The 144,179-nt window shown below is 45.3% G+C and overlaps 1 protein-coding gene across 1 annotated transcript; it reads right to left on the reverse strand.

Moving 5' to 3' along the window:
* Nucleotides 1-27,345: 27,345 nt before the first annotated feature.
* LOC116974604 (P protein-like) lies at nt 27,346-101,272 on the reverse strand. Its single transcript, XM_033023259.1, has 6 exons — nt 101,149-101,272; nt 98,958-99,017; nt 84,944-85,048; nt 82,356-82,449; nt 54,189-54,282; nt 27,346-27,830 (listed from the first exon to the last, which is right to left on the reverse strand). Exons 1-6 carry the CDS (start codon nt 101,263-101,265, stop codon nt 27,743-27,745), a joined length of 558 nt encoding a protein of 185 aa, XP_032879150.1. The 5' UTR covers nt 101,266-101,272; the 3' UTR covers nt 27,346-27,742.
* Nucleotides 101,273-144,179: the final 42,907 nt, after the last annotated feature.

Here is a 144,179-nt window from a genome sequence, read left to right on the forward strand (position 1 = left end):
ATTATAACATGTTTGTTTATGATTAATCAAGCAGATTAGACAGGGACATAAGACCAAACTAGAGTTGCATATCCCATGGACCTTGGGTTGCGTGTGATCACGCATTTACACCAGTATGTCAAGGTTCCTAAGAGCTTTATAGACTGACAGCAATATTATAAGTTACAAAAAATCTTGTTAGAAGGTATCACTATGAACCTTCTCCAGATGGTTATATGGGTCTGGCATATACAGGAGTGTACATTGACATTGAGTCTCACTCCACCAGGACCGCTATATCTCAGCAGCAAGGATGGACCACATCCTAGCGGTTGCAGGATGGTCAAACTATTGATCTATCCAAATATTCAGAATAAACCTATTGCCAGAACAGGGGTATTTGCCAATTCTATGTTAGGTATGGTTCATACTTCCTGCAGGTTGAGGGAGGTTACTATTGCCACTATTATTCATTTATAGCATCAACATGTCTATATCTATGTCATGTCTGAATGCATTCTTAATGCTCACTCATCATTGGCCTACTGATGCAGTGTATGACGCCTGGACTTGGTTCCACGGCATGAAATCACAGAGCTTTAAAATCTTCATGTAGTCACTCACGTGACTCCAAAGTAAAATAGTAAGATTAAACGAGAACTTACCAGTTTGAAGTTTGATCTTTATTTTATGAGGAGTAACGTTGAGGGATTACGTGCCCTCCGCTCCCAGCCCTCTATCATAAAGTTCAACAGGTATTATGGTTCTCTTATCTTACTATGTTCATTTCAACAACTGTTTTCTGTGATTTCACACCGCTGCTTTGAAGATTGACACGCATGCGTACTGGACGGGGTCTTCACGTAATCCCTCAACGTTACTCCTCATAAAATAAAGATCAAACTTCAAACTGGTAAGTTCTCATTTAATCTTACTATTATACCTTAAAACTACTAAAACTTTAGAGGAAGTAAATTAGCACTATGGGCAGCCATAAACAGCCTAATGGCAGGGTATCAGCACTAACCATCGCTAGATGGCTCAGACAGGCTTGGGAGCTGCTGGGGTGGATACTGACATCTTAAGTTTCTATCCACAAGGGCAACAGCAACACCGGCAGCTAGAGACAAGGAAGTGCCTATGGACCATATCCTGGCTACAGCAGGATGGTCAAGAGAAAGACCTTCCAATTCTTTATAATAAGCCAATGACCAAACCTGCGGTATTGTAGAATCAAATTTGAATTCTGCAATATATTAGCCCTAGGGAGGATTATTTTGTTAAAATAAATTGTTATTGCCTGAATTGGATGCATGTCTGAATACAATAACATACTTCCTCCCTTGAATGACTTCGGCAGTGAGTGAAGCATGGACTGTTCCACGGCTTGAAATCACAGAGCTTTAAAATCTTCACGTAGTCACTCACGTGACTCCGAAGTAAAATAGTAAGATTAAACGCGAACTTACCAGTTAGAAGTTTGATCTTTATTTTATGAGGAGTAACGTTGAGGGATTACGTGCCCTCCGCTCCCGCCCTCAATTATAAAGGTCAACTGGTATCTTAGTTCTCCTTGTCTTTACTATGTTTACTTCAATTATTATTTTCTGTGATTCCACGCCGCTGCTTTGAAGAATGTTGCGCACGCGTGCTGGCGGGGTCTTCACGTAATCCCCCATCGTAACTCCTCATAAAATAAAGATCAAACTTCAAACTGGTAAGTTCTCGTTTAATCTTACTATTTTGTGAAACTGGACTGGTTGTTTTTTAACAGAAAATACCAGCGGTATAAATATTGATCTCTCAGACGTCAAGTAAGTCTTGCTTTCCCTCTCTCTCCATTCCTCTCCCCTCCTAGTTCTCCTACTGTCCTCCTAATTACGTAAATATTACCGATTGTATGTCTCATTGTCACCTTCCCCTCAGGCAACAATCAATCATTCTACATTTCCTTATCAGAATCTTTGATCTGTCCTTTTCACACCATACCCTTCCATATTTTTAGACTCCCTCTCCCCTGAATTTCAGTCTGAAGGGTCACCCATTCCTTCTCTCCAGAGATGCTGCCTGGTCCGCTGAGTTACTCCAGCTTTTTGTGTCTATCTTCGGTGTAAACCAACATCTGCAGATCCTTCCCACACACTGGTCGTTTTTTACTTTTGCTTCATATCAAACAATCGGCAATAATGATAAGCGCCAGGGACTAAAGGACCTGTCCCATTTAGGTGTAATTTGCGCGTAATTTACATGACATCATTTACCCGTCACGACACGCGCATGATGCGCATTACAAGCGCATGGTGCGTGGTGACGCAAGCAGTGCCGCACGGTCGCGCGCGGCGCCCCAGAATTTTGGGATGTACAAAATCTTCGCGCGCCATCTGCGTGACATGCAAATGACGGCCAAGTGGGACAGGCCTTTAAGTTCACAATGCTTGAATAACATTGGAAATCAACACATCTCAAAACAGCTTCCTGACACAGACACTAGATGTTCGGAGTTACTTTTAGTCCTGCACTCAGTTAATTCTCCTTTCTGCTGCAGGAAGTTACAACCATAAATCATAAATTCTCATTGTCTGCAAAAGGTCAGGTCTTAAACTCTGAGGTGTCTGAGAATGTGAATTACGTTTGAGAGACAAGAATTAAATAACAATCTCAAAGCAAGCAGGGGAAGCATAGACAGATTTATACAATGACTTTCATGGCAAATCGGATTGCTGTATGGCCAGTCTAGGGAGCACAGTGGTGAAGCTGCTGTCCCACAATGTATAGGAAGGAACTGCAGATGCTGGTTTAAACCGAAGATAGACACAAAAAGCTGAAGTAACTCAGCAGGTCAGGCAGCATCTCTGGAGAAAAGGAATGGGTGACATTTCGGGTCGAGTCCGTTCTTCAGACTCCCTCTCCCCTGACTCTCAGTCTGAAGAAGGTTCTCGATCCGAAACATCACCCACCCCTTCTCTCCAGAGATGCTGCCTGTCCCGCTGAGTTACTCCAGCTTTTTGTGCATTTCTGCTGTCTCACAATGCTCGGGACCCGGGCTCTATCCTGACCTCAGGTGCTGCCTGTGCGGAGTTTGCACATTCTCCCTGTGACCACGTGAGTCTTCTCTGGGTGGTCCAGTTTCCTCCCACATCCCAACGATGTGTTGCCTTGTAGGTTAATTGTCCTGTGTAAATTGCCTCTAATGTGTAGGGAGCAGTTATAACAATTGAATAAAATAGAGCTAGTGTAAGCGTGTGATCAACGGTCAACATGGACTCAGTGGGCTGGAGAGAGCCTGTTACCATGCAGAACATTTTTATTCAATTCCATTCAATTTAAAATAAATGTTAAGGTGAGGTCACTGTGTGCTTAGGTGGTTGTGTTGATGAACATTGCTGATTTTGCTGCAAAAAATAAACTGGTAATCCTGTCTATTGATAAAGAAAATGGTATTGACCTGGGAATCCCTCTTTCAACATATTCCAACATATTCCTGTAGATAGACACAAAAAGCTGGAGTAACTCAGCATGTCAGGCAGCATCTCTGAAGACGTGACTAAAAAGGTTAATGAGGGCAGAGCTGTAGATGTTGTGTACATGGACTTCAGTAAAGGGCCTGTCCCACTTTCACGACCTCTGCCGAGTTTGCCCTTGACTCATACTCGCAGCATGGTCGTCACGAGGTCGTAGGTAGTTTGTAGGTAGGTCGTGATGCTAGTCGTAGGTACTCATGGCATCAAGTAGGTCGGAGGATTTTTCTAGCCTGATGAAAAATGTCCACGAGTAAAAAAGGTTGTGAATTAGGCCGTGAAAGTGGGACAGCCCCTTAAGACATTCCGCATGGTGGGCTGCTCTGGAAGGTTAGATCGCATGGGATCCAAGGAGAGATAGCTGAATGGATAGCAAATTGGCTCCATGGAAAGAAGCAGAGGGTAATGGTGGAAGTTTGTTTCACAGACTGGATGCCTGTGACTAGTGGTGGCCTCAGGGTTCGGTGCTGGGCCTGTCACTGTTTGTCATCTGCATCAATGATTTGGATGAGAACATACAGGGCAAGATTAGCAAGTTTGCTGATGATACAAAAGTTAGAAGTTTTGCAGATAGTGAAGATGGTTGTGAACAATTGCAGCAGGTGGGCGGAGGAATGGTTGATGGAATTGAATAAGGAGAAGTGTGAGGTGTTGCATTGTGGGACGTTGAATAAGGGCAGGACCTACACAGTAAATGGTAGGCCTCTGGGTAGTGTTGTAGAGCAGAGGGATCTAGGAGTACAAGTGCATGGTTCCTTGAATGTCGAGTCGCAGGTAGATAAGGCGGTCAAAAAGGCTTTTGGCACTTTGGCCATCATCAGTCAGAGTATTGAGTATCGAAGTTGGGAGGTCATGTTGCAGTTGTATAAGATGTTCGTGAGACCGCATTTAGAATATTGTGTTCAGTTCTGGGCACCATGTTATAGGAAAGATATTGTCAAGCTTGAAAGGGTTCAGAAAGGATTTACGAGGATGTTGCCAGGACACAACATAAAACAGTACAGCACAAGAACAAGACCTCCGGCTCACAATATCTGAGCTGAACATGATGCCTGGACCATCTTTTAGCTGTCTTCACATAATCCATATCGTTCTATCCCCTGCATATACAAGTGCCTATCCAAAAGTCTCTTAAATCCCACTGTCATATCTGCCTCAACCATGTCATAAGTTATGCCATAAGCTCATAAGTGATAGGAGTAAAATTGGGACATTCTGCCCATTAGGTCTACTCTGCCATTCAATCATGGTTGATCTATCTCTCTCCTCCTAACCCATTTTCTCCTGCCTTATCCCCATAACCTCCGACACCCATACTAATCAAGACTCTATCTCTACCTTAAAAATATCCATTGATTTGGCCGCCACTGTGAATTTTAGAATTCTTACTGTGAAGAATTATAGAATGTCCTGAAGACTCAATCTAAATGAGTGTCTTCTTTGTTCAATCAATTTGGTTCAGTTTTACCCAGAGCATTCCGAGCACCGGCCTCTGTCAGTGTAAAAAACCTGTCTCACACATCTTTTCAACTTTCTTCCTCTCACCTTAAAGCTATGCCCTCAGGTTTTTGATTTTTCCATCCTGAGAAAAGGAAAAAAGGCATAGAAACATAGAAAATAGGTGCTGGAGTAGGCCATTCGGCCCTTTGAGCCAGCACCGCCATTCAACATGATCATGGCTGATCATCCAAAATCTGTATCCCGTTCCTGCTTTTCACCCCGTATCCATTGATTCCTTCAGCCCTATGAGCTAAATCTAACTCTCTCTAACAAACATCCAGTGAATTGGCCTCCACTGCCTTCTGCAGCAGAGAATTCCACAGATTCTCAACTCTCTGGGTGAAATGGTTCTTCCTCATCTCAGTCCTAAATGGCCTACCCCTTATTTTTGATCCGTGACCCCCTGGTTCTGGACTCCCCCAACACGGGGAACATTTTTCCTGCATCTAGCCTGTCCAATCCTTTAAAAATGTTATATGTTTCCATAAGATATCCTCTCATCCTTCTAAATTCGAGTGAATACAAGTTTGAACCAAAGGACCAAGTGAAGCAAGGAAAGCTTCTGCCGAGGGAGAGGATGGAGATGGATGTGACTGGATTGGAACAAATGAGGCCACTAGTAAAGGCTTATGGGCCTGTCCCACATAGCCGATTTTTTGGACGACTACAGGCGACTGCTGCAAAATATTCAACATTTTCAGCAACAGTGGCGGCAATTTTTGCTGTCGTAGGTCGCCGTAGGTGCTGTCGTAGGTTATCGCCAGGTGTCCATTAAATGATCATACAAATGATTATATGACAATAAAACACTCTTGACTTGACTTAAAACTAGTCCCTGGCAGTCACTTAAAGAGTCGCCTAAGTGGGACAGGCCCATTGAGCTCTGACTAACGTCTCCAGGTGAAACAGCCCGTGGGGCACTGGTCACTTGAATGGAAGGGAGATCACAAAACAGCACAAGCAAGAGTTAAGGTAGACAAAAATGCTGGAGAAACTCAGCGGGTGAGGCAGCATCTATGGAGAGAAGGAATAGGCGACGTTTCGGGTCGAGACCCTTCTTCAGACTGATGTCGGGGTTGGGGGGGGGGGCGGGAAAAAGGAAGGAAGATGCGGACACAGTAGGCTTGTGGGCTAAACTGTCTTTGGAGAGAGGAGGAGAACTTCATCAAAGTGGGCATACCTTGAGGATATTTCGCAGTGGAGTAGACAAAATGTTGAAGAAAGAACTGCAGATGCTAGAAAAAATCAAAGGTTAAAAAAAAGGTTTTACCTTTGATTTTTCCAGCATCTGCAGTTCTCTCTTAACCAAGAGTTAAGAGTGTTTTATTGTCATTTGCACTAAACCAGAAAATGAAATTCTTAACGGCCTGTCCCACCTGGGCGTTATTTGCGCTTCATTTACGCGACATCATTTACGCGTCACGACGCACGATGCAACATCATTTACGCGTGCATTACGCATGCATGGTGCGTGGTGAGACGTGGAGGCGTAGGCAGTGGCGTGCGGTGGCGCGCGGCGCCCCATGATTTTGCAATTCACAAAATCTTAGCGCGCTACCTGCGTGATGCGCCAATGACGCCCAAGTACAGCAGCACCGCAGGTTTGTAAACACAATATTCAATAGGTGATATAATAAACAGATATTAATAAAAGCTCAATAAATAAAAGTCACAATAAAGTGTAAAAAATGTAAAAACAAATCCCAGTCCCTTGTGCAACCAAAGCAGTTCGTAGTTCCCAGTTTAGTTGGAGCTTGTAGTGTTCAATAGCCTGAGAAGAAGAAGCTGTTCCTGAACTTGGATGTTACAGTTTTAAGAGTCCTGCACCTACTTTCTGATGACAAGATGGAAATGTGGGCATAACCAGGGTGGGGGCGGGTTCCCGATAATGCCGGCTGCCTTTTCTAGGCCTTGCCACCTATAGATCTCACCGATACTGGGGAGGTCAGTACTCGTAATGAAATGGGCAGTGTTGACCACTTTTTGTGATCTCCCTCATTGCTGGCTGTTCATGTTGCCGAACCAGGTGATGATGCAACCTGTCAATATGCTCTCTACCGCACAACTGTCCAAGTTCAAGAGAGTATTCATAACATCGGCACGGTGGCGCAGCAGTAAAGTTGCTGCCTTACAGCCCTCTCAGCATCAGAGACGCAGGTTGGATCCCGACTACGGGTGCTGTCTGTACGGAGTTTGTACGTTTTCCCCGTGACCCGCGTGGGTTTTCTCCGAGATCTTCGGTTTCCTCCCACGTTCCAAAGACGTACAGGTTTGTAGGTGAATTGGCTTGTGATAAGTGTAAATTGTCCATAGTGCATGGGATAGTGTCAGCGTGCGGAGATCGCTGGTTGGTGCGGACTCAGTGGGACGGTTTCTGAGCTGTATCCATCAACTAAAACTAAACTAAACCTGCCGAATCTCCTCAATCTTCTGAGGAAGTCGAGGCATTTGATGGGCATTCTGTACGATTGCCTCAATGTGCTGCGGCCACAACAGACCTTCAGAGATATGCAAGCCCAGGAACTCGAAGTTGTTGACTCACTCTTCCCACTCTTAGTCCATGTTTCTCCGTTATTCCGTCTGGCGCATTTCTCCATCTGGCCTACTCCTGCACCCATTGTCGATTGTCTGTTGATATTGAAAAATATGGAAAATCCACTGGCATCTCCCACCTCTTCATCCATGGTTCCCGTTCATGTGATGGTGGGAAGGGGTGGATACTGGCATCTGCAGGAAGGAACGTGAATTCCTGACACTTATCAAAACTCCAGAGCTCAGCACCAATAAACAAGATTTTTGAATGACTTGCTTCAACCTTTCCCTGCAAACGTGCGCAGAACAGATCTGAATCCTGCACTGTTTCAAGTCACCAATTTTACAGCAGAGACCTAAACTAAATCTCAGGTTCCTATTTAACATATACATGCAACTTAAAGTCTACAGTAATATGGATATAGACAAGTGTCTGATCAGGTGATTTTAAGATGTTTTGAGGTTGAAGTCGCTTGGAGCTAAATTATTAGCTGTCAAGGGTTGTCAAGGGTTAGGGTGCCAAGGAGAGAAGGCAGGAGAAATTACAATTCTTAAGGGGTTGGACAGGCTAGATGCAGGAAGATTGTTCCCGATGTTGGGGAAGTCCAGAACAAGGGGTCACAGTTTAAGGATAAGAGGGAAGTCTTTTCGGACCGAGATGAGAAAATCATTTTTATACAGAGAGTGGTGAATCTGTGGAATTCTCTGCCACAGAAGGTAGTTGAGGCCAGTTCATTGGCTATATTTAAGAGGGAGTTAGATGTGGCCCTTGTGGCTAAAGGGATCAAGGGGTATGTAGAGAAGGCAGGTACGGGATACTGAGTTGGATGATCAGCCATGATCATATTGAATGGCGGTGCAGGCACGAAGGGCCGAATGGCCTACTCCTGCACCTATTTTCTATGTTTCTATGTTTGGACTGAAAGATAGTGGTGTGGAGATGGGGTTGAGAGGGAAAGATAGATCAGCCATGATTGAATGGCAGAGTAGACTCAATGGGCTGAATGGCTTACTCCTGCTCCTCTGGCATGAATATATGAACATATTTCCATATCTCCAATCTATATCTCTCTCCTTCCCTCCTTTCACATGAGAATATGTATATTGGTAGTGAATATTTATGCTCTTCATGGCAAGGGTTATCAATGCCGAGGAGCGGAATACTTTTCCACAGTTTGATTCCTACCAACAGAGATTGAAACTCTCCGATTTCAGCCTCAGCATCAGTTGTAGCAGAACATCCCCAATTAACACCTAGCAAATTATTGAATTCTTCAAGACAGAATATATCTGAGCCTCTCTGTGTGAGATTGCCAATTAGAGTTGAGTCATGGAGAGTTTATGAATTGGCTCTCCCTGGGCTGAGAATTAGGTTTAGACTGCTGAGTTCATTTCCTCAGCCCAGGATCTATAATCCCATCAGATAAAACCAACCTCTAATGATCAATATGCCCCCAGCACAAGATATCTCTATTCATTCCCAAAAGCCAAACTTTTCCTATTTCAGATCTAATAACCAGCAAATTATTGTTGAAGCAGAGATTGACAGGTTCTTGATTAATACGTGTAGGAACTGCAGATGCTGGTTTAAACCGAAGACAGACATTAATAGCTAGAGTAACTCAGCGGGACATGCAGCCTCTCAGGAGAGAAGGAATGGGTGACGTTTCGGGTCGAGACTGACAAAGGGTCATCCATTCCTTCCCTCCAGAAATGCTGCCTGTCCCGCTGAGTTACTCCAGCTATTTGTGTCTATCTTGATCCGTGCGGGTGTCAAAGGTTGTTGGGAGAAGGCAGGAGAATGGGGTTAGAAACATAGAAAATAGGTGCAGGAGTAGGCCATTCGGCCCTTCGAGCCTGCACCGCCATTCAATATGATCATGGCTGATCATTCAACTCAGTATCCTGTACCTGCCTTCTCTCCATACCCCCTGATCCCTTTAGCCACAAGGGCCACATCTAACTCCCTCTTAAATATAGCCAATGAACTGGCCTCAATTACCTTCTGTGGCAGAGAATTCCAGAGATTCACCACTCTCTGTGTGAAAAATGTTTTTCTCATCTCGGTCCTAAAAGACTTCCCTCTTATCCTTAAACTGTGACCCCTTGTTCTGGACTTCCCCAACATCGGGAACAATCTTCTTGCATCTAGCCTGTCCAACCCCTTAAGAATGGTGTAAGATTCTATAAGATCCCCCCTCAATCTTCTGAATTCTAGCGAGTTGAGAGGGAAAGATAGATCAGCCATGATTGATTGGCAGAGTAAATGTGATGGGCCAAAAGGCTTAATTCTGCTCCTATGACATATGAACCTATGAAGCAGCAAAGTTTGTCATGGCAATGTATTTGGTTAAAACTGGCTTTATGGTGATATTTTACTTTAAAGAAAAATGGCTAATCTTGACAAATTAGGCCTTGTTTTCAGGTCTGCATGGTTAAATTGCTTTCCCCTTAGACTGTCCACAGATTGGGCTATTGATTTTTTGGGGAGAATTCCTTAAATTGAGATCACGTTATGGTTTTGTTTAGGCAGCTAAGTGGCACAGCAGCTAGAGCTGCTGCCTCACAGCACCAGGGGCTCGTGTTTGATCCTGACCTTGCGTGCTGCCTGTGTGGAGTTTGTACATTCTCGCTGTGACCGCGTGGGCTTCCTCCTGGTGCTCCAGTTCCCTCCGAGACCCCAAGATGGTGAGGGTTTTTAGGTTTTCAGCCTCTGTAAATTGCCCTAAGTATGTAAGGACTGGGTACGAAAATGGGATAACAGGGGCCACTGTTTAAGAATAAGGAGTAAGCCATTTAGAACGGAGACAAGAAAACAATTTTTCTCACAGAGAGTTGTGAGTCTGTGGAATTCTCTGCCTCAGAGGGCGGTGTAGGCAGGTTCACTGGATACTTTCGAGTGAGAGCTAGATGGGGCTCTTAAAAGTAGCGGAGTCAGGGGATATGGGGAGAAGGCAGAAACGGGGTACTGATTGGGGATGATCAGCTATGATCACATTCAATGGCGGTGCTGGTTCAAAGGGCCAAATGGCCTACCCCTGCACCTATTGTCTATTGTCACCCGGAGAAAATATAGGTGTAGGAGTAGACCATTCGGCCCTTTGAGCCTGCACCGCCATTCAATATGATCATGGCTGATCATCCAACTCAGTAACCCGTACCTGCCTTCTCTCCATACCCCCTGATCCCTTTAGCCACAAGGGCCACATCTAACTCCCTCTTAAATATAGCCATTGAACTGACCTCAACTACCCTCTGTGGCAGAGAGTTCCAGAGATTCAACACTCTCTGTGTGAAAAATGTTTTTCTCATCTCGGTCTTAAAGGATTTCCCCCTTATCCTTAAGCTGTGACCCCTTGTCCTGGACTTCCCCAACATCGGGAACAATCTTCCTGCATCTAGCCTGTCCAACCCCTTAAGAATTATGTAAGTTTCTATAAGATCCCCCCTCAATCTCCTTAATTCTAGTGAGTATAAGCCGAGTCTATCCAGTCTTTCTTCATATGAAAGTCCTGACATCCCAGGAATCAGTCTGGTGAACCTTCTCTGCACTCCTTCTATGGCAATAATGTCCTTCCTCAGATTTGGAGACCAAAACTGTACGTAATACTCCAGATGTGATCTCACAAGATAGATAGATAGATATAATTTATTGCCACACAACAGTTGACCCTGTACAACTGCAGTGGAACCTCCCTGTTCCTATACTCAAATCCTTTTGCTATGAAAGCTAACATACCATTCGCTTTCTTCACTGCCTGCTGCACCTGCATGCCTACTTTCAATGACTGGTGTTCCATGACACCCAGGTCTCGTTGCATCTCCCCTTTTCCTAATCGGCCACCATTTAGATAATAGTCTGCTTTCCTGTTTTTGCCACCAAAGTGGATAACCTCACATTTATCCACATTATACTGCATCTGCCAAACATTTGCCCACTCACCCAGCCTATCCAAGTCTCCTAGCATCCTCCTCACAGCTAACACTGCCCCCCAGCTTGGCTCTGGCTCGATGTTGGCCCAAAGAGCCGAATAGCCTACTCCTGCACCTATTGTCTATTGTCAATTGTAGTATTAGTGTGAAAGAGTGATCGATGGTCAGCTTGAACTCGCTGGGTCGAAGGGCCTGTTTTCATGCTGTATCTCTAAACTGAACTGAACTGAACAAGAGAGGAATTGGGGTGGTAAAATATTCAAGCCATTGGGATCCAAGATAATTGGCATTAGCCCATAAGGATGAAGTTCAGGTGCAAATTTATACAGTGAGTGAGTTGGGTAAAGATATATTTAATATGTATTTAGTACTTCTTTGAGCGCAGTACTTAGTTTGCCCTCTCGGCATCATGCTTCATGGTGGCACCCTTGGCTTCAAGCCTACTGTAGTCATCCTATAACTATTGCCAGGGTTTGGGAGATCTCTGGGGAGCAGGATGCACAACGCATGGAGCAAGTTCTACAGATGCGCCATAGAAAGATTTTTATCAGGATGCATCACAGCTTGGTTTGGGAACAGCTCCGTCCAAGACCGCAAGAAATTACAGAGAATTGTGGACACAGCCCAGACCATCACACAAACTAACCTCCCTTCCATTGACTCCATTTACACCTCGTGCTGCCTCGGCAAGGTCAGCAGATAATTAAGGAGGTCACACCCTGCCACTCCCTCTTCTCCCCTCTCCCATTGACCAAAAGATACAGAGGTGTGAAAACGCACACCTCCAGATTCAGGGACAGTTTCTTCCCAGCTGTTATCAGGCAACTGAATTATCCTACCACAACCAGAGAGCTGTCCAGAGCTACTATCGACCTCATTGGTGACCCTAGGATTATATTTGATCGGACTTTACTGGCTTTAACTTGCACTAAACATGTACATCAATGATCTGGATGAAGGGGTGGTAAATTGGATTAGTAAGTATGCAGATGATACCAAGATAGGGGGTGTTGTGGATAATGAAGAGGATTTCCAAAGTCTACAGAGTGATTTTGGTCGCCCAATTATAGGAAGGATGTCAACAAAATAGAGAGAGTACAGAGGAGATTTACTAGAATGTTGCCTGGGTTTCAACAACTAAGTTACAGAGATAGGTTGAATAAGTTAGGTCTTTATTCTCTGGAGCGCAGAAGGTTAAGGGGGGACTTGATAGAGGTTTTAAAATGATGAGAGGGACAGACAGAGTTGATGTGATCAAGCTTTTCCCTTTGAGAATAGGGAAGATTCAAACAAGAGGACATGACTTCAGAATTAAGGGACAGAAGTTTAGGGGTAACATGAGGGGGAACTTCTTTACTCAGAGAGTGGTAGCGGTGTGGAATGAGCTTCCAGTGGAAGTGGTGGCGGCAGGTTCGTTGGTATCATTTAAAAATATATTGGATAGGCATATGGATGAGAAGGGAATGGAGGGTTATGGTATGAGTGCAGGCAGGTGGGACTAAGGGAAAAAAGTTGTTCGGCACGGACTTGTAGGGCCGAGATGGCCTGTTTCCGTGCTGTAATTATTATATGGTTATATGGTTAAACATTGTTCCCTTATCGCGTATCAGTTTACTATGGATGGCTCGATTGTAATCATGTGTGGTCTTTCCGCTGACTGATTAGCACGCAACAAAAGCTTTTCGCTGTACCTTGGTATACGTGAACAATAAACTAAACTGAAAATTGAAACTGAGATACTGCATGTGGGACTGTAGGTACCTGCCCAGTCCCATGCCTATGGAGGTTTACGATCATCAAATGAGCTGGCCAGGATGCCTAGACATCCTCTGTGTTCCAGTTCAACCTCATTCAGAAGCCCATGCACCAGATGTGACCAGCAGAAAGCCACAGCCAAATTTCACTTCTGCTGACACAGCCAATTTACTTTTTAGCTTAATTTAGAGATACAGCGCGGAACAGGCCCTTCGGCCCACTGAGTCCATGCTGACCAGCGACGCTCGCATATTAAATCTTTATCCTACACACACTAGCGATAATTTTTTAGACATTTACCAAACCAATTTACCTACATAACTGTACACTCTTTGGAGTGTGGGAGGAAACCGAAGATCTCGGAGAAAACCCACGCGGTCGGGGGAGGGAACATACAAACTCCCTACAGACAACAGCTGTAAGGCACTGTAATGCCCCTGTCCCACTTAGGAAACCTGAACGGAAACCTCTTTGTGCCCCACCCAAGGTTTCCGTGCGGTTCCCAGAGGTTGCAGGTGGTTGCCGGAGGTTGCAGGTACTGGAAGCAGGTAGGGAGACTGACAAAAGCCTCCAGGAACCTCCGGGAACCGCACGGAAACCTTGGGTGGGGCACAAAGTCTCCAGAGGTTTCCGTTCAGGTTTCCTAAGTGGGACAGGGGCATTAGGCAGCAGCTCTACTGCTGCACTAACATGCCACCCAATGTACTCATTGAATAGTGAACATACACATAGAATAATCGTTAAAATCCAATGTATAATGCCCAATGGGCCTGGTACTATTTTAGTTTAGTTTAGTTTAGAAATACATAGAAACAGGTCCTTCAGCCCATTTGGTCCACATCGACTGGAAATCACCCCATGCATCAGTTCTATCCAACACACCAGAGACAATTTATGGAAGCCAATTAACCTACAAACCTGCACGTCTTTGCAATGTGGGAGGAAACCGGAGTACCACGCCGACACATGGAAAATTCCGTACAGACAGCACCTATGGTCAAGATCGAACCCGGATCTCTGGCTCAGTAGGCAGCAACTCTACCACTGCACCACTGTGCCACCCCATTTTCTGCATTGATTCTACTGTTCCTCAATGTTTTGCAGATCAGTCTTAAAGTGCAAAGATCTGAGAAAATCCTGTTGGAAGACAGGATGGATTATGTTAGAGAACGCTTCCTTTTCAACCAAGGATTTAAGAGTTTGTTCAATCCACTGATATTTGGAATTAATAGTTGCTAAATGCTGTGGTTCTGAGTGCCAAAGGACACTAGATCTCCATCAAAATGTTTCCCCTTGCCCCAACAATCTCCTAGAGATTCCCGATATCCTGTACATTATCTTCAAAATTATCTATGCCACATAAAGTCTTCTGTAGCCAGGAAGAAAGGATTTGTAAGGCATAGATTCAATCGTAGATGCAATCATCAAAGCGCTACAACGTGTTAAAAGCATGGTTATGCCCCTTCAATGGATGAACTTTTCTTACTTGACAAATATTTTATGAAAGGGTGAGATAAATAGTGGACAGAGGAATATCTATCGATGTTATTTACGTGGAATTCCAGAAGTCTGTCATAAAGGTCTGTGTTAAGGTATGTCCTATCAAAGTCAAAGTCAAAGTAGCCTTTATTGTCATTCAGACCTTGCGGTCTGAACGAAATTTCGTTGCCTTGCAGTCCTACATATAGTAAAAAATGACAAAAACACACAAAAAACACAAATTAACATCCATCACAGTGAGTTGAATACTCCTCACTGTGATGGAAGGCAAAAGTCTTAAGTCTTTGTCTCTTCCCTTCTTATTCTCCCTCTGCGTCGAGGCGATCCAGGCTTCCGATGTTGTGACCCCGCTGGGCGATGGTAAGTAATGTCAGTCCCGCGGCTGAATCCAAGCTCCGCGAACGGGCCGGTTCAACCTCGCGGCCCGGGGTGGTCGAAGCCGCCGAAGCTGCGGCCCTCCAGTCCAGAGGACGCAGCTGTTGTCGCGGGAGCTCCGGAGAACAGGTCACCAACCTGGGACCTGCGAGCTCCCGACGATGTCGTCCACCGGGCCCGCGGCCGATCCTCCGAGGTCGGATCGCTGCCGCCGCTGCCTCTGCCCGCTCCGAGGTCTGGTGGCTGCTGCCACTGCTGCTGCCCGCTCCGAGTTCGGGTCGCCGCTGCCCCAGCTCCGAGGCCGCCAGCTCCGCTATTAGGCCTCGGCGCAGGCGGAGACGGAGACGGGGGATACGACAAGAGAAGTCGCATCCCCCCGAAATAAGAGACCAAAACCATGTTTTCTCCCCCCCCACCCACACACATACACAATAAACCAAAAATGAACTAAAACAGGACAAAAGAACAACACAAAAAAGAAAAAAAACAGACGGACTGCAGGCGAGCCGCAGCTGCTAAGGCAGCGCCGCCGCCGCCATATAATATGAAGGAAAGTTAATGGTCAGGATATTTTTTCTAAAGTTAAACTTTATTCAGAATAATAAATACGGGGCAGCACGGTGGTGCAGCGGTAGAGTTGCTGCCTGACAATGCAAGAGCGCCCTGGAGAGGAAAAGACTACAAAAAGTAGTAAACACTGCCCAGTCCATCATCGGCTCTGACCTCCCTTCCATCGAGGGAATTTATCGCAGTCGCTGCCTCAAAAAGGCTGGCAGTATCATCAAAGACCCACACCATCCTGGCCACACACTCATCTCCCTGCTACCTTCAGGTAGAAGGTACAGGAGCCTGAAGACTGCAACGACCAGGTTCAGGAATAGCTACTTCCCCACAGCCATCAGGCTATTAAATCTGGCTCGGGCAAAACTCTGATCATTAATAACCCATTATCTGTTATTTGCATTTAATCAGTTTATTTATTCATGTGTGTATATATTTATATTACGGTATATGGACACACTTATCTGTTTTGTAGTAAATGCCTACTATGTTCTGTGTGCTGAAGCAAAGCAAGAATTTCATTGTCCTATACAGGGACACATGACAATAAACTCACTTGAACTTGAGACCCGGGTTCAATTCTGGCCTTCTCCCCGAGACCTGCGTGGGTTTTCCTCAGCATCTCCGGTTTCTTCTCGCACTCCAAAGACATACAGGTTTGCAGGTGAATTGTGCAGGAAGGAACTGCAGATGCTGGTTTAAACCGAAGATAGACACAAAATGCTGGAGTGAGTGATTTGCTTTGGTGTTTACCTTAGATCGAGCTCTTAAAGATAGCCGAGTCAGGGGATATGGGGAGAAGGCAGGAATGGGGTACTGCCATGATCACAGTGAATGGCAGTGCATGCTCGAATGGCCTACTCCTGCACCTATTGTCTATTGTCTATTGTCACATCAAGACTGCATAGGTTTAAGAGACTGGTCTCTAACTTACCTGGGGTTGGTTAAAGTTGACTGCAATGTGGGTCCATGTGGTTCACTGAAGAGTGGAAGGGTTAGGAATAATGTTGGACTTCAGTATAAACATAGGGGGAGCGATGGTCAGGGACTACACAGCCACTGAGCAATCATGGGAGGAACAGGCCAGGTAGACACACGGGGTCTCTTGCCCAGAGCAGGGGAATCGAGAACCAGAGGACACATGTCTAAAGTGAGGGGGGGGTGGGGGGGGGGAAGACTTAATAGGAACTTTTTCGCACAAAGGGTGGTGGGTATATGGAGCGAGGTACCAGAGGAGATAGATGAGGCAAGTACTATCGCAACGTTTAAGAAACATTTAGACAGGTACATGGATAGGAAGGGTTTAGAGGGATATGGGCCAAATGCAGGCAGGTGGGACCTGTGTAGATGGGACATGTTGACTGGTGTGGGCAAGTTAGGCCGAAGGACCTGTTTCCCCGCTGCAAGACTCCATGGCTCTATAATGCTGCTATATCGCTCTGGCTGAAAGCCAGGTTTTGAATAACCAGACAGAGCCAATGCTCTTCAGTTTAGTAAAATGAGGGTCAATCTGATGGAAACTTACAAGACTTCACATTGTTGTGTCTTTTTCGTCGTCTGATTAAATGTCATTTATACAGTGGGAGATCGTATTGATGTGAGAGGTTACGCAAAACACTGCATGCAGTTAGCCTCAAAGATCCTCCGCTATAAGATCTTTGGTTAGCCTTAATGATGCTCTCTCGGGCTGTAGTGAAGCTGGACTCCAGACGTATCAAAGCAGCAGAGCTCTTGCCTGGGGCCCTCCAGTAGTCTGTTTGATGAGGGCTCTTGAATTATGGAGGAGTTCACTTGCTGCAATTATCATGTGCCAACTGCAAATGGGTATGGCCTGTCATCTACCGCCAGATCAGCAGCTGAATCAGTATTGCACCTGAGATAGACGGAACATGATGGAGTAACTCAACGGGTCAGGCAGCATCTCTGGGTGGTGAATCTGTGGAATTATTTGCCACAGAAGGCGTTAGAGGCCAAGTCAGTGGATATTTTTAAGGCAGAGATAGATAGATTCTTGATTAGTACGGGTGTCAGAGGTTATGGGGAGAAGGTAAGAGAATGGGGTTAGGAGGGAGAGATATAGATCAACCATGATTGAATGGTGGAGCAGACTTGATGGACCAAATTACCTTATTCTACTCCTATTCCTTACGACCTTTTGAGTATGTGTGCATGTGTACAGCTATGTATATAGGGTGATTTCACGAAAGGTCACTGGATCATAGATCCTCACCCACATGACCGCAAAATCCAACTGGGGTACAAACGTCACTTCCTGTACATGTTATTGATGCTGAAAACGCGAACTTTCAAACCTGTTAAAAACCGCGAATACGGCCCGTTTTTGAGCTGTAAATAACTGTGCCAGTCGGGGTGACCGCGAGACACAGCTATCTTACTTTAGAGTCCAGAAGATAAAGAAAAACGAAGGTAAAGACAAGAGAGCGCTGAAGGGAAAATAACAGCAGAAGTTGTTGGCCGTGCAGATATAAAGATCGAAAATATCGGGAATTATCGCGTTTACTCGCTGCATTTCATCAAAACATCAATAATGCCTTAGTTTTGATGAAATGCAGCGAGTAAACGCGATAATTCCCGATATTTTCGATCTTTATATCTGAGATGAGGAACCTGGATGTAAGAAAAGGCCAGAACAAATCAGAAAATAGACGCAAAAAGCTAGAGTAACTCAGCGGGACAGGCATCATCTCTGGAGAGAAGGAATGGATGACTTTTCGGGTCGAGACCCTTCTTCAGACTGATGACAGGGGAGAGGGAGGTACATACATAAGGAGGTGTAAGGTGTGAAAACAGGACAAAGGGGATGGAATTACTTAAAATCAATAGAAAACCAAGAGTTTTGCATCTTCTGGCTTTTGAATTTCTTGAAGTCTTGCTAGATTAATTCCTGGAGTGCAAAATATTTTCCAAGAGTGAGAATATTTATCCCTTTATTGCCTTCTAGATTCATGGAGTCATAGAGGTTTACAGCATGTAAACATTAGCCCAACTTGCCCACACCGGCCAACATATCCCAGCTTCACTTTGCCCACCTCCCCACGTTCGGTCCATATTTCTCCGAACCTGTCCTATCCATGTACCTTCCTAACTGTTTCTTAAACGTTGAGATAGTCCCTGCCTCAACTACCACCTCCGGCAGTTGTTCCATACACCCCCCACCCTTTGTGTGAAAAAGTTACCCCTCAGATTCCTATTCAATCTTCTCCCCCCTCACTCACCTTAAACCCTTGTCCTCTGGTCCTCGATACACCTACTCTGGGCAAGAGACTCTGCGTCTACCCGATCTATTCCCCTCATGATTTTGTACACCTCTATAAGATCGCCTCTCATCCTCCTGTGCTCTGAGGAATAGAGTCCCAGCCTACTCAACCTCTCCCTACAGCTCAGATTAGTCCAGTCCTGGCGGCATCCTCATAAACCTTCTCTGTACCCTTTCCAGCTTGACAACATCTTTCCTATAACATGGTGCCCAGAACTGAACACAATACTCTAAATGCAGCCTCACCAACTTCTCATACAACTGCAAATTCTCTGCAATTTAATTGATTATTGACTGATCCTTAACCCCAGATATAGTTTTCTGCACTGACTACATATCCCTTGATCTCTTTAATATCTAAAAGTCTATCAATATTTGACCTAAATATACCAGCAACCACAGCTTTACAGATATTTTGAGTAAAACATCCTTAAGATTCTACACCATCTCCGTGAAACAATTTCCTTTCATCTCTGCCCTGAATTCCAACTTCTTACTTTGAAATGATGGCTCTTGATTCTAGACAATCCACCCATAAGAAACATCAACTCTGCATCTACCATGTCAACTTAAAGGTTTTGTAGGTTGCATTGAGATCGCTTTTGATTCTTCTAAACTTTAAAGTGTACGGGCTGCTTAATTTCTCCACTTTAATCAGACTGTACTGGACTTTTATTCCCAGTTGAGGGTGATCGAGAACCAGAGGACATGGGTTTAAGGGAAAGATTTAATAGGAACCTAAGGAGTGGGTGTATGGAACGAGCTGCTGGAGGAGGTAGTTCAGGCAGGTACTATGGCAACTTTTAAGAAACATTTAGACAGGTGAATGGATAGGATAGGTTTAGAGGAATACTAGACTAAGTGGGACCCGTTGGGTCCCAATCACAAGGGAGGCCTGGTCCCCCAAGGCAACCCATTCCCCAACGCAATATTCCACCACTCACCTGTTCCCCCAACACAACCTCTTCCCCCGCAGCAATATTCCACCACTCACCCATAGCCCCTAACTGCCCAGGCATGGCTCATTTCCCCCTCATCCCCCAGTATCCCCCCCCCCCCCCTCTTCATGTGTGGGAGGGGAGGAGGGGAGGCGGGTGAGCGGTTGGAGAGGAGGAGGGGATTGGAGGTATGTGTAGGCCGGGAGGGTGGAGGTGGGGGGGGAGAGCGTGGTGTGGGTTGAGGGGTGTGGGGAGCGTGGGGTGTGGCTGGGGGATGTGGGGTGGGAGGGGAGGTGTGTATGTGTTGCGTCTCTTGTTGCGTTCTTCAGATGGGGCTGTCGGGGGCTGGTGGGGGAGGGGGGGAGCATCCTGCACCCGGGGGATGGGGGGATGGGATAGGGGTGTGTGTATGGGGGAGTGGTGATGTGTGTGGGAGGGGGCCATGGGGAGGGGGCGTGGGGAGGGGGGCAAGGGTGGAGGCGGTGGTGAGGGAGGGGGTGGGAGGTGGGTGACTACTTGACTGCGGGAGAAGAATAAAGCACAGAGAACAGGGAAGAGAAGACTTTTGCCTTCCATCATAGTGATTAGATCATAGTCGTGTGATGTGCCTGTTGGGCAATAATGTCACAGACACTCAATCTGCAAAAGGAACCTGAAGACTTGATATGCATATTTTTAAAGATTTCTGCCTTGCAAATGGACCGTGACCCCTTTTGATGTTTTTATTTCAAAAGAATATGATCTTTTTTTTCACACGTTTTCAAGCTTCTGTACCTATGTTCCCAAATTGGCTTCATTGAAGGAAGCAGAGGGTGATGGAGATTCCGCTTATCACTGAATGCTCTTACAAAACGTCTACAGGTGCACCGCAGAACTAGAACATGGATACATACATGGATAGGACAGGTTTGGTACATGGATAGGACAGGCTTGCAGGGATATGGACCAAATGCAGGCAGGTGGGACTAGTGTAGCTGTTGGACATGTTGGACATGGGCTGAAGGGCCTGTTTCCACACTGTATCACTCTATGCTTCTCAATGACAATATGTTTGCATTTTGGCCTGGTGCAGCAAGTCCAATATACAGGAACACAAGAGACTGTAAAGAGCGTTGGACTCAACCTGGTCCCTTACAGGCACAGCTCTCCCCACCATCAAAAGCATCCACATGAGGCCCTGCCTCAAGACGGTGTCATCTATCATCAAGGATCCGCACCATTCTGGTCACGCCCACTGCTGTGGCCGATGGGCAGGAAGTACAGAAGCCTGAAGTCCCACACAAGCAGGTCCAGTATCAGCTACTTCCCTGCAAACCATCGTGTATTTGAATCAATCCACACAACCCTAATCCTACCTCAGGAATGGACCTCACCACAAACCACTTCATGCACCACCATGAACGTTTCCCAATTGTATTTAGAAGATTGAGGGGGGGATCTTATGGAAACTTACAAAATTCTTAAGGGGTTGGACAGGCTAGATGCAGGAAGTTGTTCCCGATGTTGGGGAAGTCCAGAACAAGGGGTCACAGTTTAAGGATAAGAGGGAAATCTTTTAGGACCGAGATGAGAAAATCATTTTTCACACAGAGAGTGGTGAATCTGTGGAATTCTCTGCCACAGAAGGTAGTTGTGGCCAGTTCATTGGCTAGATTTAAGAGGGAGTTAAATGTGACCCATCTGGCTAAAGGGATCGGGGGGTATGGAGAGAAGGCGGGTATGAGATATTGATTTGGATGATCAGCCATGATCATATTGAATGGTGGTGCAGGCTTGAAGGGCCGAATGGCCTACTCCTGCACCTATTTTCTATGTTTCTATGTATCTTTGCACTGAAGCCTTATTTTTGCACATGTTTTCTTTTTACCACCTTATATAATTTATGAGTAATCTATTGTTTTTGTGTGTTTGTGTGAGTGTGTGCCGGTGATGCTGCTGCATGCAAGGTTTTCATTAGAGCTGTGCTTCATTGTACTTGTGTGTAGGACAATAAACTCGACTCGAGAAGACCTGCTGAGGACAACAAGCCAGATCTGAATCTGAAAAAGGGGGCGACACGGTGGTGCAGCGATAAAGCACCAGAGACCCGGATACGATCCTGACTACGGGTGCTGTCTGTAAGAAGCTTGTACGTTCTCCCCATGACCTGCGTGGGTTTTCTCCAGGTGCTCTGGTTTCCTCCCTCACTCATAGAAACATAGAAATTAGGTGCAGGAGTAGGCCATTCGGCCCTTCGAGCCTGCACCGCCATTCAATATGATCATGGCTGATCATCCAACTCAGTATCCTGTACCTGCCTTCTCTCCATACCCCCGATCCCTTTAGCCACAAGGGCCACATCTAACTCCCTCTTAAATATAGCCAATGAACTGGCCTCAACTACCTTCTGTGGCAGAGAATTCCACAGATTCACCACTCTCTGTGTGAAAAATGTTTTTCTCATCTCGGTCCTAAAAGATTTCCCCCTTATCCTTAAACTGTGACCCCTTGTTCTGGGCTTCCTCAACATCGGGAACAATCTTCCTGAATCTAGCCTGTCCATCCCCTTAAGAATTTTGTACGTTTCTATAAGATCCCCCCTCAATCTCCAAAGACATGCAGGTTTGTGGGCTAATTGGCTTGGGTAAAAATTGTAAATTGTCCCCAGTGTGTGTAGGATAGTGTTAGTGTGCGGGGATCGCTGGACTCAGTGGGTCGAAGGGCCCTTTTCCGCGCTCTCTCTAAACTAAACCAAAAAAACTAGACTAAAATCTGTGGAACTGTTCATGGTGAGTCATTATATCATATTATTTGTCTCTATTTTAAAGCAGCAGGCTTTATTAAAGTGCTTTTTTTTTTTTCTCTCTTAACCCCCAACAGTCAATAACAGCATCTTAACACAAACTCTTATTTATAAATAGCTTCATTGAGTTGATGCTTGTCATCTGTGAGGCCTGCTGTCATGGTAACTAGCTGGAAGTGTTGAACTTGTTAAGGAAGGTTCAGCTTGGACATTATAACTCCCGCTGCTGATTAAGATTGGAGTCCTCTGGAATCCTTTCTCTTTTGTACGAGCTCTCCTTGATGTCATTTTCACTTTTTTTTAAACTGTCCTCCCCCCTACTTCAACGATAGATGTTGTTGAGAAAAGAGTGTTGGAGGAACTTGGTCAAGATGACCATCCACGGGTCCAGGCAGCGGGCAGTCGATGGTCACACCAGAGTCGGCTGCCTGCCCCTTTAAACGGGCCTATGTCCAGGCTCGCGTGTCCCTGGGGACGTTGGAGGCCTTCCGTGAACGCTGGTCACAGGGAGAACGTACAAACTCTGTAACTGGGTCGAGCATATTGTAGATAAAGATGGGACTATTGTATTATAATGATCGCCTGATGTGATGTAATGCTGAATAAAGCTCCTTGTTAAGAAGGGGGAAAAAAAAAGAAAAGTGCTGGAGGAACTCAGTGAGTCAGGCAAAATCTGTGGGGAGAAATGAACAGATGATGTTTTGGGTCGGGACCCTTCTTCAGACCCTGCCATTTCCTTTGGTTGGTGCATCATCCTCTCTTTCATGTTCAACCCCCCCAAGCTTGCCCTGGTTTTTTCTGCTTGGATAGGACCATGGTAATATTCCATGCACGCCATAAACAGAACAAATGTTGGACACAAGGGCAGCACGGTGGGGGCAGCGGTAGAGTTGCTGCCTTACAGCGCTTGCGGCGCCGGAGACCCGGGTTCAATCCCGACCACGGGTGCTGTCTGTACGGAGTTTGTACCTTCTCCCTGTGACCGTGTGGGTTTTCCCCGAGATCTTCTGTTTCCTCCCACGCTCCAAACACATACAGGCTTGTATGTTAATTGGCTTGGTATAAGTGTATATTATCCCTAGCATGTGTAGGATGTTAGTGTGTGGGGTTCGCTGGTCGGCGTGGACTCGATGGGCCAAAGGGCCTGTTTCCACCCTGTATCTCAAAACTAAACTAAACATTAGCTATGTTGTACGTTAATTGGCTAGGTGTGTGTAAGTTGACCCTTGTGTGTTAGATGGTGTTAATTTGTGGGGATCGTTGGTCGGTGCGGACTTGGTGGGCTGAAGGGCCTGTTTCTGCACTGTATCTCTAAACTAAACTAAATTTAAATTTCTTTATTTATATAGCACATTTTTAGTCAACTTGCATTGACCCCAAAGTGCTTCACATAATTACATCCACACACACAGGCAAAGGTGGGTGAAGTGTCTTGCCCAAGGACACACACAGGCAAAGGTGGGTGAAGTGTCTTGCCCAAGGACACAACGACAGTATGCACTCCAAGCGGGATTCGAACCAGCTACCTTCCTGTTGCCAGCCGAACACTTAGCCCATTGTGCCATCTGTCGTCAACATCAAGCCCACTGGCAGAGTTTCATTTATGTTTATACCCAGGACCTTGCAACATATGGTCAGAAAACGCCCCACCATTATAAAAAGGGGGGGGGGGGGGGGTGGAGAACAAAGTAGGAGCCGGCATGGGGGGGGGGGGTGCAGCATGGGAGGGGCAGAACAAAGGAGAACCTGGCCTGGGATACTTTGTAACTGTGTCAGTGCCCTTTATGTGGTGACTATGCAGGAATAGAATTTCACTGTGTCTTGTAACATCTGACAATAAAGCGTTCATTCATTCATTCATTCATTCATTCATTCATTCATTCATTCATGCATAATGTGATGTTTCAGGTCAAGACTTCTCTTCAGACTAATCCCAAAACGCCACCTATCCATGTTCTCCAGAGACGCTGCCTGCATCCTGCACTCTGTTTAACTTATATTTCAGGTCTTCATGAGAACTGAAGAGTGTTGGAGACAAATGAGTTTTAATATGCAGGTAAAGAGGAGATGTGGGGTGGAAGAGTGTTCAAAACTTGAATTGTCACTGACCTTGGCAGGAGTTGTTTCTGATCCTTCATTCTCTCTTTTCTCTTCTCCTGAGCCCACAGCTTCATGTGGTCAGATGGGGTGGATGCTGTAACCATCCACAGGGCATGGCTAGCAGGAAATGTCACTTAACTTAGTTTTGTTTATCACCACGTGTTTCAAGGTACTGTGATAAGCTTATGTTGTGTGCTATCCAGTCAGCGGAAAGACTATGCATGATCACAGTCAAGGCCATCCCCGAGTACAGATACATGCCAAAGGGAATAACGTTTAGTGCAAATCCAGGTAGGCACAGCGTGGGGGGGGGGGTGGTTGAAAGTGGAGGAGGGGGGGTTGTTACAGGTTACCTAAAATGGAAGAATTCAAAGTATATATTGTTGGGTTGTAAGTTAACCAAGCCCCTACAATCAGTCTGAAGAAGGGTCTCGACCAGCGACGTCACCTGCCCATGTTTTCCAGAGATGTTGCCTGACCCACTGAATCCATTATTTTGGGTCTTTTTGTGTAATTATATTTTGGCCCACTAACTACATTTATTTCTCCATAAGCCTCGTCTAGAGGTACAGCATGGAAACAGGCCCTTCAGCCTAGCGAGTCCATGCCAACTATCAATTATCCGTACACTCCAGTTCGATGTTAGCAAATTTGCAGATGACACAAAGCTGGGTGAACTATGAGGAGGACGCTATGTGAATGCAGGGTGACATGGACAGGTTGGGTGAGTGGGCAGATGCATGGCAGATGAAGTTTAATGTGGATAAATGTGAGGTTATCCACTTTGGCAGCAAAAACAGGAAGGCAGATTATTATCTAAATGGTGTCAAGTTGGGAAAAGGGGAAGTACAACGGGATCTGGGGGTCCTTGTTCATCAGTCAATGAAAGTACGCATGCAGGTACAGCAGGCAGTGAAGAAAGCGAATGGCATGTTGGCCTTCATAACAAGAGGAGTAAGGTATCGGAGCAAAGAGGTCCTTCTGCAGTTGTACAGGGCCCTAGTGAGATCACACCTGGAGTATTGTGTGCAGTTTTGGTCCCCTAATTTGAGGAGGGACATTCTTGCTATTGAGGGATTACAGCGTATGTTTACAAGGTTAATTCCCGGGATGGCGGGACTGTCATATGCTGATAGAATGGAGCAGCTGGGCTTGTATACTCTGGAATTTAGGATGAGAGGGGATCTTATTGAAACATATATCCCTTCCCTCCCGTACCACCACCTCCCCGGGCACTTTCCGTTGCAACCGCAAGAAATGCAACACCTGTCCCTTCACCTCCCCCCTCGACTCCATTCAAGGACCCAAGCAGTCGTTCCAGGTGCGACAAAGGTTCACCTGTATCTCCTCCAACCTCATCTACTGCATCCGCTGCTCTAGATGTCAGCTGATTTACATCGGGGAGACTAAGCGGAGGTTGGGCGATCGTTTCGCCGAACACCTCCGCTCAGTCCGCAATAACCTACCTGAACTCCCGGTGGCTCAGCACTTCAACTCCCCCTCCCATTCCCAATCCGACCTCTCTGTCCTGGGCCTCCTCCATTGCCAGAGTGAGCAACACCGGAAATTGGAGGAACAGCACCTCATATTCCGCCTGGGTTGCTTGCGTCCGGATGGCATGAATGTTGAATTCTGCCAGTTTTGCTAGCCTTTGCAGTCTCCTCCCCTTCCTTAATCCTCGAGCTGTCTCCTCCCATCCCCCCGCCCTCGGGCTCCTCCTCCTCCCTTTTTCCTTCCTTCTCCCCCCCCACCCCCCATCAGTCTGAAGAAGGGTTTTGGCCCGAAACGTCGCCTATTTCCTTCGCTCCATAGATGCTGCTGCACCCGCTGAGTTTCTCCAGCATTTTTGTGTACCTAAGAATATTAAGGGTTTGGAAACGCGAGAGGCAGGAAACATGTTCCTGATGTTGGGGGAGTCCAGAACCAGAGGCCACAGTTTAAGAATAATGGTTAAGCCATTTAGAACGGAGACGAGGAAACACTTTTTCACACAGAGAGTTGTGAGTCTGTGGAATTCTCTGCCTCAGAGGGCGGTGTAGGCAAGTTTGCTGGATGAAAGTATGAGAGAGCTAGATAGGGCTCTTAAAGATAGCGGAGTCATGGGATCTGGGGAGAAGGAAGGAACGGGGTACTGATTGGGGATGATCAGCCATGATCACATTGAATGGAGGCGGAGCTTCCTCGAAGGGCAGAATGGCCTACTCCTGCACCTATTGTCTATTGTCTATTGATGTTGTCCCACTTGCGTATCCACTCGCTTTGCACTGGATAACACTGGGGCTATTTGCAGAGACCAATTAACCTACAAACCCTCAGGGAGAAAACCAGAGCACCCAGAGGGAACCCACACAGTCGCGGGGAGTACGTACAAACTCCGTACAGACAGCACCCGTAGTCAGGATCAAACCCGGGTCTCTGGCCCTGTGAGGCAGTGGCTTTACCAGCTGCGCCAGTGTCGTCGGACCAGAGTAACCCCAGCATTTGACGTCTTTAGTTCAGATTTTAAGCATCTGCACTATTTTGCTTCTGAATTACACAAACATTGAACAGGCTGACAACAGTTCTGTTTGGGTGACAAACATTGTTTGCCGGAACATATTTTATTACATTTTTGAGAATACACTCATTTTTTTTTACTATCAATAATTTGACATATCAAGATAAACTCCAGTGGCTGCTCAACGGAGCAACCAGTGAAATGTATTGCTATCTGCCTGGATATTCGCTGAAAGGATCTGTGGTTCCAGTCTGAAATGGCCACAGTGGTTTGTTTGCCCCAATGTAAACACATCATTTGAAACGTTTTAGAAAAATGTGCTTTTTATGTAATAGATTCCCTTGTCACGGTTGTCACCTGTCAGAGGCTACAGGTGGTGGATTTATTGGCAAGTTCTCTTCGCTCTGACATCCCAGTTTTTTCCTGATTCATTAACTGTTGAAGATAAGGTGTGGCGTACACAGGCGATGGTCCCTTTCATCTTTCAAGGCCAGGTCACTGGTTCCATCCCAGCACAACGTGAATGACCAGGAGGTAGCACATCCCGATAGTGGTGGAGACGAGCATCATTGGAAACCCCAACCTGAGGAAGTAATGAAGTGGAAATTAATGACAGATTACATAGGAATTCAGTGAATTTGTTTAGTTTTGGTTTAGTTTAGAGATACAGCGCGGAAACAGGCCTTTCGGCCCACCGAGTCCTCATTGACCAGCAATCCCCGCACACTAAAGGCCCTGTCCCACTTACGTGCCCTCGGCACGCAAATTACGCAACCTCCTCGTCGCGTTGAGGCGCACGGGCATCGTGTGGCCACGCGGGGCCGGTCCCATTGAGAAGCGAGGAGGGGTATGTAGTTGTGCGCGACATCGCGCGGGGCTCCGAAATTTTGTAGCGAACGAAATCTTCGCGCGCCAACGGCCTGTCGCGTAACTGACGGCCAAAGTGGGACAGGCCCAAGACCCTGGCGCGACGCAACGTCTCACCTTCAACAGCAGCAGAAGCAGGCAAACGATCGTCGAACTCTCCGTTGCGGATCCGGATCCGCCCCCACTTCTACTCCCAGAGCGGGGCCATGAAAATTGAAGATAGACACGAAATGCAGGAGTAACTCAGCGGGACCAGCAGCATCCCTGGAGAGAAGCAATGGGTGACGTTTCGGGTCAAGACCCTTCTATCAGACTGAAGAAGAGTCTCGACCTGAAACGTCACCCATTGCTTCTTTCCAGAGATGCTGCCGGTCCCGCTGAGTTACTCCAGCATTTTGTGTCTGCCTTCAAATGATATCACGCGCTCCAGACGGCTGTGTGGACGCATGAAGTCACGCACGACCTTCGCGGGACTGTCGTGCCTCAACGCGACCACGAGGTCGCGTAATTAGCGTGCCAAAGACACGTAAGTGGGACAGGGGCTTAACTATCCTACACACGGGACAATTTCACATTTATACCAAGCCAGTTAAGCTACAAACCTGAACATCTTTGGAGGGTGGGAGAAACCGAAGATCTCTGAGCAAACACATACGGTCACGGGGATAACGTACAAACTCTGTGAAGACCATACCCGTAGTTGGGATCGAACTAGCGCTGTAAGGCAGCAACACTACCACTGCACCACCGTGCCACCCTGTAGCTAGATGTATAAACAGACTGAGGGTGAGAAGCATCTTGAACACCAAGACAGATAAATCTATAAAGTACGAGGAGATAGGGTAGAATTCATTAGGTATAGGAGGGAACTGCAGATGCTGGTTTATATCGAAGATAGACACAAAAAGCTGGAGTAACTCAGCGGGTCAGGCAGCATCTCTGGAGAAAAGGTATAGGTGACGTTTTGGGTCGAGGCCCTTCTTCAGGCTGCAGAAAGGTTTCGACCCAAAAACATCGCCTATTCTTTTTCTCCAGAGATGCTGCCTGACCCGCTGAGTTACTCCAGCACTTTTTGTGTCTATCTTCAAGATTATTTAGGCCTTTTGCAAGAGGGAAACATCTTTTTTTCTTAATTTTCTCTGAATGAACATCAACGAATAGATTGTCAGAGGAGGAATATGAAAGTGTGAGTTGGTTAGCATTTGATGAGTATATCCATGATTGAATAGTAGACTCGATGGGCCAAATGGCCTAATTCTACTCCTATAACTTGTGAATTTGCAAATAAGTTAACTATTTTCCCACTAAGTCCGGATCATGCATCAGGGACCTGGGGTGGAGGGTACTGCACCGGGGAGTCCCTTGCAACCTGTTTCCCGTGCGGTTCACAGACTCGCCAGCGCCTGCCACTTTTGCGGCTGGTACCACATGTTTATGGAGTGTGCAGCCCCTGTTCCATTATCTAAAGGGGCTGCTCCATGCCTTCTGGCTGCACTTCTCGCCCATCCATCCTCATTTTCGGACACCCTGTGCGTAGGGGAGAGGGTAGGGCCGAGGATGTCCTGGATGGGTTGCTGTTGGGCCTGGCCAAGCTGGCCATCCGCGAGTCGCGGCGCCAGGCTGCCTGCCCCTTTTCTGGGGTTACGTCCATTCCCGGGTGGTGTTAGAGAGGGACTATGCGCTGTCCATGGGCGCCCTGGGGGATTTCCGGGACCATTGGGCACCGCGAGGGGGTTGCATGCATCCTTGACAAGGAGCGTAAGATAGTTGTGTAATAGTTCATCGTTTGTCGTGTATTATGGTGGCGGGTTCTGTTTTGCTTTTTACTGCACTGTATATATTATTTTAATATTTGAATAAATATTTATGATTTTTTTTTTAAAAGGCCAGTTCATGCACAAAGCTAGATTTATGTCCAGGAGAATTTGCAGATCTATTCAGCCTACTTCTGTTTATATTTTGTACAGGTCCCCTCTCTGTAAACCAAACAAAGTAGTTAGGGTGGTAAAGAACGCTTTTGCTACATTGTCTTTCATCAGTCAGGGTACTGAGTATAGATGGTAGACAAAAATTCTGGAGAAACTCAGCGGGTGCAGCAGCATCTATGGAGCGAAGGAAATAGGCAACATTTCGGGCCGAAATCCTTTTTCAGGATAGATAGCCTGTATGGAACAAGCTGCCGGAGGAGGTAGTTGAGGAAGGAGGAAGCAGACTGAAGAAGGGTTTCGAAACGTTGCCTATTTCCTTCGCTCAATAGATGCTGCTGCACCCGCTGAATTTCTCCAGCATTTTTGTCTACCTTCGATCTTCCAGCACCTGCAGTTCCTTCTTAAATACTGAGTATAGATGTTGGGAGGTTATGTTACGGTTGTACAAGATGTTTGTTGGGCCGCATTTGGAGTACTGTGTTCAGTTTTGGTCACCCTACTATAGGATGGATGTCAGTAAGCTGCAAGAAATGCAGAAGAGGATGCTGCCAGGCCTGAGCTACAGGGAAAGGCTGTGCAGACTAGAACTCTGTACCAATGACTTGGTCTACACAGCCGTCAGTGACAATGAGTTTCACAGATTCACCACCCTCCGACTAAACATTCCCAACAGTTGTGTCAGCAACTCACTTGCACTTCACCCAGTCAAGTGTGTTGCTTTGTTTCTTCTGCTCAGGAGAAACCAGACACCAATGAGGTGACTCCCACATTTAGAGTATTGTGTTCAGTTCTGGGCACCATGTTATAGGTATGTTGCAAAGCCTACCTGAAGCGTCGCTGAAAATCTGTCGCTGCGGGTGTGCGCGATTTTGGCGCCATTTAGAGGGGGGCGGGTTTAAAACGCGATTTTCTCTAGGCTGTTCAAATCGAAGATGTTCAGCCTAGTTAATTATTAACGAAAAATCGCTGGAAGACCCTGTCGCAAAAGCTATTATTAGTTTTAAAGGCCTCATATAATAGTTATAGTAGTTTAAAAATCAATCTCTAAACCCGCGACCACCAGCAGCTGTCAGGGTCGCATAGAGCAAATAAAAGAAGGTAGGCTGCTTATTTTTACATTAAAAAGGGCTTCTTAAGATCCCTTTATACAAAGTTTAATATTGCGAGCAGCTCTTTTTGGGCATTTGGGGCACAAATCTAGCGCAATGTGAACGTTCTAAACCATCGCGTTCACAGGATCCCACTAGAAAACTGATTTAAAATGGACTTTAATTTACAGCAATTGAACACTAAATTCCTTCCATTTGGCCTATAAATTAATGTAAATGAGATTTGAAAATCATGTTTTATTGTGAATTATTTATGAATATTATTTGGACACTTAGGCTATTTAAAAATGTTAATCATTTATTAAGAAATGGATAGATGTTTAGATCTAGTAATTGAAGTTTGAAATTAGCTACACTTGGGTAACTAATTATATGCTTTAATTTCAGGTCATCCAAGTAAGATTATTTTATATTTGTTTCAGAATGGTTCAATCTACGATAACTGAAAATTTCATTCAGTTCTCTTAATTTTTAAGAAGGTTATGGGCTTTTGACTGTTCACGATCACAGCTTTTTTGTTATGTCCATAGAAAATCAATAGGGAACAAGATGCTAATTTCCGAGTATGAAAATGGCCATAACTTTTTAAATACTTGAGATATGAAAGTGAATTAGGTGTCAAATTAAACTTCTTTTTAGGCTTTATCTGATGGGATAAATTACAGACTTGATTTTTTAAATCTCAAAATTTTGTAACATTGCTACATGTTATAGGAGAGATGTTGTCAGCCAGTAAAGGGTGCAGAGAAGATTTACAAAGGTGTTGCCAGGACGAGAGGGTCTGAGCTGTAGGGAGAGGTTGAGTAGGCTGGGACTCTATTCCTTGGAGCGCAGGAGGATATGGTGTGATCTTATTAGGGTGTGTAAAACCATGAGAGGAAAAGATCGGGTAGATGCACAGAGTCTCTTGCCCAGAGTAGATGAATGGAGGACCAGAGGACATAGGACATTTAAGACGATGGGGAAAGGTATTAATAGGAATCTGAGGTGTAACCTTTTCACACAAAGGATGGTGGGTGTGTGGAGCAAGCTGCCAGAGAAGGTAGTTGAGGCAGGGTCCACATAAGAAACAGTTGGACAGGTACATGGATAGAAACATAGAAAATAGGTGCAGGAGTAGGCTATTCGGCCCTTCGAGCCTGCACCGCCATTCAACATAATTTCGTTCAGACCGAAAGGTCTGAATGACAATAAAGGAATCTAATCTAATCTAATCTAATATGATCATGGCTGATCATCCAACTCAGTATCCTGTACCTGCCTTCACTCCATACCCCCTGATACCTTTAGCCACAAGGGCCACATCTAACTCCCTCTTAAACATAGCCACTGAACTGGCCTCAACTACCTTCTGTGGCAGAGAATTCCACAGATTCACCACCATCTGTGTGAAAAAAAATTTTCTCATCTTGGTCCTAAAAGATTTCCCCCTTATCCTTAAACTGTGACCCCTTGTTCTGGACTTCCCCAACATCGGGAACAATCTTCCTGCATCTAGCCTGTCCAACCCCTTAAGAATTTTGCAAGTTTCTATAAGATCCCCCCTCAATCTTCTAAATATTAGCGAGTACAAGCCGAGTCTATCCAGTCTTTCTTCATATGAAAGTCCTGACATCCCAGGAATCAGTCTGGTGAACCTTCTCTGTACTCCCTCTATGGCAAGAATGTATTTCCTTAGTTTAGGAGACCAAAACTGTACGCAATGCTCCAGGTGTGGTCTCACCAAGACCCTGTACAACTGCAGTAGAACCTCCCTGCTCCTATACTCAAATCCTTTTGCTATGAATGCTAACATACCTTTCGTTTTCTTCACTGCCTGCTGCACCTGCATGCCTACTTTCAATGACTGGTGTACCATGACACCCAGGTCTCGTTGCATCTCCCCTTTTCCTAATCGGCCACCATTCAGATAATACTTTCCTGTTTTTGCCACCAAAGTGGATAACCTCACATTTATCCACATTATATTGCATCTGCCATGCATTTGCCCACTCACCCAGCCTATCCAAGTCACCTTGCAGCCTCCTAGCATCCTCCACACAGCTAACACTGCCCCCCAGCTTTGTGTCATCTGCAAACTTGGAGATGTTGCATTCAATTCTCTCGTCCAAATCATTAATATATATTGTAAATAGCTGGGGTCCCAGCACTGACCCTTGCGGTACCTCACTAGTCACTGCCTGCCATTGTGAAAAAGACCCGTTTACTCCTACTCTTTGCTTCCTGTCTGCCAGCCAGTTCTCTATCCACATCAATACTGAACCCCCAATACCGTGTGCTTTAAGTTTATATACAAATCTCTTATGTGGGACCTTGTCGAAAGCCTTCTGAAAGTCCAGATATAACACATCCACTGGTTCTCCCTTATCCACTCTACTAGTTACATCCTCGAAAAATTCTATAAGATTCGTCAGACATGATTTACCTTTCATAAATCCATGCTGACTTTGTCCAATGATTTCACCACTTTCCAAATGTGCTGCTATCCCATCTTTAATAACTGACTCTAGCAGTTTCCCCACTACCGATGTTAGACTAACTGGTCTGTAATTCCCCGTTTTTTCTCTCCCTCCCTTTTTAAAAAGTGGGGTTACATTAGCTACCCTCCAATCCTCAGGAACTACTCCAGAATCAAAAGAGTTTTGAAAAATCAGGATCAGTTTGGAAGGATATGGACCAAACACGGGCAGGTGGAACTAATGCAGCTGGGTCATGTTGGCCGGTGTGAGCAAGTTGGGCCTGTGTATGGCCTGTTTCCACACTGTATCACTCTATGACTCTGTGACTGTCGGTAGTGAGTTGAGAACTGGCGCAGGTCAACAATGATTGCATGTGAGTAATGGGGAACGCTTGAGGGGCAGGTGGCAAAATGCAGCTTCTATTTTCTTCTCTTCTCGTGTTCTTGGATTCTAAGATCTTTCCTGATATCTCCTAATCAAGGGACATTCAATAACATACCCCAGCTTCTAAACTTGCTTTAACTCACAACCTTTCACATCTAGGGGTGGCATGGTAGCACAGCGCCAGATTCCCGGGTTTGATCCTGACAATGGGTGCTGTCGGTACGGAGTTTATACATTCTCCCTGTGACCTGCGTGGGTTTTCCTCCAGGCGCTCAGGCTTCCTCCCACACTCCAAAGACGTACATGTTTGTAGGCTAATTGGCTTGGTGAAATTGCAAATTGTCCCTAGTGTGTGTAGTATAGTGTTAGCGCGCGGGGATCGCTCGTCGGCACGGACTCGGTGGGCCGAAGGGCCTGTTTCCGCGCTGTATCTCTAAACTAAACCAAACTAAAAGTGAGGCAAATACATGCTGAACATTATTCACGCTGTCTTCTTTGTGCTGAGGCGGCAATGATAAAGAATACAGGCGTTGTTTTAACAACACTGAGCCTGTTCGAAATATTTCTACCATAGTCATGTCTCCGCCATAATCATCATCACCTTGACAACCGGAGCCTAGCCTCAGTTTTATTATATGTTGAAGCATTCACTGCAAATCTGTTTCCTTTGCCTTTCAAATAAATGTCAATTTTAGTTTTTCACTTACTCGAAATAAATAAAAATGAAAGGTGAATGGGGATTATTCAACGTCTGGCACCAGAAAACAGCACTCGGGTAATTTTCATAGTCTAGACAATTCAAGTTCATCACCATTGAAAGGGCAGCTGTATTGCAAACTCTGGATTTTCTTTTTACAGAATAAAAGTCAGGAGCAACATAAGGTACACGGGTCAAAGTCAGATGCTGAGAAAGATAGTAAGGAAATGTCCTCTGGCACCTGCTCAATGAAATACCCAAGCATAAAGACACAACAATTATTTAACACGCTGCAAATTGGAGGAACTGTGCCTCATATTTCGCTTGGACAGCTTACAACCCAGCGGTATGAATATCGACTTCTCTAACTTCGAGTAACCCTTGCTTTCCCTCTCTCTCCATCCCTCAAGTCAAGTCAAGTCAAGTGAGTTTATTGCTTTGCTTCAGCACACAGAACATAGTAGGTATTTACTACAAAACAGATCAGTGTGTCCATATACCGTAATATAAATATATACACACATGAATAAATAAATAAACTGATAAAGTGCAATAACAGATAATTGGTTATTAATGATCAGAGTTTTGCCCGAGCCAGGTTTAATAGTCTGATGGCTGTGGGGAAGTAGCTATTCCAGAACCTGGTTGTTGCAGTCTTCAGGCTCCTGTACCTTCTACCTGAAGGTAGCAGGGAGATGAGTGTGTGGCCAGGATGGTGTGGGTCTTTGATGATACTGCCAGCCTTTTTGAGGCAGCGACTGCGATAAATCCCCTCGATGGAAGGCAGGTCAGAGCCGATGATGGACTGGGCAGTGTTTACTACTTTTGAAGTATTTTCCTCTCCTCGTTCTCCGATCTGTCTTCCTAATTACATTTTGTCTTTGTAAGCTTCGTTGTCACCTTCCCCCAGCTAACAATGATCTATTCTACATTGAACTTTGTTCCCTTTGATGTCTCGTTTCCACACCTTACCCTTCCTTACCCCTCGTTTCCTCTCTCCCCTGACTCTCAGTCTGAAGAAGGGTCCTGACCTGAAACGTCACCCATTCCTCCTATCCAGAGACGCTGCCTGTCCCACTGGGTTACTCCAGCATTTTGTGTCTATCTGCAGTGAAAACCAGCATCTGCAGGTCTTTCCTGCACAATTATCCATCTCATCATTGTTTGAATCCATCAGAGCATTAAATGCCTTGACATCAACCCTCGGACATTTGAACAGTACACAATACTACATCACATAACGCTACCAGCACTAACCTTTGCAGTAACAATTGCCAGGACTCGATGGTCTGAGCTATAGAGAAAGATTGAGTAAGCAGACTCTATTCCTTGGAGGTACACAAAAATGCTGGAGAAACTCAGCGAGTACAGCAGCATCTATGGAGCGAAGGGAATAGGCAATGTTTCGGGCCAAAACGCCATTCAATCAGAAGTGTTTCGGCCCGAAACATTGCCTATTTCCTTTGCTCCATAGATGCTGCTGCACACGCTGAGTTTCTCCAGCATTTTTGTGTACCTTTGATTTTCCAGCATCTGCAGTTCCTTCTTAAAAACTCTATTCCTTGGAGCGCAGGAGGATGAGGGGTGATTTTATAGCGGTGTATAAAATCATGAGCGGAATAGATCAGATAGACTCACAGTCTCTTGCCCAAAGCAGGAAAATCGAGAACCGGAGGACATTGGCTTAACGTGAGGGAGGAAAGATTTAATTGGAACCTGAAGGATAGCTTTTTCACACGAAGGGTGGTGGGTGTATGGAACGAGCTGCCAGAGGACGTAGTTGAGGCAGGGACTTTATCAAAATTTAAGAAACATTTAAACAGGTACATGGATAGGACAGGCTTGGAGGGATATGGCCAAACACAGGCAGGTGGGACTAGTTTAGATGGGGCATGTTGGTCTGTGTTGGTAAGTTGGGCCGAAGGGCCTGTTTCCACGTCGTATGACTCTAACGATGAACTTCAATGGGTTGCCTATTTCCTTCACTCCATAGATGCTGCTGCACCCGCTGAGTTTCACCAGCATTTTTGTCTACCATGAACTTCAATGGACTGTCTTTGTTTGCAGAAAGGACTTCCTGTTTTTTTGGACTAATATATTACAATTATTAACATATTTAATTTAAAATATATATATTATCTGTGAATATTGTGCTAATGGAACTGTTAAGCTGGTGCAAGTCAGAATCTCATGGTCTGCTGTTGGTACATATGACAATTAAGCACTCCTAACTTTTGACACCATTGGTGCATTATGGAATAAACAGGAAGGTGTTTAAGTCAATCATTGCATAACGTCGGTGCACCACAAAATGTTGATTGAGAAGCAGGTACTGCCACCTTTCCTCTTGCTTGAGAATTTCTATCGGTCCATACAATAAATGAAAAAAATACCCTTAGGATGTGTAGCAGTTGTTGATCAGAAAGGGCATCAAACGTTATGGGTAGAAGGCAGGGGAATGGGGTAGAGAGAGAAAAATAGATCAGCCATGATCGAATGATGGAACAGACTCTATGGGCCGAATGGCCTAATTCTGCTCCTAAGTCTTATGGTTCATCAGTTGATAAGTGATAGGAGTGAAATTAGGCATTTGGCCCATCAAGTCTACTCCGCCATTCAATCACGGCTGATCTAACCATATAACCATATGACAATTACAGCACGGAAACAGGCCATCTCGGCCCTACAAGTCCGTGCCGAACACTTATTTTCCCCTAGTCCCATCTACCTGCACTCAGACCATAACCCTCCATTCCTTTCCCATCCATATACCTATCCAATTTTATTTTTAAATGATAAAATCGAACCTGCCTCCACCACTTCCACTGGAAGCTCATTCCACACCGCTACCACTCTCTGAGTAAAGAAGTTCCCCCTCATGTTACCCCTAAACTTCTGTCCCTTAATTCTCAAGTTATGTCCTCTTATTTGAATCTTCCCTACTCTCAATGGGAAAAGCTTATCCACGTCAACTCTGTCTATCCCTCTCATCATTTTAAAGACCTCTATCAAGTCCCCCCTTAACCTTCTGCGCTCCAAAGAATAAAGACCTAACTTATTCAACCTTTATCTGTAACTCTCCCTCCGAACCCCATTCCCCTGCCTTCTCCCCATAACCCCTGACTCCTGTACTAATCAAGAATCTAGCTATCTCTGCCTTAAAAATATCAATTGACGGCCTCCACAGCCTTTCACAGATTCACCACCATCTAACTAAAGAAATTCCTCCTCATTTCCTTCCTAAAGGAACAACCTTTAATTCTGAGGCTATGACCTCTGATCCTAGACTCTCCCACTAGTGGATACATCCTCTCCACATCCACTCTATCCAGGTCAGGTGAATCAGGCATGAAGCAAAGAAAACTGAAATCCCTGATCTCCTCTGAAAAAGCTGCCTTGCTCTAAACTCGCCAAATTCAGACTTGGCTGATTGAATGTTAGATAGAAATATGCTGGAGAGGAAAATCCCTGATATTTCAGCTGCATCTGGAGTTCACCTCCCCAGCCTGCACCCCCTTTCTTCCCCGCTTACGTAGTTTGTTAGTACTCACAGCTGTGCAGGTGGCATCGGGTTTAAAAAACATCGGTAGTACCGAGAGCCGTCATGATTTAGGAAAGATTGACGTGTGGGTGTGTAGGTTAATTAGACTCTGTAAATTGCCTCCAGTGTGCAGTGAATCGATGCGAAAGTGAGAGAACATAGAACTCAGGTGATAGTCGGTGTGGACTCGGTGGACCTACCATGCTGTATCTTTTAATCAATTAAATCATTAAATGGGATACCCCCTGTGCTGGAAACAATGGCATTGTCAACACACTAAACGGATAGATAGCCTGTGTGGAACAAGCTGCCGGAGGAGGTAGTTGAGGCTGGAACTATCCCAACGTTTAAGAGACTGTTAAGGGCCTGTCCCACGAGCATGCAACTTGCATGTGGCAAGCGCAACCAAACCTGAAGCGGGGGTCGCACGGAGGTCGAGTGATCCCCGTACAGGGCCGGTCCCACCAGCATGTGACTGCATGCGGCGAGCGCGACCAAACCGGAAGCGGGGGCTGCGCGGAGGTCGAGTGAGTGACGTGAAGTTCGAGCGAAGTCCGCGGGAAGTTCGCGCGTGACGTACGGCATCAAGACGTGCATATGGCGTCGAGATGCTGCGTATGCCCGTCGAGGCGGTGCGTACGGCGTCGAGGCGGCTGCGTACGGCGTCGAGGCGGTGCGTACGGCGTCGAGGCGGCTGCGGGCCGGCAGGCCGTTGCCGCGCGGAATTTTTGAACATGGTCAGTTTTTCGGAGCCCCGAGCGATGTCGGGACCAGCTCCGCACAACTCCATACGGCTCCGGCGATCGAAGTGGGATCGCCCCCGCGAGGCCTTACGGCTCAAGCGACCACGTTAGGTCGCGCTTGCCGCATGGAGTCGCATGCACGTGGGACAGGCCCTTTAGACAGGTACGTGGATAGGACAAGTTCAATGGATATGGACTAAAGGCAGGCAGGCGGGACAAGTGCAGCTGGGACATGTTGGCCGGTGTGGGCAGGGTGGGCCGAAGGGCCTGTTTCCACACTGTATGACTCTATGACTATGAATCTAATAAAGGGAAACGATCATAGAAGACTATTTTAAGAGGAGCAGCATGCAAAATGTTGCCATTCCCAGCGTTTCTTCTTTTTTTTAAACTTTAAAACTGTACATTTATTTACAGTAAAATGATGAAATCATTGCCTCTCACTTGCAATATCTTACGAGAGAGGCTATGATCAGGGAGATACAGGGAAGATGGTTCCAAGGATTAGGAAATCAAAACTAAGGGATTATGAAAGGAGCATCAACATTTCCAGGAGCTAAATCTTTTATATCTAGTTGAAAACATTAACTGTCGGATCCAAAAAGCTTTTGAAGTTTGGAGAGATTTAGACAATTAGATACGATATATGGATACGAAGTGTTGAGAAGGATGTGGACCAAATCTAGGCAAGTGGGACTAGCCTGGAATGCCATCTTGGTCAGCATGGACAAAGTGGGCCAAAGGGCCTGTTTCCTGGTTGTACAGTTCTATGATTTCTATGCCTCCAGTGAGTGTAGGTTGGGGGTGATGTGTTGAGGAATATATCTAGATTGATTGGTCAAGTGGGAGTGAACAACCACTTAGGTCCTCATGAACAAGGAACTGCAGATGCTGATTTACAAAACAAGACATAAGTGCTGGAGTAACTTAGCGGGTAATAGAGTCATAGATTGATACAGCGTTGGCCCAACTTGCCCACACAGGCCATCATGTCCCAGCTACACTAGTCCCACCTGCCTGTGTTTGGCCCATATCCCTCCCAACCTGTCCTATCCACGTACCTGTCCAACTGTTTCGAAAACAGTTGGGATAGTCCCTGCCTCAACTACCTCCTCTGGCAGCTGGTTCCATACATCCACTACCCATTGTGTGAAAACGTTAACGCTCAGGTTCCGATTAAGGCAGGCAGCGTCTCTGGAGAATCAGTCTGAAGAAGTGTCCCGTGCCGAAACGTCACCCATCCTTGTCCACCACTGTGTCTTCAGTTAGATCTTCTCCTGATCCGATGTGGAATATCACAGAAACATCCAGTCACCTGGCCATGACGGAGTACGTTGCATCCACTAATATAGATGGAAAAGTGTGTTCCTTCCCACCCGCATTTCTGCGAGACATTGCTTCACACGGGAACACCACAAGGCAGATCGATTCTCCGGGACTTCCCCTATAACTTCACACACATTTTCGCTGTAATCATCCCCTGACAATTAGGAGAGAAACCCTCAGTAGCTCTGTTCTGAGCAGCTGTTTCATTTACAGCTTTTAAGATGACAAGCAGCCGTTCTAATACACAACACATGTTGCAACCTGATTATAAAGAAATATATGGAAACATTTAATTGGTCTGCATTAATAGTCATGGACTGAAATGGTAGTAACCTATTATCTTTTATATCACTAAAAAATTGCTTTTAATTTTTGACAGCTGCAGTGTCAGTAAACCAATCATGTCACAATTCAGATATTTATGATACTAATATAAATGGCAACAAGGCTTCAAAGCATCCTTAATTTAAAGTCTGTAGGGCCTGTCCCACTTCGAAGACTCTTTAGGCGACTGTCAAAGTCGTTGCAGGTCGCCGAAAAACCGGCGACTGGACCCCCCCCCCCATGACTACGATAAGCTACAACAACCTACCACCTAGTCGATGTCAAGCTACGGCAAGCTACCGACAACCTGCGACCCATTATGCCCCTGTCCCACTTAGGAAACCTGAACGGAAACCTCTGGAGACTTTGCGCCCCACCCAAGGTTTCCGTGCGGTTCCTGGAGGTTGCAGGAGGTTGCAGGTAGTGGAAGCAGGTAGGGAGACTGACAAAAAACCTCCGGGAACCGCACGGATAACTTGGGTGGGGCGCAAAGTCTCCAGAGGTTTCCGTTCAGGTTTCCTAAGTGGGACAGGGGCATTAGGATGTCCACCTACGACCACACCTACGACAACCTACCACAAGCTCCGACCCTGTCGGCGACAACTGTAGACAATTCAGTCGCCGGTACCTGCTGCCGGTTGACGTAGGTAGTCGCTAATGGAATTAACCGAAGTCAGCACCGGCAACAATCTACTTCACCTACAACAGCACCTACATCAGGAGAAGTCAAGCTACGCTCATTGGCGCCAAACCCACTGTCGCCAAAAATGTTTGAACATGCTGAAAATTCAGCGTCGACCAGAAAGACGCTACGATTCTTTGGGCGACTGAGGAGACGACTCACGACCAAACAGGCAACAACCCGGCAACCACGTGGCGACAGCCTAGTCGCCTGTAATCGCCTAAAAAATCACCTAAGTGGGACAGGCCCTTGAGGATAGATTTTGTTTGACTTCGTCTTTTTGAAGTTGATAGAACCATCGAGGATGAGTTTTTACGGCTTCATTTGATGTGTTTAGTTTAGTTTAGAGAAACAGCGCGGAAGCAGGCCCTTCGGCCCACCCAGTCCGCTCCAACCTGCGATCCCCACACACGTACACTATCCTACACACACTAGGGACAATTTACAATCATACCAAGTCAATTAGCCTACAACCCTGTACTCCTTTGGAGTGTGGGAGGAAACTGGAGATCCCGGTGAAAACACACGCAGATCATGGGAAGAATGTAAAAACTCCATACAGTTAGCGCCGGTAGAATAATGAGGCCATTCAGCCCATCAAGTCTACTCCGCCATTCATTCATGACTGATCTATCTCTTCCCCCTAACCCCATTCTCCTGCCTTATCCCCATAACCCCTGACACCTGTACTAATTAAGACTCTATCTATCTGCCTTAAAATTATTCATTGACTTGGCCCCCACAGCCATGGCCCCAATGAATTCCATAGATTCACCACCCTCTGTGTTATGGAAAAATTGAGTCAGAGGTGCTCATTGGAACAGGGACCTAAGAGATAATCTAAAGAAATAGTTTTTCAACATCTATGCAATTCCCATTATTCCTGGTTGGAGATCCCAACACCCACCGATCAAAAGACAATCAGAGTTGGCAGTTTACATCAGCCCTGAACTTGATGTGAAATTAAGAGACCAAAAATACCGAAGATGTTGAAAATCTGAATTTAAAACCAGCAAATGCTGGTGATACTCAGCAGGTCAGTCTCTCATTATCTCCACCATATTGTAAGTGTTCTCTCCACAATGCCCCCTCACCAACCCCCTTCCCCTCTGCTTCTCCAAATCATAAAACATTTGAATATCTAACTTTTTCCATTCATTGACCTGAACCAGTAATCTTGATGGGAAATTTAGTTTAGTTTAGACCTGCAGCGTGGAAACAGGCCCTTCGGCCAACCAAGTCCGCGCTGACCAACGGTAATGTTGACAGATGCAACACAAGTCATATACATCCTCACGCTATCCCTCAGTACTGAAACAAGCCCCATCCCTGCCCCAACAGCCTTCAATCACCAGCCCACCTGACACCCCCTTACATGCCCCTCCCCATGTCTCGAATCTTGACCCCCAACATCATGATCCTTATATGAGACAAACAAAGATATTAAGGGATGCAAGGAAGAAAATGATAATCCAATCATTATCTCAGTAAATGGTAGTAGCCAGTAGATAAACGGTCTCTTGCTGTTTCCACATCCAGAGAATATGAATGCCTTATTGTGTTTCTCTCTTTATTTGTGCAAACATTTTGCCAAGGAAACTCACCTGTTACATCAATGTACACTTTCAGACTTCTTGCAATAACTTTCCTTGGACCCCCAGTGAATACCGCTACTGCCTCTACTGCTGAATCCATGTCTCACGGCTACCAGGATAACTCTGAGGAAGGGTCTCAACCCGAAACGTCACCTATTCCTTTTCTCCAGAGATGCTGCCAGACCCGCTCAGTTCTTCCAACTTTTTGTGTCCAACTCTGTTCATATTCATATCACCTGAAACATTTTGGCCAAGCTAAGAAGGACACGGACACTTAAGGGCCTGTCCCACGAGCATGTGACTCCATGCGGCAAGCGCGACCTAACGTGGTCGCTTGAGCCGTACGGCCTCGCGGGGCCGGTCCCACTTCGATCGCCGGAGCCATATGGAGTTGTACGGAGCTGGTCCCGACATCGCGCTGGGGCTCCGAAAAACTGACCTTGTTCAAAAATTCCGCGCGGCAATGGCCTCCTGGCCCGCTGCCATATTGGGGCGTACGCACCGCCTCGACGGGCGTGCGCAGTGTCTTGACGCCTTACGCAGCGTCTTGACGCCGTACATCACGTGCAAACTTCCCGCAAACTTCGCTCAAACTTCACGTCACTCACTCGACCTCCGCGCCGCCCCAGCTTCCGGTTTGGTAGCGCTTGCCGCATGCGGGTCGCATGCTCGTGGGACAGGCCCTTTAGGGCTGCACAGTGGCACAGTTGGTAGAGCTACTGCCTCACAGTGCCAGAGACCCGCATTTGTTCTTGATCTCACGTGCTGTTTGTGCGGGGTTTGTTTGTTCTGCCTATGACCGTGTGGGTTTCTTCTGGGTGCTCCGGTTTCCACCCACAACTCAAAACCACGAGGGTTTTCTAGGTTAATTTGCCTCTGTAAATTACTGCTAGTGTTTAGAGAGGGTGGATGTGAGAGTGGGAAGACTTAGGGTTAGCGTGAATGGGTGGTCGGTGAGCGGCGTGGCCTCAGTGGGCCAAAATGCATGTTTCCGTGCTGTATCTATAAACTGACAAAAGCCCATCTGTTCTACGCAGTGGCCTCACAGCTCAAGGGATCCAGGTTCATCCTTAACCCTGCGTACTACCCTGTGTGGAACTTGGAAATTCTCACTGTGACTGTGCAAGTTTCCACCGGGTGCTCCGGTTTCCTCCCACATCCCAAAGGTGTTCTGTTAGGTTAATTAATGTATGGGCCAAAGAGAGTTGACAGCCATACAGAGTCATAGAGTGATACAGTGTGGAAACAGGCCCTTCGGCCCAACTTGCCACACCAGCCAACATGTCCCAGCTACACTCGTCCCACCTGCCTGTGTTTGGTCCATATGCCTCCAAACCTGTCCTATCCATGTACCTGTTTCTTAAACATTGGGATAGTCCCAGCCATAACTACCTCCTCTGGCAACTTGTTTCATACACCCACCACCCTTTGTGCGAAAACGTAACCGCTCAGATAGTTTCCCCTTCACCTTAATCCGTTGTCCTCTGGTCCTCAATTCCCCTACTCTGGGCAAGACATTCTGTGCACCTACCTGATCTATTCCTCTCATGAAGGAGAATACATTGCAGGGAAATGGAACTGATGAGACCGCTCTTCAGAGGCCAGGAAGGATCCAATGGGTTTTTGGTGGTGTAATAAGTAAGTTTTATTCTTGGTGATATTCTCAGGTCCTGGACATTAAAAAGACATATTCCAATAGGCACTGTCTGCTAAAGTGCCATTTAAAGAGAAAAGGGGAAAAAACCAAGCCAAATGTAATTAGCAGGAATTCCATATTACCATTCAATATTCTACTTGTAATTTGCAGTTTGAAATTGTCCGTCAAAAAGGAAAGATGAAAACTATTGAAATCCACTTTAAATTAATAAAGAAAAAAAATCCTTTCTACGTGAATGATATCGTGCTTGATGAAATTGATCAACTAAAATGGAAACTGCACAATTTTAGATGCTATTAAATATCAGGTAATGTTCTCTCAAAGTCACGTCATTTAAGCAGCTTTGCTCTGGGTGTAGGTACATTTTAATTAAATTTGAAAATAATTGCAGGAGGATTCATTGAGCAGAGAGCAGGCATCAGGCATCTTGCTTTCCCATCTAATGTGGTTGATAAGGTTTGCAAACACTCTTCACATCTCAGCCCCCTTCCTCTCAGCCTGGCCAAGAATAACGTTGACCTTGTCATCAGTTTCCATCCAAGACCATGTGCTGCTCGGTGACGTAGCACTAGAGCTACTGCCTTACAGCACCAGAGACCCGGGTGCTTGTCTGTATAGAGTTTGTACGTTCTCCCCGTGACCTGCGTGGGTTTCCTCCCACACTCCAAAGACGTATAGGTTTGCAGGTTAATTGGCTTGGTATAAGTGTAAAATTGTCCCTAGTGTGTGTAGGGTAGTGTTAATGTGCGGGGATCGCTGGTCGTTGTGGACTCGGTGGGCCGAAGGGCCTGTTTCCACGCTGTATCTCTAAACTAAACAAAACTAAGCTAATCCTCCAACATTCAATGAGATTCCACACATGGACTCTGCTTTCCCCCCCTCCCCCTTTCAACAATCCACAGGAATCCCTTCACTGCTGAGAGGAACATCTCTAGAACCAGAGGTCATCGTTTCAGGATAAAGGGTCACCCATTTAAGATGGAGGTGTGGAGAAATTTCTACTTTTCAAAGAATGGATAATTAGTTTAGGTTAGAGATACAGCACAGAAACAGGCCCTTCGGCCAATGCCGACCAGCGGCCCCCACACACTAATACTATCCTACACACACAGGGACAATTTACATTTTTTACCAAGCTAATTAACCTACAAACCTGTGCGTCTTTGGAGTGTGGGGGGGAAACCAAGTTGGCGTCAAGTTGGGAAAAGGGTAAGTACGGGATCTGGGGGTCCTTGTACATCAGTCTATGAAAGTAAGCATGCAGGTACAGCAGGCAGTGAAGAAAGCAAATGGCATGTCGGCCTTTATAACAAGATGAATCGAATATAGGAGCAAAGAGGTCCTTCTGCAATTGTACAGAGCCCTAGTGAGACCACACCTGGAGTATTGTGTGCAGTTTTGGTCCCCTAATTTGAGGAAGGACATTCTTGCTATTAAGGGAGTGCAGCGTAGGTTTACAAGGTTAATTCCCGGGATGGCGGGACTGTCATATGCTGAGAGAATGGAGCTTGTACACTCTGGAGATTAGAAGGATGAGAGGGTATCTCATTGAAACATATAGGATTGTTAAGGGTTTGGACATGCTAGAGGCAGGAAACATGTTCCCGATGTTGGGGGGAGTCCAGAACCAGGGACCACAGTTTAAGAATAAGGAGTAAGCCATTTAGAATGGAGACGAGGAAACACTTTTTCTCACAGAGAGTGGTGAGTCTGTGGAATTCTCTGCCTCAGAGGGCGGTGGAAGCAGGTTCTCTAGATGCTTTCAAGAGAGAGCTAGATAGGGCTCTTAAAAATAGTGGAGTCAGAGGATATGGGGAGAAGGCAGGAACGGGGTACTGATTGGGAATGATCAGCCATGATCACATTGAATGGTGGTGCTGGCTTGAAGGGTCAAATGGCCTACTCCTGCACCTATTGTCTATTGTCTATTGTCACCCGGAGAAAACCCGCGCAGGTTATGGGAGAGTGTACGAACTCCGTACAGACAGCACCTGTAGTCAGTATCAAACCCGGAACTCCGGCGCTGTAAGGCAGCAACTCTACCTCTGCGCCACTTGTTTCTGAGTCAATGATTAGGCTTAAGGTTGAGATAGTTGGATTTTTTTGTTAATGGCTTTATGGGGAACCGGCAGGAAAGTTGGGAGAAAACCAAGGTTAGATCAGCTGTGATGGTACTGAATGACAAAGCAAGCTCAAGGGATTGACTGGCCTATGCGCCTAGAGCCAAAAGTCCCAGAAGCAGTAAGCAACAAGGCGTTTACAATTGTAACCTTCATGTGAAGGAAAGAAAATCCCCTTGTTTCACCAGTGGCCCGAACAGCTCGAGTGGATTTATATCACAATGCCAGTTAATATTCCTGACAACCTTCATACCAAGGTCCATGAGACAGTATTTCATTGACAAATAAGTGTTGTTGGACAAGTCATTGGTGACAGGCAGACTTTACTGGCTTTACCTTGCACTATACATTATTTCCTTGTCATGCACTGTAAATGGCTCAATTATAAAGATGTATTGTCTTTCCACTGATTGGTCAGCGTGCAACAAAAGTTTGTAATTGTACCTCAGTACACGTGACAATAAACTAAACTGAACTGAACAAGTGTTGTGCGATAGTCTCGGACCAGAGGGCACAGGATAAAAGGACGTACCTTTAGAGTGGCGATGAGGAGTAATTTATTTGGCCACAGGGTGATAAATCTGGAAGTCATTGCCACAGACGGTGGTGGAGGCCAGATCAAAGGGTATTTTTCAAGCAGAGATTGATAGGTTATTGATTAGTAAGGGTGTCAAAAGTTACGGGAAGAAAGCTGGAAAATGGGGTTGAGAGGGCAAAATAGATAAGCCATGATCAAATGGCGGAGCAGACTCGATGGGCCGAATGGTCTAGTTCTGCCCCAATGTCTTATGAACTTATGAAGGCCCAAGCATCTTTTTAAAGTATGCACAGAATTATCGTTGTACAAACCTACATGTTTGAGTGGAATTCTGACAAACATCCAGCAAAGTTATACTTTTAGAGATACTGTGCAGAGAAACAAGCCCTTCTGCCCACCGAGTCTGTGCCGACCAGCGATCCCCTTTCACTCGCTCTAACCTGCACACTAAGGACAATTCGCCAAACCCAATTAACCTACAAACCTGTACGGCCTTGGAGTGTGGAAGGAAACCGTAACACCCAGAGAAAACCCACGTGGTCACTGGGAGAACGTACAAACTCCGTACAGACAGCACCCGTAGTCGGGCCGCCCTTTAAATAGTTGATGAAGCCTTTGAGATATTCCTGTTATGGAGATAAATGATTATCTTTTGAGGCCTGTTAATGTTAATTCTGGGGAAGGCGCGCCAAAAGAGTCCGAGCTTGGTCAATGCACTCTCATGCATGCGTGACACGCGTTTCAGTCATTATGATAAGACAGTCAAAGCATTAAAACATGATTCAGACCAGCAGCTGCTTCAGCACTTTGCTGTCTTCACTGCAAAGCGGTCCCCTTGGCTATTTTGCGAAGGATTATGATTAAGCAGCTTGCTTACTTCTTTGCAGCTGGATGCAGTATTCTTGTGGTCTGGGATCGTGTAATCCAGGCAGCATCACTTCTTATCCCAGCAGGCCAGTTCAAGTATGGAGTTAAAAGTAAATTGTAGAAGCTCAAGTCAGTAAATAGTCCTTGAAACCACCAGAATGGCATTGGAACCTGATTAATATTCTTACACTGTGAAGCAAGGAGCTGAGTGTTCCCTTTCCAGAAGCCTTAGATGAACTAGAAGTTCGCAATCTACTGAGGTCCATATCTCGGGCATTCTGAAGTGAAAATTTGCGTGGGACGTTTTACTTCAGGCTATTTCACTACGAAGGAGTTTCCAAGATGGTGATTTCGAGGCATAGGTAGGGTGGACGGTCAGAACCCGAATAAAGGTCCCGACCCGAATCGCCACCTATTCATGTCTTCCAGACATGTTACCAGACCCGAAGATAGACACAAAAAACTGGAGCAACTCAGCGGGACCGGCAGCATCTCTGGAGAGAAGGCATGGGTGATGTTCCGGGTCGAGACCCTTCCTCAGACTGTTCTGAAGAAGGGTCTCGACCCATTCCTTCTCTCCAGAGATGCTGCCGGTCCCGCTGAGTTACTCCAGATTTTTGTGTCCATCTTCGGTTCAAACCAGCACCTGCAGTTCCTTCCTACACATGTTGCCTGACCCCTTGTGTTGCTTTAGCACTGTGTGTATTCTTTCATCCGTGTTGCTTTCTTTTGCACCTCTTTGATCTGATTATATTCCTCCCAAGCCTGGCAGGAACTATATCATAAAACCAAGTAACTGCATCTTTCATCGTTGCTCTAAAGGACCTCCAGATTAACCCCTCCTTTGGAAGAAATGTGACCAAGGAGAAACCCCTTGAAAATGTAGTGGAGGCAGATGAACACTTAGTGGGAATACCACCAAGTTCTTTATGTTTGCACTCAAAGTGTGATCCAAAAATATCAGGACTAGAAATATTATTGAAATTTCTGGCTGAAAATAGCTGCAGCTCATTGTTGATTCCTTATTTAATAGACACAACCATGGAACTGCTCTGCCCAGGACAAGAAGGCTCTGCAGAGAGTAGTGCGTTCGGCCGAACGTACTATGGGAACTACACTCGCCCCTCTGCAGGAACTATACATCGGAAGGTGCAACTCCAGAGTCAACAAGATCATGGGAGACCCCTTCCACCCCATGCAACGGACTGTTCCAGCTGCTACGGTCAGGCAAACACCTCCATTGCCATGCTGTGAGAACGGAGAGGATGAGAAGGAGTTTCTTCCCGGAGGCCATTCGGTCTGTAAACTCCTATCTCACCAGGGACTAACTTAACTGTACCATTTTACTGTTGTGTGATGTCTTTTTAAAATGGCTGTTTTTTTCCTTTTTCTTCCCTCCCACAAATATGTAATATGTGAATATGTGATTCTGTTCCATTCAGCTTGTAGTTTGTTTGTCTTTTTGCAAAGTCCGCGAGCATTGCCACTTTTCATTTCACTGCACATCTCGTATGTGCATGTGACGAATAAACTTGACTTGACTTGAGTTGACTTGAAATGCATTTGGATTTGAAATTCTTTTCATTGAAGTATTCTCATGTAAATCTAGAGCTCAGACACTACCTGATTTCAAAGGTATTGAGTACGTATTGGGAATATTGTGACATCAGATTTATATCACCAACTTTGGCATTAGTATATGGCAAACATTTTGCATTTAGAGTGCAATTAATTAAACGTAAATGTAGACTCAGTTGACGTAGTTCACACCATGGGAAGGTACAGGAGCCTGAAAACCACGTCCACCAGATTGAAGAAGCTTCTAGCCGACAACCATCTGGCTCTTGCACACGATGGCGCAGTGGTAGAGTTTCTGCCTTACAGCACCAGAGACCCGGGGTTTCATCCTCACTGTTCACGAGTTGTACGTTCGTGCTGTGACCGCGTGGGGTTTCCCTGGGTGCTCCAGTCATCTCCCCATACGCCAAAGATGTGCAGGTTTGTAGGTTAATTGGCTTGGATAAAGATTGTAAATCGCCCATAGTGTGTTGGATAATGTTAGTACGGGGATCGCTGGTCGGCACTGACCTTGATGGGCTGAAGGGCCTGTATCCTCGCTGTATAAGTTAAACTATATACAAATATACAACAATTACCTCAACCATGAGCTGTACTAAGAACTTTGGGATTTTTTCGCACTAGTAATACGATTATTAACTCATTTAATTTTTCATTATTATCTATGTGTATTGCATTTACAGGCCTGTTAAGCTGCTGCAAGTAATATATTTCCATATATTCAGCACCTCATTTATCACTTGGGTAGCTTACATCACAGCGGTATGAACATTGACTTCTCTAACTTCAAATACCACTTGCTTCCCCTCTCTCTCCATCCCCTCCTCCTTCCCAGTTCTCCCACCAGTCTTTCCGATGTTTCTTTCCAACGCCAAGAGTTCATTGGATTTGAACTTCATTGGAATATTCTGAAGCCATCGAAAAGTGCAAAACATACATGGTGCTTTTGGCACACCCCTCTTTCGTTTTGCAGCCTTAAGGGCCTGTCCCACGAGCATGCGACTCCATGCGGCAAGCGCGACCTAACGTGGTCGCTTGAGCCGTACGGCCTCGCGGGGCCGGTCCCACTTCGATCACCGTACGCACCACCTCGACGCCGTACGCAGCCACCTCGATGCCGTACGCAGCGTCTTGACGCCGTACGCAGCCGCCTCGACGCCGTACGCGCCGCCTCGACGCCGTACGCGCCGCCTCGACGCCGTATGCAGCCGCCTCGACGCCGTACGCACCGCCTCGACGCCGTACGCACCGCCTCGACGCCGTACGCAGCATCTTGACGCCGTACATCACACGCGAACTTCCCGTGGACTTCGCTCGAACTTCACGTCACTCACTCGACCTCCACGCGGCCCCCGCTTCCGGTTTGGTTGCGCTCGCCGCATGCAGGCGCATGCTGGTGGGACCGGCCCTGTACGGGGATCACTCGACCTCCGCGCGACCCCCGCGCAGCCCCCGCTTCCGGTTTGGTCGCGCTTGCCGCATGCAGTCGCATGCTCGTGGGACAGGCCCTTAACACACGGCCAAATTAACCGTGCAGAACTTCGAAAGGTAATTAACAGAGACGGCTGAATCAGAGCACTAAATAATATCACATTCGTCTTGCTAAATGTCGTCTGAACAATTCTGAAATGACTTGGGATTGATTTTAGAACATACAATGAGAATTGATCAGCTCTGACCTGAGTGGAATGCTACTGACTTACTGACAACAGAAGTGCTCTTGTGTGATAGTTTCACAGTCCACTGAAGCATATGAATAACTTTCTTGCAGAAAGTGTTTGATGTGCCTCATTATACATTGATTGGGAAACCTCTGTAACTCCAATATGCTGATTGAAAGATTAAAAGACATAAAATATACATGTTGATATATTTCAGGCTCAATGCCAGGACATTCAGGGAAAACACTGGGAAAAAAAATGGAATCATGTTACATGTTCTACCCGAAGATAGACACAAAAAGCTGGAGTGACTCAGCGGGTTAGAGAACATCTCTGGAGGAAAGGAATTGGTGACGTTTTGGGTCGAAACCCTTCTTCAGACTGTGAGCCAGGGGAAAGGGAAACGGGAAATATAGACGATGATGTAGAGAGATATAGAACGAACGAATGACAGATATGCAAAAAAGTATCGATCATAAAGAAAACAGGCCATTGTTAGCTGTGTTTAAGAAAGAACTGCAGATGCTGGAAAAATCGAAGGTAGACAAAAATGCTGGAGAAACTCAGCGGGTGAGGCAGCATCTATGGAGCGAAGGAATAGGTGACGTTCTGAAGAAGGATCTCGACCCGAAGCGTCACCTATTCCTTCGCTCCATAGATGCTGCCTCACCCGCTGAGTTCCTCCAGCATTTTTGTCTACTAGGTGAGAACATTGCGCACTAGGTGAGAACATGTACAGACAATGAGACTTAACAAGACGACTTTGAAGCTGGTACAACTTGGGTGGGGGAGCGATGGAGAGAGAGAGGGAATGCAAGGGTTACTTGAAGTTAGAGAAATCATATTCATACCACTGGGTTGTAAGCTGCCTATGCGAAATATGAGTGCAGTCAAATTGGTGCTTTTTGTGCCATCAGTTAGAAAACATAGAACAGAAACAGGCCCTTCGGCCCACAATATAGTCAAATCAAGTCAAGTCACATTTATTTATATAGCACATTTAAAAAACAACTCTCGTTGGCCAAAGTGCTTTACATTTGTTATAAGAATAGTATAAACAAACAAACTACATACATATATACATATAGCCCTCGCTCAGTGGACGTCAGGAAAGGCTTGGGAGTATAGATATGTTTTTAGTCTTGACTTAAAGGAGTCGATGGAGGGGGCAGTTCTGATGGGAAGGGGGATGCTGTTCCACAGTCTAGGAGCTGCAACCGCAAAGGCGCGGTCGCCCCTGAGCTTATGCCTAGACCGTGGGATATTCAGCAGCCCCAAGTCGGCCGATCTGAGGGACCTGGAGGTGGAGTGGTGGGTGAGAAGACTTTTAATGTAGGAGGGGGCAAGCCCATTGAGGGCTTTGTAGACATGGAGGAGGGTCTTGAAATGTATACGGAACCGCACAGGGAGCCAGTGGAGAGAGGCCAGGATCGGGGTGATGTGGTCCCTTTTTCGGGTGCCCGTCAGGAGTCTCGCTGCGGCGTTTTGGACCAGTTGCAGGCGGGACAGGGAAGATGGGCTGATGCCAGTGTAAAGGGAGTTGCAGTAATCTAGGCGGGAGGAGATAAATGTGTGGATTATCTTTTCGAGGTCATCAAAGTGGAGGAATTGTTTTATTTTAACTATCGTCCGAAGGTGAAAGAAGCTAGCTTTTACCACGGCATTGACTTGTTTGTCAAATTTCAGTGCCGAGTCAAATATCATGCCGAGGTTTTTGACGTGAGGTTTGAGTAGTGGGGTAATATCGATGCCAAACATGAAGCCAGGATAAACGAATCTCACCTGCCTGCACATGATCCACATCCCTCCATTCCTGCATATCCCTGTGCCCATCTAACAACCTCTTGTGCCATCGTCATGTGTGCCTCCACCACCATCTCTGGCAATGCATTCCAGGCACCCACCACTGTCTGTATAAAAAAACTTGCCCTGCATAATTTCGTTAAGCTTTGCCCCTCTCAGCTTAACCTATGGTCCAATTTTTCCTCACGGTCCCAGAAATGAACATGGGCAAAGGTACCTGTGATGGGGTCCTGCAACTGAAATAAAATAAAATGTCTTTCCATGTCTGTTAAATTTAATTTGGTCAAGCATTTGTGAAGCATCTTGACATTTTACCACATTAAAGATGCTTTATAAATGCCTTATTTCCTAAAACATTAAAGGGCAATTCATCCCATCAAATCTGTGGTGACTCAAAGAGCAATTCCATTAATCCCATACCTTCTTATCTTTCCTTGCATTCCTATCACCAACCCCTTTGTCTCACCAAACCCAGATAGTATCGCTCATCGAGACATTAACATAGAAACACAGAAAATGGGTCATTCCTTTTTTTTTAAATAAAGGAGTGCAGGTCTGTCGAGCCATTTTCCCAATTAAGAATTGCAAATGTGTTTTGCATCTTTGTCAAAGTATCTATAACCTTTTCACATAATGGAAACCGGAACAGTGCAGAGCACTTCAACATGGTGAGGCCTAAGTTAACATCTGACATAGAACACACAACAGTACTGCACAGGAACGGGCCCTTCGGCCGACAATGTTGGTGCCAAACACGATGCCGCATTCAATACAAGCCTAACAACTGATTTTCAGCTTTATCCCACTATAAACGTGCCTTAACACTTGCTTTACTTCTTCAAGACTTTATTAACTCATGCCACAAGTGATTTATTCAGTGTTTTTCTAGACCCCGTTCTTTTCCAGCCTATTTAAGCGTTTTACATCCAAGCAATGTATATTCTTCATGCCCCGATGCACCACCTCACGCTTGCTAATGTTGCAATTAATTACATGGCGGTTTTGTGCATTTATTGCTAGTTTGTTTTTTTCATTTAGACAAAGCTTTTAAGCAAGTTTTACCTGAAAAAGGCCATGAAGGAAAAGCCATAGCCATGTTGTTCTGCTATCCCTGCACACACTACGTTGGCTGAAGCTCCAATCAATGTACCATTGCCTGGAAATGAGAAGAAAAGTTATCCGAAGCTCAGAGCAACAACAAATGAAATATCACAATCACTTCATACTTTACGAATCTTCATTCCGAGGACAAAAGCAAACCAGCAAACCCAAAATTGGCACAAACAAGATTCTGAAAGGTATTTGTAAGATATTACAGCTTCAGCATGTAGATAGAATCAAGCTCAGGTTTTCAGTACGTGCTGTTGCCAGTGTGGGTCTGCTTTATTTTACAAAAGTACACTGCGCATACTCACACATATTCATGAGACGGATAAGATATTGAATATATCGCATGACACAAATCAACCATATATATTAATGATTTGGAAGAGGGAATTAGGAGCAGCACTAGCAAGTTTGCGGATGACACAAAGCTGGGTGGCAGTGCGAACTGTGAAGAGGATGTTAGGAGGTTGCAGGGCGACCTGGACAGGTTGAGTGAGTGGGCAGATGTGTGGCAGATGCAGTATAATATAGATAAATGTGAGGTTATCCACTTTGCTCGGCAAAAACAAGGGGGGCAGATTATTATCTCAAGGGGGTTAGGTTAGGTAAGGGGGAGGTGCAGCGAGACCTGGGTGTCCTTGTAAACCAGTCACTGAAAGTTGGTGTGCAGGTGCAGCAGGCAGTGAAGAAAGCTAATGGAATGTTGGCCTTCATAACAAGAGGATTTCAGTATAGGAGTAAAGAGGTTCTTCTGCAGTTGTATAGGGCTCTGGAATATTTTGTACAGTTTTGGTCTAATTTGAGGAAGGACATCCTTGTGATTGAGGCAGTGCAGCGTAGGTTCACGAGATTGATCCCTGGGATGGCGGGACTGTCATATGAGGAAAGATTGAAAAGACTAGGCTTGTATTCACTGGAGTTTAGAAGGATGAGGGGATATCTTATAGAAACATAAACTGAGATGAGAAAAAACTTTTTCACCCAGAGAGTTGTGAATTTGTGGAATTCTCTGCCATAGAAGGCAGTAGAGGGAAATTCACTGGATGAATTTAAAAGAGAGTTAGATAGAGCTCTAGGGGCTAGCAGAATCAAGGGATATGGGGAGAAGACAGGCACGGGTTACTGATTGTGGATGATCGGCCATGATCACAGTGAATGGCGGTGCAGGCTCGAAGGGCCTAATGCCCTCCTCCTGCACCTATTTTCTATGTTTCTCTGTACACACAACACAAAGATAGCCTGACAAACTCTAGACGATTTGTCCAGCTGCTGTTTTAAACTACAGTCCCATGCATAGAAGGATCTGCGGCCTATCGTGTCTAGCTCGCAAACAACCGTGTCACAGCTCCCTATTTGCTGTTTAAAATGTTAAGCAATACTGCATATTGCACTGTATTTAAAGGTTGAGTTCACAAACTCTATCCGTTCCTCGTCGCCATTGTAATATATTATGGCTTCAGCATGTATATAGAAACAAGCACAGGTGTTCAGCACACACTGTTGCCTGTGTGGGTCTGTTTTATTTTACTAAAGTACACTGCGCCCACTCACACATATTCATGAGACTGATAAGATATTGAATATATCACATGACACAAATCATACCATTTGAGTCCTCAGTTACCATTATATACTCTACAGTATTGTCTGGGTTGATGCTGAATATATACTCAATCGGGAGAATCCAGAATTAGATTTAGAATTGGGGTGACACAGTAGCTGAAGCGTCGGAGACCCAGGTTCGAACCTGTCTACGGGAGCTGTCTTTACGGAGTTTGTATGTACTCCATGTGACCACATGCTCCTGTTTCTTCCTACAGTCCAAAGACGTGCAGGTTTGTAGGTTAATTGGCTTCTGTAAATTGTTCCTAGTGTGTAGGATAGAGCTAATGTCAGGGGTGATCGCTGGTCAACGTGGACTCAGTGGGCCAAAGGGTTTGTGTCCACGCTTTATCTGCAAAGTAAAGTAAAAGAGCTTTGTCTCAGGACATGGGGCTGACCATTTAAAGTCAGAATGGAAACTATTTTCTTTCCGCTGATCGCTGTGACCTTTGGGAATGCCTGTCCAACATGGTGGATGTTCAGTATTAACCTGTTCGCTGCCAAGTTTCTTTTTCACTCTTGGCCATGTCTCGGGAGTGACACTGAACAGGTTAAGTACATTCAAATCTCGGATCCATAGACTTTTCATTGTGAAACAGTGGCGACGCTATAGAGATTTAATGGCAGAGAGGATCTTCCATGAAATTGAATGGCAGGGGAGATTAATAGGTCAGCATCATAAGTGACAGGAGCAGAATTCGGCCATTCGGCCCATCAAGTCCACTCCGCCATTCAATCATGGTTGATCTATCTCTCCCTCCTAACCCCATCCTCCTGCCTTCTCCCCGTAACCGCTGACACTCAACGGCATGGCCACAGTTCTGAATTCATCGGGTGAGCAATTGAAGAGAGACTAAAGACAAATTTCTATTTGTAATTCTTCTGAAAAATGCAAACAAGCAAACCTTATACATTTCTTGTAAAGATCATTAATTTAACTAGAAAACATGGAATTAATACGAAGTCACTCTTCCGGGTTCCCTCCGGGTGCTTTGGTTTCCTCCCACACTCCAAAGACGTACAGGTTTGTAGGTTAATTGGCTTCGTTAAGATTGTAAATTGTCCCTAGTGTGTAGGATAGTGCAAGTGTATGGGATGATTGCTGGTCAGCGGGGACTCGGTGGGCCGAAGGGCCTGTGTCCATGTTGTATATCTAAAGCAAGGGGATTATCAACTGAGTGGTGAATCTGTGGAATTCTTTGCCACAGAAGGCGGTGGAGGCCAAGTCAGTGGATATTTTTAAAGGCAGAGATAGATTGATTCTTGATTAGTACGGGTGTCAGAGGTTATGGGGAGAAGGCAGGAGAATGGGATTTGGAGGTGGAGATAGATCAGACATGATTGAATGGTGGAGTAGACTTGATGGGCCGAATAGCCTCATTCTACGATTCACTTATGACCTTGTGAACTGTTTCTGCAGCTCGCCTGAATTCGACTGATAAGCCTCCAAAGGCTAATCTCATGTGCTGGACTCCCTGTTCCCTTCTCCATTTTTGGTGCAACAGCACAGTAGTACCACAGGCATCACCACAGTTTGTGGAACTAAATGCCATTTTCCAAAAAATTCGAAATTAAGCCTTGGTTCAATATTGGCATTTTATTGAATCATTTACATATTCTAGGTCAAGGTAGGGCCGGCTTGGAGTCTATTCCTTGGAGCGCTGCAGAATGAGGGGTGATCTTATAGAGGTGTACAAAATCATGAGAGGAATAGATCGGGTAGACGCACAGAGTCGCTTGCCCAGAGTAGGGGAATTGAGGGCCAGAGGATATACTTTTAAGGTGAAGGGGAAACTATTCAATAGGAATCTGAGGGGTATCTTTTTCACACAAAGTCTGGTGGGTGGATGGAATGAGCTGCCAGGGGAGATAATGGAGGCAGGGACTATTGCAATGTTTAAGAAACAGTTAGACAGGTACATGGATAGGACTGGTTTAGAGGGGTATGGTCCAAATGCAAGTAGGTGGGACTAGTGCAGATGGGACATGTTGGTCGGTGTGGGCAGATTGAGCCGAAGGGCCCATTTCCACGCTGTATGAGTCCATGATTGATTTTCAGTGATAAGAGGAATTAGGTTTTATAGGGAAACGTGCATGAAAGTGGAACCGAGGCCACCAACGATGTTCTTGTTGAGCAGCCAAGCAGGTTCAAGAAGCCATATGGTGAACACCTGCTCCTACTTCACACGATCTTATGTTCTTATAACTTGAAGCTAAAGTAAAATATCCAGGACACTACTTGAAGAGTGGAGAGAATTGACAGGTGCCTTGGGCAAAATTCAACCTGCAGTCATCATCTACTATTAATGGTCCATTTAATCCCTTTGCTGATTTTCACCACTTGAAACAATGTCTTCACATCAAAAGTGTTTCATTAATTCTAAACCAGGTTCTCAAGTGATGTGAAATGCACAATGGGTATCTGTACTTTTCCACAATATTTCACTTTTCCTCTAGCGCCGTGGCTCTATTTTCTACAATTTAGTTTCCGGCCTTTACTTTCCTGAACCTTAAAGGGGCCTGTCCCACTTGGGCGACCTAATCCGCGAGTTCTGGCAAGCTGGTCCTCGACTCATACTCGCAGCAAGGCCGACACGAGGTCGTAGGTGGTCTTCGTAACTCTCCTTCATGCTCGAGAGTGGTCTCCGCGTACTCGAGGCCTCAGCTAGGTCGCGGCGTTTTTTTCAATATGTTAAAAAATGCCCGCAAGTAAAAAAAGGTCGCCATGGAAAAAAATCGATACATTTTTTACTCGTAGGTTTAGTCGTAGTAGGTCGTAGTAGGTCGGCATGTTAGTCGTAGGTAATCGAGGGTAGTTGAAGATAGTCGAAGGAAGTCGTAGATAGTCTTCATCATAGTCAAAGGGAAGTCGAAGGAGATCGAAGGAGGTCATCTTCACTCTCCATTATTCGGTGTCCAATATTCCCAAAGTTAGTCGTAGCTAGTCGTAGCTAGTCGAAGGAGGTCTTCAACATAGTCGAAGTAGGTCTTCAACATGTCATTTTTCAAACTCTTCCAAACTCTCCAATTAGGTCGCACAAGTGGGACAGCCCCTTAACACCAACCCCTCTCCCATTTCCAGGATGATTTCATCATGGCTCTTCATTTTTGAAAATTTCACTTGAACCGTTTAGTTTAGTATAGAGATACAGCAAGGAAACAGGCCCTTCGGACCATCGAGTCCGCGCCGAGCGGGAATCCCCACACACTAACACTATTCTACACACACTAGAGACAATTTACATTTATACCAAGCCAATTAGCCTGGAAACCTGTACATCTTTGGAGTGTGGGAGGAAACCGGAGATCCTGGAGGAAACCCACGCGGGCCACGGGGAGAACGTACAAACTCCTTACTGAAAAGCACCCGTAGTCAAGATCAAACTTGGGGCTCGCGCTGTAAGGCAGCAACTTTTTAGTTTAGTTTAGAGATACAGCGTGGAAATAGGCACTTCTACAGATGCACTATAGAAAGCATTATTAGGATGCATCACTGCTTGGTTTGGGAACAGTTCCATCCAAGACCACAAGAAATTGCAGCAAATAGTGGACACAGCCCAGGCCATTAAACAAATCCCTTTCATTGACTCCATTTATACCTCACGCTGCCTCGGCAAGGCCAGCAGCATAATCAAGGATGAGTCGCACGCTAGCCACTCCCTCTTCTCCCCTCTCCCATCAGGCAAAAGGTCTATACCTTTTATATCTAAACTAAATAATATGATCCTAACATTGATGTATGTCTCAGGGCCTGTGCTGCGCAGCTGACAGACGTCTGGACTAACATCTTCAACCTGTCACTTGCCCAAGCAGTTGTCCCCACGTGCCTTAAAACCACCTCCATCGTGCCGGTGCCAAAACACTCCACTGCGGCGAGCCTCAATGACTTCCACCCAGTTGCACTTACTCCCATCATCACCAATTGCTTCGAGAGGCTGGTCCTGGCACACCTCAAAGGCTGCCTACCTCCCTCACTGGACCCGTATCAGTTCGCCTACCGCAAGAACAGGAGTACGGAGGATGCCATCTCAACGGCACTTCACTCCGCCCTCTCCCACCTCGACAACAGAGACACCTACGTAAGAATGCTGTTCATCGATTATAGCTCAGCATTCAACACCATTATACCCTCAAAACTGATCACCAAACTCTGCGACCTGGGCATCGACCCCTCCCTCTGCAACTGGATATTGGACTTTCTAACCAACAGACCCCAGTCTGTGAGGTTAGACAAGCACACCTCTTCAACCCTCACCCTGAACACCGGCGTTCCACAGGGCTGTGTGCTGAGCCCCCTCCTCTACTCCCTCTTCACCTATGACTGCCCACCTGTCCATGGTACTAACACCATCATCAAGTATGCAGATGATACAACGGTGATTGGCCTCATCAGCAACAACGATGAGTCGGCCTATAGGGCGGAGGTCCAGCTCCTAGCAGCATGGTGCGCTGACAACAACCTGGCCCTTAACTCCAATAAGACCAAGGAGCTCATTGTGGAATTCAGAAGGTGTAGGGGCGGCACGCACACCCCCATGCATATTAACGGGACGGAGGTGGAACGTGTTTCCAGCTTCAGGTTTCTGGGGGTCAACATCTCCGATGACCTCTCTTGGACCCACAATACCTCAACACTGGTCAAGAAGGCTCACCAGCGTCTCTTCTTCCTGAGGAGACTGAAGAAGGTCCATCTGTCTCCTCAGATTCTGGTGAACTTCTACCGCTGCACCATCGAGAGCATCCTTACCAACTGTATCACAGTATGGTATGGCAACTGCTCTGTCTCCGACCGGAAAGCATTGCAGAGGGTGGTGAAAATTGCCCAACGCATCACCGGTTCCTCAATCCCCTCCATTGAGTCTGTCCAAAGCAAGCGATGTCTGCGAAGGGCGCTCAGCATCGTCAAGGACTGCTCTCACCCCAGCCACAGGTCTCTCCGTTGCAGGACCAGCAGGTCCAGGAACAGCTTCTTCCCTGCGGCTGTTACATCACTTAACTCTGCACCTCTGTGATTGCCAGTCACCCCCCCCCCCCCCCCCACCCCGGACACGCCTTCCCCCAGAAAAATTGCACTACTACTACTGTATGTACGTATATATAGTTATTGCTCATTATTCTATGTTCGCTCTTCTGGGTGAGATGCTAACTGCATTTCGTTGTCTCTGTACTGTACACTGCACAATGACAATAAAGATTGAATCTGAATCTGAATGGGAAAAGACACAAAGTGCTGGGGTAACTTAGCATGTAATACTGAATCTGAGGAAGGGTCTCGACCCGAAACGTCACCGATCTTTGTTCCCCAGAGAGGCTGCTTGGCCTGCTGAATGACTCAGCACTTTGTGTCCTTTTAACCATATAACCATATAGAAACATAGAAATTAGGTGCAGGAGTAGGCCATTCGGCCCTTCGAGCCTGCACCGCCATTCAATATGATCATGGCTGATCATCCAACTCAGTATCCCGTACCTGCCTTCTCTCCATACCCTCTGATCCCCTTAGCCACAAGGGCCACATCTAACTCCCTCTTAAATATAGCCAATGAACTGGCCTCGACTACCCTCTGTGGCAGGGAGTTCCAGAGATTCACCACTCTCTGTGTGAAAAAAGTTCTTCTCATCTCGGTTTTAAAGGATTTCCCTCTTATCCTTAAGCTGTGACCCCTTGTCCTGGACTTCCCCAACATTGGGAGCAATCTTCCTGCATCTAGCCTGTCCAACCCCGTAAGAATTTTGTAAGTTTCTATAAGATCCCCTCTCAATCTCCTAAATTCTAGAGAGTATAAATCAAGTCTATCCAGTCTTTCTTCATAAGACAGTCCTGACATCCCAGGAATCAGTCTGGTGAACCTTCTCTGCACTCCCTCTATGGCAATAATGTCCTTCCTCAGATTTGGAGACCAAAACTGTACGCAATACTCCAGGTGTGGTCTCACCAAGACCCTGTACAACTGCAGTAGAACCTCCCTGCTCCTATACTCAAATCCTTTTGCTATGAAAGCTAACATGCCATTCGCTTTCTTCATTGCCTGCTGCACCTGCATGCCCACTTTCAATGACTGGTGTACCATGACACCCAGGTCTCGCTGCATCTCCCCTTTTCCTAGTCGGCCACCATATAACCATATAACAATTACAGCATGGAAACAGGCCATCTCGACCCTTCTAGTCCGTGCCAAACACGTATTCTCCCCTAGTCCCATATATCTGCGCTCAGACCATAACCCTCCATTCCTTTCCCGTCCATATAACTATCCAATTCATTTTTAAATGATAAAAACGAACCTGCCTCCACCACCTTCATTGGAAGCTCATTCCACACAGCCACCACTCTCTGAGTAAAGAAGTTCCCCCTCATGTTACCCCTAAACTTCAGTCCCTTAATTCTCAAGTCAAGTTCAAGTTCAAGTGAGTTTATTGTCATGTGTCCCTGTATAGGACAATGAAATTCTTGCTTTGCTTAAGCACACAGAAAATAGTAGGCATTTACTACAAAACAGATAAATGTGTCCATATACCATGATATAAATATATACACACATGAATAAATAAACTGATAGTGCAAATAACAGAAAGTGGTTGGTAATAGTCAGAGTTTTGTCCGAGCCAGGTTTAATAGCCTGATGGCTGAGGGGAAGTAACTATTCCTGAACCTGGTTGTTGCAGTCTTCAGGCTCCTGTACCTTCTACCTGAAGGTAGCAGGGAGATGAGTGTGTGGCCAGGATGGTGTGGGTCTTTGATGATACTGCCAGCCTTTTTGAGGCAGCGACTGCGATAAATCCCCTCGATGGAAGGAAGGTCAGTGCCGATGATGGACTGGGCAGTGTTTACTACTTTTTGTAGTCTTTTCCTTTCCAGGGCGCTCAAGTTGCCGAACCAAGCCACGATGCAACCGGTCAGCATGTCCCCTTGTTTGAATCTTCCCTACTCTCAGTGGGAAAAGCTTATCCACGTCAACTCTGTCTATCCCTCTCATCATTTTAAAGACCTCTATCAAGTCCCCCCTTAACCTTCTGCGCTCCAAAGAATAAAGCCCTAACTTGTTCAACCTTTCTCTGTAACTTAGTTGCTGAAACCCAGGCAACTTTCTAGTAAATCTCCTCTGTACTCTCTCTATTTTGTTGACATCCTTCCTATAATTAGGCAACCAAAATTGTGCACCATACTCCAGAATTGGCCTCACCAATGCCTTGTACAATTTTAACATTACATCCCAACTTCTATACTCAATGCTCTGATTTATAAAGACCAGCACACCAAAAGCTTTCTTTACCACCCTATCTACATGAGATTCCACTTTCAGGGAACTGTGCACAGTTATTCCCAGATCCCTCTGTTCACCTGCATTCTTCAATTCCCTACCATTTACCATGTACGTCCTATTTTGATTTGTCCTGCCACGATGTAGCACTTATCATTTATCAGCATTAAACTCCATCTGCCATCTTTCAGCCCACTCTTCCAACTGGCAAAAAACTCTCTGTAGACTTTGAAAATCTACTTCATTATCCACAACCCCACCTATCTTAGTATCATCTGCATACTTACTAATCCAATTTACCACACCATCATCCAGATCATTGATGTACATGACAAACAACAGTGGACCCAACACAGATCCCTGTGGCACCCCACTAGTCACTGGCCTCCAACCTGACAAACAACCATCCACCATTACTCTCTGACATCTCCCATTCAGCCACTGTTGAATCCATCTTGCTACTCCACCATTAATACCCAACAATTGAACCTTCTTTACCAACCTTCCATGAGGAACCTTGTCAAAGGCCTTACTGAAGTCCATATATACAACATCCAGCGCTTTACCCTCATCAATTTCCCTAGTAACATCTTCAAAAAATTCAAGAAGATTAGTCAAACATGAGAGCACAAATCCGTGTTGACTGTTCCTAATCATACCCTGTGTATCCAGATGCTTATATATATTATCTCTAAGTATCCTTTCCATTAATTTGCCCACCACTGACGTCAAACTAACAGGTCTATAATTGCTAGGTTTACTCTTAGACCCCTTTTTAAACAATGGAACAACATGCGCAGTACGCCAATCCACCGGCACTATTCCCGTTTCTAATGACATTTGAAATATTTCTGTCATAGCCCCTGCTATTTCTACACTAACTTCCCTCAATGTCCTAGGGAATATCCTGTCCGGACCTGGAGACTTATCCACTTTTATATTTCTCAAAAGTGTCAGTACTTCCTCTTCTTTGAATCTCATAGTTTCCATAGCTACTCTACTTGTTTCCCTTACCTCACATAATTCAATATCCTTCTCCTTGGTGAATACCAAAGAAAAGAAATTGTTCAATATCTCCCCCATCTCTTTTGGCTCTGCAGATAGCTGTCCACTCTGATTCTCTAATGGACCAATTTTATCCCTCGTTATCCTTTTGCTATTAATATATCTGTAGAAACCCTTTGGATTTACTTTCACCTTACAAAGCAACCTCATATCTTCTTTTAGCTTTTCTAATTTCTTTCTTAAGATTCTTTTTACATTCTTTATACTCCTCAAGCACCTCATTTACTCCATGCTGCCTATAATTATTGTAGATCTCCCTCTTTTTCCGAACCAAGTGTCCAATTTCCCTTGAAAACCATGGCTCTTTCCAATTTTTACTATTTCCTTTCAACCGAACAGGGACATAAAGATTCTGTACTCTTAAAATGTCACCTTTAAATGTACTCAATTTCTCTTCCACATCTTTCCCATAAAACAAAATGTCCCAATTTACTCCTTTTAAATCCTTTCGCATCTCCTCAAAGTTAGCCTTTCTCCAATCAAAAATCTCAACCCTAGGTCCAGTTCTGACCCTCTCCATAATTATATTGAAACTAATGGTATGCTGATCACTGGTCCCGAACTGTTCCCCAATGCATACCTCTGCCACCTGTCCCGTCTCATTTCCTAACAGGAGGTCCAGCACCGCCCCTTCTCTAGTAGGTACTTCTATGTATTGCTGCAAAAAGCTATCCTGCACACATTTTACAAACTCCAACCCATCCAGCCCATTTACAGAATGTGTTTCCCAGTCTATGTGTGGAAAATTGAAATCTCCCACAATCACTACCTTGTGCTTGCTACTAATATCTGCAATCTCCTTACATATTTGCTCTTCCAATTCTCGCTCCCCATTTGGCGGTCTATAATACACCCCTATAAGTGTTGCTACCCCTTTCCCATTTCTCAGTTCCACCCAAACAGCCTCCCTAGACGAGCCCTCTAATCTATCCTGCCAAAGCACTGGATAGATTATCTGGTTTTGTGTATTAACCAGCAACTGCAGTTCCATGTTTTCTACATTGGTGAATGGGTTTCGTGTAGGACTGTGGGGATTTGTCACTTACACTCTCTGCCACCTACCCACACTATCCTCAGACTGTAATTAAAGTTCAAAATGAGCATGAAAGATGGCACTATTTCAATTAGGCTTAATGTGCCCTCTGATTCAGCCACTTAGCAGCATCTGGGCACGAAGATCATAGAAATGCCACACTTGCAGTTGCTCTCCAAGTCATACACTATAATTACTTGCTAATTTATCATTATGTGTAGGAAGGAACGGCAGAATCTGGTTTAGATAGACACAAAATGGTCATAAATTCACGTTCTAGGAGCAGATTTAGGCCAATTGGCCCATCTAGTCCACTGCCATTCAATCATGGCTGATCTATCTTTCCCTCTCAATCCCATTCTCCTGCCTTCACCCCATAAACCCTGGCCCCCATATGCTGGAATAACTCAGCGGGTCAAGCAGCATCTCTGGAGAAAGGGAATGGGTGACGTTTCGGGTGGGAATCCTTCTCCAGACAGAAAGATAGAGGTCGGGAGAGGGAGGTGGGGCTATATATCATTATGAAATATATAATGGGGTCAAGGAAAGAGCGTTCACGTCGCGGCCCTGTCTCCACCAATCTTTCCACCAACACGCACAAGAAGCACAAGAAGTGACAAGACAGACACCATTGTATGTAGATACCGAGAAGTGTGTTTAGCTCCGGCTGAACAACTTGTAATCTTGTGTGTGGATTCGACAAGAAGAAGATGAAATATATAATGAAATATATCACATTTATAAATATACATAATGAAATATATCAATAGACAATAGGAAATAGACAATAGGTGCAGGAGTAGGCCATTTGGCCTTTCGAGCCATTCAATCTGATCATGGCTGATCATCCCCAATCAGTATCCCGTTCCTGCCATCTCCCCATATCCCCTGACTCTGCTATTTTTAAGAGCCCTATCTAGCTCTCTCTCGAAAGCATCCAGAGAACCGGCCTCCACCACCCTCTGAGGCAGAGAATTCCACAGACTCACCACTCTCTGTGAGAAAAAGTGTTTCCTCGTCTCCATTCTAATCCTTCCTTTATTATATCACTTCCTTTATTGAGACCAGCTCTGAATCTGGGAACTCCTTGTCCAACAATTTGGGCGAACATTCACGAGAAGGACGTCAGCAATTCAAGATGGCAGCATCATCTTCTGGCAAGCAGTTAGGTGGGGCCAAAAAAGCTGTTTGTGCCAGAAGTAGCCACATTACATGTAAGAATGTTTAAAAATGTGGACAATTATATAATTTACAGCAATCTCAAGGTGTAACTGTATCAGGGTGCAATTTTAATTTTAATGGGCACCTAATCATCCATTCAGCAAATTATAATTAGGACGTTCGCACGTTTTTCAATGTAAAACAAGCAAACGGGAAAGGTTTAGAGAGATACGGGCTAAACGCAGGCAGGTAGGGCTAGTGTGAATGGGGCACATTGGTCGGTATGAGCAAGTTGGACCGAAGGGCCTGTTTCCATGCTGTATGACTCGATGGCCTGCAAGTCTACTTTTTGCATGCTTTCCAAATAACAGTAAACTTTCCAATTGCTTAGTGAGAATCAAACTGGGACATTGTAAAGAGAGAGACTTGTCCATGCTCCTGCTCATTGTCCACTGTGTGACTGTGCATCTACTTCATCAAGTTGACTGAATCAATGTTCACCTGCTTAAATGGGTGATAGTCTGGTATACCGACTGCCCATGCAACTGGGAAAAAAGCAATCAGCGGCTACAACAATCAATAGTGGTTGACATGAACCGTGGTGATTAGGTCACAGTGTTATAACTAGCTTTTTCTCTCCTATTCTCGCCACATACTGCACCAATTTTCAGCCGGCCCACAAACTTACACCATACCTTAGAGAAATAAAATGACTGCCTAAAAAAATAATCCCACTACAACAGATGCATAGAAATACGAACATTTCTGTAACATTTATTTGAGAGTATAACAGCCGTGCAGTGAAGTCACCACGCCTTCACGCTGAGACCAAAACTATCAGGGGACAATAGACAGCAGGTGCAGGAGTAGGCCATTCGGCCCTTCGAGCCAGCACCGCCATTCAATGTGATCATGGCTGATCATCCACAATCAGTACCCCGTTCCTGCCTTCTCACCATATACCCTGACTCCGCTATCTTTAAGCGCCCTATCTTGCTCTCTCTTGAAAGTATCCAGAGAACCGGCCTCCACTGACCTTCCACAGATTCACAACTTTCTGTGTGAAAAAGTGTTTCCTCGCCTCTGTTCTAAATGTCTTACTCCTTATTCTTAAACTGTAGACCCTGGTTCTGGACTCCCCAACATCGGGAACATGTTTCCTGCCTCTAGCGTGTCCAAACCCTTAATAATCTTATATGTTTCAATAAGAATCCCTCTCATCCTTCTAAACTCCAGAGTATACAAGCCCAGCCGCTCCATTCTATCAGCATATGACAGTCCCGCCATCCCGGTAATTAACCTTGTGAACCTACACTGCCCTCCCTCAATAGCAAGAATGTCCTTCCTTGAATTTGGAGACCAAAACTGCACACAATTATCCAGGTGTGGTCTCACTAGGGCCCTTTGCAACTGCAGAAGGACTTTTTTGCTCCTATACTCAACTCCTCTTGTTATGAAGGCCAACATGCCATTCGCTTTCGTTCATTATACAAGATTTCAAATCCTGACAGCAAGTGGACAACCATTAAATAAGTTGAAATATAGAGCTCGTACCAGTAATGTCTGCTGGGTTGTTGTAAGACCCTTCTTCGGACCCGAAACGTCACCCATTCCTTCTCTCCAGACATGCTGCCTATCCCGCTGAGTTACTCCAGCATTTTGTGCCTGTCTTCAGTTTAAACCAGCATCCGCAGTTCATTTCTACACCTATTCACGTTCTCCTGAGTCACCCCGTGACCCGCTGAGTTACACCAGCACTTTGTAAGTTCTTTTGTAAACCAGCATCTGCAGCAGTTCCTCGTTTCTAGACTGTGTATATTTGATTCTGGATCCACCAGAACATAGAACATAGAAAAAGTATAGCATAGAAGCAAGTTCCTCAGTCTGCAATGTCTGTGCCGAACATGATACCAAGTAAAACTAATCTCTTCTGCCTGCATGTGATCCTCATCCCTCAATTTTCTCCAAGCTCACGGGCCTATCTAAACGCTGTTTTAATGCCACTAACGTATCTGTTTCTATCGCAAAATTAGGTCTTTATTCTCTGGAGCGCAGAAGGTTAAGGGGGGACTTGATAGAGGTCTTTAAAATGATGAGAGGGATAGACAGAGTTGATGTGATCAAGCTTTTCCCTTTGAGAATAGGGAAGATTCAAACAAGAGGACATGACTTCAGAATTAAGGGACAGAAGTTTAGGGGTAACATGAGGGGGAACTTCTTTACTCAGAGAGTGGTAGCGGTGTGGAATGAGCTTCCAGTGGAAGTGGTAGCGGCAGGTTCGTTGGTATCATTTAAAAATAAATTGGATAGGCATATGGATGAGAAGGGAATGGAGGGTTATGGTATGAGTGCAGGCAGGTGGGACTAAGGGAAAAAAGTTCTTCAGCACGGACTTGTAGGGCCGAGATGGCCCGTTTCCGTGCTGTAATTGTTATATGGTTATATGGTTAACCCCTGACCCCTTTCACATCACTTATCATTCCATCATTTCAGATAACCAATCTTTCCAGTTTGTGCCACTGTGAATTGTTACAAGATCCACACAATTCCTTTGGGCAATCAGTAAAGAGTCCGGGCACGTGTTCATCCCATTCCCGATCAACAGTTAGGTTCTGAACCTTCTGTCATTTCATATGCCAATTTACAAGAGACCAAAGAGACCAAAAATAAAGCTGTTCATTTATACATTAGTTCAATGCATCCACTGTTTTTTTTTAATAGTCAGTAAACATGCATCTTTATTATTCAATAAGATATGAACATTACTGACAAGACCTGCTTCCAACATTTGTCTCCAATTAAATTAAACTCCCTGGTTGCCATTTCACCAGCTAGAGAGCAGTCCTGACCTCCCATCTACCTGAATGGAAATGTTTGAACTATCTTTAATCAGACTTCATTGGACTCCAATATCTTTGCACAAAATGTTGTACCTTTAATCCTTTGTTTAAGAAAGAACTGCATATGCTGGAAAAATCTCCTCTTTCTTTCTTCTTTCTGCCCCCCACCCCCCACATCATTCTGAAGAAGGGCCTCGACCCAAAACGTCACCTATTCCTTCGCTCCTTAGATGCTGCCGAACCCGCTGAGTTTTTCCAGCATTTTTGTCTACCTACCGTTTATCCTTTATCTGTGCACAGTGGACATCTTGATTGTAATCACGTATAGTCTTTTCTTTGACTGGTTAGCGTGCAAACAAGTTATTTTCACACTACCTCAGTACACGTGACAATAATTAAATTTAGTTTAGTATGGTTTTGTTTAGTTTAGAGATGGGCATGGAAACAGGCCCATCAGCGCACCGACCAGCAATCCCCACACATTAACACTATCCTACACTATGGACAATGCTTACATTCATACTAAGCCAACTAACCAACAGACCTGTACGTCTTTGAAGTGTGGGAGGAAACCGAAGTTCCCGGAGAATCGAGTCAGGATAGAAACATAGAAACATAGAAGCATAGAAAATAGGTGCAGGAGTAGGCCATTCGGCCCTTCGAGCCTGCACCGCCATTCAATAAAATCATGGCTGATCATCCAACTCAGTAACCTGTACCTGCCTTCTCTCCATACCCCCTGATCCCTTTAGCCACAAGGGCCACATCTAACTCCCTCTTAAATATAGCCTATGAACTGGCCTCAACTACCTTCTGTGGCAGAGAGTTCCAGAGATTCACTACTCTCTGTGTGAAAAATGTTTTTCTCATCTTGGTCCTAAAAGATTCCCCCCTTATCCTTAAACTGTGACCCCTTGTTCTGGACTTCCCCAACATCGGGAACAATCTTCCTGCATCTAGCCTGTCCAACCCCTTAAGAATTTTGTACGTTTCTTAAGGGGTTGGACAGGTTAGATTTAGACAGGCAAAGAACCCGGGTCTTTGGCGCTGTAAGGCAGCAACTCTACCGCTGCGCCATCATGCCGCCCGTGAACTAAACTAAACTATTACTTGAGCACGTGTTGCTCAGTCATTAGGACCAAACCTGTCAATTTCCCCTCTGGTAACAACCACAATGCTACCGTAAGCATGATGAACTCTTGCTTTCTTCCACAAGCTCAGATTGATCAGCTTTCTCATTATTATCACTGGACCATGGGAGCATTCATTGGGCTTATTTGCTTACACACTTTGTGAAATTTGTGTTCAAATGTTCTGAAGTAACTTCACCTGGAATGCAATATTCAGAAAGTCGTCTTAGTGGAAGTAGATTGAAGTCACCAAGAAAATGACACATTCGGAAAGTTCTCACCTGCTACGGGTGCAAAGTACAGCTTTGGTTAAATGCACAATTATATTTGGAATTGATTATCTCAACTGCATATATGTTTAAAGTGAAATGTGTTCTACCATGATTAAATATTGATTTTAAAGTGCAAATATAACGCTACCAGCGTTATATGACCAGCTGAGAGCATTTGCTTGGATCATTGCACAATTTATTTCAAAATACGTTGTACTTTGGGTATCAGTCTACCCTGCCTACAATTTGTGCTTAGTAACATGCTGTAAGAGACATCTCCCATCAGCTTTTTGGGGATTTTTGAAATCCTTATACTTTTAATGTATTTTATTGGAAATTTGAGCTACTTTTTGTATCCTCCGGTATTTCTCAGCTTCTGCTGATCCTATATCATCATATCTGTTCTGCCACATTGACAAATGGTATAATGTGTAGGAAGGAACTGCAGATGCTGGTTTAAACTGAAGATAGGCACAAAAATGCTGGAGTAACTCAGCGGGACAGGCAGCATCTCTGGAGAGAAGGAATAGGTGACGTTTTCAGGTGGAGACCCTTCTTCAGACTAGTCAGAGGAAAGGGAAACAAGAGATATAGACAATGATGTAGAGATATAGAACAATGGATGAAAGATATCACTTCTTTACATATCTTTCATTCATAGTCATTTCATAGTCATTCATTTTCTTTCTTTCTTTCATTCCAGAACAAGGGGTCACAGTTTAAGGATAAGAGGGAAGTCATTTAGGACCGAGATGAGAAAATCATTTTTCACACAGAGAGTGGTGAATCTGTGGAATTCCCTGCCACAGAAGGTAGTTGAGGCCAGTTCATTGGCAGGATTTAAGAGGGAGTTAGATGTGGCGCTTGTGGCTAAAGGGTTCAGGGGGTATGGAGAGAAGGCAGGTATGGGATATTGATTTGGATGATCAGCCATGATCATATTGAATGGCGGTGCAGGCTCGAAGGGCCGAATGTCCTACTCCTGCACCTATTTTCTATGTTTCTATGTTTCTATGTTTGTATAGTTCTATATCTCTTTACATCATCATCTATATCTCCCCTTACCCCTGACTCCCAGTCTGAAGAAGTGTCTCGACCCGGAACATCACCCATTCCTTCTCTCCAGAGATGCTGCTCGTCCCGTTGAGTTACTCCAGCTTTTTGTGACAAATGGCACAACATGTTCACAAATATCTCCCCATCCTTGTCAAACTGAGCTGTCAGATTTGGGCAAATACATTCAAAGCAGCAATTTGATGCAGTGCAGATTGTTTTTGTACTCTGCTTTTGCTACACATTTTGTCATCTTGGTGGGCACCCATACAATGGTAGTTTTCTCCAGCTTGTGATTTTGGGCATCTACACATTGGTGAGACTTGTGACATCTAATTCTAGTGATTGCCAACTCCTTCTCCGGTGGAATACATTGGTGTCTGATCACAAATTGCAATCTCCAGTGAATCAGCCCATAGGACCACTTAGCACAAAATCTATTTTTAAAACGGTACGATACAAAGGTTGGATGCAATCAAAGAGTTGAAAACAAAAACTTAATGAACGGTGTAGGAAGAAGAAGGGTGTCTGAAGAAAGGTCACAGTCTGAAACATCACCCATTCCTTCTCTCTAGGGATACTGCCTGGCCCGCTGAGTTAAGGGCCTGTCCCACTATCACGACCTAATTCACGACCTCTGCCGAGTTTGCCCTTGACTCATGCTCACAGCATGGTCGTCACGAGGTCGTGGGAGGTCATAGGAGGTCGTAGGTAGGTCGTAGCAGGCCGTGATGCTAGTCGTAGGTACTCGTGGCATAAAGTAGGTCGGGGCGTTTTTCTAGCCTGATGAACAATGTCCATGAGTAAAAAAGGGCGTGAATTAGGTCGTGAAAGTGGGACAGGCCCTTTCCTCCAGCTTTTTGTGTCTGTCTTAGGTTAATGAAGAGAACCGGCTGCAATACCTTGCCGAGTGATCTGGTAACCAAAGCTGGAGTAACTCAGCGGGACATGCAGCATCTCTGGAGAGAAGGAATAGGTGATGTTTTTGGGTTGAGACCTTTCTTCAGACTAGTCAGGGGAAAGGGAAACAAGAGACCAAAGATATTGGTTTACATTAAAGATAAGGAGTTTACAGAAGATTTGGCGAAGTACCTTTTCAGGGAAGGTTTGAGGAAGAACATTTACATGGATAGGATAGTTTTCGAGGGATATGGACCAAAATGCTGGCAGGTGGGACTAGTCTAGCTGAGACATATTGACTGGTGTGAGCAAATTGGGCCGAAGGGCCTGTATCCACGCTGTATCATTCTATGAATCTAACTCAAAGGTGATTGAAATCTGGGATGTGCTGCTTGAGGGAAAGATATTTCACATCATTTAAGAAATGTAGAAATGAGCGTTTGATAACGCATGGAGAAACTCAGCGGGAGAGGCAGCATCTATGGAGTGAAGGAATAGGTAATGTTTCGGACCAAGACCCGTCTTCAGTCTGAGAGGCTGCCTGGACTGAATGGAACGACGGCCCAGACTTACAGCCAGCGCGAAGAAGCAACGCTAACTCCACGGCTCAGGGCTGGTGTCCCGTCAGTCCAGGCAGGGCTGTAGGTTAACCCGGCGACACAGGCAGAGTTGAGCTGGATTTAGCGCTGCTTTTCTCGCTGGCTGTGGGCCTGGGGGCGCCGTTCCCGTCTGACTCCCGACGTCTCTCTGGCAGCCCCCAGACAGGGGGTGGGGGCACTCAGGAGGGGACGGTTCGGCCGCGATTGCGGCACCGAAGACTCGGGTTCGGTCCTGGCTGCGGATGAGGCTCAGGTCTGTGTCCATGCCGCAGCACGGCTGCCGAGAGTTTGTATCGCTTGTAACCTTTGACAAATCCCATGATTCCTTGCGTTTTTCGGAATACCGAACTTGTTTATTCTGACCACAGCTGTGTCTTTAATGAGGCTACCTACTAGAATCTGTAATCCAAAGGCTCAGGTTTTATTCATCCATTATGTATTAATCATTCTTTCCTGCCTGAAGCTTTATGTTAACACATATTCTGCATAAGAAATATTCTTAAAAAAAAATAACATATAGCTAAAAACCAATCCATTTATCTTTTCCTTTATAATACACGATTGTATAATGCATATCTACCAGCACTGGTCTGAGAACATGATAATTTTATATCAATCTCATCATTGATCAAGGAATGTTGTATATATCTTGAACATTACAGAACTTCTGCGGGCAGAACATAAAAATTGAATGTATACACCGTGGGCAGATAACTGCATTGAATGGATTTCGAGGTAATTGAAAGAATGGAGGTAATTTTTTTAGGAGGCTTTTGAAGATGATAATATAGGCAGCGATGCATAATGAATAAGATGATAATTCCAAAGTTGTACTCAAAGAGAGAGATACAACTAAAACTTTGGACAACGTTACAATTATACTTGTATGCTTATCACTTGTACTTTGGTTCAGAGGTACAGCATGGACTTCAGCCCACCGAGCCCGTGACACCCGTACACTAGGTCTGAGTATAGGAGCAGGGAGGTTCTACTGCAGTTGTACAGGGTCTTGGTGAGACCACACCTGGAGTATTGCGAACAGTTTTGGTCTCCTAATCTGAGAATCTGAGGAAAGACATTCTTGCCTTAGAGGGAGTACAGAGAAGGTTCACCAGACTGATTCCTGGGATGGCAGGACTTTCATATGAAGAAAGACTGGATAGACTCGGCTTGTACTCGCTAGAATTTAGAAGATTGAGGGGGGATCTTATAGAAACTTACAAAATTCTTAAGGGGTTGGACAGGCTAGATGCAGGTAGATTGTTCCCGATGTTGGGGAAGTCCAGAACAAGGGGTCACAGTTTAAGGATAAGGGGGAAATCTTTTAGGACCGAGATGAGAAAAACATTTTTCACACAGAGAGTGGTGAATCTCTGGAATTCTCTGCCACAGAAGGTAGTTGAGGCCAGTTCATTGAATATATTTAAGAGGGAGTTAGATGTGGCCCTTGTGGCTAAAGGGATCAGGGGGTATGGAGAGAAGGCAGGTACAGGATACTGAGTTGGATGATCAGCCATGATCATATTGAATGGTGGTGCAGGCTCGAAGGGGCGAATGGCCTACTCCTGCACCTATTTTCTATGTTTCTATGTCTGTTATCCCACTTCTGCGTACTCGGGGAAATTCACAGAAGCCAAATAACATTCCAACGACATGAAACGTTTGTAGGTGGGAGGAAACCGGAGCACTCATAGGAAACGCATGTGGTCACAGGGAGAACGAACAAACTCTCCACAGACAGCACCCAAGGTCAGGATCGTACGCGGGGCTCTGGCACTGTGAGGCAGCAACTCTACCGCTGCACAATTGTGCCTTTGAATATACAGTAAACCTACATTATAACGGAACATGGTTGGGGGAATGGTGTCCGCTATTGCTGATTGTCCACTATAATCGGGTAAGGGGTTACCAAATAATGGAGTATCACCGTATTAGTATTGACAATAGACAATAGACAATAGATGCAGGAGTTGGCCATTCAGCCCTTCGAGTTAGCACTGCCATTTAATGTGATCATGGCTGATCATCCACAATCACTACCCCGTTCCTGTCTTCTCCCCATATCTCCTGACTCCGCTATATTTGAAAGTATCCAGAGAACCGGCCTCCACCACCCTCTGAGGCAGAGAATTCCACAGACTCACAACTCTCTGTGTGAAAAAGTGTTTCCTCGTCTCCGTTCTAAATGGTCTACGCCTTATTCTTAAACTGTGGCCCCTGGTTCTGGACTCTCCCAACATCAGGAACATGTTTCCTGCCTCTAGCGTGTCCAAACCCTTAATAATCTTATAGGTTTCAATAAGACTCCCTCTCATCTTTCTAAATTCCAGAGTGTACAAGTCTCTCTCAGCATATGACAGTCCCACCATCCCGGGAATTAACCCTGTGAACCTGCGCTGCACTCCCTCAATAGCAAGATTACTCCCTCAATAGCAAGAATTGGAAACATAGAACTGCAGGTGTTGGTTAATATACAAAAAGGGACCAAGTGCCAGAGTAACTCAGCAGGTCAGGCAGCATCACTGGAGAACATGGGAAGGTGATGTTTCAGGGTCGAGACCCTTCTTCAGCACTCGCTCTGGAACTGGCCTGGAATCCAGGTGAGTTAAAGCAAGGATCGGCGGAAGCATTGGTCGTGGCCCACAGATGGCCTTAATGCAGGTAAGGATCAACGGCAACAGCGGTGGTGGCAAGCGCAGCCTGGCAGCCGCTGGGGATGCGGTGCGGGGATAGAGTCGGCAGCCTGGCCTGGAAGTGGCTGGGTGGTGAAGATCGGTAGGTCCTTCCGCTATAACTAAAATCTGATATAAAGAGGTCCGTAATAATGACGGTTTACTGTACATTCAAAATAAAATTTAAAAAATACATTTGCAGGCAAAGCTCAAGTTGGAAAGGTTTTTCACAAGTATCTTAAACCAACTAGCATCCGTCTAAACTGTGATGATTAATAGCGGAAAGTCAAAATAACCTGCAGATGCTGAAAAAATGAGATAAAATCAGGGAAGTCTGGAACCATCCAACAGGTGAGGCAGCATTTAAAGAAAGAAAATTGATCTTTCAAGAAAGGATGCTGCACCTGAAATGTTAACTCTATTTATCTTTTCACAGATGGTGCCTGACCTACTGAGTGTTCCCAGCAGTTTCTATTTTTATTGTACTTCCTACAATTTTCTGTCCTATGACTTTCCGCAAAGGTCCATGCTAGCTGGGGCAATGAGATGTTTTTAACAAGGAAGTCACATATTACATCTGTAGATTTTGGGAGATAATTGTCTCAATTCTGAATGTTATGGAGTTTAGAGTTTAGAATACAGTGTAGGGACAGTGTCGTTGGCCCAGCGAGTTCACTCCGACCATCGATCACCCATACACTCGTTCTATGCTATCCTTTTCTATACACTAGGGGCAATTAACAGAAGCCAATTAGCCTACAAACCTGCACGTCTTTGGAGTGTGGGACGAAACCGGAGCACCCGGATAAAACCGAGTCAAGCGGTCACGAGGAGAACGTGCAAACACCGCACAAACAGCACCCATAGTCAGGATCGAACCCGGGTCTCTGGCGCTGTAAGGTAGCGACTCTACCACTGCGCCACCTTGCCGCATTATTGTAAAAAAAAAAAAACTTTATTCTCTCATTGCGGCGCACGGCAGCATGGAAGACACACGGGGATACAGAGTCTAGCGTTAAGACTACTGGAGATAGACACTAAATGCTGGAGTAACTCAGCGGGTCAGGCAGCATCTCTGGAGCAAAAAAATAGGTGATGTTTTGGGTCAAGGCTCTTCTTCTGACAGTCTGAAGAAAGGTCTCGACCCGAAACGTCAACCTATTCCTTTTCTCCAGAGATGCTGCCTGATCCGCCGAATTACTCCAGCAATGTGTCCAAGAAATGCTGCCAAATTCTTTTAAATTCTTTTAAATTCTTTAAAATACCTATTTATTATTTACTAATAAGTGTACATATGTGTTAATGGTTGTCGTGTTTGTATTTTTTTAATCGGAAGAGATGTAATGGAATTTCGTTGCACAGTATTTTGCAATGACAATAAACGTATTCATTCATCATTCATCTACCAGAAACATAGAAAATAGGTGCAGGAGTAGGCCATTCGGCCCTTTGAGCCTGCACCGCCATTCAATATGATCATGGCTGATCATCCAACTCAGTATCCTGTACATGCTTTCTCTCCATACCCCCTGATCCCTTTAGCCACAAGGGCCACATCTAACTCCCTCTTAAATATAGCCAATGAACTGGCCTCAACTACCTTCTGTGGCAGAGAATTCCAGAGATTCACCACTCTCTGTGTGAAAAATGTTTTTCTCATCTCGGTCCTAAAAGATTTCCCCCTTATCCTTAAACTGTAACCCCTTGTTCTGGATTTCCCCAACATCGGGAACAATCTTCCTGCATCTAGCCTGTCCAACCCCTTAAGAATTTTGTAAGTTTCTATAAGATCCCCCCTTAATCTTCCAAATTCTAGCGAGTACAAGCCGAGTCTATCCAGTCTTTCTTCATATGAAAGTCCTGACATCCCAGGAATCAGTCTGGTGAACCTTCTCTGTACTCCCTCTATGGCAAGAATGTCTTTCCTCAGATTAGGAGACCAAAACTGTATGCAATACTCCAGGTGTAGTCTCACCAAGACCCTGCACAACTGCAGTAGAACCTCCCTGCTGCTATACTCAAATCCTTTTGCTGGTGTACACGGTGGAGAAGCGAGTTGAATCCTGCAACAGCAACTGCAAAATTGAGTTCAAGCAGTGTGTAGGTGAGTAAAGTGCATGACATCTGGAATTAAAGAACTGGTATCAGCAACGGTTCCAAGTTGGCTTAACACCCCATCAAGTCATCAGGAAAGAAAATCTGCCATCCTCACGTACAAAATTCCCAAGGCTTCAGCAAGCCACTCAGTTCAATTGGGTGAAGAGAACAAATGGGCGATCACGATGCCGCAACGGTAGACTTGCTGCGTTACAGCGAATGCAGCACTGGGCTCCCGGGTTCGATCCTGAATACGGGTGCTGTCTGTACGGAGTTTGTACGTTCTCCCCGTGACCGCTGTGGGTTTTCTCCCAGATCTTCGGTTTCCTCCCACACTCCAAAGACGTACAGGTTTGTAGGTTAATTGGCTTGGCAAATGTAAAAATTGTCCCAAGTGGCTGTAGGGTAGTGTTAATGTGCGGGGATCGCTGGTCGGCACGGACCCGTTGGGCCGAAGGCCCTGTTTCCTCGTTGTATCTCTAAACTAAACTAAACTAAATGCTGGTTTACCGGTAAAGAAATATACATATTTTTTAAGGAAGCTCTGCTTAGAAATGAAGAGCATGTGGGGATTGAAGAATTGAAAGCATGTGGGAAGAGGACTGAAGAGCCACATGGTCAGATGTGAGTTAAGGAGTAGACAATTGATGGGTTCAACAAATTCTGATATCAATGCTGTCTTCATAGTTTACATCCAGATTCATGGAAACTGGAAGGAACAAATGAACAGCCAACACTCACAGTCAAAAACCCTTGTGCTTTAACTTCTCCAAATATTTCCTTTCAATAATTAGGTCCCAGTGTAGAAAGAGCCTTCTCCCACTGACAGTAACACTGAAGATGATGAAGTACTGGAGGCGGCCAAAATGACTCCACACATTTGGGTTGCAATTTCAGGGACTCATTTGCCATACATTTTGATGGAACAATGCTATTGTTTCCTTTTACTAAAATAGATCACATTCTGGAGTGACAATATTCCATGAATATCGATTTCTCTAACTTCCAGTGGCCCTCTCTCTCTCCGACCCTACCCCCATCCGAGTTCTCTGACTAGTTTCATTGTCCTCCTGATTAAATATTACTGAGCGTGTGCCTCGTTGTCACCTTCCCCTCAGCTATCCCTTGATAGACACAAACTGCTGGAGTAACTCAGCGGGACAGGCAGCATCTCTGGAGAGAAGGAACGGGTGACGTTTCGGGTCAAGACCCTGCTTCAGACTGAGGGACGGAGAGAGCGGGAAAGCAAGGGTTACTGGAACTTAGAGAAATCAATATTTATGGAGTATTAAATGGCTCCAGGGCATGGTCTTATTGTAGTGATAGACCATCAGTCTGAAGAAGGGTCTCGACCTGAAATGTCACCTATTCCACTCCTGAGATGCTGCCTGTCCCACTGAGCTACTCCAGCATTTTGTGTCTATCTTCAGTTTAAACCAGCATCTGCAGTTCCTTCCTATACATTTCAGAGAAACATAGAAAATAGGTGCAGGAGGAGGCCATTCGGCCCTTCAAGCCAGCAATGCCATTCATTGTGATCATGGCTGATCGTCCCCAATCAATAACCCTTGCCTGCCTTCTCCCCATATCCCTTGACTCCACTAGCCCCTAGAGCTCTACCTAATGGCCAGTTCTCACGGTGCGACCTGAAGCAAGATGTCACCCGAGTGAAGTGGTCGTGGTCCAGCACGAGTTCCGCACGATAAAGAGTTCCCACGATAAAGAGTTCCCACGGTACTCGGCATTTCTGTTATTTGTGCGAGTGACTTGTCCGTCTCCCGATCTTTCCCGTTAATCTTGAATGAACATCGTGGACTGTAGTGTTGTTAATCACGTGGCACAAATGATGTTACTTTTTTTCACACACTATATTGTATTTTTCACCCGAGCTCTTTAATGAGCTGAAGAATAATCTGTTTTTTTTTAGACAAATGTTGTTTGGTGTGATGCACCTTCTCTCAATATGTGCAAGAAGTCGTCTTTTTATTTTGTCAAATAGGAATAAAGACTGTGTCTCACATTGACCGTGATGATTGTCTTATTTTATTATCTACTGTGAGGTGAAACTTTCAGTCTGAAGAAGGCTCTCGACCCGAAACGCCACCCGTTCCTTCTCTCCAGAGATGCTGCCTGTCCCGCTGAGTTGCTCCAAGCAACTGGTGTCTATCTTCAAAGGACTGACCACCGGGCTGGATGTCGGGGCTGGCATGTTGCGTTTCACAGACCGAACTGTCCAATTAATAGTAACAGATGGGCACTCCCTCTCAACCACATTCTCTTGCCTTCTCCCCATAATCTCCTGACAGCCGCACTAATCAGGAATGTATCTATCTCTGCCCCTATTCTTCACCCTTTTGACAGTAGTTTTGTTTTATTGGAGACGCGGGAGACAGCGGATGCTGGAATACTGAGCAAAACACGAAGTGCTGGAGGAACTCGGTGCATTTGTGTTTAAGAAGGAACTGCAGATGCTGGAAAATCGAAGGTACACAATAATGCTGGAGAAACTCAGCGGGTGCAGCAGCATCTATGGAACAAAGGAAATAGGCAACTTTCGAGCCGAAATGTTGCCTATTTCCTTCGTTCCATAGATGCTGCTGCACCCGCTGAGTTTCTCCAGCATTTGTGTGTGGGGGTGGGAGTTGGGGGGAGGGGGGGGGGGAGAGAGATAAGGCAGCCTGAAGAAAGGGTTGCATGTCCATTTCCCTCCGTAGATGCTGCCTGGCCCGCGGAGTTCCTCCAGTCTTAGAAACTGCTTTAGACAAAAAGAGACACAAACTGCTGGAGTAAAATAGCTCAGCAAGTGAGGTACCTGAACACTCTAAAATGAAAAAGAATGAAAATGTGATTATTTCACCTCCCTTCAACTATTTTGTGTTTCAGCATGAGAGGGATTATAACATTAGAGACATTCATCTTGTAGTGATGTGTTAATGAAGAATTGCAGACATCAATCTGATAGTAAAAAATATATTTATTTAACAATGAGGTAAAACAAGCACTGACAATCAAACTGCTCAGTTACTCACCGTTCGCAGGAGTTCCCACGGTACCCGCAAGAGTTATTACGGATATCGCACGGGCCACTGCGTTCATACAATGTTGCAACGCTCACCAAAAAGTGCTCAAGGCACTCTTGGAGAAATTCAAAAATGTTTGAATTTTCTCCCGACCTTACCAAGTCACACGACTACCTGCCGTTAGCGCCACGGAGGTCCTCGGTGGTCCACGAATGCCGTACTGCTATCGCAGAAGGTTCCCACGATGTTAAATCTTGTTAAGTCTTGCTTCAGGTCGCACAGTGAGAAAGCCCTTTAACTCTCTCTTAAATCCATCCAGTGATTTGGCCTCCACTGCCCTCTGTTGCAGGGAATTCCACAAATGCTTTCCCTCTCTCTCTCCGTCCCTCCCTCAGCCGAGTTCTCTGACTAGTTTCATTGTCCTCCTGATTAAATATTACTGATTTTGTGCCTCGTTGTCTCCGTGAACATCTTCCCCTTTGATCTGTGTTTTCACACCTTACCCTCAGATCGTCTGGGACAGGTCTGCTCTGTGTCCCCAGAGTCAGAACTAAACATGGAGAGGCAGCATTTAGTTTTTATGCACCACATATCTGGAACAAACTCCCAGAAAACTGCAGGTCTGCTGCAACTCTCAGCTCTTTTAAATCTAGACTGAAGTATTTTCTGTTTGCCGCTGCCTTTCAGTAAACAATACAATTTATTAATTACCTATACTGCACTGTAACTTCTATTCCTGGTTTTATTCTATTTTAAATATTTTATTTGATTGCTTTTGATTTTGTAATTATTTTATCTGAATAATCTAATAATCGTTTTACATCTAAATGTCATTTTATATGTGTTCAAGAAGGAACTGCAGATGCTGGAAGATCGAAGGTACACAAAAATGCTGGAGAAACTCAGCGGGTGCAGCAGCATCTATGGAGCGAAGGAAATGGGCGACGTTTCAGGCCGAAACCCTGCTAGCCCTTGCTGTCTGCTCCCCTTCCTTAACCCTCGAGCTGCCTCCTCCCATCCCCCCGCCCTCGGGCTGCTCCTCCTCCCTTTTTCCTTCCTTCTCCCCCCACCCGTCTGAAGAAGGGTTTCGGCCCGAAATGTCGCCTATTTCCTTCGCTCCATAGATGCTGAGTTTCTCCAGCATATTTGTGTCATTTTATATGTGTTTCTTTCCAATGCTTTTAATGTTTTATGTAAAGCATTTTGAATTACCTTGTTGTTGAAAGGTACTATACAAATAAACTTGCCTTGCCTTGCCTTGCATTCAATATCTCCCTCTCCTCTGACTCTCAGACTGAAAAAGGGTCTAGACCCGAAACGTGACCAATTCCTCCTCTCCGGTGATGCTGCCTGGCCCGCAGAGTAACTCCAGCATTTAGTGCCTATCAGAGGCTTAATACAAAACGTGTCACTAACCTCCCAGACATGCTCCCATCGCCAGGGCAAAAATCAGAGGTTTCACTGGCAGGTTTACATCAGCAGCCTGGCTCAGATTTAGCAGCACAGGAATCTATTAAGGAAATGAGAAAAAGTCAGTTGAGACCAATTTTTGATGCAGCGGAGTGCAAAATACTATAAAAATGATGAGCGAGAAGCATTTAAAATCTATTCCTTGCAGTTTAATCAATGCTTGGCACCAGTTCCAGCTTCCAAAACTCAAGAGTGAGCAAATCTCATGCCTTGGTACCAAGCCTTTAAATAAAATTATTTTACTGTGTGCCACCAGTAAATTAAGTAGTAATTATCAAAATGAATTGTTTTACACATAATCATAAGTAGTTTTTTTTTAATATGAGGACTTTTCAGCTCACTTTCCTCCAGAGGTGATTGTCTATTTATACATTCTCTCAGATTGCCTTTTCTATATTTTTATAGTGTTGCAAAAGATAAAAAAGTTATTTTAAACAGCTGCAGATTCTCTTAAAGAACGTGTTGGAAGGAGAAAGAAGGGAGCGCGGGGCAGGGGTGGGGGGCAGGGGAGAGATTGGGGGGTTATGCTACCAGGCATTCAGTGCAACAACATTCAGATCAATTGCCAACACAATCACATTTCTGAGTCAAAACCAAATATCCACAGGGCCACAATGGTTATTATATACAGTGGCAAGGCCAGCAGCAAAATCAAGGACCAGTCGCACCCCGGCCACTCCCTCTTCTCCACTCTCCTATCAGGCAAGAGTTACAGAAGTGTGAAAAAGCGCACCTCCAGACTCAGGGACAGTTTCTTCCCAGCTGTTATCAGGCAACTGAACTATCCTACCAACAACTAGAGAGCAGTCTTGAGCCACCATCTACCTCTTTGGAGACAACCTCGGATTATCTTTGATCGGACTTTACTGGACTTTATGATGAGTGTTTGACGGCATGAGGCCTGTACTTGCTGGAGTTTAGAAGAATGAAGGGGGACCTCATTGAAATGTACAGAATAGTGAAAGGCTTGGATAGAGTGGATGTGGAGAGGATGTTTCCACTAGCGGGAGAGTCCAGGACTAGAGGTCATACCCTCAGAATTAAAGAACGTTCTTTTAGGAAGGAGATGAGGAGGAATTTCTTAATCAGAGGATGGTGAATCTGCGGAATTGTTTTCCCACTGAAGTCTGTGGAGGCCAAGTCAGTGAATATTTTTTAAGGCAGAGATAGATAGTTAGATTCTTGATTAGCATGGGTGTCAGAAGTTATGGGGAGAAGGCAGGAGAATGGGGCTAGGAGGGAGAGATAGATCAGCCATAATTGAATGGCGAAGGAGACTTGATGGGCCAAATGGCCTAATTCTGCTCCTATCACTTATGACCGTATGACCTTTATCTTGCACTAAACGTTATTCACATTATTCCCTTTATCAATTATCTGTACACTGTGGTTGGCTCAATTGGAATCATGTATCGTCTTTCCACTATCTGGTTAGTAAACAACAGAAACTTTTCACTGTTCCTCAGAATATGTGACAATAAACTAAACTAATATATATATTTTATATATATTTGTGTCCAGAAGTTTAATTTATGATTAGATTCAACACTGAGATTTTGAATGATCTGGTATAATGTTTCAAGTAGAGTCATAGAGCCCTTCAGCCCACACTAACCAACATGTCCCATCCACACTGGTCCCACCTGCCTGTGTTTGGCCCATATCCCTCTAAACCTGTCCTATCCATGTACCTGTCCAAATGAAAGATATATGAAGTTAACAGCTGAGACATGAAGTTCATAATGACATAGAAACATAGAAAATAGGTGCAGGAGTAGGCCATTCAGCCCTTCGAGCCTGCACCATCATTCAATATGATCATGGCTGATCATCCAACTCAGTATCCTGTACCTGCCTTCTCTCCATACCCCCTGATCCCTTTAGCCACAAGGGCCACATCTAACTCCCTCTTAAATATAGCCAATGAACTGGCCTCAACTACCTTCTGTGGCAGAGAATTCCAGAGATTCACCACTCTCTGTGTGAAAAATGTTTTTCTCATCTCGGTCCTAAAGGATTTCCCCTTTATCCTTAAACTATGACCCCTTGTCCTGGACTTCCCCAACATCGGGAACAATCTTCCTGCATCTAGCCTGTCCAACCCCTTAAGAATTTTGTAAGTTTCTATAAAATCCCCCCTCAATCCCCACAATTTTGGTTCTCTCAATATTATTAAAATAAACTAACTTACTAGTGAAAGGACGCAATGTATCAGTTAGAAGAGGGTACATTGCATAAAACAGTAATAATACAATTTTGTCAAGAAAGAATATTTATTAATAAATGTGGTCGAACTAAACAAATTGTATTTCACAAATTACTTTTAATCTATTTCCCTGTTGATAAATTTCCACATAAACTATTCTGTTTAAGCAGGCACTAAACATGACTGTTGAGTTAAATGGATTTGCTCAAAGTTGGCATGGAAACCAAAAGGAAAAATACTGAGATACAATTTTAGAAGATTGAATTCAGAGTTTCTATTGACTGAAGTGTTTTTTTTTTCTTCTCCAAACCACCAAGATTTGACTTACCATGGTTGTTGTGAAAGGAATATTATCTATCAGGGAACTTGCCAGGGCACTGACCCAAATGATTAGGATTAGGGCGACTGCAAGCCGTTGGTCTTCTGGAACGGACTGGAGTAAAGAGAAGGTAAAAGATGAGGGAGTTAGTGCAGAAACATTTACAAATAAAAATCAGGCAATTCCGATTGACATACATTTTCCTGGTGCTCTTTAATAGGTCAGATTCAAGATTCAAGAGAGTTTATTGTCATGTGTCCCTGATAGGACAATGCTTTGCTTCAGCACATCAGTACATAGTAGGCATGACCACAGAACAGATCAGTGTGTCCATATACAGGCATACACGATCAACATTTCAAGTCAGTGATTTACCATCGCCTTACAGGGCGGCACAGTGGCATAGCGGTGGAGTTGCTGCCTTACAGTGCCAGAGACCTGTGTTTGATCCTGACTACGGGCGCTGTCTGTACGGAGTTTGTCCGTTCTCCCCATGACCTGCGTGGGTTTTCCCCGGGTGCTCTGGCTTACTCCCACACTCCAAGGACGTACAGGTTTGTAGGTTAATTGGCTTTGGTAAAGATTGTAAATTTTCCCTAGCGTGTGTAGGATAGTGCTAATAGTGTAGGGGGATCGCTGGTCGGCGCGGACTCAGTGGGCCGAAGGGCCTTTTTTCCGTGCTGTGTCTCTAAACTAAACTAAACTAAATCTAATGACTTCAGGTCTTCAATTGAATGCAACACTTCTTTTCCCCTGACAGATGCTGCCTGACCGGCTGAGGATTTCTGCTTATATTTCAGATTTCCAATGTCTGTCAAATTTTGCTTTTGTATGGAATGAAATGGCAGCACAATGATGCAGCTGGTAGAGCTGCTGCCTCACAGTGCCAGAGACACGGGTTCGATCCTGACCTCGGGTGCTGTCTGTGCGGAGTTTGCATGTTCTCCCACATCCCAGAGGTATGGGTGTGTGTACGTTAATTGGCCTCTGCAAATTGACCCCAGAGTGTTGGAAACAGATGCGAATGTGAGATTACATAGATCTAGTGTTAACTGGTGATAGATGGTCCACGTGACTTGGTGGTTGGAAGGGCCATTTTCCATGCTGTATCTCTAAATTAAACTAACCTAAGATATTGCTACGTTGGAGGGAAAGTACAAAAATCAAAGTTAGATCGAGGCAAAATAAATAAATATGTGGGGTGCCGATTTGATTGATTTTGTTAAATATATGCAGTACTCTGCATATATACAGGAAGACAACATGCAACTGTCCAAAATTCACCAACAATGATGAACAAAATTGACAATATGAGATATTGTACATTCTGATTCTCTGCTCCATTACATACAAGTAATTCTGCTATAACACGATAGTTGTTTTCTGAAGAAGCCTCATAATCATAGTCTTACAGCATGGAAACAGGCCTTTCAGTCCAATTTGCCCACGTGGGCCAACATGTCCCATCTACACTAGACTCACCTCCCTGCATTTGGCCCATATCCCTCTAAACCTGTCCTATTCATGTACCTATCTAAATGTTTCTTAAACGTTGTGATAGTACCTGTCTCAACTACGCATTCTGACAGCTCATTCCATGCACCTACCACCCTTTGTGAGAAAACGTTACCCCTCAGGTTCCTATTCAATCTTTCCTGCTTCGCCTTAAACTTATGTCCTCTTGCTAAGTTATTTCATTCACAGGATTTTCAAAAATAAAGGTTATTTTAATATAGTCATACAGTCCTATAGCTGGGAGACAAGCCCTGCAGCCTAACTTGCCCAGCCCGACCAACATGCCCCATCTACACTAGTCCCACCTTCCTGCATTTGGCCTATATCCCTTTAAACCTGTCGTATCCATGTACTCGTCCAACTACTCTTATCCATGCACCTGTCCAAATGTTTTTTTTTTAATGTTTTGCAGTTGCTGATAGAAATGGCATTATAACCTATTCTACAAATAGCTACAAATTCTTTGTTACTGCAAGCTAAAAATACAAAAGGCTGAATGTTACATTGTTTAATAGAGTAATATTGCACGTGTCAATAGAAGTGTTTCTTGGGAATTTCAATGGGTCACCTATGGTGAAATGTGTTTGTAAGAGGCAATGCTGACTGATTACTGAGAGGAGGATACATGGAAACAATTTTTTTTCCCTAGCAAGTAACTTTTAAATGGTTCTCAAGTTACTGATAGAAATGGTATTATATCCCTCCTATAACAAATAGTGCTCCATAATTTATCAATCCCATTACATCCAATTCACATTATGAAAGCACTTGTCATAGCAGAACCACCTGTGGTTTTAAGACTCGTCTTTGATCCTGACCTCGGATGCTATCTGAGAACTTAAAATAAAACTACAGTGCAGCCTCCACGATATAGAAAGATTCCATCAGTATCATCATTTTCCATGGCATGACCCTTTATACTCATTGAATCCCATGTTACAAGGGGGGATGCATTCCTACAGAAAGCTTTTACTCTCTCAGCATTAATGCCCCCATGGGTGTGTGATATGGAGGAAAGGGAATTCTGATTGTATTGTAAGCAGAAGAGAAAGGGTTCATGATTTAATGAATTGGAAATTGATATCACATTGTTCGATAACGTGTTTCAATCGAAGTTGCCTTGTCGGTTTCCAAAGCAAATCTCTTATGCGACTTCCCGCTGCGAACCAGCAACCTAACCAGTCTGAAAAAGGGTCTCGACCCGAAACGTCACCCATTCCTTCTCTCCAGAGATGCTGCCTGTCCCGCTGAGTTACTCCAGCTTTTTGTGTCTACCTTTGGTTGAAATTGGCAAACTGTATTAAATTCAATTCTCTGTATATATTGTGTTTATTCACATAAATTCCATTGGAGTGAATTTTTCTTCATGCACCAAATAGTTTGGTAGTGGATTGTGAATTCCATAAGAGTGAATTCTCATTTCCCAAACTGCCTTAATGTGGGGGGGATACAGTAGGAAATGCAAACGTAAGTATAAAGAAAGAGAAATTAATGTGCAGTTAATTAAAACCATTCCCACTTATCCTCAGAATCTTAGCATACAATTTCACGGACTAATAGTAAGATTAAACGAGAACTTACCAGTTTGAAGTTTGATCTGTATTTTATGAGGAGTTACGATGAGGGATTACGTGAAGAACCCCGCCAGGACGCAAGCGTGTCATTCTTCAAAGCAGCGGTGTGAAATCACAGATAACTGTAATGACTAAACATAGTAAGATTAGAGAAGAGATACCAGTTAAGTATATGATCAGGGTGGGAGCGGAGGGCACGTAATCCCTCATCGTAACTCCTCATTAAATACAGATCAAACTTCAAACTGGTAAGTTCTCGTTTAATCTTACTATTTTATTTCGGAGTCACGTGAGTGACTACGTGAAGATTTTAAAGCTCTGTGATTTCATGCCGTGGAAACGAGTCCATGCATCACGTCTGCCTTGACTGTGGGAGGAATTGTGTTAACATAATTTGGACATGAATTCGACATTGAAATCATAAAATTTGTTAACACAAATTTATAACCCCTTTTCATGGGTTTAAATTAATTTACAGAACTTAAAATTGTTTCTGCAAACGTTCCAGGTTTCATTACTGGTTTATTATAAAATAATTGAAATGTTTTCCCCTCCAGACCATCCTGCTGCCTTGAGGATTTGGTCCATTGGTACATCCAACTGTATTGCTGCCGATGTAGCTGCAGCCCTGGTGGAAAGAGATTTTAAAATATTAGTATCCACCCCAGCCTGTGTTAGCACCTGTTTCAGCCATCTTGAGATGGTCTGGACCGTCACTCTTGGTTTGGTTGGCGGTGGAGGTCCCCGCAGGTTCTCTTGTTCCTGCACCCCCTGCACACTTGTCTTTCCTTCTGCGGACCCCTCTTCCAGGTCAGCCCAGAACTGACCCGCAGTGCTCCCCTCTGATGAGGTAGAAACACTGTGCAGCCCTTCAAGAGGTACTGCTGTGGGTTTATCATAGGGCCCACAGTGACCCGACTCCATCTCCCGGAGTCTGTCACGTTGGAGCAAAGCTCCATACACCGCTCCATCCGGCTCCAGCGCTCTCGGTCGCTGGCCGCCTGCGGTTGTTCAAAGTCGGACTCCTCTGAGTCCACGACCTTGTTTGTTTTGTGTCTAGCCTTTCCGCCCGGCCGCGTGGATCTGGCCGGTGCGGAGGCAACATCGGCACAGCTGATCCCACTATCGGTGATCCGAGTGCCGCTGGCTGCCCGCTGCTCCGCGGTCCTCCTTCTCCAGCTTTGTCCTTACTGCCCTTCTGTGGCGTGGATATGGCCGGTCTGGAGGTGACATCGGGCACAGCTGATCCCATCTAGCCCACCAGCTTTGTCGCAGCCCGTTGGTTTCTCCACCTGCAATCAGCATGGTAAAAACATAAAAAGACCGCAGCTCTTACCTGCAGGTCCAGGTTAAAATTGTCGCTACGGGTGAACGTCGTTCCACCCCGTCTGCTGCCGTTATTGACTTCCCGCCGTCAATACCTTGAGCACGTTTTGGATTTTGAGATCAGTATTGCGGATACCTGTCCCCATATGTCTCCAGATACACTGGTTAACACTAGGCACTTGCAATGCCTTGCAGTTACCTGGGGGTAAATGCCGTGCAATGGTGTCAGACATAGCCAGTGTCTGTAGTTTGTTACTAGACAAATAGTCCACACTGGCTGCAATTTTGGGCTCCAGGTCTTCCCCGGTTAGGTCTGGCTGGAAGAATTGGTTCACCATATCCAGCATGCCTTATTTCACCCCAGGGCTACTGGGGGTATGTGGTTCTGTGACCCGTTCAGAGTCTACCCAGAACAGATCCTCCGTGTTCTCCTCTGACGAGGTGGAGACACTATGCAGCCCCGCAAGGGGTACCGCTGTGGGGCTTATTGGGTGCCCACTGTGGCTAGCCTCCCTCTCCCGGAGTCTGCCACTTTGGAGGATCTCCTGGAGCAACCGCTCTAACCGGCCCCCGTGCTCACGGGCACTGGCCGCTCGCGGCTGCTCCTCGTCATGCAGCCGATCAAACCGGCTCCAGTGCTCTCGGGCACTAACCGCTCCCGGTTGCTCGTACTGCCCCGTCCGCTCGAACCGGCCCCGGTGCTCACGGGCAATGGCCGCTCGCGGCTCCTCAAAGTCCGACTCATCTGAGTCCGGCATTCGTGGGGTCTTTCTCTTCGCTTTTCCCGCCCGGCCGAGAAGTGGATTTTGCCGTAGCGGGAGCGAAGTCGGGCACAGCTGACTCAAATTCAGAAGATTCCCGTGCCGTCGGCTGCTGCTGCTGCTGGCTGTCCGCAACTCCGCGGTTCTCCCCCGCCAGCTCTCCCGCAGCCTTCATGGATCCGGTCCATGTCTCCACCTAAAAGGTAAGTGGAAGGAACGCAGAGTCTTCTTACCTGCTGTTCCCGACTTTCAAATTCTGGAACGCAGAGTCTCCTTACCTGCTGTTCCTGGCTTTCAAATTTTGCCGCTAGGGGAACGTTGTTCCCCCTTGCTGTGACTTGTTGCAATGCGTGTAGCGATATGACACGCATGCGTCCTGGCGGGGTTCTTCACGTAGTCACTCACGTGACTCCAAAATAAAATTACAATTAGATTCTCATAGTCCAGCATGCTCAGGACAGTGTTCAAAATCACTGGGAAATTTAATAAACTTTTGTTTGTAACGGGAAGGTCAGCAACCAAAATAGGGACATTTAATGCAAGTGAGAAGGGAGGTAACAATAGACAATAGACAATAGGTGCAGGAGTAGGCCATTCGGCCCTTCGAGCCAACACCGCCATTCAATGTGATCATGGCTGATCATCCCCAATCAGTACCCTGTTCTTGCCTTCTCCCCATATCCCCTGACTCCACTATCTTTTAGAGCCCTCTCTCTCTTGAAAGCATCCAGAGAACCGGCCTCCACCGCCCTCTGCGGCAGAGAATTCCACGGACTCACAACTCTGTGAGAAAAAGTGTTTCCTGGTCTCCGTTCTAAATGGCTTACGCCTTATTCTTAAAGTATTCCCCTTATTCCCTTATACTTAATTCCCCTTATTCCCTTATTCTTAAAAATTCTTCGTAACATGAAAAAAGAAACATTCGCACATTGTGAACTGTCTGATTTAGAATGCACTGCTTGAGAGGACGATGAAAGCAGATTAATTTAAAACTCTGCAAAACCAATTGTATAGTGAATGGAGAAAAAAATAACATTTACAGGACTATTTGGAAATAGCTAGGAAGTGGAACTATTTTAACAGCTCTTTCACAGAACTGGTACAGGACTAATGGTTCCTTCTGAGGTATGGACCTGTCCCACTTACGCAACTTTTTTGCCGACTGCCGACACTCGTTGCAGGTTGCCGAATTTGAAAATCCAGCGGCGACCAGAAAGACACTACGATTCTTTGGGCGACTGAGGAAACTACTCATGACCATACAGGCGCCACCCCAGTGACATGTCGCGGGGTGAAGCCTGTATGGTCGTGAGTAGTCACCCAAAGAGCCGTACCTTGTTCTGGTCACCGCTGGATTTTCAAATTCGGTAGTAGGAAGGAGATTTTTTAGGAAGGAGATGAGGAGAAATTTCTTTAGACAGTGCATGGTGAATCTGTGGAATTCTTTGCCACAGAATGCTGTGGAGGCCAAGTCAGGGGATATTTTTAAGGCAGAGATAGGTAGATTCTTGTTTGGTACAGATGTTAGAGATTATGGGGAGAAGGCAGGAGAATGGGGTTAGGAGGGAGAGATAGATCAGCCATGATTGAAATGCAGAGTAGACTTGATGGGACGAATGGCCTAATTCTACTCCTTTTCCTTATGACCTTAAGATGATGTGGGTTCCTTTCGAGCCCCGTTTTCTTCAAGTATTGTGGTAGTATAATGGAATATTGCTCTGTGGGAGGGAGTGTATTTTAGATTCCTCAACGGCAGCAGAATGGCACAGCTGGTAGGATGCTGCCTCACAGCACCAGAGACTCGTGTTCGATCCTGACCTCAGATGCTACCTGTGTGGAGTTTGCACATTTTCCCTCTGACCGCGTGGGTTTCCTTCAGCTTCTCCGGTATCTTCCCACATCCCAAAGACGTGCGGGTTGGTAGATTAATTGGCCTCTGTAACATTACCCCTGATATGGAGGGAGTGGATGAGAAAGTGCGATAACATCGGACTAGTGTAAATGGGTGATCGGTAGTCAGTGTGAATTCGACGGGCCAGAGTTTCGCTGCTGTATCTCTAAACTAAACTAAACTGGAGGAAATTGTGGTGGTAAAATATTCAAGCCATTGGGATCTGAGCTATTTGACATTGGCCAAAAAGGATCGTGTTCAGGTGCAAATTTATGCAGTGAGTGAGCCGGGCAGAGAGATATTCAATATGCATTTAGTAATTCTTTGTGTGAGTCAGTTTGCCCTCTTGGCATCATGCTTGATGATGGGACTCTTGGTTTTATGCCTATTGGTTTTATACTGGAATCATCCTATAACCATTCATAGAGTTTGGGTCATTAAACCATGGACCTATTTAGGCCCTATAACCCCCACAATTAAAATGTGGATTGTGGAAATGTCAGAGACCCTACATCTAGAAAGAATTAGACTTGTATTAATAGACAAACAAGAACTTTTTGTTAAAATATGGGCTCCATTCATTAACTATCTGAAGGGATAGACTGGCCCAGCACGAAAACCCAACTGAAACTTGAACTCAGGATTAGATGAAAAGTTATACTTTATAATCTACGAACCTATCTCCAATGATGTATTATAAGTAATTCATTCCACTTTTTCTGTTTTTTGATATTTGTAACTCTTTTTTCTCTCTTTCTCTCTTTCTCTATCTATATAAAAAAACACTAGAAGCAGAATTAATCGACAATTGAAAATTTTAATAATGTATGATTGATGTATATGAAAAGTTTTTTTTACTATAATGTGTAACTATACTTTATAATATGTTTGCTTCTAATAAAAATATTTTAAAAAAAAAAAATACCTTGGACCTATTTACAAACAAAGGGTCATAGAGTGATACAGTGTGGAAACCAGCCCTTCGGCTCAACTTGCCCACACCGGCCAACATGCCCCACCTACACTAGTCCCACCTGCCTGGTTTAGGCCTATTTCTCTCTGAACCTACCCTATCCATGTACCTGTCTAAATGTTTCTTAGGTGTTGCGATAGCATCTGCAAAATGTGTCCTCTCTAAAAGGGTGGTGAATCTGTGGAATTCTTTGCCGCAGAGGGCTTTGGAGCCCAAGTCAGTGGATATTTTTAAGGCAGAGATAGATAGATTTGTGATTAGTACCGATGTCAGGGGTTATGGGGAGAAGGCAGGAGAATGTGATTAGGAGGGAGAGATAGATCAGCCATTATTGAATGGTGGAGTAGACCTAATGGCCTAATTCTGCACCTTATGACACAACGTGTGACCTTATGACACAATTGATTCCACACCACTATTTTCCAGAAGGACTTTTCTTTCTGATGCCACAGATGATATTCTCTCTTGCTGACATGCGTGCTTAGATAATGCTGCTTGCCAGATGGCATAACATAACAGTAAAGCTGCAAATCTAACATGAATTAACACAATCCAAATGTGCAATTTCCTTTTGAACCTACTTGTTAATTTCAGGTCAGTTTCACAGGTTCACTGATCTCCAGCTTGTAGAAAGTGGGGGGGGGGGGGGAACCAGTAAACATGTTAAAGGGCAGTGATTATTACCTTCATGCAGCGGTGAAGGTGGCTGAGTCACAAACTGTGAGATCAGCAGTGGGGAGTCGATAAAATATCATTTTTAAACATCCTGAGACTTCTCGTTTCGAAAATGATATTGTCTTTGCAGATTGCTGCCAGCAGCCCACACGGTTGGGCAGAGTTAATTATGGTCGGCCAGGGTCAGGCTAATTAAAATATTTCTGGAGAGCCCCTGGCATTGTCAATGCCTTTGACTTAGACCATCTGTTTGGCAATGGGAAGTGATGAGTTGCTTGTGCAATTAATAGGCTGGTGTTAGCTCTACCTACCTGGCAGCTTAAATAAGGTCGACAAATTTAATACCTTGCTATCATATTCCAAAATCAGCTGCCTTCTTGAGGAATGATATTGTAACTCCTGACCTGCTAAATGCTGCTAAATGCTGTTAAATTATGGGGATTAGGCGGGAATGACACAAATTAAAACACACACCAATCCTAGACTTGTGTGGCCAGAACTAATAAACTGGAGTCAATGGATTCCTAGAGGATACCGTTTACAAGTTCATACCTATGGCAGCCCTGTCCCCTAGCTCTTAACAATAACCCCCCCCCCCCCCCCCCCCCCCCCCTCCATCTCCCCAGACAGAACAGAGATAAGAACACAAAATCATGACTGGAGTAGATCGAGTAAACGCACAGAGTCTCTTGCCCAGAGAACCGGAGGATAAAGGTTTCACGTGAAGGGGGGAAAGATTTAATAGGAACATAGAAACATAGAAAATAGGTGCAGGAGTAGGCCATTCGGCCCTTCGAGCCTGCACCGCCATTCAATGTGATCATGGCTGATCATCCAACTCAGTATCCCATCCCTGCCCTCTCCATACCCCCTGATCCCTTTAGCCACAAGGGCCACATCTAACTCCCTCTTAAATATAGCCAATGAACTGGCCTCAACTACCTTCTGTGGCAGGGAGTTCCAGAGATTCACCACTCTCTGTGTGAAAAATGTTTTTCTCATCTCATCTTTTTTACATAATGGGTGGTGGGTGTATGAGTGAGTTGCTGGAGGAGGTAGTTGAGGCAGGTACTATTGCAACGTTTAAGGAACATTTATACTTGTACATGGGTAGGACAGGGCTTCATACCACACTTCCTTTTCGTTTTGTGATCTGTTGGAACCCTCCTGAAGTCTGACACCACAGCATTCATTGTCTGTTACATTTTTCAGATTCCTGCCAACTTCAGTCTTTGAAATTAAGCCAGAGTGCTACTATTTGTGCATAGAGAGTAAAATCAGTGACCAAAATACCAAGGGTTTCAATATTGCAAGCAAGATGTTCCTCCAGCAAATGCATTTTAAATGTTACATACACGTCATCCATAACCAGTGCATGAACCCTCACTGTTCATGGTCTTCATCATGGTCGATGTACTAAATCTATGCCAACTCTCTTTACTTAAAGTTTCGTTCCAGCGTTATTCTTTCTAAATGTTTCTGAATTTAACTTGAACAGGTTTTAATTGCCAAGAGTAATATTTGCAATTGCTCAGCTTCCTGGTGCCACTCCCATAAGAAGTATTGAAAGACTGCGCTTGGACCAGCAGCAATGTGCCTCTCTCCCTCCTCCAGCAACCTTGGTCAGACCATCTCTCCACTTAGAGTCTTGCAAACCATCTCTCAGCTTGAATTGCTGTCGATCTACAATCCTCACTGTGTCACCTTCTAGCATCAAGGCAGTGTAGTCATTTAGTATCTCAAACATGCACTTTACCTCCACATTTAAAAAAAATCATTTTTGGTTTCTAATCTTTTTTACTGCTGATCTAGCATGGTGGTTGTTAACTGGGCTGGCTGCCTAAATTCTTCATAGTAGATTTTGGGACGTGTGGTCAAATCCTACCATGGCAGCTGTCCAAGTTCATTTCTAATAAATAGCTCAATCTGGAAATTAAACAAAAAAATCTGATTTCTGTGATGGTTGGGTTGTTGTAACAAGCCATCTGGTTTATTAACATCCTTAAAGGATGGAAAGCTTGTGTCCTGCTGAGTTCCTCTAGCAGTTTGTTTGTTGCTCCAGACTCCGGTCTCTTGTGTCTCCATTTTACCTGTTCAATGTCTCCTACTTCCTCTCCGCAACAGGAATTCTGCGACTCTCTCTCCCACCGTCTGGTTTCATTGCTCTCCTGTTCTTCAACCATCTTTCCATCCTCTTTCCTTACCTGTCGCTACCTATCACCCAACATAGTGCCACAGTATCTCAACCATGCACAGTGGTGGCACAGTGGTGCAGCGGTAGAGTTGCTGCCTTACAACGCTTACAGCCCCAGAGACCCAGGTTTGATCCTGGCTTCCGGTGGAGTTTCTACATTCTTCCCATGACCTGCGTGGGTTTTCTCCGAGATCTTCGGTTTCCTCCCACACTCCAAAGACGTACAGGTTAGTAGGTTAATTGGCTCGGTATAAGTGTAAATTGTCCCTAGTGTATGTAGGGTAGTGTTAATATGTGAGGATCGCTGGTCGGTGCGGACTCGGTGGGCTGAAGGGCCTGTTTCTGCACTTCTAAATTAAAACTAAACTAAACCTGGCTCCATCTTTCCTCCATTTAGAGTCATAGAGTCATAGAGTGATACAGTGTGGCAACACTGCGCACACCGGCCAACATGTCTCAGCACACCACCTGCCAGCATCTGGTCCATATCCCTCCAAACCTGTCCTATCCATGTACCTGTCTAACTTGTTGTTAAATGTTGGGATAGTTCCTGCCTCAACTACCTCCTCTGGTAGCTTATTCCATACATCCACCACCCTTTGTGGGAAAAAGTTACCCCTCAGATCCCTATTAAATCTTTTCCCCTTCACCTTAAACCTATGTCCTCAATTCTCCTACTCCGGGCAAGAGACTCTGTGCATCTACCCGATGTTTAATGTTTTATGTGTCATTCCTAACTGTCACTGTATGTCATGTTGTCACTTGCGGGCGGAGTAACAAGGCAAATTCCTTGTATGTGAATACTTGGCCAATAAACTTATTCATTCATTCATTCATTCCTCTCATGATCTTATACACCTCTATAAGATCACCCCTCATCCTCCTGCACTCCAAGGAATAGAGTACCAGCCTACTCAACCTCTCCCTATAGCTCCGACCCTCTAGTCCTGGCAGCATCCTCGTAAATCCCTGTACCTTTTCCAGCTTGACAACATCTTTCCTATAACACGGTGCCCAGAACTGAACACAATACTCTAAATTCAGCCTCACCAATTTCTTATACAACTGCAACATGACCTCCCAACTTCTATACTCAATACTCTGACTGGTGAAGGCCAATGTGCCAAAAGCCTTTTTGACCGCCTTATCTACCTACGACTCCACCTTCAGGGAACGTTGCACCTGCACTCCTAGATCCCTCTGCTCTACAACACTCCCCAGAGCCCAACCATTCACTGTGTAGGTCCTGCCCATGTTAGACTCCCCAAAACACAACAGCTCACATTTTTCTGCATTAAATTCCATCCCCCCTTCCCCCCCACCTTCCCTCATTCCTCCCTCTCCGGGTTGTGACCTGTCATCCCCTCTCTTACTTCCTCCTCTGACCTCTTTGTATTGGCCACCTCCCCTCTGAGGTGGCCAATACACAGTCTGGTTCAGCAGTTTAGACACTCACTCCTGTAATAAATTACAACGCATAGTTAACAAAGCATCCAAAATCATCAGCACTCCCCTTCCATCAATAGAATCACTCCAACACAAACGGTCTGTGTCAAGGGTGAAGAAAATCATCTCTGATCCCTCCCACCCAGCTCACCACATCTTCCACCTGCTACAGCTCACTGTCCGCCAAGACATCTCGATTTAAAAACAGTTTTTACCCACACGCAATCCGAATTCTGAACACACTATGATAACAGCACATATCCTCCCCATGCATGTACTGTATATTGTATGATGTTGTGTTTTATGTTATGTTTGACGGGAATCAGCCTACCTTGTAACATCCTGTACTGAACCTGAATTCCACCAGTTTGACTGTGTGGTCATTAAATAATCTAATCTAATCTAATCTAATCTACACTCTCAGTCCTGATGTAGGGTCACGACCTGAAGCTTTGACTATCGCTTAGCCTCCATGGATGCTGCTTGACCCACTCTGTTCCTCCAGAAGGTTATTTATTCTCCTTCCCTGCTTTAGCCTTGTTGTGACCCCAGACCCAATAAAATAATTCACTCTTAAATACATCCTCAGTTTAGAGACCAGCTTAGAGTTCGACAATCAAAGTTAGCAATATCCAAATCATGTGAATGAAGTATTTATTTCTTGAGCCGGTAATATGAAAAGCTTATTTATCCTAAAGTAAAAGGCAAAGTGCTGGAGGATCTCAGCAGATCAGGCAGCATCTGTGGAAGGAACCTTTTGGGTTAGAAACATAGAAAATAAGTGCAGGAGGAGGCCATTCGGCCCTTCGAGCCAGCACCGCCATTCATTGTGATCATGGCTGATCGTCCCCAATTAATAACCCGTGCCTGCCTTCCCCCCATATCCCTTGATTCCACTAGCCCCGAGAGCTCCATCTAACTCTCTCTTAAATCCATCCAGTGACTTGGCCTCCACTGCCCTCTGTGGCAGGGAATTCCACAAATTCACAACTCTCTGGGTGAAAAAGTTTTTTCTCACCTCAGTCTTAAATGACCTCCCCTTTATTCTAAGGCTGTGGCCCTTGGTTCTGGAGTCGCCCAACATTGGAAACACTTTTTTCTGCATCTAGCTTGTCCAGTCCTTTTATAATTTTATATGGTTCTATAAGATATCCCCTCATCCTTCTAAACTCCAGTGAATTTGTTCACTGGGACGACCCTTCTTTGGACTGATTCCATCATCTGCAGTCTCTTGTATCTCCCATTCTTTATAAACCAGCTTCTTATTTATCTTATTCTCTTGGTGGATATGTCTTATTCTCTACAACATGGGTAGGAAAGGTTTGGAGGAATATCGACCAAACACAGGTAGGTGGGACTGGCGGAGCTGGGACACGTTGGCCGGTGTGGGCAAGTTGGGTCGAAGGGCCTGTTTCCACACTGGATTACTCTATGACGCTTTTTATTTCATCATCCATGGCATCCATCCTCCAGTTTCCTTCTCTGGGCAACTCAGAAGTGAGCCCCAGGCAGTGTGGTCAGAAGAATCCCTCTCATTATTTTGTGTCTTATAATTTAATTCAGGGTAAATGTAATCTAAAAGGCACAGTGCCACCTCCAAGATCATATTCGTCTGGGTGGTTAAGGGCAGAGGCAGCGAGCACTTGCACTCTAGCAGTTAGGAGTTACCTTTATCAGAAGGGCAGTCTGTTCTCCGATGTAGTCAATCAATTGCAAGTTGGCCAGTGCCTGAAATAGAAATGGTGAAATAAGTGGAAAATCAAGAATTCAATGGAGTTAGGAGATGACAAGGGGTCCTGCTTGCTCTCTGCAAAAAAAATGGGGGTTGTAAGTAACAGGTTGCACACTTGGGGTATTTGTTCTGCTTCAGTCAATGTCAAATTCTACTGTGACACCCAGTTCTCCCCTAGAGTAAAGGGTTCTTAAAGATAGCGTAGTCAGGGGATATGGGGAGGAGGCAGGAACGGGGTACTGATTGGGGATGATCAGCCATGATCACGTGCTGGCTCGAAGGGCCGAATGGCCTACTCCTGCACCTATTGTCTAATGTCTATTGAGTAGATCCCAGCATGGGTTTATCACTGTTCGTTGAAGAGCCTTCCTCAAGATTATGTAATGAGAGCTCTCGATTTGGTTTTGGAAGCCTCTGTCACGTTGTGAGCATTTACAGACTTCTTGCAGAAATCATCCCCCAATTTTACCTCAGGTCCTACGATGCAGAAACACACACCACCAAATGCAGTGATTTAACTGCTCGGATTTCAGGTATGGTTATCTTGATGTTCATAAGTTGTAGGAGTAGAATTAAGTCATTCAGCCCATCATGTCTACTCAGTCATTCAATCATGGCTGATCTATCTTTCCCTCTCAACGCTGTGGTCCTGCCTTCTTCCCATAACCCCTGGTGTCCCATACTAATCAAGAACCAAGAATCAAGAGCATAGGAGCAGGGAGGTTCTACTGAAGTTGTACAGGGTCTTGGTGAGATCACACCTGGAGTATTGCGTACAGTTTTGGTCTCCTAATCTGAGGAAAGACATTCTTGCCATAGAGCGAGTACAGAGAAGGTTCACCAGACTGATTCCTGGGATGTCAGGACTTTCATATGAAGAAAGACTGGATAGACTCGGCTTGTACTTGCTAGAATTCAGGAGATTGAGGTGGGATCTTATAGAAACTTACAAAATTCTTAAGGGGTTGGACAAGCTAGATGCAGGAAGATTGTTCCCGATGTTGGGGAGGTCCAGGACAAGGGGTCACAGTTTAAGGATGAAGGGGAAATCCTTTAGGACCGAGATGAGAAAAACATTTTTCACACAGAGAGTGGTGAATCTCGAACTCTCTGCCACAGAAGGTAGTTGAGGCCAGTTCATTGGCTATATTTAAGAGGGAGTTAGATGTGGCCCTTGTGGCTAAAGGGATCATGTGGTATGGAGAGAAGGCAGGTACAGGATACTGAGTTGGATGATCAGCCATGATCATATTGAATGGCGGTGCAGGCTCGAAGGGCCGAATGGCCTACTCCTGCACCTATTTTCTATGTTTCTAAGAACAGGTGATGTGGTATTAACAATTAAATTAGACTTAAAACAGTTTTAATTAAAACTGAAACACTTTACTAAATCTTCCCAGCAATTTAATTCCTTTTTTGAACATATTTTTGGTAAACATCATTTTTATTTTATATCTGACGTGCCGTTTTTTAAATTCCCATAAATTTCACTCAAAGCGTGATCACTTTTGGTGTCTATTATCTTCCACATTCATGGCCAGAATTTCAGGTTGCAAATTTAACCTCTTCAGAAAACAAATGGCCTGTAATTAGTCAAACATTTGTTCCCTCGTTCCAGTCAATGTTATAAGATATGAGATAAGAGTGTCTGCCATAAAAATCAAATGTGATCAGAAACAATTAAATTCAATCTTGCTTCAGCTTTACAAACACATGAATAGCATCAACAATAACATACAATAAATTCTCCGTTATTCCGAGTAAACTGGACCACGCAGTAACAAGGAACTGCAGATGCCGCTTCACCAAGGAAAGACACAATATACTGGAGGAACTCAGGGTAGCATCCCTGGAAAACATGGACAGGTGATATTTCAGGTCGGGTCCCTGAAGGCGGGTCTTTGGAGTGTAGGAGGAAACCGGAGCACCCAGAGAAAAGACATGTAATCAAAGGGAGAATGAACAAACTCCATACAGTCAGGATCAAACCCGGGTCTCTGGCGCTGTGCCACTGTGTCGCCAGAACTTAAAGGGTCCTGGGATTCAGTGCCCATTGAGAAGTCTAATTGGTGCATTTTCTTGATTGCAACGAAGCATGCAATCTTAACTTCAACAATTTACACGTACCTCCATCAGGACAAATAGTGCAGCAAAGAAAAGCAGCGTTGCCCATTCTACTCTGTGCAGTATTATCTCAAAGTCTTGGACGTCTGCCAGCACCAGCAACCAAATGGCACCCAACATGGCAATCCAACCTGTTAAAGAAGCATACGAAGAGTTAGGATAAGAACACTACACAACAGTGAAAACTAACAACTCAAATTTGGTCAAAGGTATTTCCTGCAGCTCTATTGGAAGTGATTCTTTGCAGCTTTGGCTATCAAACTGTGTGTGATAAATATGAAACAGCAGCTCATTTGGGGCGTTTGACTGCACTGCCAAAAGCCTAATGAGCGATGCAAATTAAAACAATTAACGATCTAGGGTTTCACCAGGTGGTGGCTTGGTATATCATGAGAATAACTTGCAGCTTTAGTTTAGTTTAGAGATGCAGCGTGGAAACAGGTCCCTGCAGCCCACGCTGACCATTGATCACCCGTTCACACTGGTTCCATGTTATTCCACGTGCATCCTACACACTAGCGGTAATTTACAGCAACCAATTAACCTACAAACCTAGGCATCTTTGGAATGTGAGAGGAAATCAGAGCACCCGTGGTAAATTCACGCGGTCACATGGAGAGGACGGGATCATGGGCGGAAATTCTGGGGGGAGGAGGACAGGAGTGGGCTGTCCCCCCCCCCCCCCCCCCCCATGTTTTGAGAGGTGAGGGACAAACCCCCATGTTTTTGTGAAACATGTTGCAGCAAGACCAGGAAAGGAGACTATTATCTGAATGGTGGCCGATTAGGAAAAGGGGAGATGCAACGGATCCTGGTACACCAGTCAATAAAAGTAAGCATGCAGGTGCAGCACGCAGTGAAGAAAGCGAATGGTATGTTAGCATTCATAGCAAAAGGATTTGAGTATAGGTGCAGGGAGGTTCTACTGCAGTTGTACAGGGTCTTGGTGAGACCACACCTGGAGTATTGCGTTAAGTTTTGGTCTCCTAATCTGAGGAAGGGCATTCTTGCCATAGAGGGAGTACAGAGAAGGTTCACCAGACTGATTCCTGGGGTGGCAGGACTTTCATATGAAGAAAGACTGGATAGACTCGGCTTGTACTCGCTAGAATTTAGAAGATTGAGGGGGGGATCTTATAGAAACTTACAAAATTCTTAAGGGGTTGGACAGGCTAGATGCAGGAAGATTGTTCCCGATGTTGGGGAAGTCCAGAACAAGGGGTCACAGTTTAAGGATAAGGGGGAAATCTTTTAGGACCGAGATGAGAAAAAGAAAGTGGTGAATCTGTGGAATTCTCTGCCACAGAAGGTAGTTGAGGCCAGTTCATTGGCTATATTTAAGAGGGAGTTAGATGTGGCCCTTGTTGCTAAAGGGATCAGGGGGTATGGAGAGAAGGCAGGTACAGGATACTGAGTTGGATGATCAGCCATGATCATATTGAATGGCGGTGCAGTCTCGAAGGGCCGAATGGCCTACTCCTGCACCTATTTTCTATGTTTCTATGTAAAACCGAAGCCTCCAAAGTCAAGTCGCAGCCACGTTGCCACCACAGCCAGCTCCGTGATGGTAAGTCCACAGGCTCTGCGAAAGGAGCTCTCAAAGTCGACTCCAGTTGGAGGCCGCCAGCTCCTAGAATCTACCAGTCCGGGACTAGCTGCAGTTCCCAGGTCGGCTCGCCTTCCCCCTGGACTAGCTGTAGCGCCCAGCTCGCTTGAGTGCCCCGGGACGGGCTGCAGTTCCCAGGTCACGTAAACTAATTGAAAAAAATATACCTGCGGGCCTGATGATTTTAGGTTACAGGCCTGATCTGGCCGGTGGGCCATAGGTTGCTGACCCCTGTCCTAGATGTCAGGCCTCATTGTGTGTCCCCAATGTATTAAAAGCGATTTCCTCCCCTACGTACAAACTCTGTACAGACAGCACCCGTAGTCTGGATCGAACCTGGGTCCCTGGCGCTGTAAGGCAGCAACTCTACCGTGCCACCCTCCAATTTTACTTTTTAATTTCACTATTCATTCAAAATCGCAATTACAGCTATTGCTGTAATTGAAGGAGAGAAGGCAGGTGCAGGATACTGAGTTGGATGATCAGCCATGATCATATTGAATGGCGGTGCAGGCTCGAAGGGCCGAATACTGAGCCACCGGGAGATCAGGTTGGTTATTGCGAACTGAGCGGAGGTGTTGGGCAAAGCGATCGCCAAGCCTGCGCTTGGTCTCACCGATGTAGAGAAGTTGACACCTGGAACAGCGGATGCAGTAGATGAGGTTGGAGGAGGAGGAGCAGGTGAACCCCTCCCATTCCAAACAGCACCTCATATTTCACTGGGGCAGTTTACATCCCAGCAGTATATACATTGACTTCTCCAATTTCAGGTAGTCCTTTCTTTCTCCCTCCTTCCCCTCCCCTTCCCAGCTCTCCCACAGCCTACTGATTCCGTCTCTTCCTTTCTTCCCCCCCCCAGACGTAGAAACATAGAAACATAGAACATAGGTGCAGGAGTAGGCCATTCGGCCCTTCGAGCCTGCACCGCCATTCAATATGATCATGGCTGATCATCCAACTCTGTATCCTGTACCTGCCTCTAGCTCCTCGACTGAGCAAGAGTGAGTCAAGTCAAGTTTATTCGTCACATACACCAGTTCAGTGGTGAGGGCGAGTGGTAAGATACACCAACCATTTAGCATGATCCTCTGCAAAATAGGGGATTGAGGAAAGGCTGAGTAATGTTCAATTAGTAATCAATAAGTAATCACCAGTCTCCCAAAATGGTGCACTCAGTCCTTGGGGTCAGGCTTGAAGTCATAACACTTTGTCTCAGTCACAAAAGTGCTGGAATAACTCATGGGGTCATAAGGTTATAAGAGATAGGAGTAGAATTAGGCCATTTGGCCCATCATATCTACTCCACCATTCAATCATGGCTGATCTATCTCTCCCTCCTAACCCCATTCTCCTGCCTTCTCCCCATAATTTCTGACATCTGTACTAGTCATGAACAGGTCAGGGAGCATCTCTGGAGAACATGGATAAGTGACATTTCGGGTTGGGATCCTTCTTCAGAGTAAAGAAAGGCCTCGACCTGGAAATGTTACCTTTCCATGTTCTTTAGAGATGCTTCCTAGCCCACTTCTTCTTCTTGCGTATGGCGTACACAGCCTAAAGTTGTAGGTCAACTTATTCTGTTTGATGTTCAAGTAGGAACTGAAGATGCTGGAGAATCGAAGGTAGACAAACTTGCTGGAGAAACTCAGCGGGTGCGGCAGCACCTATGGAGCGAAGGAAATAGGCAACGTTTCCGGCCAAAACCCTTCTTCAGACTGTTCTATTTGATCTTGTTTGTGCACGTCGGGTTGATTGCATTAGTCGAAACAGGGTGGACCACGTGGAGGTTGCATTCTCCCCCCCCCCCCCCCCGACCCACTGAGTTACTCCAGAACTTTGTATCTTATTTTGTAAACCAACATCTGCAGTTCCTTGTTTCTACACTTTGTCTCAGATTAGTTCTACCCAAGTGTTCTGTACATTAGCTCTACCCATTCCATCTATACATGATCACAAAGGGCATTCACATTGATTGTCAGGCTTCACTCCCAGTGACACATTTAATAGGCAATTAAAGTGAAATGTTCTTTAAAGTACAGGAAGGCCAAGAATTATGTATGATTTGCATAAAGTAAATGATGGAGTGGTGTATCTCCACTCGTGAATTCTGAAGATTGAAACATGATTCATTAATCCCTTGAACGTGCTGGCCAATTCGCTCATTCATTATGATGCACCTTTCAAACCAGCCATTAGTTTTTCAACCAGATTTGGCCCTTTGTCACATAGCACCAAATTAGTCATATTGTACGTCCTGCTCAATAAGACCCCGTTATCTGGAAAGTTGGTCCTCCCTCTTAATCTGTGGCTGTTTTAACTGTATCTGGACTCCCAACGAGTTAACTTGATCATTAATTGCACTTATTTTCTCCCCAATTAGTTTCTGCCAAGGCATCCTCCTAATGAGGTGAGCAGGCAATCTGCTCGTTGAGCCTTTGTGATATGAATCCACGTCACAGGATAAGTGAATCCAAAATGAATAGAGCCTGAGCCTGAGCCTGAGAATGAGGAATGTGAAATGAGAAAGAGAGAAAGAGAGAAAGGAGTCAAAATGAAATGAGGCATTCAGAAGGATTAAAGGGAAGAAACATACTTGTCATTTTCCTGCCATGCCTCATCATGATTAAGAGTAGGGGATATAATTGGATAGGGAATAATGGGGATTATGTTTGTAAGGCAGCATTTATAAGGCTTTTATTTTTCTTAGGGCAGGGGTTTCTTTCAGCAGGGAGTTTTTTTTGCATTTATATCTCTGGCAACGCAGAGCAATTTTGGGTTTGTAAAAAAATTAGGTGAATGCATCAAATTTTGTTTGCCAGAAATAAAGTGCAAACACTTATGACATTAACACCTATTTGAACCCACTTTCAAAAGTTCATAAGTGATAGGAGCAGAATTAGGCCATTCAGTCCATCAAGTCTAGTCCACCATTCAATCATGGCTGATCTATCACTCCCTCCTAATCCCATTCTCTTGCCTTCTCCCCATAACCCCTGATGCCTGTACTATCTACCTCTTACTTAAAAATATCCATTGACTTGGGCTCCACAGCCTTCAGTGGCATTGAATTCCACAGATTCACCACTCTCTGACTCAAGAAATTCCTCCTCATCTCCTTCCGAAAGGAACGTCCTTTAATTCTGAGGATATAACCTCTGGTCCTCGACTCTCCCACTAGTGGAAACATCCTCTCCATGTCCACTCTATCCAGGCTTTTGTTCGTCTACTCCAAATTTACTGATCCTTTTTGCTCTCTGGAGCAAACCACTTACATCAACGGCTAAAGTGGTGTAGAACAAGCAAACAAATCCTTTATGGATGCAGTTTCCACAATTTTCAATTGAATGGTTCTCCTCATAAATTGAATTGCCAACATCGAGTTTCACTGGTGTAAACAAAATGAATTTGATCTTCAGAGTTGATTTTTTGTTTAAAAGCAAAACAGAAAATCAAAGTTCCATACATGAAGCTGCAGGGTTGTAAAATAACACGCCTGAAATTTCTTGAGATATCAAAGATAGAAAGGCTTATTTCCTGCAGAGGATATGACTTGGCTATGTAGCACACCTACTAAACTTCAAACTATGAACTATCCTGGTTGCATTAGAGGTTTTTGAACTAATATTGCAGATTTTTATTGGTGTTTTTCAGTTTTTTAATTGAACTTTGTTGTTTATCATGTTATCTACTGAGCACTGTGTTTGCAGTCCTGTCATGCTGCTGCAAGTAAGAATTTCAATGTTCAGTTTCGCTACATATGATGAATAAACGCTCTTGACTCTAATCACTTGACAAATTTGTTGAGTAGCCAAGGACCACAATGAAGGTTCTAATCGCTGATCCTACAGCCTTGCAGACTTTGAGATTGTACATTGACTTCCCCTGTTCTTCAATTCGGGGATCATCAGCCATGATCACATTGAATGGCGGTGCTGGCTCGAAGGGCCGAATGGCCTACTCCTGCACCTATTGTCTATTGTTTATTCCAACCACTTGCCCAATTGCCAACCAAACCCAGGCCCCAGTTACACACACAACCGCTAGTTCTCTCTCTTTTTGTACTCTTGAACCCAGTATTTGACTCGGGCAACACATTTTCATGTATTTGACTCAGGCAGCACAGATCATGGCATGTCTTAGTTTAGTTTAGCTTAGTTTAGAGATACAGCACGGAAACAGGCCACACCGAGTCCACATCGACCGGTGGTCCCAGCATACTAACACTATCCTACCCGCATGAGACTATTTCTAATTTTACCGAAGCCAATTAACCTGTACGTCTTTGGAGTCTGGGAGGAAACCAACCAGAGAAAACCTACACTGGTCACGGGGAGAATGTACCAACCCCATATAGACAGCAACCATAGTCAGGATCGAACCCAGGTCCCTGGCACTGTATGGCAGCAACTCTATTGCTGCACCAACATGTCCTCTCAGTATCCACGAGACATTAGCATTAATGACATTTGCAACAATGACCCATGCTTGAAACAGTTATTAATGCCTCGATACTACGACCATTAGAGCACTTCTAATGGTCTAGCCCGCTGTTCTTGAGTAAATTGCCGTGATATTTGACCCTGCATTAAAGTTTGACAAGCAAGTCCTCTCTGTGGTAAAAGCTGGTTTCTTCCAGCTTCGTACCATACCTAAAATCAAACCATTCCTCCAATTCAACGACCTTGAAAAAAATCATCCACGCATTCATCTCCTCCCGCCTTGATTACTGCAACTCCCTATACACTGGCATCAGCCAATCTTCCCTGTCCCGCGTGTAATTGGTTCAAAACGCCGCAGCGAGACTTCTGACGGGCACCCGTAAAAGGGATCAAATCACCCCGATTCTGGCCTCTCTCCACTGGCTCCCAGTACGGTACAGAATCAAATTCAAGCTCCTCTTATTCGTTATAAGAGGAGCTTGCCCCCCCACCCCCCCATATCAAAAATCGCCTAACCCGCCATTCTACCTCCAGGTCCCTCAGGTCGGCCGACTTGGGGCTGCTGACTATCCCGCGGTCTAGGTTTAAGCTTGTGATTGAGGCAGTGCAGCGTAGGTTCACGAGATTGATCCCTGGGATGGCGGGACTGTCATATGAGGAAAGATTGAAAAGACTAGGCTTGTTTTCACTGGCGTTTAGAAGGATGAGGGGGATCTCATGGAAACATATTAAATTATAAAAGGACTGGACAAGCTAGATGCAGGAAAAATGTTCCCAATGTTGGGTGAGTCCAGAACCAGGGGCCACAGTCTTAGAATAAGGGGAGGTCATTTAAGACTGAGGTGAGAAAATACTTTTTCACCTAGAGAGTTGTGAATTTATAGAATTCCCTGCCACAGAGGGCAGTGGAGGCCAAGTCACTGGATGGATTTAAGAGACAGTTAGATGGAGCTCTGGGGGCTAGTGGAGTCAAGGGATATGGGGAGAAGGAAGGCACGGGTTATTGATTGGGGACGATCAGCCATGATCACAATGATTGGCGGTGCTGGCTCGAAGGGCCGAATGGCCTCCTCCTGCACCTATTTTCTATGTTTCTATGTTTCTAAGCTCAGGGGTGACCGCGCTTTAGCGGTTGCAGCACCTAGACTGTGGAACAGCATCCCTCTCCTCATCAGAACTGCCCCCACCATCAACTTTAAGTCGAGGCTCAAAACCTATTTCTACTCCCTAGCATTTCTGAGGCCCTCTGAGGGTGCGCTGTAAACAGTTTATGTATGTATTGTTAGGTCCGTGTACTGTTGTATGTAACACATTAGTACCAGCACTGATGTACAGCACTTTGGTCAACGTGAGTGGTTTTTAAATGTGCTATACAAATAAAATTGATGATTGATTGATTGATTGAAATTGACTTTGTTCCTTCAACAATTAGCTATTTACTCTATCACATGCATTACCACATCCCAAACTCATTCACCGAAGCAATTATTTTAATGAGGTCTTCTTCTTATCGACTCCACACACAAGATTATTAGTTGTACAGCCAGAGCTGAACACACTTCTCGGCATCTGCACACAATGGTGTCTGTCTTGTGCTTCTTGTGCGTGGTGGTGGAAAGATTGGTGAAAACAGGGCCGCGACGTGAACGCTCTTTTCTATAATGTAGATATATTTGATGAAAATATATTTGAAAATGGGGAAATATTAAAGATCACTGCAGGGCAGAATAATTTGAAAAGTGATGAGAAAAGGAGAAATGTTTTCACACTAATAGTGGTGAAATCAGGAAAATATGGTGGAAAGTTAACCTTTCGTCACATTTAATAAATACAAAATGATATTGTCTACTGGGAGAAGTTGGTTTGAGCTCGATAGCTCTGTTTTGTCTGGCGTGGACATTGTGGGCAAATGGCCTCCTTGAGGTGGATGTGATTCTAAGATATTGGAAATTTAACTGGGAGACCTTAGTCAATGTCAAAAGGAGCTTTCAAGCAAAGATTATAGAGAAGAGCTAGATAGACCACTCCTCCGAAATCCAATGGACCGACGTGTAGTACGTAACGGAACGTCACGGCCGCCATTTGTTTATGCCAAACGCGACATCTTTGGTAGCGGGGACGGACTCCGCAGTTATACAATCTGCTCTTACATCAGGTCGCAGGGAAGAGCAAAGATACTAGAGGCTCCCATTGTATCTTTGGGGGAAGAGGACATTTCCTCCATTCCTGAGTTGTTCCAGGACTGATTCACGGTCCCCCCGATACCAGATGAAGGCCACCGGCGGGAGAACCTCAAGCGTCCGCCCGCAGTCGGCGCTCCCGAGGGAGGCAGCGGGCAATGCTCCTCTAGTATCTTTGGTGTAATCCGTTCCAAAGATTGATCCACCCAATCATCTTTGGTGTGATCAGTGTTGTAGGGAACAGTGTTCTATACAGCATCGATCACTTCACATATTTAGTTCATATTATTGTACATTTTATTAATATATTATTGTAAATTGCAGCTCACTAAAATGGCGTCATGTCACACCCATGTCATACTACGCTTTTTTCGCAGAGTGGTGCATCTTGCACTGCTCTATAATCTTTGATTTCAAGAGCGTACTAGTATCAGGATAGGGTTACTAATTCTGACTGGAATATTTCTGAGGGTCCCATCATGTTAATTTCTTCCTGCTCAATCCCACCATTCATCACCAGAAACAGTCACATTCCCTATGCGAAGGCTTGATGCATCAGTCTGAAGAAGGGTCTCGACCCAAAGCGTCACCCATTCATTCTCTCTAGAGATGCTGCGTGTCTCGCTGAGTTACTCCAGCATTTTGTGTCTGTCTCCGGTGTAAACCAGCTTGTGCATTTCCTTCCCACGCGTTTAGTCAGAATTGACTACCTGACAGTACAGGTCTCGATTTTCAAGCAGTCTTGTATTTTTCCTGTCTTGATATCCTTTGTACATATAAACTACATGAGAAATATGCAAAGAAATACATTTTATAAACACAATTTCTTTCAAGAGTTAATGACTTTTCTTCAGAAGGATCAGGGTCTTTAATCGCTGAGGATGCCAAGGCTTTTCTCGGCGATTGGCAATTCCAATTTAGGACCAAAGGGGAAAGCGGGCTGATACGTTGATGAGGTGGAATTGACTTAAAAGCAGGATTAGTATTGCTTTTGACACAGTGAGGCGGAAAGACGGTGGCAAGAAGTACAGCAGATGAGATATCAATCTTTTATTTTTATTATAAAGTTTTCACTCTGCATAAGTAGCACTTGTCATACAACTTAATGAATCTATAATTGTTGTCAGCCTTTCTTTTAAATGATAAATCTCAGTACTAACATTTCCCTCGTTCGACTGCTGTGGTAACCATGGCAGTGGACATTTGCATTTGGACTGAGCGATCGACTGTGGCTGCTGCTATCATCACACCTACTCATTCACCACTACCTCAACCACCAACAAACAGTGGCTGACAGCTCTAGTTATGGCTTACGAAGGAAATTACTTGATTTAAGTTCTTTTTTTTTTTTTTTATAAAAGCCAAATAATTGCAAATGCTAGAAATCTGAAATTTGAAAATGCAGGAAACACTCAGAGGCACAGCGGCAGAGTTGCTGCCTTACAGCGCCATAGACCCGGGTTCGATCCTGACTACGGGTGCTGTCCGTACAGGAGTTTGTACGTTCTCCCTGTGACTGCGTGGGTTTTCCCCAAGTGCTCCGGTTTCCTCCCACACTTCAAAGACGTGCAGGTGTTTAGGTTAATTGGCTTCTGTAGATTGTCCTTAGTGTGCAGGCTGGACTAGTATACTTATGATTGTTGTTGGCGCGGACACGGTGGGCCGAAGCGCCTGTTTCCACGCTGTAAATTCTAAACTAAATTAAAAACGTGTCAAGAAATTCAAATATACTGGGGTTTTTTGTCGAACTTCCAGCTTTGGTGCCAATTTGTGATATATGTGCACGTGTGCCTGTTCTTAAAACCAAGCGATGCAGAGCTTACAGAGAGACATGAATAGTGTGGCAGCGCCCCCTGCCTTGGATGCCGCTCTGATCCAGGTCAGGAGAGGCTAAACCTCAGCATCATTGGTAACAGACGGTAACAATTAGCTATAGTTTTTTAGTTTAGTTTAGAGATACAGCGCGGAAACAGGCCCTTCGGCCCACTGAGTCTGCACCGACCAGCAATCCCTGCATGTCAACACTATCCTACACACACAAGGGACAATTTTACCACATACACCAAGCCAATTAACCTACATACCTGTACATCTTTGGAGTGTGGGAGGAAACCGAAGATCTCAGAGAAAATCCACGCTGTCACGGGGAGATCATGCAAACTCTGTACAGACAGCACCCGTAGGCGGGGTCGAGCCCGGGGCTCCGGCACTGCAAACGGCGTAAAGGGCCTGTCCCACGTGCATGCGACTGCATGCGGCAAGCGCGACCTAACGTGGTCGCTTGAGCCGTACGGCCTCGCGGGGCGGGTCCCACTTCGATCGCCGGAGCCGTATGGAGTTGTGCGGAGCTGGTCCCGACATGGGGCGCCGAAAAACTGACACTGTCCAAAAATTCCGCGCGGCAACGGCCTGCGGCCAGCAGCCGCATTGTGGCCGTACACACCGCCTCGACGGGCATGCGCAGCGTCTCGACGGCTACGCAGCGTCTTGATGCCGTACACAGCGTCTTGACGCCGTACGTCACTCGCGAACATCGCTCGAACTTCACGTCAACTCGTACGGGGATCACTCGACCTCCGCGTGGCCCCCGCTTCCGGTTTGGTCGCGCTCGCCGCATGCAGTCGCATACTCGTGGGACCGGCCCTTTAGGCAGCAGCTCTACCGCTGCACCACCTTGTCCACCCCCATTGGTTTGGCCACCTGAACCTCATCTACTCCATATAAAACACAGGCAGTTCAGCCAGTGTGGTGAGGGCCTGGAATGTATTGTGGTGGGTAATATAGCGGTGTTTAAGAGGCTTTTAGATAGGTACATGGAAGTGCAAGGCGTAGAGGGATATGGTCCATGAACAGGCAAATGAGATCAGTTGATCTTCATAAGCAGATTTAGACCATTCAGCCCATCAAGTCTACTCCACCATTCAATCATAGCTGATCTATCTTTCCCTCTCAACCCCATTCTCCTGCCTTTGTCCCATAACCCCTGACACACGTACTAATCAAGAATCTATCAATCTCCGCCTTGGCACCTTTTTCGGCACAAACATTGTGGGCCGAAGGGCCCATTCCTGTGCTGTATTGTTCAATGTTGGCAGACCAATTTCCCTCCGGGGGGGAATAAAGTTTGATCGTATCGTGTCATTGTCTGACAATTCACAATATTATTGACTTGAAATGTTATCACAATTTTTCTCCTCTGCATGCTGATAAACCTCTTATAAACTGCTTGGTTCCATGTCCTCTCATAAGCATTATACAGTCAGAATGATTTATACATATTTACAGATGCCCTTTCGCAATGGTTTGTACCATTAGAATTATTATTTTTTCTCTAATTAATCTAATTGTTGCAATGCCTGGTGTATATATATATGTTCACAGTAACTGGCTTCATATGAAAATGAGCCGGTGGCACAGTGGTGCAGCTGGTAGAGTTGCTGCCTTACTGCACCAGTGGCTGGGTTCAACCTGAGTTTGAACGTTCCCACCCTGACTGTGTGGGTTTTCCCCGGGTGGTCTGGTTTCCTCCCACACTCCAAAGACGGACAGGTTTGGACGTGTGCAAACAGGCTTGGAGGCTCGATTGTAAATTGTCGGCGCGGACTCGGTGGACCGAAGGGTCTGTTTTCGCGCTGTATCTCTAACTCTATCTCTAGGGTGGCACGGTGGTGCAGCTGGTAGAGAAGCTGCCTCACAGCATCAGAGACACATGTTCGGTCCTGACCTCGGGCGCTGTCTGTGTGGAGTTTGCATGTCCTCCCAGTGACCGCGTGGGTTTCCTCCAGCTGTGACGGTTTCTTCCTACGTCCCAAAGACGGTGCGGGTTTTGTAGGTTAATTGGCCTCTGTATATTGCCCCGAAAGTGTAGGGAATGGAGGAGAGACTAGGATAACATGGAACTAGTGTCAGCGCGTGATCAATGGTGCTGGGCTGAAAGGCCTGTTGCCGTGCTGTATCTGTAATCTAAAACAAACCTGGAGCAGTTGTGCAGGGATTTCCTTGCACATTTCTGCACATATATAAGTGTGATGGTGAAGCATTGAGCCATACTTCAGTGATGGAATTATTCTGCTCTCTGCCATTGAGACTGGGGTTATAAATGCTATATGTAGCCAATCTTCAATTGTGACATTAGCTTCAGTGCAGTGCAGACTTGCTCTCAGTAGTGTCTTCCCGTTATAAACCTTCCCATCTGTGAAGTAATCAATAGAATTACTACGAGAGACTGCCTTGCATTTGTAAGTGCATGCTGAAGATATCTGCTCCTCAAGTAGAACATATTGCTGTTTTACATTTACACATTTACAGTAAACGGATGGCTCCCAGTACATCCATAACAGCAGCTCTCACCATCTTTACCCATATGTTTCAGATTCTGCTTTGAATTTTAGCTCTTGTTATGCTTCTATGACTACAGACAGCAATCCTATTTCTACCTTGCAATAAACAGTTATCTACTGTACATAGAAATTGCAATTTTCAACAAGCTTCTTTATGAGGCTCTGTGTTTAATAATATTGATTGAATTCACATATTGATTAAACTTCAAACTTGTGAAGGAGTGAGCTGTATAAATAGATCTCATTGTTATTGTTGTCGGTTTGTTATTTGTCATGAATACAGAGATACAGTGAAAGGCTTTTGTTTGCATGTTATCCATTCAAATCAGATATGATACATTTAGGGGTTGCACAATAGAGCAGTGGTAGAGTTGCTGCCTTACAGTGCCAGAGGCTCAGGTTCGATCCAAACCACGGGGGCCATCTGATTAGAGCTTTTATGTTGCCCCCGTGACCATATGGGTTTTCCCCGTTGCTCCAGTTTCCTCCCACACTCCAAAGACGCACAGGTTTGTAGGTTAATTTGGCATCTGTAGATTGTAAATTGTCCCTGGTGTGTAAGATAGTGTTAGTCAACAGGGATCGCTGGTCGGCATAGACCCGGTGGGCCAAAGGGCATGTTTCCATAATGTCTTTAAACTAAACTTAGAATAAAGGGGAGGCCATTTAAGACTGAGGTGAGAAAAAACTTTTTCACCCAGAGAGTTGTGAATTTATGGAATTCCCTGCCACAGAGGGCAGTGGAGGCCAAGTCACTGGATGGATTGAAGAGAGAGTTAGATAGAGCTCTAGGGGCTAGTGGAGTCAAGGGATATGGGGAGAAGGTAGGCACAGGTTATTGATATGGGACGATCAGCCATGCTCACAATGAATGGCGGTGCTGGCTCGAAGGGCCGAATGGCGTCCTCCTGCACCTATTTTCTATGTTTCTATGTAAACTAAGATTGATATAATCAAACCATACACAGGCAGAGTGAAAAGAAAAAAAAAAAGAATTAAGAATATTTACAAATGGAATAGTGATTTAATAGAGTGGAGCGATTGTGTTGGATAATAGTAAATCCTCTTCCGAGATCAATTTGCAAGGAGGAGACAGGCCTCAGTGCTCACCTAGTCAAAGAAAGTGTAGAAAGAGGCCTTTCAATTTGGTAAAATAGAAATAATGTCCATGAGTAACTCAGTGGGTCAGGCAGCATCTTTGGAGAACATGGATAGGTGATGTTTTGGGTCAGGAAAAGTCACCTATCCATGTTCTTCAGAGATGCTACCTGACACGCTGAGTTGCCCCAGCACTTTGTGTCTTTTTTTCTGTGAACTAGCATCTGCAGTTCCTTTTATCTACTTTCAACCTGACAATATGTTCACTAATAGTCTCACCTGCCATCTGATTCCCAATTCAAAATTTAGGAGATTAGGACTCAAATTTATCCTTTAAGTTTAGTATCACTTCATTAAACAAAACATATTTTGCTTCGTGTGGCATGAAATTATTTCCTACCAGTATAAATTTTAGAACTCATTACAGCAAGCTTTCTTGTGCATTGTTTAATACCGATTCAAAATGCCCTGCAGTTACTGTGTAGGAAAGAACTGCAGATGCTGGTTTAAATCGGTAGACACAAAATGCTGGAGTAACTCAGCGGGACAGGCAGCATCCCTGGAGAGAAGGAAAGGGTGACGTTTCGGGTCGAGACCCTTCTTCAGTCAGGAGTAACTCAGTGGGACAGGCAGCATCTCTGGAGAGAAGGAATGGGTGACGTTTCGGGTCGAGACGTCACCCTTCCTTCTCTCCAGAGATGCTGCCTGTCCTGCTGAGTAATGCCCCTGTCCCACTTAGGAAACCTGAACGGAAACCTCTGGAGACTTTGTGCCCCATCCGGAGGTTCCCGGAGGTTTTTGTCAGTCTCCCTACCTGCTTCCACTACCTGCAACCTCCGGGAACCGCACGGAAACCTTGGGTGGGGCGCAAAGTCTCCAGAGGTTTCCGTTCAGGTTTCCTAAGTGGGACAGGGGCATTACTCCAGCATTTTGTGTCTACCCTGCAGTTATTGCCGAGGTCATCCTGACAGCATCTCCGAAGCTATGCGTGGTTGAGAAACGCCCTCAATTGGGCATTCCTCTTCAAGTCCTTACTCATCCGGCATCTGGAATTCGGAGACAGTGTCTGCCCAGCTGTTATCAGAAGCAGTTTATCAAAAGCAATACCTGTTGCTTGCAAGCAAAAAACAGTGGAAGCCATCCTTTCACCATACTGCATTAATGACATGTATGTGCACAATTGTAGCTGACGTTTTACCTTGCTTTTGTTAGCAATTTTTGGTCTTGAGGCTGCAATCATAACTACAAAATCGTGGAACTGGACCACTTTCCTAACTCAATCATACATTTGAATATTTTTTTTAAACTTTGTTCTTTTAACCAAAATAGAAGCAAAAATTTCCAGATGCTAAAAATCTGAAATAAAGCCAGAAGCTGCAGGAAACACAGGTCAGGCAGCATCTGTGGAAAGAGAGGCACAAAATGCTGGAGTAACTCAGCGGGTCAGGCAGCGTCACTGGAGAACAGCTGGCAACATTGGTTTCCACCAGCTCCAATAGGAGTTGAGATGGAACAATAATGGAACAATACATTATCAGATACAAAAAGCTGGTGTAACTCAGTGAGTCAAGGTTATATCTCTTTCCTCCAGAGATGCTGCCTGACCCGTTGAGTTACTCCGGCACTCTGTGCCTACGACCTAACATATGAACACAGAATTCTTCAGTTTTAGGTATCTTCCCAACTGCTACAGTACCTCCTCCACTTCTTCCATCCCCTTTCAGCCACCCCCCCCTCTCCTACCATGAACTTGCAACCACTCCTCCCTACCCCCCCCCCCCCCCCCCTTCCACCTACATTATTTCGCCTGCCTTGACCATTCGCTGTTTTTCTATCCGTATCTCACACCTTCTGTCTTTTATCTCTGACCCTTTCTCCAAACACCTGCCTTTCATTTCCCCCCCCCCCCCCCCCCCCCCCCACCACCCCCACCCCCACCTCCCTCACCTCCCTCCTCCCTCACCCCAAGCAATGAGTTGTATAGAAACAACAACAATTCTACTCAAAGCCAGGGGGCAATACTGTCCTTATGCTAAAAGAAAATGGATACAACACCAACCACATGTTGGAGACACAAGAAACTGTTGATGATGGACCCTTGAGCAAAACACAAAGTGCTGGAGGAACTCAGCTGGTCAGGCAGTATCTGTGGAAGGTAAAGACCAACAAAGTTTCAATTCAAAGTCCTTCTTCAGACTGATGGATTCAGGGGGGATGGGGGGTGGAGAAAGCTGGAAGAGAGAGGTAAGGGTGAGGCAAAGCCTGGCAAGTAATTGGTGTAAAATAGACACAAAAACCTGGAGTGACTCAGCGGGTCAGGCAGCATTTCTGGAGAAAAGGAATAGGTAACATCTTGGGTTCAGACCTTTCTTCAGACTGAGAGTCAGGAGAGATATAGACGGTGATGTAGAGAGGTATAGATCAAACGAATGAAAGATATTCAGAAAGTAATGATGATCAAACAAAAGGTGGAGCCCACAATGGTCCATTGTTGGCTGTGGGCTAGGTGATAACGAGTTATATAAACAGTGAAACTCAACAGAACAACAGTGAAACTAGTACAATGACTCGGGTGGGGGAGAGATGGAGGGACAGAGTGATTGGTGGATATAGGTGAGGTCTAGTGATTGGCAGATAAGTGGAGTAAGTGACAAAGGCTGGAGATGAAAAGGGTGTCCGGTAAGAGAAGTGAAATATAAAGCTGGAGGGAGGGTGGATGGGGGGAGGGGAAAGAGGGGGAATAAAAGGGAAATATGGGACTTGGGGATGGAAGATGAGTGTACAGAGGAAGGGAAAGGAGCAGGGTGGCTTGGGTGGTGGAAGATAGTTGGAGAAATGTGTGCGCATTCGGGTGGGGGAGCAGGGGAAACGAAGGGGTGATTATGTGGGTATTATTTGATTTTGGCGAATTCAAAGTTCATACCGTTAGGTTGTAAGTTGCCCAAGTGGAATATGAGGTGCTGTTCTCCCAGTTAGCATGTGGCTTCATTCTGCCATTGGAGGAGTCCAAAGATGGAAAGATCTTCATGGGAATGTGAAGGGGAGTTGAATGTTTAGCAACTGAGTGATTCAGCAGGCCTTGGTGGACTGGCGCAAGTGTTTGGCGAAAGAAACACCGAGTCCACGCTTGGTCGTGCTGATGTAAAGGAGGCCACATTGAGAACTGCAAAAATGCAATAGACGAGGTTGGAAGAGGTGCACGTGAACCTCCGTCTCACCTGGATGGAAGTGAGAAAGGAGGTGTCGGGACAGATTTCCCATCTCCCGTGGTTGCAAGGGAACGTCCCTGGGGAGGATGCAGATTGGGTGGGAAGGGACGAACTAACCAGCCTGAAGTCTATATCTCTAGTTTCCCTTTCCCCTGATTCTCAGTCTGAGGAAGGGTCTTGACCCAAAATGTCACCAATTCCTTTTCTCCAGAGACGCTGTCTGACCCGCTGAGTTACTCCAGCATTCTGTGTCTATCTTCGAGCGAACCAAGGCGTTGCAAAGAGAGTTGTCTCTATGGACAGTGGGAAGATGTGACTGGTGGCAGAAGTGTCGGTGAATTATGTGTTGGTTATGCAAGCAACATGTGTGGACCAGGGGAGCTCTCTCTCTAGGCATGTATCCAATCAGGTAGAATTCAATGTTCACTATTTCCTCCCTCAAATATTTCCTGAATTGTGCGTATTAATAGGTCCCTGAGAGAGGGAAGGGTGGCCATGAAATATGGAAAGTACAACTGTAATCTGGCAATGCATAAATCTCTGCAGAGCTGTGCACATCGTTTTTTAAGATTGTAGGCAAGAGTAAATGTTGTTTTACTACCAGTACTTCTTTCAACATTTGAATAGGGAGTTAGATGTGGCCCTTGTGGCTAAAGGGATCAGGGGGTATGGAGAGAAGGCAGGTACAGGATTCTGAGTTGGATGATCAGCCATGATCATATTGAATGGCGGCGCAGGCTCAAAGGGCCGAATGGCCTACTTCTGCACCTATTTTCTATGTTTCTATACAGCGCGGAAACAGGCACTTCGGCCCATGGAGACCACGCTGACCAGCGAATCCCGCGCACCTTCATTATCTTCAGACCTTCAGACCCCTTCCACCCCTGCAACGGACTGTTCCAGCTGCTACGGTCAGGCAAACGCCTCCGTTGCCATGCTGTGAGAACGAAGAGGTTGAGAAGGAGTTTCTCCCCAGAGGCCATTCGGACTGTAAACTCCTATCTCACCAGGGACTAACTTTACTGAACATTTTTCCTTCCGCCCACAATATTTAATATGTAAAAGAACATGTGATTCTGTTTGTAGTTTGTTTGGTTGTTTGTTTGTTTGTTTGTCTTTTTGCACAAAGTCCGCGAGCATTGCCACTTTTCATTTCACTGCACATCTCGTATGTGTATGTGACGAATAAACTTGACTTGACTTATCCTACATGTACTAGGGTCAATTTATACCAAGCCAATGATCCTGCAAACCTTATCCGACACATCTTTTGAGTGCGGGAGAAAGCCCACGCAGTCGCGGGAAGAACGTACAAACTCTGTGCAGACAGCACCCGTAGTCGGGATCGAACCTGGGTCTCTGGCTTGTAAGTTCTGTGCGGTCCGTGAGTAAGTTCTGTGAGGCAGCAACTCTACCGGTGCACCACCGTGCTGCCCGCACTGAATCGCAAAGTCTCTCCTGCCACCCACATAACACTATGGGCATACTGCCCCTTTAGATAGTTGCTAGTTTCAGACAGAAATTTCTCTTTACCAATCAAACATTGCAGTTTTATCGTTTCACAAATGGCACGATTGTCATGTGAGCAATTCTTTCTTTATTGCGTGGCAAATTATAATCAAACAAATACAATTTATTACAAGTCACTCAGTATCAAAAGGATGTTACATTATTTGAGATAAAACTATTTTAAAATCAATAGTAATCTGTGCAACTGATCTTGGATGGGTGGTTATTGCAAAATAAAATTATTTTTATTAAATGTCAGCATTGCAATATCTTTCAAGCTGCAATATGTGGCAATCTGATCACTGGTGCACACTGTCATTACTTTACTGTGAACCTTGTGAACGCAAAAAAAGATTGTTTCAAGGCCCATTGCTCTGCCCACAGCAGTTTGAATAGAAAATATGTTCCAGTGGAAATGAAAACAGTGCAGATGCTGGAAATCCGAAATAAAACCTGGGATTGCTGAGACCACACAGCAGGTTATGAAGTAGGACAGCAATGTGGGAAGCCCTCCATATATCAGGTCGAATCTGTGAAGGCACTTCCCAATCTGACTTCTGTGCCACCAAATGGATCTACAGGAGACTATGCCTCAAAAAGGCAACCTAGAATCACCAAAGGCCAAAGGCCCACCGTGACCGCACTCTCATAAGCATCTGAAAACCGTGACCTTCAGGTTCACGAACAGCTTCTACCCAACAGCCATCAGGCTCTTGAACACAACACCAACCTCAATATAAACTTCCATAGAATCTCTTTGGTTGCACTAAGAACTAAAACACTAAGGATTTTTATTTTTGCTCCAGAATAGTGGTTATTAATCTATTGATTTATTTTTGTATATTATTTATTATCTGTGTGTATTGTGGTTAGAGGCCTGTTTTGCTGCTGCAAGTAAGAAGTTTATTGTTCTGTTGTGCACAGATGACCATAGAATACAGAACAGTTTATCACAGGAACAGATCCTTTGGCCCACAATGTTTGTGCCGAACATGAAGCCTAGCTGGACAAAAATGCTGGAGAAATTCAGCGGGTGAGGCAGCATTTATGGAGCCGAAACGTTGTCTATTTCCTTTGCTCCATAGATGCTGCCTCACATAGAAACATAAACATAGAAAATAGGCGCAGGAGGAGACCATTCGACCCTTCGAGCCAGCACCGCCATTCATTGTGATCATGGCTGATCGTCCCCTATCAATAACCCGTGCCTGCCTTCTCGCCATATCCCTTGACTCCACTAGCCCCTAGAGCTCTATCTAACTCTCTCTTAAATCCATCCAGTGACTTGGCCTCCACTGCCCTCTGTGGCAGGGAGTTCCATAAATTCACAACTCTCTGGGTGAAAATGTTTTTTCTCACCTCAGTCTTAAATGACCTCCCCTTTATTCTAAGACTGTGGCCCCTGGTTCTGGACTCGCCCAACATTAGGAACATTTTTCCTGCATCTAGCTTGTCCAGTCCTTTTATAATTTTATATGTTTCTATAAGATCCCCCTCATCCTTCTAAACTCTAGTGAAAACAACCCTAGTCTTTTCAATCTTTCCTCATATGACAGTCCCGCCATCCCAGGGATCAATCTTGTGAACCTACGCTGCACTGCCTCAATCACAAGGATGTCCTTCCTCAAATTAGGAGACCAAAACTGTACACAAAACTCCAGATGTGGTCTTACCAGAGCCCTATACAACTGCAGAAGAACCTCTTTACTCCTTTACTGAAATCCTCTTGTTATGAAGGCCAACATCCCATTTGCTTTCTTCACTGGCTGCTGTACCTGTAAGCCAACTTTCTGTGACCGGTGTACAAGGACACCCAGGTCTCGCTGCACCTCCCCCTTACCTAACCTAACCCCATTGAGATAATAATCTGCCCCCTTGTTTTTGCCGCCAAAGTGGATAACCTCACATTTATCTATATTATACTGCATCTGCCACGCATCTGCCCACTCACTCAACCTGTCCAGGTCACCCTGCAACCTCCTAACATCCTCGTCACAGCTCACACTGCCACCCAGCTTTGTGTCATCCGCAAACATGCTAGTGTTGCTCCTAATTCCCTCTTCCAAATCATTAATATATATGGTAATCAGTTGCGGCCCCAACACCGAGCCTTGCGGCACTCCACTCGCCACTGCCTGCCATTCTGCTCCACTCGCCACTGCCTGCCATTCAGCTCACCCGCTGAGTTTCTCCAGCATTTTTGTCTACCTTTGATTTTCCAGCATCTGCAGTTCCTTCTTAAACATGATGCCTAGCTGAACTTATGCCTGCTGCCTGCACATGATCCATAACTCTCTATTCCCTGTACTTCCATGTGCCTGTCTAAACTAAAGTAAACACTCTTGACTCTCTGGAGAAAGCAAGGGGACCTGGAGGTTGTATCTACAGTTGTTCAGTGTTAATTATGGCTCAGTTGGTACCACACTTATTTCCGAGTCGGAAAGTCCTAGGTCCACCCCAGACACTTACACACAAAAACTTAGCTGAGCAGAGTGTTTCACTGATGGGAATGCTTTCTCTCAAAGGTTCAAAGGTTCAAAGGTTCAAAGGTTGGTTTATTGTCACATACACCTAGGTGTAGTGAAATTCCTTTTGCCAATGCAGCACATAAAAAATAATACAAACATAACAATAATAAATAGCTTTAACATAAAAACATCCCCCCACAATGGTTCCCATTATGGGGGAAGGCACAAAGTCCAGTCCCATCCCCAATGTCCACCCATAGTCAGGCCTATTGAGGCCTCCACAGTTGCCTCTACGGAGGCCCGATGTTCCAGGCCGTCCTCGCCGGGTGATGATGTTCCGGCGTCGGGAGAGTCCTCTAGCGGCATGGGAACCCTGGAACGGCCGCCTCCCTACTCGAGACCGTGGCTTCCGGAGCCGACAAGGCCGCGCCGAATGGAGCTCAACTGGCGATCTCGTCGCGAGATCCCAGGCTCCCGGTGTAAAGTTCAGGCCGCCCGCCGCCCGCAGCTCCGCGATGTTTTAAAACGCCGGTCCCAGCTCACCGGAGTTCCAGCGTGGCCGACCCAGGCAAGGCAAGCCCGCCCTCCGCAATGGCTCTCCAGCGCTGAGCAACAACCGCCGTCCTCACCAGGACCCACAGCTTCCGCCGCCGATGCCTAGGCCCTCGCTTTCGTCCCCTCGCTCCTCGGACCCCGCAGCCTCCAGCAGCCGATGCCGCCCGCCGCCGATGCCGGTTGCCGCCGATGCAGATGCCGAGCTCCGGGCGGTCCCTCGCTCCTCTGGACCCGCAGCTTCCGCAGAGCCGCACCGGCCGTCCGATGCTCACGGGTCTTGGTCCCCTCAGGAAATACCGCTCCAGGCCCGCTGGTAGGCCGCGAGGACGGGTCGAAAGTGCAGCCCGGAGAAAAGCTGCATCTCCGACCAGACCCTGAAAATTAGTTTCCCCCTTCCCCCCCCCCCCCCCCCCCTTCCCCACACATAAAAAAGCTAGAACTCCTTAAAAATAAAACACTAAACTAACTAAAAATAAGAAAAAATAAATGAAAAACAGACAGCTGCAGGATAGGCAGCCATACCCCCTACAGGTCGGCGCCAGAGGCGTCTTAAAAGGAGTCTTAAAATGAATCCATCTTTCTTCTCCAAGGATGAAGACACAGAAGAATATATTAGGGAGTTATGTGATTATGAATGTTTTCTTAAAGGTACAGAATGGTAACAGACCCACTGGATCCACGCTGACCATCGATCACCCATTCATACTAGTACCATGTTATCCCATTTTCGTATCCACTCCCAACGCATTAGGGGCGAGTTTTATTTTACAGAGGCCGATTAACCTACAAACTCACATGTTTTGGGGATGTTGGGGAAACAGGAGCACTCAAAGGAAACCCATGCAGTCACAGAGAGAATGTGCAAACTCCACACAGATACCACCCAGTGTCGTTTGCACTGTACGGCAGCACCTCTACCACTATGCCCCCCTAAAATATTCTACAGACTGAGAAAATGAATGTTTACAGTCAGTGATTCCTCTGGAAACTCTCCTCGAATTGTCTTAAGACCCATTATCATAGGTCATTACCAGGGTGACATTCCTACTCTCCATTGAGGCACGGCTGGTTGGGAAAAGTTGGATTAGCAATAGTTATTTAGCAAGGGCATCCGGAGTTATGGGGATAAGGCAGGGGAACGGGGTTGAGAAGGAAAGCTAAATCAGCCATGATTGATTGGTGGAGTAGGCTTGATGGGCCGAATGGCCTGATTCAGCTCCTATGAACAGGACATCCTGGACAATACAGCTCACCCCCTCCCTAACACACACTGGTCAACCTGAGGAGCACCTTCAGCAACAGACTGGTTCCACCAAGATGCAAGATAGAACACCACAGGAGATCCTTCTTCCCTGTGGCTATCAAACTATACAACTCCTCCCCCTTCTGTCATGGGGTAGACTGAGACAGAGACTGACTCCCCCCTCACCAATCTTTGCATATCCGCAAACCTTTCCACTCGTCACTTCAATTTCATGTTCAGTTTCATGTATTTTGTGTTTTTGTGTTTTTATGACTGTCGGCAGATCAATTTCCCTCCTGGGATAAATAAAGTTCTATCGTATCATATCGTAGGACGGCATTCAGATGATACAATGATTCTGCGGATATCAGAGCAATTTTCCACTGATAGCAGAGTATCGGTTTTGCATGAGCTAATGGGGCATCATTTTGCAAGCTCAGCTTCCTTGCAAACAGCCATTGACTTTCCCCATGTCTGCAATGGGCTTGGATCCAGGAGACTGCAGATTGAAGGCAAACCACAAATTAAGTGAACGTCTCTCAGCTGAGAAACCTTCCAGTACTGGTGTCTAAATGTAAACCGCTCACCCATAAAATCCAATATTTCAAGAACACCGCCATTTGGTAAATTTGCCCTGATCTTTGTGCTACTGTGTATCATTAGGAAAATGGCAAAACAACAGGAAAGTTGAGCTGTTCAAGAAGGAACTGCAGATGCTGGAAAATCGAAGGTACACAAAAAAGCTGGAGAAACTCAGCGGGTGCAGCAGCATCTATGGAGCGAAGGAAATAGGCAACGTTTCAGGCCAAAACCCTTCTTCAGTTGAGCTTTTTGATCGAACGATTCAACATGGCATCAGGCCCTTCAGCCCACCGAGTCCACGCTGACCATCGATCATCCATTCAGGCTAGTTTTATGTTATTCCGCTTTCACATCCCCTCCCTATACGCTAAGGGCATGTTAAGAGACTAAATAACCTACAAACCCGCACGTCTTTGGGATGTGCGAGGAAACCGGAGCACCCGGAGTAAACCCATGCAGTCACAGGGAGAACGTGCAGACTCCACACAGACAGCACCCGAGGTCAGGATCGAACCTGGGTATCTGGTACTGTGAGGCAGCAGCTTTACCAGCTGCACCACTATTTGACAGATCTGAAAATGCAGCCAGTGTCTCTCATCTCTGTCCAATTGGTAGATACCACCAGGGGGTGCCACACGATGGCAGCCTTGCCAACAGTCCGTCTGTCTTTTTGACTTTTTTTGTTATTTTTAAAGTGTTTTAAAAGTTTGTGTTAATGTTCTCTGATTTGTTTTATGTGGGGGGTGGGGGGAGGGGGTCAGGGCACACTTTTTTTCAAAGCCCCACCGCCGGGACGTGGACTTACCATCGGAGCCTGCGATCCCTTGCCTACGGATTTCACCATCGAGGAGCTCGCAGTCTCGGATAGAGACCGATGTCGGGAAGCTCCAAACGACACAGAAGGTTCAACCAGCCCCGACCCAGGGTCAGATCGCCTGACGGGGGGAGCTGAGATTTCCCCCCCCCCCACCTTGATGTGGGAGCTTGATCGCCCCAGCGCGGGGGGGGGCCGACCGCCGCCTCCAGGAGCCAAGATCGTCCCCCGCCCATGGCAGAACAAAGAAGGCAAGTGATTGAACTTTTTTTTCACCTTCCATCACAGTGAGGAATGTTCAAGTTCAAGTTCAAGTGAGTTTATTGTCATGTGTCCCTGTATAGGACAATGAAATTCTTGCTTTGCTTAAGCACACAGAAAATAGTAGGCATTTACTACAAAACAGATAAATGTGTCCATATACCATGATATAAATATATACACACATGAATAAATAAACTGGTAGTGCAAATAACAGAAAGTGGTTGCTAATAATCAGAGTTTTGTCCGAGCCAGGTTTAATAGCCTGATGGCTGTGGGGAAGTAGCTATTCCTGAACCTGGTTGTTGCAGTCTTCAGGCTCCTGTACCTTCTACCTGAAGGTAGCAGGGAGATGAGTGTGTGGCCAGGATGGTGTGGGTCTTTGATGATACTGCCAGCCTTTTTGAGGCAGCGACTGCGATAAATCCCCTCGATGGAAGGAAGGTCAGAGCCGATGATGGACTGGGCAGTGTTTACTACTTTTTGTAGTCTTTTCCTCTCCAGGGCGCTCAAATTTCCGAACCAAGCCACGATGCAACCGGTCAGCATGCTCTCGACTGTGCACCTGTAGAAGTTAGAGAGAGTCTTCCTTGACAATCCGACTCTCCGTAATCTTCTCAGGAAGTAGAGGCGCTGATGAGCTTTTTTGATAATTGCGTTAGTGTTCTCGGACCAGGAAAGATCTTCAGAGATGTGCACGCCCAGGAATTTGAAGTTCTTGACTTCAATGTGGTGGATGTTCATGTTAAAATGTATTTTGTGTGTTTTGTTGCTCTTTAATGGTATGTCTGTATGGCAAATCAAATTCCTCGTATGTTGCAAACATACTTGCCAAATAAAATATGATTATGATTCTACCTTTCCTACATTATTACACTGCCTACTAGAATCATAAGCGCTGAAGATGGTTTAATCTGCCTTGGCAGAAAGCATTATTGCATTAGAGCCACTCTTGTGTACTTTCCCTGCAACTGTTTCTCAAATATCCATAATATATCTTTCAGAAGGTTATTATTTAGTCCACATCTCTTCTCACACTGCATTCCATAATGTAGAGATATGTAAAAATAACACCTTGCCACCTACCCTCTGGTTCTATTTCCAATTGCCTTCATTCTGTAGAAACCAAGGAACTGCAGATGCTGGTTTATACCAACTATAGACACAAAGTGCTGCAGTAACTCAACGGGTCAGACAGCATCTCTGGAGAAAAAGGATAGGTGACGTTTTGGTTCAGACATTAAATCTGTGTGCCCTTCGGTTCCCGACCCCAATGTCAGTAGAAATAGTGACCTCCGATTTACTGTAACAAAGAATCTATTCAATTTTCCTTTCAATATCTTGGCATTAAACACTTTCCCATAAATGTGTCCACTTCCTCGATAGTTATCTCCTCTATTTATTTCCCACCCTGCATAACATGTTACCGAAGCATAAAGTTATTGTGGCTGGGAATGATGCTACACAGCCCAGTAAGATCAACCCTATTAGTCCCACTCCTCTTCACTGCATCATACTTTCTGAAAATTTTCCCTCCTTGAAAGCAACGACTGAATCTGATTCCACAATTAATTCCAAATCATAAATAGTTGCTAAATGAAGCATTTTTTAGTCATAGAGCCATACAGTGTGGAAACAGGCCCTTCTGCCGAACGTGCCCACGCCAACCAACATGCCCCAGCTACACTAGTACATTTCGCCCATATCCCTCTAAACCTTTTCCTTGTTTATGTACCTATAAAAACTCTTGCAGTCTGGTGTTTTATTATTCTTATCAGTCTTTTCTCACATACTCTCCTCTTTTTAAATCAATTTCTTGGTCCTCCTTGGCTGGGGCTCCTGTCTAAATGGTTCTTAAACGTTGTGGTAGTACTTCCTTGTGTCACCTATGGTCCTTTGGTCAGGCATCTCAGAGGCATCTTATACTGTGGTTCTGATACTTTTGCAAATGACGACAACTTTACTTTTATGACCATGTCTTGATCCTTTGTGATTTCTAATACATTTATCAAATCATGTCTCAATCTTCTCCACTCACGAAGAACAGCCACCGTTTCCCCAAGCTGCCTATGGAACCAAATTCCTGCTAGTAAATCTTTTATGCACCCTGTATAATGCCTTCAGATTCTTCCCAAAATACAAGGAATAATATTAGATACAGTAGGTTTTTACAAATTACAATTTAATCGTTTTTAAATAAAATTCTCCAATTAAAAATATCTGTATCTAAACTGCTCAAATGGGTTATTCTGTGGTTGTTAAGAGAGATTAAATATCACAATAAGTCCAAAGAAGAGGCTTAGAAAATTGTAAGAAAAGCAGTGGTCCTTAGAACTAAGTCGAGGACCAAGAAATTGATTTAAAGAGGAGGAGAGAGTGTGTGAGAGAACACTGATAAGAATCATAAACAAGAGACTGCAAGAGTTTTTATAGGTACATAAAAAAGGAAGACAGGCTTGTAATATATCAGGAAGGTTTTGTATGCTTTCTTCACCGAACAAGCCGTACAAAACCGGCTGTCAGATATATTAAACATAGAAACATAGCAAATAGGTGCAGGAGGATGCCATACGGCACTTCGAGCCAGCACCACCATTCATTGTGATCATGGCTGATCGTCCCCAATCAATAACCCGTGCCTGCCTTCTCCCCATATCCCTTAATTCCACTAGCCCCAAGAGCTCTATCTAACTCTCTCTTAAATCCATTCAGTGATTTGGCCTATAAGATTGTTAAGGGCTTGGACACACTAGAGGCAGGAAACATGTTCTCAATGTTGGGGGAGTCCAGAACCAGGGGGCCACAGTTTAAGAATAAGCAGTAAGCCATTTAGAACGGAGACGAGGAAACACTTTTTCTCACAGAGAGTGGTGAGTCTGTGGAATTATCTGCCTCAGAGGGCGGTGGAGGCAGGTTCTCTGGATGCTTTCAAGAGAGAGCAAGATAGGGCTCTTAAAAATAGCGGAGTCAGGGGATATGGGGAGAAGGCAGGAACGGGGTACTGATTGGGGATGATCAGCCATGATCACATTAAATGGCAGTGCTGGATCTAAGGGCCAAATGGCCTGCACCTATTATCTATTGTCTATTGTCCACAAATTCACAGCTCTCTGGGTAAAAAGGTTTTTTCTCACCTCAGTCTTAAAAGGCCCCCCCTTTATTCTAAGATTGTGGCCCCTGGTTTACACCATAGAATGACACAAAATGCTGGAGTAACTCAGTGGCTCATGCAGCGTCTCCGGAGAGAAGGAATAGGTAACATTCTTCGGACTGAGAGTCGGAAAAAAGGGTCTCCACCCAAAACGTCACCTGTTCCTTTTCTCCAGAGATGCTGCCTGACCCACTGCGTTAGTCTAGCATTTTGTGTTTATCCTCTGTAAAAACCAGCAGAAATAGCCAGTTCTGATATGGACAAAAAGAAAGACTGAGCTATCAAAATTAGAGAATCTGATATTGCTTTAGAAAGGCAAGTGTACGTTACTTTCTGTAATTGAGGAATTACAATATATAATGATATACCAACAAGAAAGAAACAGAAAAAGATGGCCCATAAAATGTTCCACAGTGGGAAATATTAAATAAGGTTAATTCTTTAATTACCCCTTTAAATCAAGTGTACCATATAATGAAACGGAATTGCAATTTTAAGTAGATCAACCATTAATTAAACTAAATATAGTTCATCAGGCACTGCATCATTCTGATGGATAATGAGGATCTGCAGTTGCACGGCTCGTATCTTGATTATATTCAGGCAAAACTATTGAGATATACATGAACAGACATGATCGTAAGCTTGCCGATGACATGAAGATTGGTGGATCATAAGATCATAAGTGATAGGAGCAGAATTAGGCCATTTGGCCCATCAAGTCTACAGCCATTTAATCACGGCTGATCTATCTCACCCTCTTAACCCCATTTTCCTGCCTTCTCCCTATAACCCCTGACACCCATACTAATCAAGAATCTATCTATCTCTGCCTTAAATATATCCACTGACTTGGCCTCCACAGCTGTGGCAAAGAATTCCACAGATTCACCACCCTCTGACAAAATATATTCCTCCTCATCTCCTTCCTAAAAGAACGTCCTTTAATTCTGAGGCTATGAACTCTAGCCTCAGAATTGGTGGAAACATCCTCTCCACATCCACTCTATCCAAGCCTTTTACTATTCTGTACATTTCTGTGAGGTCCCCCCTCATTCTTCTAAACTCCAGTCAGTACAGGCCCATCGCCAGAGACTTGGGTTTGACCCTGACTGTACAGAGTTTGTACGTTCTCCCCGTGACCACGTAGGTTTTCCCAGAGTGCTGTGGTTTCCTCCCACACTACAAAGACGTACAGGTTTGTAGGTTAATTGGCTTTGGTAAAAAAATGTAATTTAGGGATCGGCGGTCGGCGCAGACATGTTGGGCCGAAGGGCCTGTTTCCGCACTGTATCTCTAAACTAAAGTACCCCACCAAGTTATCTCAGTAATGGCCTCTGTTGGTGAAAATTAATGGCACCTTGATGTAAATCATTGACATGCCTTAACAGTTTCACACAGCTAGTCAACAGTAAGGTGAACAAATGGGGCATTCATAAGCGACCTCCCACTGTCATCAATGAGTATAACATCTGTGCTGTGTCGCATCAGCTCCATGAAGAAGCTATCCAATTAAATTCCATCGCTTTGTTCTTTCTCAAGACATTTTCGAATCTTTTCCTTTCAAGTGGTTGTCAAATTCCTCTTTGAAGTTGGCCAGGGTCTTGCTGAGGCACTTGTCTGTTCAGCTCTCACCCGATGTGCCTCTGGAAGCCTGGATGTTGTACATCCAGATGCTGACTAACAAGGCCCAGAATGGCTGCATGGCGGCTGTTGAGGGAATGGGCCTGAGTAAACCCCACCCATGAGACAGCCCTGCTTTCATCTCCATGTACTTCAGTTTAGATCAGTTTAGGAATACAACGTGGAAACAGGCCCTCCGACCCACCAAGTCCACTCCAACCAGCAATCCCCGTACATTAACACTGCCCAACACACACTAGGGATAATTTTACATTTATACCAAGCCAATTAACCCAACTCATACGTCTGAAAAACTCGTAGAATGTACAAAGTCCGTGCTCCCGTAGTCAGAATCTAACCCAAGTCTCTAGCGCTGTAAGGCATTAGCTCTACTGCTACGCAACCATGCCACCCTACATTTGGGAAGAAAGCGCAGGTGCCCGAGAACAGTGACCTCTATGTTCAAGAACAGCTTCTTCTCATCAGCTATCAGGCTCGTAAACCGCACTGCACACCCCTAACCCCAAGCCTACCTCAGCACCAAACCACCATGGACATCGTGGAAAGTTGCACAAAACCTTATGGTATATTTATTTACAATGTTCGACTGCAAGTAGGAACTTAATTGAGCCAGTCGCAGTGTATGTGAGAATTAAACACTCTTGGCAGTAGAGATGGACCCAACAAAATCTACCAAGCATGTAAAATCCCATACAAGTAGCTGTTGTTGTACTGTTGCATGCCGGCACTGTGTGTCACTTTGGTTTAGTTTAATTTGGAGTTACACCGTGGAAACAGGCACCACAGCCCACCGCATCCGTGCCAACCAGCGATCTCCGCGCACTAACACTATCTACACACACTAGGGACAATTTACAATTAGCCTGCAAAGCCAATTAGCCTGCAAACCTGTACGTCTTTGGAGTGCGTGAGGGAACCGGAGATCCCGGAGAAAACGCACGCAGGTCACGGGGAGAACGTGCAAATTCCGTACAGACAAGTCTGGATCAAACCCGGCTCTCTGGCGCTGTAAGGCAGCAACTCTCCCACTGCGCCACCATGCGGCTTGTGATTGGAGATGTTGTATCCTACCAGGACCACTTGGCTTTCAAGTCAATGGATTTCTAAACTCTTGTTTCTATACTACCCAGAGTACACTTACAAAGACCAACATTTCCCTCAAATAACTTTTTATAAATCAATATAATTACATACAGACTTGAGCACTGAACAGCCCCATTTTTATTAAAAGATGATCCAGCTCCCTACCATTACCTACTTGTGTTTAATAGCTTTGAAACAGTTCCATTTAAACGTGATAATAATAATAATAATGGATGGGATTTATATAGCGCCTTTCTAATACTCAAGGCGCTTTACATCGCATTATTCATTCACTCCTCAGTCACACTCGGTGGTGGTAAGCTACTTCTGTAGCCACAGCTGCCCTGGGGCAGACTGACGGAAGCATGGCTGCCAATCTGCGCCTACGGCCCCTCCGACCACCGCCAATCACTCACACACATTCACACACAGTCACACACAGGCAAAGATAGAACAAGTCTTCATCCCCTTCAAATATTTAGCAGTGAGAGTTAGAAACATAGAAACATAGAAAATAGGTGGAGGAGTAGAGGCCATTCGGCCCTTCGAGCCTGCACCACCATTCAATATGATCATGGCTGATCATCTAACTCAGTATCCTGTACCTGCCTACTCTCCATACCCCTTGATCCCTTTAGCCACAAGGGCCACATCTAAGGTACACAAAAATGCTGGAGAAACTCAGCGGGTGCAGCAGCATCTATGGAGCGAAGGAAATAGGCAACGTTTCGGGCCGAAACACTTCTTCAGACTGTCCACATCTAATTCCCTCTTAAATATAGCCAATGAACTGGCCTCAACTACCTTCTGTGACAGAGAGTTCCAGAGATTCACCACTCTCTGTGTGAAAAATGTTTTTCACATCTCGGTCCGAAAAGATTTCCCCTATATCCTTAAACTGTGACCCCTTGTCCTGGACTTCCCCAACATCAGGAACAATCTTCCTGCATCTAGCCTGTCCAACCCCTTAAGAATTTTGTAAGTTTCTATAAGATCCCCCTCAATCTTCTAAATTCTAGCGAGTACAAGCCGAGTCTATCCAGTCTTTCTGGAGAGTTCTTTGGAGGTGTGACTTGCACACTAAATGATGCCACCTAATGCTGACAAAAAGAGACATAAGGAACTGCAGATTTTGAGTAAAACAGGAAGTCAGTGGGTCAGGCTGAAGGAATTTGGTTCTGAAGGTCCTCAGCAGGCCATGCAGTGTTGGTGGAGGGAATGAACGGGTGATGTTTTGGGTCAGGACCCTTCCTCAGACTGATAAAGGGTCCCAACATGAAATCTCACCTGTATATTGCCGCTGCAGATGCTGAGTTCCTCCAGCATTTTGAAATCTGATAAAGGCTCTTTACAAGCTCTTTATAATTCTTACTCTACAAGTGCTGCCTGACCTGCTGACTTTCCAGAAATATCTTTTTTTTTATTTAAAAAAAAAAAATTTTTGCTAGAAGTACAATAATGTGGTACCTCAGTACCTAATACTTGTTGACATATTACATTTCATATACAACTTGTGATTTTTTAATTTAATAGCAAAACAGGAATAAGGAAGAAAAGAGTTGAAAAGAAGAGATTGACATAAGTGGTGCGTGAGATAGAAAGAGAGTACAAAAGAAGAAGAAGTAGAATGAGAAAGAGAAGAAAAAGAGAAAATAAAAATAAAAGAAGAAAAGGAAAAAAGAGATTGAAAGCTATATACCTATCTTATGTTCCCGGCCACTCGCCACCCGATTCTAAAACATTTTATTTCTATGGTTGTGTTGCACCATATGCTTGTAAGAAATCTTTCCAGAAATTTCTGATTTTATTATGGCATTATTTGGATGGGTCCAGTCTTGAAGCAAGTTTAAGAGTTTGAAGCAGGGTTCCAACCCAAAATATTGCCTATCCGTGTTCTCCAGAGATGCAACCTGACCTGCTAGGTTACACCAGCCTATAGACACAAAAAGCTGGAGTAACTCAATGGGTCAGACAGCATGTCTGGAGAAAAGGAATAGGTGACGTTTCGGGTCGAGACCCTTCTTCAGACTAAGTCAGGGTAAAGGTAAATGAGAGATATAGAAGGTGATGTAGAGAAATATAGAACAAAAGAATGAAAGATATGCAAAAAAGTAACGATGACAAAGGAAACAGGCCATTGTTAGATGTGGGCTGGGTGAAAACGAGTTACAGCCAATGAGACTCAACAAGATGACTTTGAAACTAGTACAACGACTTGGGGGAGGAGGGACAGAGAGAAAGGGGATGTTAGGGTTACTTGAAGTTAAAGAAATCGATATTCATAGCGTTGGGTTGGAAGCTGCCCAGAAGTCCAGCACTTTGTTTTCTATGTTAAGATTCAAGCCTTTGATTTTGAACAATGAGAGCAATAAACAGGATATCAATAGATTCTGGATTTTTTTTCATTTTATTCTTGGGGATATTTCATCATTCTTCCATCCCTGCCTGAAAATTTTGATTTTAGACAATAGACAATAGGTGCAGGAGTAGGCCATTCGCCCCTTCGAGCCAACACCGCCATTCAATGTGATCATGGCTGATCATCCACAATCAGTACCCCGTTCCTGCCTTCTCCCCATATCCCTTGACTGTTATCTTTAAGAGCCCTATCTAGCTTTCTCTTGAAAGCATCCAGAGAACCAACCTCTGAGGCAGAGAATTCCACAAACTCACAACTTCGTGTGAAAAAGGTTTTTCTCATTTCAGTTCTAAATGGCTTACCCCTTAATCTTATACTGTGGCCCCTGGTTCTGGACTCCCGCAATATCGGGAGCCCAGAACTAGCATGTGCAAATCCTTCATAAACTTGTATGTTTCAATAAGATTCCCTCTCATCCTTCTAAATTCCAGAGTATACAAGCCCAGCTGCTCCATTCTATCACCATATGTCAGTCCCGCCATCCCGGGAATTAACCTTGTGAACCTACACGGCACTCCCTCAATGGCAAGAATGTCCTTCCTCAAATTGAGAGACGAGAACTGCACACAATACTCCAGGTGTGGTCTCACTGGGGCCCTGTACAACTGCAGAAGGACCTCCTTGTTCCTATACTCAACTCCTCTTGCCATGAAGGCCAACATGCCATTTGCTTTCTTCACTGCCTGCTGTACCTGCATGCTTTACTCTTTGTGTCTATGGACAAACCAACCAGACTTTAACAGAGACCTCAATTGTTGATATTAACATTTCTCCTCCATGAAGTCAATTATTTAGGTATCTTTCGCCAATCTCACCAGTAACTAATTGGCCCCCATTACACAATCTAAGAGCAATCAGCTTGGTGCTTTGTTCCCGATTACAACTGGCTGGAAAGCAAAAGCCTCTTTCAATGATACACTCAACTCAGTTTAAACAGTTTCTGCTCACGTTTGTGTCATTAATCCAATATACCAAAAGGTAGATAGACAAGTTCTTCCAGCAGTTTGTGTACGGCTCAAGGTTCCAGTATCCACAGTTCCTTTTCTCCACATACTTGACATATTTGGTAAGATAATATATTGGATACAATAATTCAATGGTATGACTTATTCCCAGTGAATGACTAGTTCTCAACCTGAATAATGATCCAGACTAGGACCTCAACTGAAGTTAGACACAAAATACTGGAGTAACTCAGCGGGACAGGCAGCATCTCTGAAGAGAAGGAATGGGTGACGTTTCGGGTCGAGACCCTTCTTCAGACAGAGTCGGAGGAAAGGGAAACGAGAGCTACAAATGGTGATGGAGAGAGAGATATAGAACAAATGAATGAAAGATATGCAAGAAGGTAACAATGATAAAGGAAACAGGCCATTGGTAACTGTTTGCTGGTTGAGAAGGAGAAGCTGGGTGACTTGGCGACTTGGGTGGAGATGGGATGGAGGGAGAGGGAATACATGGGTTACTTAAAGTTAGAGATATCAATACTCACACCACTGGGTTGTAAACTGCCCAAGCAAAATATGACATGCTGTCTCTCCAATTTGGTTTTAACTTCACTGACACCTTATCGTTACTTTTTTGCATATCTTTCATTCATTTGTTCAATATCTCTTGACATCACTATCTACATTTCTCGTTTCCCTTTCCCCTGAGTCTGGAGAAGGGTCGCGACCTGAAACATCACCCATTCCTTCTCTCCAGAGATGCTGCCTGTCCCGCTGAGTTACTCCAACATTTTGTATCCACCATCTGTCGTTCCTTCCAACACAGAGAACCTTGACTAATTTTTCGCTGCCCTGTTTTGACCTCCTTTGCTTCAAATACTCTCTGAATAGACAATAGACAATAGGTGCAGGAGTAGGCCATTCAGCCCTTCGAGCCAGCACCGCCATTCAATGTGATCATGGCTGATCATCCACAATCAGTACCCCATTTCTGCATTCTCCCCATATCGCCTGACTCTGCTATCTTTAAGAGCTCCATCTAACTCTCTCTTGAAGCATCCGGAGAATTGGCATCCACTGCCTTCTGAGGCAGAGAATTCCACAGATTCAAAACCCTGTGTGTGAAAAAGTTTTTCGTCATCTCCGTTCTAAATGGCTTACCCATTATTCTTAAACTGTGGCCCCTGGTTCTGGACTCCCCAACATCGGGAACACATTTCCTGCCTCTAGCGTGTCCAAACCCTTAATAATCTTAAAATACCCTCTCATCCTTCTAAATTCCAGAGTATACAAGCCCAGCCACTCCATTCTTTCAACATATGATAGTCATGCCATCCCGGGAATTAACCTTGTGAACCTACGCTGCACTCCCTCAATAGCAAGAATGTCCTTCCTCAAATTTGGAGACCAAATCTGCACCCAATACTCCAGGTGTGGTCTCACGAAGGCCCAGTACAATTGCAGAAGGACCTCTGCGACAAACCCTGCTAATTGTCCTTGGACTTTGGTAAAATACAGCATTTTGAAGTGTTCTTAGCAACCATAGGACCACAAGACATAGGAGCAGAATTAAGCCATTGTGTCGGCTCCTCCATTTGATCATGGCTAATCTATTCTCCACTCTCATGATGATGATGATACTTTATTGTCACTTGTACCTGACTAGGTACAGTGAAATTCTTTGTTTTTACGTACACAAAGTACACAAAGGCACCGACAAGTCCCCATTCTCCTGCCTTCACACTGTAACCTTTCTAATTGATGAAGAACCTCTCAATCTCTGATTTAAAAACACCCATTGATTTTCTCCTCCACAGCCGTCTGTGGCAATAAATTCCACAGATTCACCACCCTTTGGCTAAAGAAATCCCTCCTCGTAATAGTTCAGTGGTGTCCTCCTGAGAACTTTTTTTTTAAACATTAGTTTAAAAGATGTGGAAGTAATTGACAATGCTAATGTTTACTGTTTATCCTAGGGGACAATTCAGAGTCAACCACATTGGTAGTCCCAGAATACTTAAAGGCCAGACTTAGGTAATGATGATAAATGTCCTTCATTGATGGATATTAATGAAACAGATGGTTTTACAACAACCACTCTTTTCAAGGTTACTGCTACTGACATTAGCTGGTTTAAAAAAAAGTCCAGATTTTCTTAATACAATTCCTTCAGTTCAGAGATATAAACAGCAATTCTCCCCCCATTCTGTAACTCGCAGCCTCTGAGCAGCACAGCGGCAGATTTGCTGCCTTACATCGCCAGGTTCGATCCTGACTATGGGTGCTGTCTGTATGGAGTTTGCACGTTCTCCCTGTGACCGTGTGGGTTTTCTCTGGGTGCTCCAGTTTCCTCCCACACTCCAAAGACTTGCAGGTTTGGAGGTTGGATAGAACTAATGTATGGGTCGGCGTGGACTCAATGGGCCGAAGGGCCTATTTCCATGATGTATCTCTATACTAAATTCAACTCAGCTCTCCTTGGATTCCACTTTCTCCCACATTCTACTCCATCCAAGAACTCTTCTTTACATAGCTACAGCTGCCTGGGCTACCAATTTATTCCCCAACTAACTCAGCATATCACACTCCTCCATCTTAAGGCTCAATGTTTCAAAGCATGTGGGCATCAGGGGATACGGGGAGAAGGCACGCATTTCTAATTTCCTATTTGATGCCATCCCCACCTCCACTACTACTGTTAGGTGGCCTGTACACAACTCCCACTAGCGTTTTCTGCCCCTTTGTGTTTCGCAGCTCTACCCATATCGATTCCACATCCTCCAAGCTAATGTCTTTCCTTTCTATTGCGTTAATCTCCTCTCTAACCAGCAACGCTACCCCACCTCCTTTCCCTTTCTGTCTATCCCTCCTGAATATTGAATATCCCTGGATGTTCAGCTCCCAGCCTTGGTCACCCTGGAGCCATGTCTCCGTGATCCCAACTATATCATAGTCATTAATAGCTATCTGCACATTCAACTCATCCACCTTATTACGAATGCTCCTTGCATTGAGACACAAAGCCTTCAGGCTTGTTTTTACAACGCTCTTACCCCTTATACAATTATGTTGAAAAGTGGCCCTTTTTGATTTTTGCCCTGGATTTGTCTGCCTGCCACTTTTACTTTTCACCTTGCTACCTATTGCTTCTACCCTCATTTTACACCCCTCTGTCTCTCCGCTCACACATTTAAGAAACCCTTTCCCTTTAACTCCATCCTCGACTATCCCATTTGACACACCACCCCCCTTATTCAGTTTAAAACCACCCGTGTAGCAGTGGCAAACCTGCCTGCCAGAATGCTGGTCCCCCACCTGTTAAGATGCAATCCGTCCCTTTTGTACAGTTCCCCCTTACCCCAAAACAGATCCCAGTGATCTAAGAATCTAAATCCCTGCCCCGTGCACCAGTTCCTCAGCCACACGTTCAGGTCCCGTATCTCCCTGTTCCTGCTCTCGCCAGCACGAGGAACTGGAAGCAAACCGGAGATAACAACCCTGGAGGTCCAGCTTTTCAGCATTTTTCCAAGCTCTCTAAAGTCACGCTGCAGAATATTCATCCTCTTCTTTCCGACATCTTTTGTGCTGACATGCACTACCACTTCCGGCTGTTCACCTTCGCCCTTGAGGATTTTCTGCACTCTGTCCGTGACATCCTGGATCGTGGCACCAGGAAGGCAGCACACCATCCTCACATCCCGTCTGTTACCGCAGAAACCCCTGTCCGTACCTCTCACAATGGAGTCTCCCACTACAATGGCGTTGTCTGCCTTAGGCCTTTTTGGTTTTGGCTCAACAGCCCTATTCGCATCGCAAGCCAGTCCGCCGCCCAGTGTAAACACGTCTTCTGTCCCGACAGCTTCTAAGTGGGTGAACCTGTTCACAAGAGGTACAACACCCGGGGACGTTGGCATTCCATGCTTCCCTCCCTTTCTCACTGTCTCCCACCTTCTCTCTTCCAGTACCTTAGGTGTAACAATCGTACTGTAGGACTTGTCGAGGAACGATTCAGTTTCTCGGACGAACCTGAGGTCATCCACTTGCTTCTCCAGTTCCCCAACACGGCCCTTCAGGAGCTCTACCTGGATGCACTTGTCACATTTGTAGCAGCCAGAGGCACCAGCAGTGTCCTTGACCTCCCACATACTGCAAGCATCGCACTGAATCAGCTTGCCTGACATCTCCTTCTTTCGTCTCTCCCTCTGCAGCGTTTTGCGTGGTCTCCTCTCCTAAGACTCTCGAGCCAAAGACTCACACTTTTCTCACAAGGCACTCCCCTCACAAGGCCGCTCATTCACTGCCGCTTGCTAAGAGCCGTCTTGCTTATATTGACTGATAAACTGCCTAATTTACCAATTTACAAACCAAATTCCTGAGTTTTAAACTGTTTCCCCCCTCTGACTCACTTCTAACTCTCCTCCCAATTGGGCTAGAGCCAATCAGTGTTTTCTCCCGCTTATCTTTGTTGCTGTTGCTTCCAAATCCACAGCAGCTCTGAGTAAAGTCTGCCTGTGCTTTGCCTCTCCTTTTCAACTGTTTTTCCCCCCTCTGACTCACTTCTAACTCTCCTCCCACTTGGGCTAGAGCCAATCAGTGTTTTCTCCTGCTTATCTTTGTTGCTGTTGCTTCCAAATTCACAGAAGCTCTGAAATAGGCAAAGGAGTCTGATGTTCCTCTCAGCTGCATGGAGAGGAACATCAGACTGCATTGACTGTACTGAGGGCTCTGTATGAATGCCCTCTTCAGCGGGCATTCATACAGAGCCCTTCAGCGACAGCTCTTCAGCGCGTCGTCCACAGAGCGCAGAGGATTATTGGGACACAGCTACCAGCCTTGGAGGGCATCTACCACACACGGTGCCTCAGGAAGGCCGTCAGCATCCATAAAGACTCCTCACACCCTTGTAACGGACCGTTCGAACTACTTCCCTCCGGCAGACGTTACAAGGCCTTCTATGCCCGAACCTCCAGACTCAGGACCAGCTTCATTCCCAGAGCTATAGCTGCTCTGAACCAGCCCTGCTGAGTGCCCCCCACCCCCCTGGACTGCCTCCCTCGGATGGTCACGTCACACAGACACATCTGCACTTTAGTCTGTTTGAACTGTTTTGACTATTTTACTGTTTTAATGTTCTTTTTACAAACCATGTTCTCGGGGTATCTAAATCTAAATCTAAAATTTATTAGTTATTTAAGTTATGACATCGGATGGAAGCTGCATACCAAATCTCGTTGCACTTATGTGCAATGACAATAAAATATATTATTGTGGCGGCTCCCAAGGGTCGCGCCATCATAGCTGTCGAACCCCTCGGCACGGGGGTGCTTCAGTCCGGAGGCGGCCCTTAACCAGAGGGTTTAAAGGCAGGGGTTTGGGTGCCATCTGTCGCTCGTTTGGACCTCCCTACAACCGGGAGGAGCATAATTAAAGGTGCCTCTCAAATTACTTGACTCCTCTCTTCCTTTTTGAGACCCACGCACCACATTGGTGACCCCGACGCTCCATTGTCGTCATGATGGAGAAAGAAGAACGCCCTACCTCCTCACAGGCTGGCCCGGCCCTGTCTCTGGACGCGGTCTCGGTAAAATTGCCCAACTTCTGGACCACCCGGCCGCACATCTGGTTCCAGCAGGCAGAGGCCCAGTTCAACCTGCGGGGCATCACGGTCAATGCCACCCGCTTCTATTACCTGGTGGGGGCCCTCGACCAGGACACGGTCGAGGAGGTCACGGACTTCCTCGCAGCCCTCCCGGCCACCGATAAATATCTCGGCCTTAAGGAGCTCCTGCTCCAGATTTATGGACTAGGTAGGATGGAGCACCACATTATTATTATCATTATTATGATATTTGCTGTTACTTTTGTTCTTGTCTGCAAGACTCAGTGCCACATCTGGCAACGCACCGAAGATTGCTTCGAAGGATATCCGGGAAATTTTAACAAATGCCAAATTAAGCATAATTGCTGCATTGCCTACACTGCATTAAAATGTGATGTCAATAAGAAGTTTTCCCAAAGTGGAAATGTCAAAGACGAGAGGCACAGATTTAAGATACGAGAAGTTAAAGTTTAATGGAGTAGTCAGAGGCAAGTTTACACAGAAAAACATAGTGGACGCCCGGAACGAGCTGCCAGAGGTGGCGATGGAGGCAGATGCAATAGGGACATTTAAGAGGCTTTTGGATAGGCACATGGATATGTTGGGAATAGAGTACCGTTTGGTGAACTTCAGAATTAAACATAGAAACATAGAAAATAGGTGCAGGAGTAGGCCATTCGGCCCTTCGAGCCTGCACCGCCATTCAATATGATCATGGCTGATCATCCAACTCAGTATCCCGTACCTGCCTTCTCTCCATACCCCCTGATCCCTCTAGCCACATCTAACTCCCTGATAAATATAGCCAATGAACTGGCCTCAACTACCTTCTGTGGCAGAGAGTTCCAGAGATTCACCACTCTCTGCGTGAAAAATGTTTTTCTCATCTCGGTTCTAAAGGATTTCCCCTCTATCCTTAAGCTGTGACCCCTTGTCCTGGACTTCCCCAACATCGGGAACAATCTTCCTGCATCTAGCCTGTCCAATCCCTTAAGAATATTGTAAGTTTCTATAAGATCCCCCCTCAATCTCCTAAATTCTAGCGAGTACAATCCGAGTCTATCCAGTCTTTCTTCATAAGAAAGTCCTGACATCCCAGGAATCAGTCTGGTGAACCTTCTCTGCACTCCCTCTATGGCAATAATGTCCTTCCTCAGATTTGGAGACCAAAACAGTACGCAATACTCCAGGTGTGGTCTCACCAAGACCCTGTACAACTGCAGTAGAACCTCCCTGCTCCTATACTCAAATCCTTTTGATATGAATGCCAACATACCATTCGCTTTCTTCACTGCCTGCTGCACCTGCATGCCTACTTTCAATGACTGGTGTACCATGACACCCAGGTCTCGTTGCATCTCCCCTTTTCCTAATCGGCCACCATTGAGATAATAGTCAGCTTTCCTGTTTTTGCCACCAAAGTGGATAACCTCACATTTATCCACATTATACTGCATCTGCCATGCATTTGCCCACTCACCCAGCCTATCCAAGTCACCTTGCAGCCTCCTAGCATCCTCCTCACAGCTAACACTGCCCCCCAGCTTCGTGTCATCCGCAAACTTGGAGATGTTGCATTCAATTCCCTCGTCCAAATCATTAATATATATTGTAAATAGCTGGGGTCCCAGCACTGAGCCTTGCGGTACCCCACTAGTCACTGCCTGCCATTGTGAAAAGGACCCGTTTACTCCTACTCTTTGCCTCCTGTTTGCCAACCAGTTCTCTATCCACATCAATACTGAACCCCCAATACCGTGTGCTTTAAGTTTGTATACTAATCTCTTATGTGGGACCTTGTCGAAAGCCTTCTGGAAGTCCAGATATAACACATCCACTGGTTCTCCCCTATCCACTCTACTAGTTACATCCTCGAAAAATTCTATAAGATTCGTCAGACATGATTTACCTTTCGTAAATCCATGCTGACTTTGTCCAATGATTTCACCACTTTCCAAATGTGCTGCTATCCCATCTTTAATAACTGACTCTAGCAGTTTCCCCACTACCGATGTTAGACTAACTGGTCTGTAATTCCCCGTTTTCTCTCTGCCTTCCTTTTTAAAAAGTGGGGTTACGTTTGCTACCCTCCAATCCTCAGGAACTACTCCAGAATCTAAAGAGTTTTGAAAAATTATCACTAATGCATCCACTATTTCTGGAGTTACTTCCTAAAGTACTCTGGGATGCAGCCTATCTGGCCCTGGGGATTTATCGGCCTTTAATCCATTCAATTTACCTAACACCACTTCCCGGCTAACCTGGATTTCACTCAGTTCCTCCATCTCATTTGACCCGCGGTCCCCTGCTATTTCCGGCACATTATTTATGTCTTCCTTAGTGAAGACAGAACCAAAGTAGTTATTCAATTGGTCTGCCATGTCCTTGTTCCCCATGATCAATTCACCTGTTTCTGACTGCAAGGGACCTACATTTGTTTTTACTAATCTCTTTCTCTTCACATATCTATATAAACTTTTGCAGTCAGTTTTTATGTTCCCTGCCAGTTTTCTTTCATAATCTATTTTCCCTTTCCTAATTAAGCCATTTGTTCTCCTCTGCTTCATCCATGCAGTCTTTAAATGCCTTCCATTGCATATCCACCGTCAAAGGACGTTCTTTTAGGAAGGAGACGAGGAGAAATTTCTTTAGTCAGTGAATCTGTGGAATCCTTTGCCACAGAAGGCTGTAGAGGCCATGTCAGTGGATATTTTTAAGGCAGAGATAGATAGATATTTGATTAGTATGGGTGTCAGAGGTTATGGGGAGAAGGCAGGAGAATGGGGTAAGGTGGGAGAGATAGATCAGGCATGATTGAATGGCGGAGTAAACTTGATGCGCCAAATGGCCTAATTCTACTCCTATTCCTTATGACCTTATGAACTTTTGTAACTTTGTCAGCACCAGAAACCAGGTGTTTCTGGGGCACTGTTTTACATGAGCTGCTGTTTTCCACGCCCTCCCCCCATCCCCCCTCCCTCACTCCCCTCCCCATTCTCCTCTCCCCCTCCCCCTCCACCTCCCTCCCCCTTCCTACCTCTTCCCGGGGCAGAGATAGAGAGAGAGAGAGAGGGGGGGAGAGTGGGGGAGAGAGGGTGGGGTGGAGGGGGGAGGGGCAGAAGGGGTGGAGAGGGGGGAGGAGAGGGGGAAGGGGGCCCTCCCTCTCTGCCCCCCCCCCCTCCCTCTCTCAGGAGTGGTGAATATTGGGACCTATGGGCGGGTGATGGAGTATTGTATTCGAGAACCAGCCCTCCCCTGTGACGCCGTCCTCCCCCCCCTCCCCTTCCCTCAACAGGTCCCCCTTGGTCTAGTAAAGTATAAATGAATCAAATAATTGATACGGCTCGCATGCAGGCAGAGGAGATTAGTGTATCTTGACATTTAGTTTGGTGTGGACATGATGAGCCGAAGGGCCTCTTCCACTGCCCTATTTTTCTGTGTTCTAAGTTAATAATAATAATAATGGATGGGATTTATATAGCGCCTTTCTAATACTCAAGGCGCTTTACATCGCATTATTCATTCACTCCTCAGTCACACTCGGTGGTGGTAAGCTACTTCTGTAGCCACAGCTGCCCTGGGGCAGACTGACGGAAGCGTGGCTGCCAATCTGCGCCTACGGCCCCTCTGACCACCACCAATCACTCACACACATTCACACACATTCACACACAGGCAAAGGTGGGTGAAGTGTCTTGCCCAAGGACACAACGACAGTATGCACTCCAAGCGGGATTCGAACCGGCTAGCTTCCGGTTGCCAGCCGAACACTTAGCCCATTGTGCCATCTGTCGTCCCACAAGTTCTACATTCTACAAGTGAAGCCTGTCCAACTTAAAGTTTAAAAAAAATTAAGCAGCATATGCAATTCCTTCGAAGAACAGTGA

The sequence above is a fragment of the Amblyraja radiata genome, chromosome 6 (assembly GCF_010909765.2).
Source record: "Amblyraja radiata isolate CabotCenter1 chromosome 6, sAmbRad1.1.pri, whole genome shotgun sequence".
NCBI lineage: Eukaryota > Metazoa > Chordata > Chondrichthyes > Rajiformes > Rajidae > Amblyraja > Amblyraja radiata.

What these genes read in the sequence shown, in the direction of transcription:
- LOC116974604 (XM_033023259.1), bottom strand. Translation starts at nt 101,265, where the DNA reads ATGTTGGGTGCCATTTGGTTGCTGGTGCTGGCAGACGTCCAAGACTTT. An exon ending in CACTATTTGTCCTGATGGAG is followed by an intron (nt 99,018 to 101,148) that starts GTACGTGTAAAT and finishes TTTCTATTTCAG; the next exon opens with GCACTGGCCAACTTGCAATT. An exon ending in TTCCTTTCACAACAACCATG is followed by an intron (nt 82,450 to 84,943) that starts GTAAGTCAAATC and finishes TTTCCTTAATAG; the next exon opens with ATTCCTGTGCTGCTAAATCT.